Genomic DNA, 144179 nt, shown 5'->3' with positions numbered 1-144179 from the left:
TTAATGATATCTTTGTTAGGATCAAGCGCAAGGTACTATTTTATGATTGATTACAGAAAAAAGGTTTATTATTGTTAATTATTGATTAAAATGGAGTTTAAGATATAATGAATCTTTCTTGAAAGCAAAACCAGGTTATTTGGTTTATTTAGGGGCAGATTTACTAAGGGTCGAATATCGAGGGTTAATTAACCCTCGATATTCGACTAGGAACTAAAATCGTTCGACTTCGAATATCGAAGTCAAACGATTTAGCGCTAATCGTACGATCGAAGGATTATTCGTTCAATCGAACGATTAAATCCTTCGAATCGAACGATTCGAAGGATTTTAATCCAAGGATCGAAGGAATATCCTTCGATCAAAAAAACACAGGCAATCCTATGGGGACCTTCCCCATAGGCTAACATTGAGTTCGGTAGCTTTTAGCTGCCGAACTAGGGGGTCGAAGTTTTTCTTAAAGAGACAGTACTTCGATTATCGAATGGTCGAATAGTCGAACGATTTTTAGTTCGAATCGTTCGATTCGTAGTCGTAGTCGAAGGTCGAAGTAGCCCATTCGATGGTCGAAGTAGCCAAAAAAACACTTCGAAATTCGAAGTTTTTTTAATTCGAATCCTTCACTCGAGCTTTGTAAATGTGCCCCCAAATGTTCACATGACTTTCTAGTAGACTAGAAGATCCAAATTATGGAAAGACACACTTTATACGGAAAACCCCAGGTCCCGAGCATTCTGGATAACAGGTCCCACGGCACCCAGGCATCTGTATTACTAGACTTTCGTGAGTGCCGATATCCCAACTTCTGTCCTATATATATATATATATATATATATATAATATGGATATTATATCCATATTATACTTCCGTCCTGTATACTTCCGTCTTCAAGTTACTCCCCTCTTGGATGCATTTCAAACAGCCCAAAAGGACAATGCTGTTCTAAAGTCTGTACCCCGGCGGTTTCAGAACACTTCACACGTCCATTCATGCAACTCTCACAAGTAACACCTCTTTCTAGGAGTTGCATGACACATTGGATAATCCTATCACAGTAACTACACAGACTCTTTGAAGAGTGATTGGATTAGTGGAAGAGTTTATATGACAAGAACTTCCCACAACAGTCAGTTGAACTGAAGAAGCTGCTCGGATGAGTAGTGAAACGTCTTCATTGATTTCTCAGCAAGTCCAATTGTTTTAGATTTACCTATACTAGATATACCATGACCTGGATGAATGAAAATCTTCATAGTCATTGCTGGCTTCCAGTATGCATGTTCCTGCTCATTGATCAACACTGGGACACCAGGAACCATCCCAAAATAGGAGCCACCAATTCTACTGTGGGATAACTTCAGAAAACAGAGGTTTTACATTTTTAAAATTCCTATCAGATTTTTTTTTTTTTTTTTTTGCATGATTGCGTTTTTTTTTTTAAAAAAAGTCAAATCTTGTCAGGTTTTAGGTGGTGCCACTTTACAAAGGTAAAAAAAAAAAAAAACAACTATCAAGGTCAGAAACCACATGTAAGTATAAGAAATCTCTTGCATTTTCTTACTTTTCTCTCTTGCGAATTTTTACTTTTTCTATGACTAAGGATCTTCAAAAAGTAATACGTATTTCCCCAAATGTGTGTGGGGGCTATTAACTTCTGGTGCATCAGGTTGATATGGGTGGGTAGGGGCAAGGTTAAAAAACTATACAGTAGGAGAGGTTAGTTTCATTAAAACATTTATCAAATATGACTGGTAAGAAAATTATTTCTGAACATGTATAAGTACATTTAAGATTTTGTTCTGTCAGAACATTAAGTATTTGACAATGCATTCTTTTCAGGCTAACAGTGTTACCAGAGTAACATAATTATACAGCAATGGTTTCCATTCCAAGTTTCTGAGTGGCAAAAATGTATTGGTGTTACAATTCTAAGTAGAATAAAGCCAGAGCAACATGCTATTAAAGTAAACTTTAATGTATTTTATGAGTTTGCTGTTTTTTGGCCAATAAAAGGCTTGTGCTCAGGTTTTCTACTTTCATATTTCATAGCTTTGGCTGTAATGCATTACCTAATTCTAAAAATATAAACAAATATTTAAATTTGTTGGAATGGACCCGAAAATGTAAACAAATATACTTTGTTAGTACATACATATTTCCTTCTTTTAGCTCATGTTGCCATGACAAAGCAGCCATTCTTTCCTAATCATATCCACTTTTCTTACTGCTTTGTCCTGCTGATTTTGTTCTGGCATTATTCATTTACAGTTACAGAAAAAATCTGTAGATTTTTCTATTAACAGTTTGCCATTAGCCCTGCATACCATTAATGTTGTTAATTATTAACATTAGATGTATACTAAAGCCTTTCCATGGTTTCTTGAAAACAACTTAAAACCTAAAAATTCTGGGACTCTTGCCACCTTTATTAACTCCTACTTCATTTTCTGGATCACGTGGGGAATACAAGCATTAAAAGATTAAATCCAAAACTTCCCACCAAGATTTACTTCACCAGGAGGAAACAGCTATCAGCTGCTATAGCTCCTCCTTTAACAGTAAAAATTTGATTACTTTAGTTCAGATCTACACAGCTCTACATTACATCATAGAAGCTCAAAATAATAAGCAGAAGAGAGGATGGATTTTGCTTTACTGTGGTTTATTAGATGCTGATTTTCACCACATGTTTTGTCCTGCTCTTCCTTTAATATAATATAGCCAGATCTAAAATAATCTAGGCATTCCAAATGTTTTTAACCCAAGGATTTGTACACTGGGTATAGTGGATGGTTTGCTTAAGACAAACAGAACAAAAATATAAACTTTACCATTAGGGCCTTATTTATCAAAATTCTCATTTTTATGATTATTTTAATAAAAAAAGGTCCGACCAAACTAGAATCCATGATTGCCCATGAGCAGGGCCTGGATTATGGTAAGGATCTTCTGCCATGGCTAACTGAATCACGGAAAGTGAAAGTAAATGGATGTAAGATTTGTGGGTCTGGGGCTTGTTGTGATTGTTTGGGGACAGATGATGAATTTGATTTAGAGAAGCCAGCAGTTGGAGGAGAACGGTCAGAGAGGTTTTACAGTAAATGTGGGAGTTGTTAAGTTGATGAAGAGTAAGCTAGGTGGTTGTTTTTTAGGATAATAAAAGGAGGGTGAAATGCATAAAAGAGAGATGGAGCATACATTTTCTTTTTTGACAAACTATATCGCTATTCCAAAATTCTAAGTGGCGCATCATGATGCACAATAGGTGTATATTTTTCCATTTAATTCTCCCTGCAGAGGGGTCTACATCTCTGCTTATTAAATTAACACAATTATAGTGTTCTAACTGCCATCGTTTTAACAGATGGTAGAGACCTATTGTATCAATTTAGGAATAAGGTTCAGTGGAACGCTAGATGGCAAGGTATTTCACTAAGAGAAGTTCTTTCCACTCGTGTTTGTCTTTGGTAATAAGTCAGTTTAGAAACTTGTAGGGAAATGCTCTCCTCCTTATTCAGAAGCACAATAATTACCCTCATATTTGGTAGAGGGCCACACTTAATAAGAATAGTTCCACTCTGTATTTATTACAGTAGTTTTCAATACTATTAACTTGCATCAAAATGATATGCTATTTTTTTTGTATGGCATATCTATGTTTATATTAAATTAACTAAATAAATTGCATTGTGAACATTTGCTCTAACTTTACATTCTGAATAAATAAAGGAGCAAAATCGAATTAAATCATTTTTAACTATTTTCCCTCAATAGTAGTCTTCATAGAACGCAACAAAATATGTTTGTATGCTGACCTTTCACTAGAGTTGTACATTGAGTGATGGATATCACAATACTTATTGACCTTTAGAAACCAAAACTCTAGAGACTTAAGCGAGAGGAATATTAATTTTAAATATATTGCTGTTTTTTCTGATATTTCCAGGATTTAGTCCCTGACCTAACATATAGTTCATTTTAGAGTGATCTCCTCACAAGAAATTTATATACTTTATTTTTAAAGATTTATTTCACCGACTTTTCTGTAGGAAATAAGCCATAAACCATCTGAAGGGTTACCGCTGTCTGTTAAAGAGAACCCACTCCCCTAGTACTTGACTATTGCTTAAGTGTTAAAGGAAATATTATGACTGAGCCATAAGTTTAATAGAAAATGCATTCCTTGTCTTATTTTTGACTTAATTGTTTCCAAATATTTGTTCAAGTACTAAAGTAAATCATGGAAATTATGGTGATTTGGGCATTTCATTAATTTGTTAATACAATAATATATTGTTATTCTGAATATGTTTTGTAAACTATTCGCCTAATCATTTTGTATAGTTTGTTCATAAAGCATGTACATTTTTGTTCCATCTCAATTATTGTATAACAAACTTTGTATTTGTTGTCATTTTTCCTAATATATACTTTTACTTTACATATTCTGCAAAGGTTATTATATGGTATGGCATATGGCCATATAAAACACGAGTATTATTTTTATCCTTTATTTATAAATGTAGGGTATGTATTATCCAAAACACTTGGGGAGTGAGGTTTTACAGATAGCACTTTTTTTTCTGTAATATGAATCACCATGCTATACATTTATTAAAAAACATTTAAACATTATCTAAACCCAATATGTTTGCTTAAGCTTCCATCAAGTGCAACGTACTATTCAATAATTAGTTGTAAAAAGTAAATGAATTTAAATACTTAGAATTAATTGCTTAAAATAGACTCTAGGGTATGTTCTTATAATTCAGAAGTTTTTGGTCCCATACCTGTATATCACTAATATGACAAACAGCTGTTTACATTGATTGATATCATTTACATCTACCCCTGACTGAATGAAGTAGATCCCTATAAGGTTTACACATGAGGGGTCAGGGAAAGAGCAAGGAAGAGCACTCCTTCCCATGGTGTTGCTTCAGTCTATACCTCACACCGGAGTGCAGACTACAACATTAGTGGGTGCAATCCAGTCTTGTTTTCACCTTCTGCCATAGAGAAATACCTGGTTGTAGGAATACTAATTAACTCTCATTAAAAAAACATTGTGGAAATAGTGATTCTATTCTACTGCCACACCAACACAGTGCATCTACCTTTTGTCACAAGAACATCAATCTGTCACAAGAACAAACAATCAAAGTCATAATCAGTGAAGTTTAAGTAACAGTGCAGCTACTGTATTAGGCCAATACTTTTTTTTGCACATACTTCCCTCTGTTTCCTTAATTCTACTTTGCCATGAATCTTCATTATTTCTGTTTTCAGCACTTCAGTTTTATTGAACCAGATAGATGGATCTGAAAAAGGCACACAGGGTGTTTTAATCACTTCTGCAAGCAGAGACAGTCCAAATGGCAGCCATTGGGTTGTTTCTTATTAACAGTAATTAGAAGTGCTGCATGTTGCTCTGAACCCATGATTATCATCTGAAAACATGTCAATAAGCGCTGTCAGTTGGGGGTTGACCTGGAGTGAGTAGTGGAAGGTTTCATTGCCTCTAAAATAGTGGAAAACAAAAATAAATTTGCACTAAATTGTTCAATGTTATTCTGTTATGGTGAATGTTATTCCTGTGTGCCCTATTTTGCCAGATGCTTCTTTAAGTTAAGTTTATTTCATACTCCTTCTCTTGACATTTTCAATATCTTCAAGACAACTTTCTGTTTATAACTGAAAAGTGTTATATATGTAAAAATTCGCTCAGACAAAAAAATTGTCGCTCGTTAAAATTGTCGCACATCAAAATTATTCGGACACCCATTTACTTTAATGCATTTGGACAAAGAGTCACACTTCTAAAAATTGTCGCTCATGTCAAAATTGTTGCGTGTCAAAATAATTTTGATGCCCATTGACTTTAATACGTTTTGCGAACTGTTCGCTGTTTTTTTTTTCAGTGTTGTGAATTTCTCGGCGAATTAAAGTGGGACAGATTTGCCGATCACTACTGTGGATTAATGGATTGGAAGCACTTCTCTCACACAATATTTACAATAAAAAAATGTAGGACCACTTATTGGAACAGGGCATCAGTCTAGTATGATACTCCTTGTTCCATTTCACTAAACCAATAGCATGTATTCCAACAGGTGAACATAAACTTGCCAATTCTGTCTCCACAATGGTGTCAGTGTTCTTGCTCTGCATGTGAAAGTCACTGCTTAACTCTACCTGAAGTGATAAACTGTGCTAGGTGAGTAATATTTGGTTATAAAATAAACATCTGTTCATGTTTAAGAATCCCATTATCCTGGTTAATTGCACTGTGATAGTTGTAGTTCCACAACACTGCTTCCTTCCTCCAGACTCCTGTAACGGTCGGCACCCAACACTAGAACAAACACCAGGCACCCTGGTCTCGGCTCGTGCTTCACCAGTAGTGTGACCCCCTCTGGGCCTCAGGAGGAGCCCACGGCTTACTTGGATGCCACCTGGACTTAAACAAGAGGTGCAAGATGAGGGTTCTGGATAAGCAGAGGGGCACGACTGTAAAGCAAAGTCTTTGGACAGAAGATCGTAGTACAAGGCGTGAGGCAATAGAGTAGTCAGATCAGGCCGGGTCGAGGCAGGCAGAAAGTCAGCGTAAACAATTCAGGCCGGGTCTGGGCAGGCAGCGTTCAAAGCGAGGTCAGGCAGGTAAGGGTCAAAACTGGGAGATCAATCAGATGGGATGAGGCAGAATCGGAGTCAAATAACAGGCAAGGGTCAGGTTCCAGAGATCAGAGTAGTAAAACAGCTAGGCAGGGTCAAACACAGGAATCAAACAGACTAGAAGCTTAACAGCACAAAGTACAAGGCACCAGGAACAAAACCTGGGGCAACCATAAAGTAACCAATGCCCCTTTAAATATTTTTGAATTTGGCACCATTACGTCTATAAATAGCGAGAGGAAGCCGGCAAGAGGAGCGGCGGGCGTCCCCACCGCACCACTAGACCACCAGGGTAAGAGTTCCTGACAACTCCATTATGAGGGCCCTGCTGAGAAAGAGAGTCATTGTGTAACTGTGCTTTACCCCTTGAGTAGCTTAAGCACTATTTAGGACCAAAAAATTATTATATCTTTTGTTCATGTGAGAATCCAAATCATATGCACTAGCTGGGTTTCATATACTAAAGAATTATTGTTCTTATACAGTATCTTTGCATTGTGCATCTTGTAATTATATTTTCATAGTTCTAGTTTAAGATTGCTCCACAAGAACACACAGCAATTCAAACCCCTCATGCTCAAAGGTGAACATTCCTTTATGTTGAAACTTGTGTGAATAAACCATTTTTGTACAATATGGTTTAAATGGGCACACGTCACACAGGCCAATGATTTAGCAAACACAATACAAACATGGGGCACCTCAGTGTAGTATTTAGCCCTAAAGATAGATACCTCATGCAAAGGTCCCTAATACTACATTTTGGAGCTTTAGAAATAAATGCTTCTCCCTTCCACAATGGAGTGCCAAGAGAAAGATTACATATGTCATAGCATGCATTAGGTAAACCAGCTTTTTAGCAAATTGTTTTAAGAAACCACTGGTGCTCAAGTTATTGTGGTGTGTTTTAGCTTGGACACCCTTACCTCTTACACACTGAGGGCTCAGCTAAGAGAGAGTATCATGTAATGCGTGCTCTGCATAGAAAGCTGTAGGAACTTCCCCAAAAAATTACATATATAACTGTAGTTGTTTTTAAATGATAATTTAAACAAAAACTAAAAATAAGATATTCAACTAGTTCAGTCTGATTACAAATGGATATTTACATTTTGCATTCTGTATAGATTTACCAGATAACGTTAATATGAATGGAACTTAACTTTTTTTTTTGTTTTGTTTACCCTAGATTGAAAATAGCAGATTAGTTCATCCTTACAATTGCAATAAACAATGTTGTTCTATTTTCCTAAATGCTTAATGCTGATATTCTAACATATAACAGCTGATTCTGTATTTTGATAGTGGCAAGCTATCATTAAAGACAGTTCATGGCAAGGCACACAGCAATGCTTATTGAAAGCAGAGTCTGCAAATCGAAAAGCAATTAGCACTCCAGCTTGCAATAATTGCCCACAGCATGAATGACTTCCAATATGATGCTTCTACTGTGCCTAATAATAGTATACTTTAAGTACTGATATACTGTATGCTTGTGGTCTCTGGACACTGCTATATTGTCATTATTTCAGAACATATTATAACCTATTAAAAAGATAAGATGAGATTTATGTTCTAACATTTAATTGCAACGGAAAGTATATTTGCTCAGAATATGAAATTCAAAAAATGATTCTCTCAAAATATCACCAAATTCTAGCTGAATATTTCATGTAGTGGTTGTATTCTTTAGTGATTAAAATAATTTAGTGATGAATCAAAATGTAATTACATTTCTACAATGTTACACAGTCACAATGAAGGGGGCCCAAGGGACAGAGCAAGGAATGGGTTGAGGGAATGGAAGCCTGTACAACATGGCACATGTGGAGTAGGAGTGGTCTGAGTGAAGGTGACAGAGAAAACCACAACTGCCAGTGACAGGAGAGTTTCTAGTGCTGGTTAAGTGAGGACAGTTGCAAAAGTGAAGAAAGCCATAGACAAGAGAGGAAGCTGCAGGGAAGAAGCTGCAACCGGTGGATGGGGCCACAAGGAATACTGGTGTCAGCAGGAGAGGTCAGAGGTGGGGGCATGGGAAGAGAAGTGGCCTGGTGGAACCAGATGGTTTGGGGGGGATACAAAAAGCAGTTACAGGAGAGATCGCCACAAGAATAACAGATAGATTGTGGGTCTAGGTTTGAGGAATAGCAACCCCAGCTCCCCAGTACAGTTAGAACAAGGGAGACAGGAACAATGACAGGACTGGAGTGAGCAATAGAGACTGAGCCACCGACCCATCAACCAGCTACATTCCAGTAGTGGGGGGTTTGATGCTTAGCTGTATGGTAGGTAATGTGTGGAACAATGGCCAGAGGATCTTTTGCAGGGAGATTTAGCAAGAACTATTTGTTAGAACTATTTCCGATTGTGATGGTTCTTTTTCTTGTGGGGTGTAGACCTTGCCAACAGTAGGGTAGTCTTCAGGTCTGATAATATAGCAACAATTTGGGCTATCAACACACAGCCAGCCTTCACTCCAGTCATGATTTTCTGATTAGTAATTGTTTTTAAACAACCTTCTCTATTTATAAGCACTGAGGTAATCCCTGAGGCATTGGTAGACATTTATAATTCTTTTAGCACCATCAAAACCCACAAATATTACTAATTTTATTTTCTTCTCTGTGCTGTTTCCAAGGAGCCTTGGGTTTGTAGTTTTATGGATAAGATAGCTCATTTTGAGTAATATGCAAGGTTATAAAAGAGATCATGGCCCTTACTGTCCTGACATTCTCCTACTTTATGAAATGCCTAGCGTAGAGAAACTATTATTGAGTCAGCAATACTATTGGATATCTCAAGCGATGAGCGAAAAGTTTCAGCAAGTTTTGCTGCAAAAATGCCTATAGACTTATGGGTGAAGAAAATTTGTCTTGCGTCAAAAATTTGTTGCAAAACTTCAAAAAAATTTGATGCCCATAGACATAGACAATGCATTTCGGCAGATTTTAATTTTCAGTCATTTTTGGCAAAAAAATTTAGGTCATATGCTCCCATCACTAGATATCTCCATTCTCTAAGTTTTCATTTTCCATATATGTTCTTCCTAATTAAAAGGTGTGTCATTTTGGTAACAATTTACTGTGGGAATTAGATAGAAAAGATGGATAGATAAGGTGATAATACAAAATTTGGAGCTTTAAACTTATTTATAGTAGCACTGGTTATTTTAATTATCTTATGAATTACTGATTTTGGCATTGCAACAAGTTTAAGCAAATAATTGAAATGAGTTTATTGCACAAGTCACTTTAAGCACTAAAATTTAGATATACTCATTGATTAATGGTTAAACCAGCAATGACAAAATTAAGAGGTAACAATAAGACTACAGTTTTTTTTTTCTTTGAACCAAAGGTTAACATACTGTTAATAAATATGGCTGGGGCCTTTTCAATCTAAACATAAGTAAGAGTCTGAGTTTGGTGAATGGTAAACATTCTACATGCTATATACACTCTATGGGTATTTTTACAATTATAGTAGGCAATGCAAGTTTTTTTGTGGATCAAGGATTAGTAAAACAGTGCAGGGGAATTTGTAGGGAAAACCTTCACTTATTTTTGCAATAATTTAGTCCTCTTCCTCCATATATTCCACCTATAGAAGTTACCAATCCAATACATTTCAATAAGTAAACATTAGCTACTTGCTATTCTACACAAGAAGACAAATGTCACAAACAGCACCCAATATACAGAACCGATGCTAGGCTCCTTGGTCTCGGCTCTTGCTTCTGCCTTTAACAGCCGCCTTTCACCTCGGGAGGAGCCCTCGGCTAATCGGATGCTGCCAGGTCCTAATAAGAGGGGAGCCAAGCAAAGGTTCTGGACAAGCAAAGGGGAACGATTGTTAGCTAGGTTTTGGACCGAAAGCACAGTTCTTGGAATAGACAGAGCATAGTCAAACAGGCCGGGTCAGGGCAGGCAGAGTTCAAGCAAAGTCAGACAGGCAAGGTTCAAAACCGGAAGATCTTTCAGAATGGTCAGGCAGGCACAAGGCAGAACAGTGCGAGCAGCACCACAAGATGGATCGGGCCCGCCGGCCCGCTGGACCATCAGGGTGAGTGCCCCTTACAACAAATGAGAATGTGAATATGCTATTTGCAAAATTTGTAACCTTCTGTGGAAGAAAAAAAGATGGTAAGAGAGCCAAAAGATGTTTTATGCTTGTTTGGAATTGTTCCCACTCTTTCTTGAGTGTGTTTCAAACTGAAACATATTTTAGATCTTATTGCACACCCTGCATATTTGAGATGTCTCCAAATATTTCATAAATTATTTAGGACTAGATTCTGCGTAAGTTATGCCAAAACATTCATCTTTCTTTCCACTTAGTACTTGGTGGTAGATTCTGACTTATGTTTCAGATCATCGATTTGCTGAAGTGGCCAAGGATTTTTTTCAGCACAACTCTGTTTATTAGCTTGTAAGTTTCTACAATGTTAGATTTATTGATATAAGTTTGATCTCACTTTTAATATATCCTAAACAATGCATTGTGTTTGTGACCATAAAGTGCATTTTTTTTACAAACTGAAGCATAGTAGTAGAGAAAAAAACATTACTTTAAAAACTCTTTTTTATAAATTCTATTATAATTCATAAATCACAATTTTTTTTCAAAATGTTTGTTTCGCCTATCTTAGATGATAACAAGTAAGCGGTAACAAAAAGCAAGAGTGTCTATCTGTCTGTCTATCTTTCTATCTATTTATATCTTTGAAGTTTAAGGGCAGAAACATAACTAGCAATGATGTGCATCTGGACTCTCCCCCATCCCGATTTTAAACAAATATTAGATGCGTTCCATCAATATTATTTATTTTATCTTAGTATATATATATATATATAGAGAATGAGTTGCAAGAAGTACAAAAGGATATAGAGTCACAGCAGTTGCGCAAAGAACTTATCATTATCTTGGACAGCTAACATAAAGAGGGTGAGTCACAGAAGAGATCAAATTTGACAGAAATGCAGAGAAATTAGACCTCACGAAGGGGTCTAATGTCACCCCTCATATGCCAATGTACTCCTCCACATTAATTTGGGCAATATGACGTTATTTGTGTCTAAACATTCTTTAGAAAAGGATTGTATTGTACTTCTGACAAATTGACTGGTTCTTTAAGCAGTTATTCCAATCAAGATAGGAAGTGATAGAGGACTAAAATAAAAAAAAGGGGGGGGGGGTCTGGTGGACCCTTTATTGTACTCTAGCAACCAGATAGGAAAACAACTTAAAACTATATATTTGCAAATATAGATTTGGGATTGATTATCCAGGAAGCCTGGGACTTTTTAACCCCAAAAAAGTGATCTTTTTGTAATTCAGAGGTCCATGCTATGAAGTTCCAATGACATTTTTTAAACTCAATGGAATTGTATTCGCATCATCATGTATTTATGTTACCTTAGCTAAAATCAGGTCTAATGTACTGTCTTATTATAAGAGAAAACATTCAATCAGGCTGAGAAAAACGTGGATTTTGTAAACCTGAAGAAAGATTAAAAAAAACTTGCTTTGTAATATCTCTATACTGTATATATAGCATTATATGACACTTTCATTTTGTTATGATGCTTCTTCTTTCTTTTGATTTTTTTTGGAAAAAATATATTTTTTCACCGTCTGCATAATGAAAACATTGTCAAAAATATATTTGTACCAGATATTGCTTTATTTTCAAATTTCTTTCATTAACTTCTTTAGTCACAATGACTTTCTGTGATGATTTTGCCTTAGTATCATATATGTATCTATGAAAATGCTAATTTAATACAATTAATACAATTGCTAGAGTGGAGTTTGCTTTCTGGTGCTCAGCATTAAAATGATATGCGTGGCATAAGTCTGCTGAGCATATTGATGCAACACACAGCGCAAAATTAGTAACTCTTGGGTTCTCTTGAATCAATAGGTACACAGCACTACACAATAGGTACTATACTGCTACCTTTTCTTTTAGGCATCCATCAAAAAATAAAATGCTACTCTGTATGGACATTTGATAGTATGTTAGTCCTGTTTGCAATTTTAAAAACACTAGAGGGGTCTAGAGGGATTGTTGCTCTCTGCATGGAACATCAGATCAAAAATCTGATGCTCTGTGCAGAGTGCAGCATCAAGAGTGCAGTAAGGACAGGGTTCCAATGTGGGCTGCTCCCCCTGCCACTCTGAACATTGGGTGTACCTTTTCAGGAGGGGAATGCCTATGTGACGCCCCCTGTCTCTTGAATTGCATGCTGCCTAATGCAGAGAGCAATCAATTCAAGGTAAAGTTCGTAGATCTCTGCGCTGCAAAATACAGCACACAGATCAGTAGCTGTTTGCACAATGCATCACACAATCGGAAGAATGCAAAAAGAATTACCCCTTAGAATTGCCTTTCAAGATCTTTTTTGTCAGTTGTAGTTTTCTGGTACATCAGTTTTTCTTTCATTGGTTAAAGTGTTTTACATTTAGTTTAGCATTCATCTTATATAAGGCAATCTCCCATAGAGTCCATTTTAAGCAAATCATTGGAGTTTTTTTATTTCCTCCTTCTCTGTAATGATAAAACAGTATTTTGTACTTGATACTAACTAATTTATATAAAGTTCAGGAGACAAAACTGCCCTATGCCAGACGTTAAGAGGAGAGCAGCCTTGCACCCCCACAGGCGATGAACACTATACATCATGCCAGGTTTTGAGTCTGAAGTGAGGACAGGTATGTCCCGAAGCAACTGCTTTCTTAATAAACACAAAACATGGGATCCAGCACTTGCATCTGGGGAAATCATAAATTAAGCCTCTGGTCTCTGCTAGCAACTGAATGAGGTAAATCCTGCCAGTATTATTTAAGTACAAAAAGTACACTGTTAAAATAGATGTCAATTTAAAACTCAATAGAAATTTACTAAATTAAAAACATGTGAATGAATGAAGGTGAAAATAAATTTTATGAATTGAACAGAGAATGGTCAAATGTAATTGCCTTTATAAATAAAAGACCAATCAATAATAGCCTTCAAGAGAAATCAATAAATATGTTTTATTGTACATATCAAGTTCCAGTTGAAATACATTCTCACTGCCTATTTCTTGGGACTGTTTTCAAAGATGTTAAACTGAATATATTTTAATTCAGATTTAGTTGAAATCTGAAAAAACCTAGGAAACAATCATTTTACAAACATAGTATAAATTGGTCACTTTTTTATTCATGTTTTTTAAATGAAGGATAAATCCAATATTTGCTAAAAGTGAAAACACATTTAAACTATTTTGGCACAGGCAAGTAATTATATGCAGTATTACAGGCGAGGGGAAACTCATATGATAGGAATGCATGCAAAAAAGTAAATGCTAAATTTAAAAGGCAATTATTTAGGTAAAACATATATTACTGACAAACTTTTGATTAGTGGAGTTCCCTTTTATTTGCAGTGTCGTCTTAGCTGAATGCAATAATTACATGCAACAAGACAATGTTTATTTTTAGACACATATTCAAAATGTAATAACCGAAATGTATTGGCACAAAATAATGCACTATGGAAATTGTTTTATATTACCTACTATCTTTATTGTTAACTCAATGTAACTTCTAAATGAAAATGCAATACTAGATGATATATCTTATCTGGAAACTCAATACCCACATAGCTTTGAATTACAGGGCCATCTCCAATAGACTCAATTTTAAGTAAGTAATTAACATTGGTTTCAATTATTTCCTTTTTTCTGTAATGATATAAGACTACCTTGTACTTGATCACAGTTAAATTATTATTAATCCATATTACATAGTCATATAGTTAGATTGGGTTGAAAAAAAGACAAAGTCCATCAAGTCCAACCCCTCCAAATGAAAACCCAGCATTCATACACACACCCCTCCCTACTTTCACATAAATTATATATACCCATGCCTATACTAACTATAGAGTTTAGTATCACAATAGCCTTTGATATTATGTCTGTCCAAAAAGTCATCCAAGCCATTCTTAAAGGCATTAACTGAATCAGCCATCACAACATCACCCGGCAGTGCATTCCACAACATCACTGTCCTGACTGTGAAGAACACTCTAAGTTGCTTCAAATGAAAGTTCTTTTCTTCTAGTCTAAAGGGGTGGCCTCTGGTACGGTGATCCACTTTATGGGTAAAAATGTCCCCTGCTATTTGTCTATAATGTCCTCTAATGTACTTGTAAAGTGTAATCATGTCCCCTCGCAAGCACCTTTTTTCAGAAGAAAACAAACCCAACCTTGACAGTCTGCCCTCATAATTTAAGTCTTCCATCCCTCTAACTAATTTCATCCCTTGATTTAATGCCCTTTTTTATGCAAGACAGAACTTTATTTGCTTTAGTAGCCACATAATGACACTTCCCAGAATTAGACAACTTGTTATCTACAAAAACCCCTAGATCCTTCTCATTTAAGGAAACTCCCAACACACTGCTATTAAGTGTATAACTTGCATTTATATTATTGTTGCCAAAGTGCATAACCTTGTATTTATCAACATTGAACCTCATTTTCCAGTGTGCTGCCCAGTTTTCCAATTTAGTTAAATCACTCTGCAAAGTGGCAGCATTCTGCATGTAACCTAAAGTTCTGCACCATTTAGTATCATCTGCAAAAATAGAAATAGTACTTTCAATGCCCACCTCCAGGTCATTAATAAACAAGTTGAAAAGCAAAGCACCAAGTACAGAGCCCTGCGGTACTTCACTAACACTGGTCCAATTAGAAAATGTTCTATTTATCCCCACTCTTTGTAATCTATCCTATAGCCAGTTCTCCATTCAATTACAAATACAATGTTCTAGGCCATTTCTTAATTTAACCAGTAACCTTCTGTGTGGCACTGTATCAAATGCTTTAGCAAAGTCTAAGTAGACAACATCCACTGCCTTCCCAGAATTTTGGTCCCTGCTCAAATTCTCATAAAAGGAAATTAAATTAGTCTGGCAAGCTCTATTATGCATAAAACCATGCTGGCACAAACTCATAGTATTATGATTTGCAATTAAATCCAGTATCTTGAAAAGCTTTCCTACCACTGATGTCAGACTAACTGGCCTATAGTTTTGAGGCTGAGAATAGGACCCATTTTTGAATAGCTGCACCATATTAACAATACGGCAGTCTCTCAGCACCGTGCCAGACCTCATTGAATCCTGAAAAGTTTAGTAAAGCGGTTTGTCAATCACAGAGCTAAGCTCTCTAAGTACCCTGGGATAAATACAATCCAGTCCCGGACAATTGTTTATCTGTGGAGTTTCAACGAAAAAATTCACGAAATTACTGAAAAAATTGCGAAACAGCGAAAAAACGATTTCACGCGAACAGCGATTTTGTCGAGCATCAATTTTCTTTATATGCAAATATAACTTGACTAGCAAACTTGTGTTAAACTTTTTACTGTGACATGCAAAAAAATGTTGGCGCACATTGTAATTTTGTAGTGCAAGTCTGTGGCTGTTTGTGTAACTTTTTTCTTAGCTTCCAAGATTTGCAGACTGTGAATATGTCATGTTTCGCTTTGTGTCAAGATTTGCAAACTGTTTCGCTCAATGAACTGCTACACACATGTCCTACATTATTAAAGAACCTCCTATCTGCTATGCTACAAGTGTTTTTACAAAGGAAAAAAAGGCACCCATTTTGCCAGTTTCATAAAAACATGCCTGTGATTTTTGACACTACCTCTGGTCGACTAGTAATGGTATCCACTACTACACTATGTTGCTGTTTAACCAAAAAGTACCATCCCCTTCTGTACTATCTGAGTAGTAGTTAAATAAAAAATAAACTCCAATGTCTTGCCGCAAACTTCCCTTGGCAGAATTATCATGTGCAGGGATAGAAATAAAACACAAACACTGATCAATATTAGATAAGAATAATAAATGAATGAATACATCACAGATTGAACACAACACAACCTCTAGCCGAGCTTCCCTTGGCAGACTTTTGAGAGGAACATCAGCTGGGGGACCCCGGGCCAAGTATATCGAACTCTCAAAGCCAAATCAATCGGACAAGGTTCTACAGAACACGTCTGCTTGTAGAGGAAGTCCCAAAGCCCCCTTAACTGACTTCTCTTTTTATACTAGTGTAACAACAAAATAATCAATCATAACAGAATTTGGTCTTAATCCTAATTGTGGACATACAGTACACCAAAATAACGGGCATACACCCAGAACTGTGACCGTAAGAATGAAAACAATAGTTGTATGCCTAAAATTATAAATCCAAATCAACCACTCTGGAGAACCAGTATCATCAAACAAGCAATTAATTATTCGGTAGCACTACATGTTTCGGATCTATCTGATCCTTCCTCAGGTGCCAGTGTTCACAACACTGGCACCCGAGGAAGGATCAGATAGATCCGAAACCTGTAGTGCTACCGAATAATTAATCGCTTGTTTGATGATACTGGTTCTCCAGAGTGGTTGATTTGGATTTGTGAAGACATGGAGAAGTGGCAGCTCCTATGCTCTGTTTGAGGAACCTGACATAGTGAGGACAAAAAGAGAGTCTTTTACCTACACCTGATTGGTCTATTTTGAAGATATGCCTAAAATTATAACCATGTGAATTAGATGCAGTAGATATGCTTCCTCCTTGATCAACATGTTTATAAGTTTATGAGTTAATTACCTCAACTCCTGCTGTTCCCTTGACTCCAACTAATGTCAGTACATCCATTTTGTAACTAAGGAGCCATATTGGATACACGTGATCACACTCATAAATGGCCTGCCATGTCACATTTGTATCACACTCCAACTATAAAGGTTTGAACACATTTTTTACTATAAAAATAAAACATAGCACAACAGTGCAGAAACATTTTAAATGTTGCAGGAGGAGGAGGTTTTCCCCTTAAATTTAGGACAAGGTCAGTGCTTGAATTGGGATGGGATGCGGTGGGATGGAATGCAGCCACTTCTTTTTTTCAACAAAATGCATCCCGTCAGGCGGGATGCTAGTGTCTTTGGCTCCAGATAGGCGGCATTCCATCCAGCCGCATAATTGTCCTAATTGTCCCTCAGTGACGACAGAGAGAAGAGTGCGCAAAGTGCACCTACTGTTGGGGAAACAAGTTGGGTTGAGAGGAGGAGCAGGCAGTGGCAGGGAGAGGAGCAGGGGAGTGCTTGGTGCGACAACGGATGTGAGCAGGGGGAGGGGGTGTTGGGATGCAAGTGATGAGTGATTGCTTCTAATCTGGCCCCGCCCCCGTAGTACTACCGCAAGTGTGGCTGCACCAGGCCTGTGCCCCCTGATGGGGCCCACACCACTGCGTCCCAGACTCCCAGGAGAGAAAAGAAAATATTTAGAATGTGGGGCCAAGAGAGCAGGAGAGCGAAGCAGCAACAAGGAGAACAAAGATATGGTTACATTTTGCCCCTCCCCACTTCCTCTTCTAGCTGTAAAGGTGGCCATACATGGGCCGATAAAAGCTGCCGACAGACCGTGTCGGCAGCTTATTGGCCCGTGTATGGGGGCCCCCGACGGGCTTCCCCGATCGAGATCTGGCCGAAAGTCGGCCAGATCTCGATCGGATGGGATTAAAAATCCCGTCGGATCGCGGCCGCATCTGTTCGTTGATGCGGTCCCGCGATCCGACCGCCCGTTTGGTGAACGCTAGGATCCGATCGTTGGGCCCTAGGGCCCACGATCGGATCAGCCCGATATTGCCCACCTCAAGGTGGGCATATCGGAGGGAGATCCGCTCGTTTGGCGACATCGCCAAACGAGCGGATCTATCCGTGTATGGCCACCTTAACTCTTGTGGGAATTCATGCAGAACGGACTGAAGAGCACTATTTGTTTATTTATGTTAAAGATGTGATAAGGCTACAGAGCTCTCTGTTAGTGTCTGTTTTACTGGCTTCTGTGAAATGTGTATGTCTGCCTGTGTGTGTGCCTCAGAGTGTCTGTGTTTGTATATGTGCCTCAGTGTGTGTGTCTGTGCCTCAGTGTGTGTGTGTGTGTTTGCCTCAGTGTGTGTGTGTGTGTGTGTGTGTGTGTGTGTGTGTGTGTGTGTGTGTGCCTCAGTGTGTGTGTTTGTGTGCACCTCAGAGTGTCTGTGTGTGTGTGCACCTCAGTGTGTGTGCCTCAGGGGGAATCCAAAGAAAAGTTGGGTGCCAGCTGAGGAATAAGAAGAGGTTGAGGAATATATAAAAAGTAAAGAAATGGTGGAAGAAAGAAAATACAAACAAGACAAATAGAGGAGCAGGGGCAAGAAAAATATGTAAAAGAAAAGAAAAGCAGAACAAAAATATAAGGTTAGTATTTGTTTCTTTTACATACTACATGTTTATATGCACGTATAATGTAGTTCTTTGCCCTGGGTGACTTCTGTTCATAGCAGTGTGTTTGATGATGATCTATTCGGTGTCAGTGAATGCTATGATAGATGTAAAAAAAAATTTTGTTCCTGGTGTCAGTTTCTCTTTACCGGGGGAACCCAAAAAAAGCATCAATGGGTGTGGCTTATACTAATGGGTGTGGCTTATAATTGTGGGCATGGCTTGCAATTTTTTGCATTGCACTACGCGCGGCAAATATACTATCCCTTCAAGCAATGGACAAGGTCCTTGTGTTGCTGCATCTGTTACCTGTGGCAGCTGGGGAGCCTCTTTGGGAGAAGTAGGTGGAGTGCCAGAGGACCTGTAGATTCTGCTAACTCTTCATTTGCCCCTTCTTCTGCTGCCTCTTCCTCTGCCCCACCATCTGCAGCTGGATCATCTTGGATCCATTCAGCTGGCAATGTAAGAATTTCAGTTTGAGTAATGCAGCACTTGCATTTGTAAAGTACAAATTATACTGGATGAGGTGCGTTATGTAACTACAAGAAAACCTTTATCTATAAGGATGGCAGGTGTGGGGTGGGCAATGCCATTAAAGGAATTGTTCAGTGTAAAAATAAAAACTGGGTAAATAGATAGGCTGTGCAAAATAAAAAATGTTTCTAATATAGTTAGTTAGCCAAAAATGTAAAGTATAAAGGCAGGAGTAATTTGATGTATAACATGTCAGTCAGAACACTACTTTTCAGCTCTCTTGATTTACACTGACTGGTTACCCTGGTTACCAGGCAGTAACCAATCAGAGACTTGAGGGGGGGGCACATGGGTCATATCTGTTGCTTTTGAATCTGAGCTGAATGCTGAGGATCAATTACAAACTCACTGAACAGAGATGTACCATGTGGCCCCCCTTCAAGTCACTGACTAACTCAGCGTTATAGAGCTGAAAAGCAGGAAGTTGAATTCTGGCTTTGTTGAATTCTGGTTTTATTAGACATCTGTTCACTCCAGCCTTTTTACATTGCATTTTTGACTAACTAACTATATTAGAAACATTTTTTATTTTGCACAGCCTCTCTATTTACACAGTTTTTGTTTTCACACTGAACTATTCCTTTAAAAAGAGTATTTTTTTGCAGCACATAATCTCCATTTGACAGCTCATTTGTTCTCTGCAATCATATGACATGCAACTGTTCATCTTCATTTAAATATTAGAAAACAAGTGGCTTTATTGTAATTTAGAAGACAGATCTATTTATTCTGTTTAAATAAATCTACCTTTTACTTCAGCCCACAGCTGTTCAATCAAATCTGGGTGCCGCCTCTTCAGGTCACTCCAGATGCGATAGATCATAAGCAGGCTCAGATGCACATTGAGGTGCTGCCTCAGCCTACGCCACAGCGTCTGCATTATGTTCTTTTTCAGGGTCTGAATGCCCCTCCCGTTGCAGAAACTGGATGAAAAAAGTGAATCTGGTGCTCGCTCAGCCTTGACAAACGTCACACCAGAAGAAATTTGCCAACAATACGACAGCAGTAGCAACAGCAGCAGCAATATTAGAAGCAACATTATTATTAGCCTAGGCAGGACTCAACTAGAAAAAAATTGCCAACTATGTGGCAGTATTAACTATGTGGCAGTATTAGAAGCAACATTATTAGAATTAGAAGATGTAAGCCTTAACTAGAAGAAATTTGCCAACCATGTGGCAGTATTAGAAGTAACATTATTAGAAGCCTTGAGAGACTCCACACCAGAAGAAATTTGCCAATCATGTGGCAGTATTAGAAGCAACATTATTAGAAGCCTTGGAAGGCCTCAACTAGAAGTTTTGCCAACCATGTGGCAGGAATAGAAGTAAAATTATTAGAAGCCTTGACAGACTCCACACCAGAAGAAATTTGCCAACCATGTGACAGTATTAGAAGCAACAAAAAAAATTGCAGACAATGCAGCAAAATTAACAGCAGTTGGAGCCTTGATAGGCCCCCACCAAAAAAACATTTGCCTCCTCCAGTGGTATAATGTCACTAACACAGGCATTATCCCTGCTAAAAAGGGGGCAAGTACTCGGCAGAGCTGTCTCATCAGCTGCCACTGCTTTGCACTGAAGTACCCAAAATCTGCTCCCCGAGTACCCCTGGCACTGTGCTTCAGCAGGTAATTGTTGACCGCCCAGTGCTGCTCTACAAGTTGCTCCACCATGTGCAGAGTCACCATGTGCACGGTCAAATTTTTCCACAAAACCAAGTCAAAAATGCACCGCATGGTAATTTTTATTTTTGACGCACATCAAAAAAAATTGCTGCACATAAAATTTTTTGTGTTTTTGTAAAAAATTTTGTCTGTGGCAAAAATTTGTTGACTATGGTAAATTTTTTGCAACATTAGTTGTTTTACTAGGATTGGGACTATTAAAAATGAAACCTTCATTAACTGGTGGTTCATTAACTGGGGTGTCAGGTTCTATAATATTTTAAAAGATGAGTCACCATGTGCTCTGCTTCTTTTGGACCTTACTTGCTGGATGGGGTGGTTGGTGCTGGAGAGCATAGAATATTTCTAATTTGGGTAATGATAAAATAACTGCAATCGATTTATGTCTCTGATGAAATTTCCTCTTAGAAAAGACAGCAAACATCTGCATAGCTAAATATGGCATTCAAATGAACTTGTTTATAATTTCTCATTATGTTGAAACTCAGTTTTGGAATGATACACGTTCTCAATAGCTCAATTAAGTCTTGGAAATTGCAAAGGAAATAGGAAAGAACCACTTAACACTAACTAAACACAAATAAAATAGGCACTTTTATAATAAAGAACATTTTGCTGTACATAGATACTAAGATGTTCTACCAGAATGTTTAAAAATATGTACATGAAATTAGAGTTTTACTTTAACACTGTTTTTTTTTTTTTTTTTTTGCCAGGTGCAATGAACTATTATTACGTCACTGGTCTTTTTTTTGAAAAATAAAACATTCCTCCGAGCCCAGATGTTTATGTTTAATTGTGGAGACATCTTTCTCTACTCTGTTTTCCCTTCTGAAGAATATTATTTCCATTTTATCCGATAATTAGCTATTAAAAAACAGTGTGAGTTCATGAAACTAGTTTACACTGAAACACTACTGCAATATAACTGCAGCTGCTGTCAGTTTCATTTAAATTCAGCTGTTCTGTTAATAGTTTAGAAATGAATCACAAGTCTTACTGGATTCGAAGTGTTGTTTCTATTTCTTGTATTTGGCTGGTATTCACAGTAGCACTCGCCTAATAAGAGAGACAGGAAATATGATAAAAGTCATATACTTAAAAATTCTATGCCATGTATTGAGATTTTACTTTGCATGTGTTAGTGCTTATTTAATCTAAGAAGGTTTGCTAAGGCATTTCATCTGCATATTTCTGTTTTTTTGCCAATGAAAATTTTTATGAAATAATATTAGATAGAAAATGCTAATTTTCTTTCCTTAAATATTAGGCATTTCATTTTGCTAACGATTTTTCTTTTCTGATATTCTTCTTTTAGCATCAGATTTGCTCTATCAGATATTATCTCACAAGTATGATATCCTGTGTCTGCTCCATACAGGCCAGGCAGAGAGGTCTCCGAGGAGTCCGAATAATTTTGTAAAAGGGGCTACAGGTTTTTTTGGTTTTTTTTGCAGAACATTTTGCAATACAGTTATTGTTTCTCCAATAAGAAACAATAACTGTATTGCAAAATGTTCTGCAAAAAAAAAAAAAATATATTATTTGGACTCCTCAGAGACCTCTCTGCCTGGCCTGTATGGAGCAGACACTTGAAATCCACTTGGTGGGATGAAACATGTGACTGGACTGTGAATTTAAATGGTTACACTCTTTTTAGGAGGGACAGAGGGATTAAAAAGGGTGGAAGAGTGTGTTTGTATGTAAAGCCGGATTTAAAGCCATGCACTAAATAAATAACCATAGCTGGCCCTGGAAAAAGGCGTAGAATCCCTCTGGGTAGAGATTTTGACTCTCACACATGAGGAAATTCAAAAGAGACTAGAACATGTTAAGATAAACAAAGGTTCACTCCTCCCTAAAAGACATTCCCCAAGATATGATTAAACATCCCCTATTCATTGACACATACAAAACCTGGATTTCAGTACGGCACAGATATAAACTAGCTCGTAACCATTCTATTTATCTGACATGGCTTGGTAACCCAAATTTCTCGATAGGGGAAAATAATCAGACAGTTGTGGATTGGCAAAATCAAAATTTTAGATTGGTAAAAGATAGTGAGGCTTTTACTATACCACCAAAAGAAACTCTTATTCGAAAATTCCCCTTTCTCTCCAATGACTGTTTACTTTCAATTCAAATTGTCCACTTCACTAAATCGGTTCTTCAACATCTATCTCAGGCAGATAAAGAAAATCCAATAAATACACTATGGCCTAAAAACAACTCATTCAAAACTACATCCCAGATATACCGAATTATTCGAACCACATTACCAGTAGAATCAACAGATGCTTTTCTATCTAAATGGACCTCAATACGTCCGCAAATAAGATACTGCTCAAATACTTCAATATCATGCAAAAACTATGCAGGTATTATCTTCAAGCAAATACCAAGAAATGTCACTACAGATCTTACATCATTCCTATCTTACACCGCTCAGGAGTTATCATATTGGCACTTTGGACAAGGACAACTGTCTGAGATGCCATCAGCCTCGAGCAGGTCTGGTACACTGCATTTGGCTTTGCCCCGTAATACAGAAATTTTGGGAAAATGTGCAGGGATACTGGAGATCTTTAACTCAACAGACAGCTCCCTTTTCTTTACTATGGGTGCTTTTGGGATCCCCCCTTCACAACTAAAACTATCACGATCTTAGAGTCGCCTAGCGGAAAGACTAATGGCAGCATCTAGAAAAACTATTCTTCATTATTGGCTTTCCCCATCGGTACCCCCACTTTCGCTAGTTAAACAAAAACTTCACTATATCTTTCACATGGACTGGCTAGAAACCACTACAAATAAAGAGGAATACACAGAAGTTTTTTTTTCGACCTGGATGACATACATATCCTCACTCCCCACTCATACTAAACATTTAACGATTTACGCATTTCGACATACCATGTGGTTTGATACAGAACTGTTACTCAGCAACAACGCAGTCGTCAATCACCCCCCAGGAGTCACCAAATCAATAGTCTGCTATCCACAAGTAATCTATAAGCGACAAGGATGGTATTTCGGGTATGGTCCTTCACTCCTTTAAAACTGCCGTTTGATGGACATGGTAAAATAATGTGAATATCTTGTTTAATATCTATATATGTTAAGCTATGTAATTTATGGCATTTCCTGTTGGTCTTCCAACAGATTATTTATATATTTTGTTTAATTTAATTTTGTTTTTCTTTTCTTTTGTGAAAATAAATAAAAACATTAAAAAAAAAAAGATAAACAAAGGTTCAGGCCAGATGGTATTCATCCCAGGGTACTTAGAGAGCTTAGCTCTGTGATTGACAAACCGCTTAACTAAACTTTTCAGGATTCAACAAGGTCTGGCACGTTGCTGAGAGACTGCCGAATTGTTAATATGATGCTGCTATTCAAAAATGGGTCCTATTCTCAGCCTCAAAACTATAGGCCAGTTAGTCTGACATCAGTGGTAGGAAAGCTTTTCAAGGGGGTGTTAAGGGATAAGATACTGGATTTAATTGCAAATCATAATACTATGAGTTTGTGCCAGCATGGTTTTATGCATAATAGATCTTGCCAGACTAATTTAATTTCCTTTTATGAGAATGTGAGCAGGGACCTAAATTCTGGGAAGGCAGTGGATGTTGTCTACTTAGACATTGCTAAAGCATTTGATACAGTGCCACACAGAAGGTTACTGGTTAAATTAAGATATGTTGGCCTGGAACATAGAATGTGTAATTTAATAGAGAACTGGCTAAAAGATAAGACTACAAAGAGTGGTGGTAAATGGAACATTTTCTAATTTGACCAGTGTTGTTAGTGGAGTACCGCAGGGCTCTGTACTGTTTCTATTTTTGCAGATGATACTAAATTGTGCAGAAATATAGGTTCCATGCAGGATGCTGCCACTTTGCAGAGTGATCTGTCCAAGTTGCGAAACTGGGCAGCAAACTGCAAAATGAGGTTTAATGTTGATAAATGCAAGGTTATGCACTTTGGCAAAAGTAATATAAAAGCAAGTTATACACTAAGGGGCAAATTTACTAAAGGGCGAAGTGGCTAACTCTAGTGAAAATTCGACAGCGTGACGTCATTTTGCCACTTCGCTGATTTACTAATGGGTGCTAGCTAAAATTCGCTAGCAAAGGAGACCTACTCTAGCACTACTTCTACAACTACTTCTTATGCCAGATGAAGTTGCGCTATGGTGAAGGGACGTAACTGCGCTAATTCACTAACCTGCGGATTTTACTGAACGTTACCTCTTGCACCAAGTCCCAAAAATGCTGGCATCTTTTACTTTTTTAAGGGTGATAGCCTGAAAAAGAGAATACATTTTAGGGTACCCTCCTTCCACCCTACATTTGATAACATATGGCACTTAACTATACTGTGTAGGGCCTTAGAACACATTTATTAAGGTTCCCTGGCCTTGTGTAGTGTAATGTGTTTGCTGTTGCATATACAGTACGCTCATTTTACTTTGCCATCGCTAGCGTAACTTCGAACCGCCGATCGTATTATCTCTAGCACAACTTTGCAAATGATCGGTAACTTGTGCGCAACTTCGGATCCTCGTTAATTTTGCCAGCCCTGGTGAATCTACTCCTGGCTAAGTGCGCTGAAGCCAACACTGGCGCAACTTCTGAGGTAAGTAAATTTGCCACTTAATGGCAGTGTGTTGGGAGTTTCCTTAAATGAGAAGGATCTAGGGGTTTCTGTAGATAACAAGTTGTCTAATTCTGGGCAGTGTCATTCTGTGGCTACTAAAGCAAATAAAGTTCTGTCTTGCATAAAAAAGGGCATTAACTCAAGGGATGAAAAAATAATTATGCCTCTTTATACTGTAGGTCCCTGGTGAGGCCTTATGTGGAGTATGCAGTGCAGTTTTGGACTCCAGTCCTTAAGAGGGATATAAATGAGCTGGAGAGATTCAATTATGAGGGAAAACTGTCAAGGTTGGGGTTGTTTTCTCTGGAAAAAGGCGCTTCGACGGGACATGATTACACTTTACAAGCACATTAGAGGACGTTATAGAAAAATAGCAGGGGACCTTTTTACCCATAAAGTGGATCACTGTACCAGAGGCCACACGTTTAGACCAGAAGAAAATAAATTTCATTTGAAACAACATAGGTGGTTCTTCACAGTCAGGACAGTGAGGTTGTGGAATGCACTGCCGGGTGATGTTGTGATGGCTGATTCAGTTAATGCCTTTAAGAATGGCTTGGATGATTTTTTGGACGGACATAATATCAAAGGCTATTGTGATACTAAACTCTATAGTTAGTATAGGTATGGGTATATATAATTTATGTGAAAGTATGGAGGGGTGTGTGTATGGATGCTGGGCTTTTATTTGGAGGGGTTGAACTTGATGAACTTTTTTCAACCCGATTTAACTATGTAACTAACTATGTAACACAAGTGACTTATTAAGGGTGGATGGACAAATGCAAGGGGCCAGACTTCCTGTGGAAAGTAAGCTCCATGTCACGACCAGCACCCAATACCAGAACAAGTGCCAAGTACCCTGGTCACGGCTCGGCTTCACCAGTAGTGTGACCACCGTTGGGCTTCGGGAAGAGCCCTCAGCTTACTTGGGTGCCACCTGGACAAGGCGAGATGTTCTGGCCGGCAAAGGGGCACGGCTGTTAGCAAAGTCTTTTGGGCCGAAGGTTAATACAAAAGGATTAGGCAGAAGGATGGTCAGACAGGCTGGGTCGAGTCAGGCAGGCAAGGGTCAAACCGGGTTGTCAATCAAGGGGTTAAGCAGGAAGAGTTGTCGTAGGCAAGCAAGGGTCAGGATACAGAATGCAGAGTAGTCAAGAACAGGCTGGGTCAAACACGGGTAATCAAACAGACAGGATACAGATCAGATGCACAAGGCTCAGGAAACCACTAGAAAACAAGTTCTATCACAGGCATCTGTCTGCAGTCAGAATGGGCCTTTTATAGGAAAAACAATTCGCGCCAAAAACGTGCACATTTGTGCCAAAATGCGCTGGTGCAAACACACCAGCGTGTTTGCGCCTATAAACAACATGCAGGCGCCCTAAGAAAGACAAGATGGTGCAGCCCCACTAGACCACCAGGGCAGGTAGGTTTTATTACACTCCAACATGTGAACTGTACACATGGAATGGATTGTCTGTTCCTTCCAGAACACTATAGCTTCCAGGGCCAGACAACAATATCCTTTAACCAGAGAAACCATTCCCTATTAGCAGGGCCACCATTAGAAATCACGGGGCCTCGTACAACAAAATTTTCGGGGCCCCCTAGACCCCGCCCACCCCAGATCCCACCCACCCCAGATCCCGCCCACTTCACCACCCAGACATCAGCACTAAAAAAGGTAACCCCCCCCACACACAAGTTATAAAAAGCTATTGATGGTCAGGGCCCCTTTTTATAAATTAAAAAAACCAGGGCCCCCCAAAAAAAAAACATTGGGCCCCTTAGAAGTAAAATTTTTTAAAAAAACGTTGGCGCCAGGGCCCCTCCTACAAGTTAAAAAAAATTGGGGCCCCAGAGAAATTTTTTTAAAAAAACATTGGTGGCAGGGGCCTATAGAGTATTACAATAATACATTGGCGGGCAGGGGATTTAAAAAAAAAAAAATTGGTGTTCAGTATTGAACTCGTGGCTTCAGGACTTCAACTACACCTTCTTTCGTGACTTCGGGTCTTTTCACCGCTTCAGGACTTTGGGTCTTTTCGCCGATTTCAGGACTTCAGCTATTCGGCTTTTCAGATGGAAGAGGTGGCGCGGCTTCACCGTGGTCAAGGGGGGCCCTGCTATTTCAAAAAGTGCAGCACATCTGGGCTCCAATGGGCATCCACACATAGGCAGGGTCAGACTGGCCCGGCGGGACACCATGAAAAAAACCTGGTGGGCCCCAACCCACATGGGCCCCCGTCGGGCCAGATCCCCATCTCCCAATCCCAATTTGAAAATAAACATTTCCTGACGTGCGGCAACGGGCGCGCATGCACAGTGATGCGCGGTGTGCTGGGCAGCAATGTCAGCGTGTGTGCGCCCGGTGGCCCTGCAATAGGTGAGGAGAGGTGGGGGGGCGTAGGGGGGCCCTGGACGGCAGTCCTGTTGGGCCCCAGGCCCAGCAGTCCAACCCTGGGCACTGCAATAGGTGAGATGGGGAGGAAGGGAGGCGAGGGGGGGGCCTGGATGGCCGGCGGGGGGCCCTGGATGGCAGTCCCGGTGGTCCCCCCAATCCGGCCCTGTACATAGGGGCAAAAGGGGGGCACTTTCGGGGCACTTCCCCCCCTGGATGTGCCTTGAGTGTGTGAGGCAGAGAGAGGAAGGAGGAGGGATGAGTGGGGGAGACCCTGGGATCATATTTTGGGACATTGGGAGAACAGACGCCCCGGCTGCTGCACTCTCTCTCTCTCTTAAGGAAGAAATGCAGACTCGCCTCTACTCACTGATTTAAGAGGCTGCAGTGACAGCTCCGTCCGTGCTGCAAATACTTGTTGAGTTGCAAACTCCCCCCTCGCTCGATCCTCCCTCCTTAGTCCTCAGCCCCTCCCTCCTCAGCTCAGCCCCTCCTTTCTTAGCCCTCCTCCGTGCTCAAGGCTGACATGAAAACCCTAGCTCACAAGCTGAACACAGCTTTTTCCCCACTAAGTACCATTGGGTTTGCATTTTTGTTCTGTAGGTCTCTCTTGCTTCTGCCTTCTCCATTTTTGTGGTGTTCCCAGGGATTAGTAAAATTTAGCTCCACCATTCTCTTATTTTTATTTTCCAATCTTATCCTATTTATTCAGGTGATTCCAATTAACTGTCTGGCGTAATTTGTGATAATTAATTAAAATTTTTGTCAATTATTAGTTTATTTATTGCATTAGCACTTTTGTGATTGTGGAAAAAATTTAGCACTTTAATCGACACAGATACAATTAGCCAGCAGTGGTATCTCCTAGTAGGGAACCAATTTAACATGGTATTTCATTGAAGCTTTGATTAAAATAACCACTAAGAAAAGGATTACTTTCTTTAAAATTTATATAGAATTGTTTTTACACTTACTGGTTATAGAGTCAACAAATGTGCAATAATTATGTGAGTAATTGTCCAATCCTCTTTTCCCTTAATTGAGTTAAAGTGTATAAAAGTGTACACAAATATGCATATGTGTGTTGTTGTGTTAAGAGACACATATAGGGGAAATGCACTGTAGAGGAGAGGTAATAGAGAGGCTATTTTGTGTTGCTCCTGATTGGGGACCTCTAAACTGAACTAACTCTAAACTAGCTCTACATATACAGATCTATTATTTTTAATCTGTAAAATCCCATAATTTCTATGGGAATTTAAATGGGTAACTGGCAATCGACAACCATATGAAGCCCAAATACAAATTAAAGGATGAGAGTTTACTTGCATTGCTATCAGTACCGCTCACATATCGAAGCATATCGAATATGATCAGTAGTGCTGCTGCTTTAACCATTAAAACCCAGATTAAGCCACCTTGGTTTTTGTGTTTAACACAGAATATCTAAACACATCTAACCCACTTATTCCATTTATCACAGAAAATTGTGTCACAGCATCCCATCTAATTAAAGAGTTCACCATTTGTGAACAATGATGCTTTGGTATGCTAATGAAAAGGTTAAATGCATTAAATGAGTTTAAATGACTTCAGTTTATCTCGAGTCCAAACAAATTTACACAGCGTCAAAATTGCTATCAAAATTTGAGTTTCGTACATTTTTCACAGCTTTGTGAATTTTTGTGGGAAATTCACAAATTTTTTGACACAACAGGAGAAATTCGCCCATCACTAAAATTTAGTAATATTTGCTTCACCAGATGATTCAAGTTCAAATCAATTTGATGGAACTTTCTTTACCTATCATTTGTGTCACACACACTTAATAAATTCCCTGAATTCAAATTACACATCCTTGTGTTCCTGGGCAAATCTCTTGACCTGAATATATAACTTACAATAAAAACACTTTGACCAGAAACTTGTGAGAATGTGAGTATTGATGCCAGTATTTTAGTAGAAAATATAAAATAATTTACTTGTTGTGCATTTTATGAAAATTCTTACATTTCAATGGAATGGGAATATTAATTAGAGGGAAATACACTGTGTTAAAAGTTAGTTTTTACTTGTAAGAAAACAAAAAGTATTAGTGATGCAATTGTCTTTTCATACCTGCCAAAATCATCTCAATGACATGCATAAAGATCTACATTAAGTCATTTCTACATGGCCTACTTTATTTGCTATTTTTGTGCCTTTAACATTCAGCAGTTACATAGTATCTAGGCTGAACAAATAATATTCAGTAGCAGATAATCCCACTTCTGTGGAGCCAGAAACATATATTTAACAAATCTCATAGGACTGAATATTTTACTGATGGATACAAAGGTTGATCAAAATATAACTCAGTTTAAAGTTGAGAAAGTAGCCCAAAGTCTTGACTTGTTTCTCAGTATGGAGAAAAATATGCATAAAATGTATGCAATCATTAGCATAACCATTCAACCACAGACATTTTCATAATAAATCCTTGACTAGGTTTAATGTTTTCATAGTGTGCATAAATACTATATTATGTGGCAGAAAAGAAATTAAAGGTTAAAGAAAAATGCACAAAGAGAAATGAAGAAGCAGATAAACTGATGATGTATGTGTGTTGGCGAAGAGCTTATTAGGAATCAGAACAGGAGCAACTTTCAGCAGTTGCTCTGCTTACAAGTAGAAGTGAAAGAGAGACAGATAATGACAAAATAGGAAAGAAGAGCAATCAGGGTAGATGAGAGATTTGCTACATTACCTGTAATACGAACCATGAAAACAACATGTTTATACAAAGACATATACAGTATCTATCACAGCAGTGTTGCTCCACCCAAATATTACTCAAGCTCTTAGCATTTTATAGTATATTTCCAAGGGTTAACGTATGCTCAGGGCAGTAGTCCAACAAACAAACACATGGATTCTTTAAAAAAAAACACTCCTCTGGTGCTCCAAGTTCTAATGCGTCCTCCAATAAAAATTCAGCTTCTTAAATAATTGATGATGTAGCATTAAACAAGTTTAATATATATCTGAACTCTAAACCATCACTAAATCCACCCTTGTAATGTTTGATTACAGTATAATAATGGTAAAGAAAAATAAGATTAAGCTGCCCATTTTAGAGCTATAAGGGGAGCAAATGATTCAGTTTTTTGCAAGGTACTGTATACACATCCTTTAAAAGGTGAGTACTGCCCTATCTTAGGGCAGTTCTCCCTGTTATCACAAATATTGTTAAAAGCAGCTGCCAGATGTCTGTCTCTCAGTTGTGACTGTGCATCTTTTTGATATCATAACCTTTTTTTATGCATCAGCAATCACCTGAACCTTCTGTACACTTGTGAGCATCTGAAGAAACATTTCAGCAGGTTTTCAGGGCAGCCATCACAGCAGGTAGTTCAAAGCAAAGCGCAGCAGCTTCTTGCAGTGTACTTTTAATAAGAATTTTAATCACGTTATTTTTTACATTCTGCATATGGATATTTAGAAACAATGGGATTCTTTTGACAACACTGTACTATTTCATTAATTAACATCTGCTGTATTTCTCACACTGTATGTACCAATACTGACCCATGCAGCCCAGTTTTGGAAAGGCTATCTGGGTTAAACAAAAACTCCGCAGACAGACGGCACTTCTGGATAGATTTATTGGGAAAAGGCTGCTGTGTTCCGCACACAGCAGCCTTTTCCCAATAAATCTATCCAGAAGTGCCGTCTGTCTGTGGAGTTTTTGTTATACTTACAGTGGGGACACTGTCGACTGAGCACCTGGACGAGGGGAGTATCGGGGAGCTGGAGCGGTCGGATCTTTCGTTTTACTTATCTGGGTTAAACCTGCCTGCCTGGTTGTCCAAATTAGGAAAACTGGACAGGACTCTCTGAGAGTGATGCAGTGATTGGCCAGTCAATGATCACCACATCATAGCCTCGCACCCATGACATCACAAGCCCACCACTCTTTGCCCCTGTGACATCACCACCACCATTTCCTGTCCCCCGTGATGTCACTGCTCACCCCCTGCCTGGAGTAAGGAGCTGAGAAAGGCGACAACCCTAATCAGAAAGCAAATTGCACAGGGCTACTGCTCAGCAGTAAGAGCCAGGTGGTTCCTATTCAGAAAATTAATTGATGTTTAATTCATACACCCAAATAGTTAAGAATAGTGATGGGCAAATTTATTCGCCAGGCGCAAATTCACAGCAAATTTGCTAGTTTCGCTGCCGGCAAATACATTTGCGAATTTACCCTGAAAATGCGCCATCATCAAAACATTTAGACGCCGGTGATTGTCAATCGCCGGCATCAAAATCTGTGTTTCGCAAATTTTTCTCCAGTTTCGCCAATTTTGCGAAATTAGTGGCAAAGCGAAATGGGACAAATTCACCCGTCACTAGTTAAGAGTGAGGCACAGGAGCCTTGACTAGACTAGAAAGACCAGGGAGCCCCTTTGCACCTCTAAAACCTCCAGACAGCCCAGGTGAACTACTCTACATACTTTATTTAAAAGGCAAAGCATACTTGACGCAGAGACTTCCACTGATTAGTGATGGCTGAATTTGTCCCATTTCGGGACATTACATTGCATTGCAAGGTGGAAGTTTTGAGGTAATTTTTTAAAAATGTTATACATTTTTATAACAAATTATACCTTTTAAAATTTGGCCAACAAAGATGTATTTACCCATTTTGGATTCATCCGAATCTGTTTTTTCCAATATTGTAGTTTTCTAGGGTAAACCTACTGTTAGTGGAATGTTTGACCTTAAAATCAGAAGTATGCAGTTTTGTGGAGTTGTGATTTGAAAATTTGGTAGTGTACTGCTTGGAGTTTTTGACCTATACAAATGAGAAATCTCCATAACACTATGGGGCAGATTTACTAAGGTTCGAGTGAATTTTTGAAGTACAAAAAGTTTGAATTTTGAAGTAATTTTTTAGATACTTCAACCATCGAATAGGCTACCACGACTTCGAACTTCGATTCGAATGATTCAAAGTAAAAATCCTTAGACTATTCGACCATTCGATAATCGAAGTACTGTCTCTTTAAAAAAACTTCGACTTCAATACTTCGTCAAATTAAACCTGCCGAATTGCTATGTTAGCCTATGGGGACCTTCTACAAACTTTTTTTTAGTCTTTACACATCGAATAGAAATCCCTAGATCGTACGCTAAAATCGTTCGAATCATTTAATTCGAACGATTTAATCGTTTGATCAAACAATTTTTATTCGATCGTAGGATTGCCAAATTCGGAAGTTTTTCAATTCGATGGTCGAATTTCGAAGTTATTTGTTTCGAAGTAAATCCATCCCTTAGAAGCCTTTATCTAGTTACAGAAGTGGAATTACACCAAAAGTGTAGGTTGTCCGGGAAAAAAACCAATATATTGTTTTCCTGGGTAAACTAAAAGACCCCCCCAGTAATGGCCCTTACAGTGAAAGAATGCATAAATGTTCTGACCAAACATGTTCCTAGGAACTTGCATGTTAGCATCCGTTCAGCATGCTCTGATGAATTGTAGAGCATTGTATGCATGGAAGAAAGGGAGACCTGGCATTACCAACAGCATGAACCTAGTGATAATTCTGAAGTTCCCTAAACAGGTTGCATTTATGGATGCAACTGACTTGTCTGCTTCATACATGAATCTTTATATGATTTTTCCTGACACTATATCAATGTTCTATTTAGTTCACCAATGTAGCTATTGCATGAGTTTTTTTTCTATAAAAAGCAAAGCACATAATGTTATAGATTTCTGGTGTATTTTATCATCCTTTCTTAAATGAATGGCATAATCTTTTAAAGAAAGAAAAACAGAGGGAAATTATAAATATCCTTCTTTTGCTTGCTGACAGAAAATGACATGACTTATTTTATGATGCTTCCTTTTACAATTCCTGTAAAATTTGATTCTTCCATGCAATGCAGGTGGGCTTTAATAAAACAAGCACTGTATCAATCACCTTAATCTTGACATTATGAAATACAGAGAAAAGTATGCATTCATTAGCACTGGATTCCCAAACTGACCAGTTTTGCTTTGCCGCAAATTTGTCAAATAATTTGCCAAATGAATCAAAGTCTATGATTTTTTTTGACGTGCAACAAATTTTTATTGGCATCTTTTTCTGGTGAAAAATTTTGCTCATCACTATTTCCTGTTAATATATTACTGCAAACTGGAACATAAGCATGTCAAAACTCATGTAGTTACCTTTTACAGGTTACATTCAAACCAATTCTTTCTCAGGACAGAGTAAATACGCGGGGCCAGATATATAAATAGTGCACCCCTAGGCCACGCCCCCCAAACCCACTCGCAAACTTCTCCTCCCTTGCAGAGTCCCACTTATTACCTCCATCAAGATTCCTCTGATTGCTGGCACTGGGGACTGGGTGGACTGGTTCAGATGTAGCAGATGCGTTAGGTGGGTTCAGATGAGACAGATGTGATTGGCAGGCAAGTTTAGATGAGGCAGATGTGGCAGGTGGGTGGGTTCAGATGAGGCAGATTAAGTGGTTAGGTTCTGATGTCGCCACTCTTTGCCACCCTAGGCCCACTTCTTTGTGGCCTGCCTACAATAAGTAAACTATTATAGCAGACCAGTAGCAGATTTACTAATTGTAAATCTGCTTTTTGGATCAAATAATCTTAAACATTGCTCCTGCCTAAGATTGCAGGGAAAGAAAGATGGGTTAGAAAAATACTAGGAGAAGACACAAAGAAGCCAAACAAGACAAACCAGACATAACTTTCTCCAGGCAATGGAGACAAAGGGAACTGTTCTTTCAAGCCAAAAAAACAACAAAAGAGCATGATGGTTTGGGAGCTCCACTGTCTACTGTGGGAGGAATACTTTCTTCTTTCAGGGCAGTGTGGACATGGGAAATCAAGGACAACTGGTTTCTTGACATCATATCCAGAGGGGATCGTCTGGAATTGACAAAAGACCCAACAGACACTTTTACCACATCAGAAAAGCCAAGTTCCACAGAGAGAATGAAAGCTCTATGAGCATCATATCAGATCTTCTGGGAAAAAGAATTATCACAATGGTCCCTACAGTGCAAAAATATTCCAGCGTTTACTCCATCTTTTCTTTAACCTCAAAAAATTAGACCAACACCTCATCATTTCTACCTTGAGAATCAAACCATTGTGGTCAATCGCTCTTTAGGTCGAAACTAGACCTAAAAGATGCATACAGTATCTACATATTCCACAAACACAATATTCTGACATTTTGGACCAGCACTTTCAGTACAGAGCCCTGCCATTCGGTTTGTCCACAACCCATCAACCACAGTTATCTGAATCAGATAATACCATTTTTAGAAGAGAACATCTCTGTTCTGGGGGCTTCAAACAAAACATCTCAAAACCCTGTCTGTCTACACCCCAGGAATTGGATAACGATCATCACAGATGCCAGTGGGTAAGGTTGGGGAACCCATCTGGGGTCCTTGACTACCAAGGGATCTGGTCTCCACCAGAAGATAACAATTCCTCCAGTTGAAGAATCACGATTTTTTCTGATTTTTTTCATCCGATTTTCATGAATTTCAAATTTTTTCGGAAACTTCAGGGTATTGCACAAAACTCAGCGCACGTCAAAAAATAATTGGGACTTCTCCCATTGACTAATATGCAACCTTGACAGGTCTGAGATGCCGAATTTTCAGATTCAGACTTTTCCTTTCTCAGGGTTTGATAAATTCTGAAAAATTCATGATTTTTTAAAAGTCTGATTTTATTTGAAAAATTATGAATTCTTTCTTCTTGATTTTTGCATTCACAGTTTAGTAAATAACCCTCCATGTGTCCATGATGTCACTTCCAGTGACTCACAACTTAGCGTAACATCACTTCCAAGTCATGTTGCCGGCTGTTTTTGTGCCGACGTTGACACCACTGCTACACTCTGTAAGAGAAGGGTATTGATTTGTCATCTTTGATTTTGTGTGAGTGACAAACAGCCCTTTGTGCCATTGCCCTTAGACTGAATCAGAGCTGCAACAACAGCAGTGGCAATACCATAGAAACACAGTTCATGCAACTGAATCCTTGAGGGAGAACATAGGAAGGTAAGGCTGAATAGAGAAGGTTCTGTTCATAACAGATGCTGAGGGGATGCCACTGACAGGGCTGAAATAACAGGGTGCCATATAACAATATTATCAGACTCATGTGAAACAATATAGGGCCCCCATTACCACCCCAGTCTAGTGGTTAAAAATAAAAATACACATTGGTGATTCTTGCCTAAAAAAAATGCTGAGTTGCATTAAAGAACTTGTCAAGCAAAATGTCTTAAATTACGCTCTGCATCCACTCTAAAAGTCAGAGCTCTATTAATCAAGGTCATGCTGAATTGTTATTTTTTTCTTATGGGACTGTTTGCTAACATTCAGATTTTCTTTTTTTTTTTTTTTTCACAAATCATATTTTTCCTCGAAATAATCGGTTTTTTTTTTTTTAATTTCTCAGAAACAGTAAAAATTCAATATTCATTAATTGTGAAAACCACAAAAAACAATACAAATACAAGTAAAGTAGTTGAAGTCCCATAGAAGTCAATAGGAGAGGTGGATCAAAATGGTTTTAGTAGTAGGACATATTCACATTTTTTCGGACCAGTCTACACTTTTCATTCATACTTTTTATATTCCGATCTTTCAATAACTTTCATGGTTTTAGAGAAATGGAGTTGAATCATGGTTAAAAAAACGCTAATACCACTAAAATTCAACGTTCAATAAATGGACCTCCATGTCTTTAGGAGTGACAGATTTTTTTTTATGTAACTTTTCTAAAACAGTTTTGTAGAATGCATAATGCAAAACTCCTTTGTTCTATATAAATAAAGCAATATTATGCTTGGCTGAAACTTTGCCTTTTTGAATGGATTTCCATTGGGGTGTTCAGTATTTAATCATACATTTCAGCAGATATTTATGATTGATTGAATAAATATTTACATGTTCTGTAAGGATTACTTTGTTGTTCAGAAATATTTGATCATGATTAGCTTTCTATTGTTTTAACAGCTGGCAAAAATCTAATGAAAATTTCACAAAAATTCCCTCTGCAGATGTCATTGTTATTTAAATGCTCTGCAGACTTGTCTAAATTAATTCAAGTTTTGATATTTGACTTTAAATCTAGGTGACTGCATACTTGTTATTTTCCAGAAGAAGGAAGGAAAGAGTATTTACAATTAAATATAATTAGGAATATTAAATGTGTTGCAATATGGTGCCAAATGGTTCAGTTAAAATCATTTCTAGATATGTAAAATATTGTTTTATTTTTTGTTTGTGTGTTTGTTTTCTGCATAGTACAGTTATCCATGCAGATGTAAATGTTTTGGATAATCTGTTGACTTGAATGAACTAATTCAGCTTTTAATAATAGACTATTTACCATATTTCTTATTGTTTATAAAGGGGGGACAAGAAAATGATATTCAATATGTAAGATGTTATATACCTCCAGGGCTCGTAAAAGAACAAATTAGTTTACCCTGATGTTTTAACCTACAATTTCAGAATAATATTGGTGGTGTCAGAATAAAATATGAGCTACAACACATCTGGATAAAACAGAATTTCTGCACAGCTAAGACAATGGTACATAGCACACAAAGCTAGAAACAATATTGCATTCAGTTTCCTTTAAGATCATTTCTGCCCCTTTTGAAGATGAATTATCCAAAACGCTAGTCTTTCTTCTACTGTCAATGTTCCTATACCAACAAAAAAATTACTATTATTTATTATTTATTTTTTCCATAGTTTTTGAGTTATTTGCCTTCTTCTTCTGACCCTTTCCAGCTTTCTAAAAACAAATGCTCTGTAAGGCTACAAGTTTATTGTTATTGCTACTTTTTTTTTTTTTCAATATTTTTTATTGCAAGTATTTTCAATTCACATCTTATAACATCATTTCTATTTTTACAATTGCAAAGACATATACCATTACATATCTCCAATAAACATAATATTTATTACAATTGTCATACTCATTATTTCTTTTCATTAATCTTATAAGATGCAGGTATTTCTCATTGCAAGTTATACATAACCATAGCTAGGTAAGAAATGCAACTGTGTATAAGCATTGAATTCTCCATAACAATAAAGAAAAAGAAGAAAAGGAAAAATAAGTAAAAAAAATATATATAATATTAGTAATTAACTAGCTATGCTAGTTAATTTTTCCATGATAAATACATTATCTATCCTATGTCTCTAGTTTTTTATTCAGTAAGGCTTCTTCTGGACGTTTAGGTATATTTACTAACAACAGACATAGAAAAAAAGAAGAAAAGAAGAAAAATTGATCAATGCACTTACTAACAATACAGAATATATTAGTTGATAGACTCTATTCCATAGGCGTTGCACCCTATTACATTGCCAAAAAATATGCAACATTGTTCCCAATGCATCACATCCTCTGAAACAATTAGGATTAGCTCCCTGTTTCCATTTAGCTATTTGAGAGGGTACCAAATACCATCTGCTTAAAACTTTATAAGATGTTTCCTGTGCTAATGTATTATCGAGTTATGTATGGTGTTTGAGAAAATAGTTTGCCAATTCTGCTCATCCAGTGTCAATGTTCTGTCATCCAATTTTTGACATATTTCAAGGTTGTAATAGATTGGGTATTAGTGCATTGCCTGCATAGATAACTAAGAGCTCCCTTCATTTGAGGGCAATGTAGGCACATTGTTTCGAAAAAGTGGGGGTAGTAAAAGAAAACTTTTTCTGTAGAGCAGTTAAAATTTTTTTATAACTATAAATCTCTTGATTTGGAATATTATATCCATCTTGTAGTACTATCCAGCTAATGATTTTATCATGTAGTAGATAGTGGCGGATATGTGAAAGTCCTTTGTCTACCCACCAATTAAATTGTTTAGGTTCCATTCCTGGTAAGAAATCAGGATTTTTAAATAAAGGTGTAAAGGGTCGATGCTTTGATAACCAGTTTGGTTTAATAGTTAGGGTATGCCATATATCAAGAGTGTGCTTTATTGTAGGGAGAGCTTTCATTTTATGTGGTATTCATTGGGTCCATAGTATATACTCAAGGTAATTACACTGACAGATATCCTGTTCTATCAATACCCATTTTGGTGGCAGTGAAGGGACAAACCAATATAACAGTTGCAATTAGGGATGTAGCGAACTGTTCGCCGGCGAACTAGTTCGCGCGAACTTCGACTGTTCGCGTCCGCCGCAAGTTCGCGAACGTCGCGCGACGTTCGCCAATAGGCGTTCGCGTCAAAATCGTTCGACCATTCGACCATTCAATCGCTAAAATCGAACGATTTTCGTTCGATTCGAACGAAAATCGTTCGATCGAACGATTAAAATCCTTCGATCGTTCGAATCGAACGATTTTCGGATGTTCGAAGTTCGCAAACAGTTCGCGAACTGTTCGCATTTTTTGCCGGTGTGCGCGAACGGCGTTCGCGAACACATACTCGGCGGTTCGCTACATCCCTAGTTGCAATACCTGGGCTGCTATATAATATTTACAAAGGTTTGGAACACTCAATTCTCCCATTGACCTATCTCTATATATTATGTCTCTTGCTAATCGCGGAGGTTTTTTACCCCATATAAATCTTATACATGCGTTTTGTAATTTAGTTAACAGTTCAGCCGGAGGTGCTATAGGAAGGGTGCGGAACAGGTATAATATACGTGGTAATATACAACATTAATCCTACCAAACCATGCTATTGAAAACTCTTTCCAAGAATCTAGATCTTCTATTAGTTTCTTAATGAGGTTTTTATAGTTGGTTACACTCAATGTGCTATAAGAGTCCGTAAGACGAACCCCTAAATATTTTATAGAGTTCTGTGTCCACTCAAAATCAAAATTTAGTTCTAAAAGCTTTTTCATGACGGTATATTGAGTGGTATTGACTCTGATTTGGACACATTATTTTAAGTCCAGAAATCTGATGGAATTTCTCCAGTATATTAAATAGATTTGGCAAAGAGATTAATGGTTTTGTGATACTGAGTAACAAGTTATCTGCATATAAACATCTTTTGTATTCCTGTTGTGCTATTGTTATACCAGTAACCTCCATATTGTGCTGTATCAGTGTCGCTAAATATTCCATTGTCATGACAAACAGGATTGGTGACAGGGGGCACCCCTGTCTCGTTCCCCATTCTATTGAAATCGAAGTAGATAGTAATCTGCAATATTTTATCTGGGCCATAGGGAAATCATATAAGGCCTTGATATGAGACAGAAAAGTTAAAGGGAAACCGTATCTATCTAATGAATATTTAACAAAATCCCATGATAAAGAGTCAAAGGCTTTTTCTATAACCAGAGAGAGGAGCACCGCAGGTGTACCCCTCTCCTTGGCCCAATGTATTAATTCAATAACCCTACGTATGTAATCTGTTGGTTGACTACATGGTACAAAACCTGCCTGATCTTGATTAAGCAGGGTATGAAGTAATACATCCAATCGTTTAGTTCAAATTTTCCCTATTAGTTTCATATCATGGTTCAATATAGTAATTGGCCTATGGTTTTCCACTAAATTACTATCGTTGTTCGGTTTTGGAATAGCTGTTATAAATGCTCTAAGGTAATCAGGAGTGTATTTTTCCCTTTTTCCTATGGAATTAAAAATATTAACTATGTGTGGTATTAAAACTTTGGAAAAATGTTTATAATATGGGGTTGTAAATCCACCAGGGCCTGGCGCCCTTTTCGATTTTAAGGATTTTATGGCCCATTGGTCTTCTTCTGCAGTAATGGGTAGAGCTAAGTTAAGTTAAGTTAGGAATCTCTATATCTCGGAAGAGTAGATCAGCCTTCTGTTTATCAAATTTAGTTTGAGTCTTATATAGTTGCGAATAATATTCCTTAAATGTTTCAGCAAGCTTTAGGGGATTTTTGAATACTACGTGATTTATTTGCTAACATTGTGTCAATTTTGTTAGCTTTAGTTTAAAAGTTTTGTTTCATCCATTTAAGTTGTTTTTCTACGTCTTCCATGAGATATAGATTTAGTTCTGTTTTAAGTTGTCTAATACACAAGTAATCTATTACTCGGGTTCGCCTTATATGTTTATTCAGTTTGTTCTAATTGTAGTGTTAGCTCATTAACTTTTTTTGTTCTTTCCCGTTTCCGCTTAGAGCTGATTTTAATGATGATGCCTCTAATGTGTGTTTTGACATGCTTCCCAGATTATCGACTCACGAATATCTGGGGTAGTGTTAAGATGAAAGTAAGAAATTAGTTCCTCTTCGATTTGGGAGCAAACCTGGGGATTTGTAAGAATGGCTTCATTTAGCCTCCATATTTTTTAAAGGGGTTGCGCTCCCTCCATGCATCAACAAGTCCCATAACCATTAATTTAGATTCTATCACCTTCAATATGGATTCCACATATTTTTTGTGTGGGTTAACAGGATCATAACGACCTTTGCTTGCATTTAAAGTTTCATTTAAGTAGCCTCCAATTATAACTTGCCCTTTGTTATGTTTAGACAATGATGTAAAGAATCTATTATAAAACTTATGCTGACTATCATTTGGATATTACATACAATAATGACAAAGTGACCTTGTGGGTCGGGCACACATTTCAACAATTTAAAGGGTACATTTTTGTTAATAAAAAACGTGGAAACTGACTATGGAAATAACTAGGATTCTAATTTCTTGAAAAATTAGTTTCCTGTAAGAAAAGTATTTGTATTCCCATGGATTTATAGTAACGAAAGGCCATAGAACGCTTCTGAGGGCTATTCAGGCCCTTAACATTGTGTGTTGCCATCTTTAATCTGTAAAAAAGATTCTTCAAAATATTATACCTTCCATAGATTTGCTGTAGACTCAGGGTTAGCAAGGTACATATTGGATCATCAGTCCATAAGGTTTCCATTCAGGAAAGAAATAAAAAATTTAAAAAACAGAATAATAATGATAAATAAAAAGGAAAAAAGAAAGTCATAAGTACTCAGTAATGTAACATCCAACTGGGGGTTAAACTGTGGTACCCATTCTGGGTATGCATAGTCAAGGTAATCATTTCCAAAATATGGCTGTATATCCGTTAAAGCCATATAATTAACAGATGCCATATTTTTGGGATATTTTCCTGATTGCATCAACACCGATGACATGTTGTATTTAAACAAGGTGGGGAGGGGCGTCCTCCTGTCCGAGGAATTTTCTCGTATTGAACCAAGTTCCATTTAGATTAGTATGACAAGCTCCCAATAACTAAATAGACATATATATATAAAACAATTTCACCATTTGTTGCCATATTCTCATGGGGGTCTCGATGGTGATTTTTACCATAAAGTGGTCATTGGGCTTCTTGGAGATGCATGAGTTGGAGTGGCTGAAGATTGCAGGCTACTAGCTGATCCTTTATCCAAGGTGATCCTCAAAGTGTGAAGTAGTGCTTGTCCCTCTTCCAACAATTTAATCATATGTTGCTAATTGTTGTAGTTAAATAAAAGTTTAAACAGAAAGCCCCACCGATACAAAATTTTGTGTTGTCTTAGCAGCTGCGTGATAGGGCGTAGTGCTCTCCTTCGCTGTATTGTGATGCTTCTTTTGTGGCGTAGTAATAAAATCAGAGTATAACGTCTGGAGCTGTCCCATTATCTCTCCTAGGTCCCAGTGCCCTATGCACTCTGTCTAGCTTTAGTCGGGCTGTGGGTATATCTGGAACCAGGGTAGCCAGCAGTTTAGGTATTTCCGTATGCAAATCCTTAATCTCCTCAGTTAGGCCCCTAATGCGAATATTATTTTTTCTAGACCTGTTTTCGGAATCTTCCAAGCGCTCCATAGTTTCCTCATGTTGTGCTGCGAGGCGTGTAATTGAAGCATCTTGCTCATTTAAACATATGATAGCTTCATCTAATTTGTTTTCAACTTTATCAGTGCGGCGCCCCAAATTGTGAATTTCACGTGTTAGCTGCGATGTGATAGTGACCGTCAGCTCTTTGTGTAGCAAAGATTAAAATTTTTGTAGTAGAGATGTGTCACTAATGTGCGGTGAGTCATGTGTTTCCCTAGACGTACTCCATGTCAGTACGTTACGGGATAGCCCCTCCTCCCTGCTCCAATTAGAAGGAACCTCCCCAAGCCTTTAAAAGGCCAACCACACCCACCTACCGGCGTCTTTTTTTTCCTTCTCTTATGCTCTTGGCTTTGTTCTCTGAATAAAGGCCTCAATCATTAGAAGCAAATTTTTGTTTTTCTCTTTTTATGCCTAGGAAAGCATTAGGCCTGCCTGGAAGGCGTCCTAGGGACAGGGGTTTTGGTCCATGGGACCTTTTTTCCCCCCAGCACACTACCTCAGACCTGGAGTCTTCTGAACTTCAGCTTTTGAATCAGGTAAGGCACTGAGGTGCAATGTTTGCTACTCCTTGTCTGCCTGTATTTCAGTTGCCTTCCTGTATTGCTATCAAGAGCATTGGGTGGCAGGTGCTTGTCCCCCCATTCGTGTGCCCTCCCGACCTGCCCAGAGGGCCTCAGGCGGCACTGGTGTATGTGGCCCCTACACCCCATTTTTACGAATGGGCGAGGGAGGTGGCAGTTAACTTAGGCTAATTAGTTAGGGGCCTGAACCTTACTGCCCCCTGTTACCTTTGTTTTATTTTTGTTTTTATGGGGGCAGTTCATGGCCAACTGCCTCCCTCAACAGACTTTCCTAAGGTGGAGGTAGTTAAAATAATAAAAAATAAAAAATATAAAAAAGTTTCGCTATAGGCTTCATATTATAGCAAACTTGGGCCTGTGCAGGAAGCACCAACACTAATTATCCAATTCGCCTCAGTATAACCTACGCAGTTGCTTTGGGTTCCCTGCCTATGCAGACACCAGCTGAGTATAATCAACCCCCCACTGAGTGCAGACACCAGCTGAGTATAATCAGGTCCAGCTAAAGCAAGTGGAGATGGCCCCGCCCACTCTCTAACTCAGCAAGCTGAGAAGCTGCAGCCTCAGGTAAGTCCTGCTGTTGTCAGTAAACTTGTGAGGCCTGTTTTCCCGTTAACAATAGAGTGTCCTGGAATTTGTGACATTAAAGGGTCTGCTTCCAGCCTTGCATAATGAGCAGCAGGTAAGGAGTGTGTCCATATGCTGTTCTGCAGTGTACTAAAGTCTAACTAACTGCTTGCATGCTATATATTCATATGCTTATCTGCACTGTGCCTGGTTATGATTGTTTCCTGCCTGAAAGCACAAGCCATTTACAAATAGGACACCAGTAGCCCTATTGAATATGGATCACTGGGCTGGGGGGGCTGCTAGGCTCTGATATATACTTGCTATAAACATCAGATAATCCATAATATGTATTGCACTATTTTTGTTCTGCATTCTATGTTTTGGCTATTGCTCACATAGAACAGGTAGCCATAATAGAGGTCGAGCAAAGGTCTGGCTGAATGCTAGGGCCTGATATAAGCTTGCTCTATGCAGCAGCTAATCTAAACTATGGACCTCATGTTTCCGTGATTGTACCTGTGCTCCTATTTTGTTCTACAGCTTAAGCTCTGGATATTGCTCACAGGTAAAATGTGGCCCTACAGGATGTAGAGCACAGGTCTGGCTGGCAGCTAGGCCCTGAGACATGCTTGCTCGAAGCAGCAGCTAATCTAACTATGTATTTCATATTGCTGTGATTGTACCTGTGCTACTATTTTGTTATACAGCTTATGCTCTGGCTATTGCTCACAAAGAACACGTAGCCCTGTGAGATGTAGAGCACAGATCTGTCTTGCTGCTAGGTCCTGATACATGCTTGCTATAAGCAGCAGCTAACCTAACTATGTACTACAGGTTTTCTGCAGTTTACGAGTTGGCTATTTCTCTCATGGAACAAGTAGCCCTAATGGATGTAGAGCACAGGCCTTTGGAGTTGCTAGGCCCTGAGATATGCTTGCCCTAAGCAGCAGCTAATATAAACTATGTATTTCATGTTACTGTGATTGTATCTGTGCTTATATTTTCTTCTGCAGTATATACCCTGGCTATGGCTCACCTGGAATAGGTAGCCCTAAGGTATGTAAAGCACAGGCCTGGGAACGGCTAGGACCAGATTTACGCTTGCCCTAAGCAGTAGCTAATATTTTATGTATTACATGTTGCTGTGATCATATCGGTATGCTCCTATTCTCTGCAGTATGATATGCTCTAATTATTGCTCACCTTGAACCAGTAGCTCTAATAGATGTAGATCACTGGACTGGGTGGCTATGAAGGTCGGATATAGGTTTGCTCTGACTGCAGCTAACCTAAACTATGCATTACATGGGGTTGTAATTGTTTCTGGGGTACATTCAGGTTTAATCCAGATGACTACTGATAGGAATACCTACATATGAATGTCTTTTCATTCCATGGCATTGCTCCTGGGATAAGATATGGCTTAATAAATTAGACACTAGGCAATATTTTTTCCCGATGGCAGGTAAGCTTAACTTTGTCTTGATAAACACTACAGGAGTTCTGAAGCCTGTCTGTCATAAGGATTGCTGGGTTAACAATAACCACAGGTATGTACTACTTTTGGGACCATTGAATGTAAATTTTTCCAGATTCAGCAGCCTTGTATCACCGATCACTGCCTGAACGAATGGAGGACCAGATAATTGCTTTGCCCAGTCAATTGTGCAGTTTATTACTACCCACGCAGCTCGAGTTCTGGGGTCGGGTACTGTGCTCTACCAGGAGCTTAGGACTCTGACCAAGGTACATATTATTATCACATATTTTAATATATGCTTGCACCATGGCCCACATCCTGCAGGGGGATTCTACTGCCTTCAGAACAAATGCTCAATTAATGGATAAACTCCATAATACAACTGGTCTACCAAGCAACATATATGCTTGCATCTATAAGAGGGCCATAGGCAGGTGCATATATTTTAATACTAAGGCATGTATATGAGTGTGTATATATGTTTGCACAGATATCTATATATGATTTGTGTCCTTGGGATGGGTTCTTTTTTGGAACCAGAAACGTTGGCTCAATAAACCTATATTTTTATGCAACATATAGTATTTTTGAAGATTCCTGGAACAATCAGTACTTGAACTCTTCATCCATAAATTTCACTATAGCAGCCAGGACATCTGGCTAGTTTCTAGGGGTGCAACCTGTGGAAATTCCATATTCATAGGTTTAAGGAAGAACAAGGTATACAGTTCTTTATGCTTGGCTGAAGGATCCCCAGATGTATTTCTACCATTTTCTAGGGTGACTCCTTAGTGCCTCCTACAAATTAGAGAGGGGAGCCACTACCCAGTGTTATTCCTATACTATTTCTACTGATATTCTTAATGTCAGGATAGATGGGACATTTTATCTGCCAATACAGGGTGTCTATAGAGACAGGGTACACATACATATCAGGCCACTGGGAATTTGCATAAGGTATATATTTCAAACCAAGGGTTTTCAGGCTATAGGAGTCCTCAAAGTGTCTTGTTAGTCCATAGAGATGACCTCTGTTCAAGTCTGGCCCAGGATAGGGATATTCTGCTTATACTACCTTATACTATCATCAAAACGGCTTTGTGACTTAAGGCTCTGTGTCCAGAAGGCACTTATTTTGGGCCCATTTATTTATTTTTTTCTTCAATTTCTCAATCCCCTAGTTAGTGGTTTTTTAGAATACAGGGCTGGCTGTTCTTCCACACCAGATAGGTAACTGATTGGACAGCAGATGGAGGCGTCCTAGGAGCGTTAATTATTTTCCCTCTCTATGTCTGTGCCCTCTTGGAACACCAGCAGTTTTGGATCTTTCCTCCTTACAGTTACATACTGCAGTTGCTACTTGTCCTACTGCTATTCTGAGCAGGATCATAGTCTTCCCTTAAGTGGGACGGTTGCAGTCATTACAGTAGAGTGTAATCTCTTACCACTTCTAGTCATTAATTTCATTGAGAATGAATTAAGGATATTTTATGTATCTGTCATACAGGTTTGTCTAGCTTCAAATGGGATGCTTGGAAGTATGTTTTTTTTTGTTTTTTTTTTTTTTGTCTGTTTTGACCATGTCTGTCACATTATTCCCTATGCTAGGGGGATTACATTTACACCTGCTGAAAATTGTGTCTGAAACATTCGCACAGAGCTCAATGTCCAGGTAACTTCCAGATACAACACTCCTATTATCCTGGTTTGTTCTCGGATTCACATTCCTGCGCCACTCCTGATACATATGACCCAGCATGACTCTAGTAGATCAGAGGCCCTTCTGACACTTACTGGAACATCCATAGCGTCCCTCCAGTTCCAAGGTCAGCCTCAACGATTAAATATGTAGTATAGTTCCACATATAAGTGGGTCCCTTATGGGTAGAGAGAACACAGGTTTGTGGGTGACTAGAAACATTTATCCAGGGCATATAATCTGCCTCCATAAATCTTGGAATTAGTCCTTTAGTTGCACTGTGGTTATTGGGATCTGTAGCCTTAGGGGTATTCAGTTATACCTCTGAGTACTAGGTTGGGTCAACCAACAGGGGCTCTTTCTTAGGTACTGGAGTTGCTTAACTCTTCAGAGTTAATTGAGTCTGCCTCATCACAGGACTTTACACAGGGTAAGGAATTCTAATCCCAATTATTTTCTCAGGTGCCCTTGTCTCCGATCTTTAGGATCTGCTTTCAGTTAGAACAGTCCTGACTAACATGCATTCTGATATGAAGATATTTATGGTACTGGCCTTGGGTACCTCAGGGTACATTGGATATCATACATTTATGGATATATCCTAAGTAGATCATTTCTATATTGTGTCTGTTTTGGGTTCTTACTCCTACCAAGTGTTTCTTACAGGTACCTTGCAATTTGCACTGAATTTAGGCATACATGTGATGAATGCTTTTTGGTGAGTAGGAGAGTAAGTATTTCAGCTTGCTGAATTCGCCTTTTACAGGACTGTCTTCCTCTCTCTCTCTCTTCTGGAGGGTGAAGTGGTGGTTAGTGAGCTAACTTGTTCCTCACTCTCAGTGGGCTAACATCTCTCTCTCGCGCTCTCTCTCTTTCTCTATAGTATATGCTATACTATAGCTCTATTCTTAGCCTGGTGAACTTATTCTGGGGTTTTCACCTGGACTCTCTATATTAAGGTAAGGAGTTTGCATGATGGTGGACTATCTAGTCAGAGATACTCCTTTCCTTATTACAGTTTCTTCTTAAAGCATATTCCCTCCCATGGGATAACGTTAACTTGCTATGTCCCGTAACGTACTGACATGGAGTACGTCTAGGGAAAAAGGAAGATTATTTCATACTTACCGAGATCTTCCTTTCCTAGACGTACTCCATGTCAGTACACCCGCCCTTTCTTTTCCGGTAATTTAAGAGCTTGTTACAAAGACGCCGGTAGGTGGGTGTGGTTGGCCTTTTAAAGGCTTGGGGAGGTTCCTTCTAATTGGAGCAGGGAGGAGGGGCTATCCCGTAACGTACTGACATGGAGTACGTCTAGGAAAGGAAGATCTCGGTAAGTATGAAATAATCTTCCTTTTTTATCCTATTGCATGCTTACTGGACTGTCTGGTGGCCCACTATCTTGCCATCTTGGATTCCTCTGTTACTGAAATTTGAGAGTCAAAAAAATCAGTTAACGGCTTCTGCAGTGTTTTTTTCTTTGCTTTTCCTATTCTGGTCATGCCGCTCCAGTTCCTATAATAAATTGTGCCCAAAACAGAGATATATTTGGAAGCTTTAGGTGCTTTTTCCTCGGTATGGGAAAGAGCGATGTGCGAACGCATCATGTGACATTCCCGTTATTGCTACTTTTTATTACTCATCTTTTTATTCAGGCCTTCCCTATTCATATTCTAGACTCTTATTCAAATCAGTGCATGGTTGTTAGGGGACTTTGGACCCTAGCATCCAGATTGCTGAAATTGCAAACTGGAGAGCTGCTGAGTAAAAATCTAAATAACTCAAAATCCACAAATAATAAAAAATTAAAACTAATAGCAAATTGTCTCAAAATATCAATGTCTATGTCATACTAAAAGTTCATTCGAAGGTGAACAATCCCTTTAAGCAGTTTATTTATTTTTAATATCCATAAGTCAATTTACAATAACACAAAGAAAAAAATGTTAGTACTACAAATCTGAAAAGAAAATGTTTTGATTTGTAAAAATGTCTAAACATTGTTTCTCAATAGTGGCCCAAAGACACAGAAAATTTGGTATGCCAAAATAGACAAGGGGAGTATAATTTTAAGGCTGGGGTTATTACTTTTTAGGCTGGTACAGTATATCCAGGGCAATACCTGAATGTTTTACTCATTTTTTCAGCTTTACATTATTGCATACCTTGCTTCAAAGCAACAGGAGTATAACAGGTTCATGTCTGTCAAATCTGTTCATATCTGCATATCCGTTTGCATTAAACAATGAATTTGTTCCTTTTTATAAACCTTATACCAATATGAAAAAACAGTGTCTATTGCCCTAAATCAATATAATGGCACATAGTTTATTTGGGTAGGACAAAACACAACCCCTTAGGGGCACATTTATCAAGGGTCGAATTTCAAATTCATGTGAGTTTTTTTTTTTTAAAACTCCCCTAAACTCCCATGAATTCAAAACTCGTCCAATCGAAATGTATTAATAAATTTGAATTTATAAAAGTCAGATGAATAGAATTGACTCGAAAACTAGAATCAAATTTGCATAACTCCCTAATCAAATTTGACAGTTTTGACCCTAAAAAAAACAAAATTCAAATGTCTAATTCAATTTTCAATTCGACCCTTGATAAATTTGCCCCTTAGTGTGATCCACTAGCGTTTGCTTACCAACAGTCAGATTTAGAGCAGACTAGAATGTTATTTTTTGAAGTCTTATGGCTGGTAAAATACTGAACTAGGATGGTTGACACAACAAGATTAGGACCCGGGCTCAGAGTATATGGGCACTTTAAATTTTTAACTACAAAATAAACAGGAATTATAATAAAGTAAAACTTAATCCATACAGGTGCTGTGTGAAAAAAATAATGTACTACAGGTGTAACAAGGCCTCCTGTTTATTTGCAGATAGATAAGCAATTATAACCAACATAGCTTTTGCCTTTAATTTAAAGGAAATAATGGTCTTTGAACACTGCAAAGCAGTATTGAACTGCAATATGGAACACAGAATAGATCAGACAGCAGAATATCAGGGGCAGGCCAGGTCATACAAAGGTGGCCTGATGCATTACTGAATAGATAGATGTGTAGATGTGATAGATGTGTGTAGCTGCAGTTGTAGGGTACTTACTGATTAATAAACTAATGCTTATATTACCCCAATCTGAACTCAAGTCTGTCACCAACACCTCCTGCCTACTGTGAGCAGTTCAACACGGGCTAAAATCAAAACTGGAGGTTTCGAAGCATGACCACTTCATCACAAAGGCTGCACAAAAACAAAACTTCTAAACTGGGTTTAGGTTTAGAATGAACTGTACAGTGACCCACAAACCTACGTATAGAAGTACCTGTAAATAATCATTTATCCACATCATTTAAACTGGCCAGGGGAACACACCAAGGATATCCTCCATTCCCACTTCTATTGAATGTGGCCATTGAGTCCTTGGTGATTTGAGCAAAAAATATCATTGTACATGGATGATACTTATTATTACTTATTATTATAACAATTATTATATGCAAACCCAGGTGCCTCTTTAGGAGAAGCCTTGACAATAATAACAGAATTTGTTAAATTTTCTGGGCTACACATTAACTGGGAAAAGTCATCCATGTTCCCACAGATGAATTTGCCCATGAAATGGTACACCCAGAGCTTCAGCTGACCTCAGTTAACACATTCAAATACCTGGGCATAATAGCCAACAATGATCCATCTAAATTCATAGACCTTAATATTCTTCCTCTAATCAATAAAATGTAAATTTCCTTAGGGATTTGGGCCAACCTGACACTTTTTTTAATTGGTAGAATATCCTCAAAATGATATAATTACCAATTATTATATATCTGGTGTTATGTACCTGTGTACATACCCAAGGCCATTCAAAATGAAATCAATAAAAATGACTACTTTTATCTGAGCGAATAAGAGACCATCTCTATACAAATTGCCAATGCTTGGGACACACTATGATTTTACATTATATTATCTAGAATCATAACTGGCACATGCCAGGGACAGGCTTCAATTTGATACACTACTAGAAGTCTTAGCAGTAGGATCTATAGAAGCCCTGGGTAACATTTTTTGTAGACATAGACGAGACGTCCAACAGCTAGTACCAGTCATGGCAGCTACACTAATACTTGCAGCTCGCACACAAAATTGTAGACCAGGAAAAAAATCTGCTTACCCCCCTCAAAACCATTAGGGCTTACTTCTAGTCTTCTTGAAGTCAAAGTTATACCAGGTGTAAAATATTGGGCACTACGAAGGTCAGGAAACTTCAAGCTCTATTTCAAAAGGTTCACTTCAAAACCAGAGCCCGGCTGCAAGAACACATGGAATAAGATAACCTTCCCCAATTCCAATACTTGCAACTAAGACACATACAGTGTATCAGAGACGGTTCCAGTCGCAGATGTACAGATGTACAGTCACACATTCTTTATTGGAGAATAATCTCTACTATCCCAATGCTAAAAAAAACAGTATTGAGTACCAATAAACTTTTAACAAATTTGTTGACCCACCCCATAGAGTTAGACTGGAAATGCTTAACTCCCCCATCAGACGATTCAGAGTAAGAATAGGTATAAGAAAATATGCAGCAACCCCTAATGAGTAGTTTCAGTTTGTTGTAATAAGTTGTTTATTTCCAAAATCGCACACCAAACCCTTGCCCCGCAAAGATCATCTCTGCAATGTTTATGGGCTGACAATGGTATCTTTATACACGTTATCTGGGAATGCCCCCAAATATATGTATACTGGCAAAAGGTACACTACTTTAATTCCTTGTTGATGAACTATCATTTCCAAATGTGTTGTGCCCAGAGGTCATGTAATCTATGACTTGCTACCCAATACAAATTCTCATACTCGTAGGGGCAGATTTATCAAAGGTCGAAGTTCGAAGTTAAAAAAACTTCGAATTTAAAAAGACCAACCGAATGGAGGTCGAAGTTTTTTGGGGTCGAAGTGGGCCGAATTCGACCTTCTTCGAATCGCACTTCGATCAAAGTTTTTTAACTTTGACCTTCGTTCTCCCAAACTCCCCCAATTGCCTGCATACCGGTTCTAGGAGGTCCACCATAGGATAAAACAGCACTTTGGCAGCTTTTATGTGGCGAATGGTCGAAGTCGAAGTTTTAAAGAGACAGTACTCTTTCGAAGTTTTTTCAAATTCGAATCTAAGTTGGACTATTCGATGGTCGAAGTACCCAAAAATTACTTTGAAATCCTAAGTTTTTACTTTAAAAATTCACTTCGACCTTTGATAAATCTGCCCTGTACTGTTTTTTCTACTATTTTATGCAAAAAAAAACATACTGGCCATGACATGGATGAGCCCTACATTTCCTACTGTATATACATAAAAGCCTTAGTTAGTAAGCAATTAGAGCTTTACAAATATTACAACATATATTACAAGGGGAGTTCCTGAAAAAATTTATAAAATTTGGGGACCATGGATTGACTCTCCAGCCACAATTACTAATTAAATGTATTACAGTTTACTCTGTACTGCTAAAAATATCTCAAGTTTAGTACAGAACGATCAGTCAAAAAAAGCAAGTATCCAAAAGCCAGGAACAAGGGTGAAGAAAATTAAGAACTCAGAATACAAGGTCTCAGAAGCTGAACATATTCAGTCAATCTAAATCCATTTAAACGTGTTAGTTTGAAGAAAAAATTATTTTTTAGTCTCAAGTAAGCCGATTACATTTAATAATAACATTTAGCAAATGTAAACCAATTGAAAATTACATGTTTGTTCCCAGAGGTAGGTGATAGATAATCTATAGAACTAAGGAGTATTTTATCTTTTAATATGCCAGCATATACAGTCAGTGATGTTAAGATAATATACTATATGGACTTTCGAAGCATGTGGCTTCTTCAGCGGAGATATAATCTGATAAAGAAGCCAGTATATGCTACTTTGAACTTTATGAAATGGAATATCAATCTTCCCTTATTTGATGGCCTATTGAAAGACTGTAATATCTACAAAAGTCTGTGATTTCTGGATATCATTAAACATAACATTTTGTTATAATTCTCTCATGACAAGATTATCTTGTGTAACACGGTCACTAGTATTTCTCTAGAATCCTAAAAAAAATATGTTTTATATATACAGTATATATATATACGTACATTAACAGCATTTTAAAGAAAACACATTTCTACACAAGCCACATTTCTAAATTGTGAAAAGGAAAAATAAAGTCAATAAAAAAAACTATAAGCATTACAATAAATTATGAAACATGCCTAAAATGCTCAAAGTAAAATGTAGGAAAAGTATTTGTACAAACATGTAATCTAAAATCCATATCTGATCTGTCATCAGTGTAGATGTGGAAAGGTCTAGTAATAGTAATGTAAAAATGAAAACATTATTAACATAAAAGATTGTGACATATTAAACTGCAACCTGTTACTCAGTTAGTGATTCTCAAATAAAGTAAAGGGCCAACAGCTGTGCCTTTTCTTAAACCTTCTTCAATATAAAGTGGGTTTTCTGAAAGATTGGCTCGCTAATGACACAATTTAGATTACTCCTGGGTTCCATAAAACAAGAAAACAAGTTGTTAAAATATTAATAATATATATTTTCCTGTTAAAAAGGAATTTCAACCCATTTTAAGCATACATAAGACACCTGTGGACTTCTATACTTTAGAATAAAGAAAACATTAAAGATTATAGTGTAATAATTTTTGGAGCCAGGGAGGTTTATTTATTAAAACTTTTTGAAACCAAGATTGGGGTTCATGTATAAACTTTGTGCAGTGCAGAATGATTCGTACAGTGAATATATTTGCTCATGGATATGTTTATGTCAGGATCAGCCCGGGACTTGAACTCTGGTGGTGCTGTTCTGCTCATTGCAGCACTTACCTGATGAGCCACTGGGGGCTCTCAGGGCTGATTCTGAACTTTGGTGTGTATTGTTTTCTGTTATCTGCCATTCACAGTCTGTTTTCCACCCACCTCGTTTACCCTCATGTGTTTCCCATTTCCTAATCACCTTCCCTTTATAAACCCCGCCCTGAGCTTTGCTCAGTGCTGAGTCATTGATTGTATCCTGTTTGTTCCTGACCTGCTATTTTGAATCTGAATCTGAATCTGAATCTGAATCTGAATCTGAATCTGAATCTGAATCTGAATCTGAATCTGAATCTGAACCTGAATCTGAACCTGAACCTTGAAAACCTTGTTTGTCTTGTTCCTGAAAACCTTGTTACCTTGTTTCCTGAGTGAGTACTTTTGTTCCTGTGTTCCCCTTTTTTCCCTCACCATGTGGATTCCTCGATCAGCCATTCTGCTTGTTCCTGCCTTTTGTGTTTCTGTGTTCCGTCTGCAATAAACCTGCTATAACTTCATCACCATCATGTTTTTGCCTACTATTACCTATGGCTACACCCCTGGGCGTCCACCATATCCACTCCCCTTGGAGTGGCTATCCTCGGTCACAACAGTTCCTAGTTGTGAACGTTACAGAATGACTCAGCCCAACTACAGGAAGCCTTTGGGAAAGCCCTCCATGCCTTCTGACTCTGTTGTTAAACTGCAACTCCCTTGGGATGGAGAGGGTAAGGCAGAAGACGCCATCCATTTCACTGATGATGTCTGGCAGGATTTTGTCTCCGATGATGAGTGGGAGGATTCAGCCTTCGATGAGGACTGGGAGGATCTAGACTCGGATGAAGATGAACTACAAACCGCTATCTGGCCTGTGTCAGATCGGCCACTTCCAGTTTTTGGGCCCTTGTCTCCTCCACAACCTTCTGCTCCTGTGGCAGCTGCCAAACCCAGGTCACCCTCTTTTTCTCTCAGACCTGAACCCCAGTTTATTAGTTTTTCTACAGTTTCCCAGCACCCTCTCCAGTCTCCAGCTCGTGTGCCGGCTCTTCAGTCACCTGCTCCTGTGCCGGCTCGCCAGCCTCCAGCTTTGGTGCCGGCTCTCCAGTCTCCAGCTTTGGTGCCGGCTCTCCAGTCTCCAGCTTTGGTGCCGGCTCTCCAGTCTCCAGCTTTGGTGCCGGCTCTCCAGTCTCCAGCTTTGGTGCCGGCTCTCCAGTCTCCAGCTTTGGTGCCGGCTCTCCAGTCTCCAGCTTTGGTGCCGGCTCTCCAGTCTCCAGCTTTGGTGCCGGCTCTCCAGTCTCCAGCTTTGGTGCCGGCTCTCCAGTCTCCAGCTTTGGTGCCGGCTCTCCAGTCAGTCCTCTCTCCTGTGCCGGCTTCCCAGCCAGTCCTCGCTCCTGTGCCGGCTTCCCAGCCAGTCCTTGCTCCTGTGCCGGCTTCCCAGCCAGTCCTTGCTCCTGTGCCGGCTTCCCAGCCAGTCCTTGCTCCTGTGCCGGCTTCCCAGCCAGTCCTTGCTCCTGTGCCGGCTTCCCAGCCAGTCCTTGCTCCTGTGCCGGCTTCCCAGCCAGTCCTTGCTCCTGTGCCGGCTTCCCAGCCAGTCCTTGCTCCTGTGCCGGCTTCCCAGCCAGTCCTTGCTCCTGTGCCGGCTTCCCAGCCAGTCCTTGCTCCTGTGCCGGCTTCCCAGCCAGTCCTTGCTCCTGTGCCGGCTTCCCAGCCAGTCCTTGCTCCTGTGCCGGCTTCCCAGCCAGTCCTTGCTCCTGTGCCGGCTTCCCAGCCAGTCCTTGCTCCTGTGCCGGCTTCCCAGCCAGTCCTTGCTCCTGTGCCGGCTTCCCAGCCAGTCCTTGCTCCTGTGCCGGCTTCCCAGCCAGTCCTTGCTCCTGTGCCGGCTTCCCAGCCAGTCCTTGCTCCTGTGCCGGCTTCCCAGCCAGACCTTGTTCCTGTGCCGGCTTCCCAGCCAGACCTTGTTCCTGTGCCGGCTCCCCGAAAGCTGCCTGTGCCGGCTCCCCGAAAGCTGCCTGTGCCGGCTCCCCGAAAGCTGCCTGTGCCGGCTCCCCGAAAGCTGCCTGTGCCGGCTCCCCGAAAGCTGCCTGTGCCGGCTCCCCGAAAGCTGCCTGTGCCGGCTCCCCGAAAGCTGCCTGTGCCGGCTCCCCGAAAGCTGCCTGTGCCGGCTCCCCGAAAGCTGCCTGCAGCCCAGCCGGTTCCAGCCTCCGTGCCTGCAGCCCAGCCGGTTCCAGCCTCCGTGCCTGCAGCCCAGCCGGTTCCAGCCTCCGTGCCTGCAGCCCAGCCGGTTCCAGCCTCCGTGCCTGCAGCCCAGCCGGTTCCAGCCTCCGTGCCTGCAGCCCAGCCGGTTCCAGCCTCCGTGCCTGCAGCCCAGCCGGTTCCAGCCTCCGTGCCTGCAGCCCAGCCGGTTCCAGCCTCCGTGCCTGCAGCCCAGCCGGTTCCAGCCTCCGTGCCTGCAGCCCAGCCGGTTCCAGCCTCCGTGCCTGCAGCCCAGCCGGTTCCAGCCTCCGTGCCTGCAGCCCAGACGGTTCCAGCCTCCGTGCCTGCAGCCCAGACGGTTCCAGTCTCCGTGCCTGCAGCCCAGACGGTTCCAGTCTCCGTGCCTGCAGCCCAGACGGTTCCAGTCTCCGTGCCTGCAGCCCAGACGGTTCCAGTCTCCGTGCCTGCAGCCCAGACGGTTCCAGTCTCCGTGCCTGCAGCCCAGACGGTTCCAGTCTCCGTGCCTGCAGCCCAGACGGTTCCAGTCTCCGTGCCAGCAGCCCAGCCAGACTCCGTTCCCGTGTCAGCTCGCAGAAGACTGCTTCTTCCCGAGCCAGTTTCTGTACGGTTTGCCCTGGCCTCCGGGCCTGAGGACCTGTTTGCCCTGGCCTCCGGGCCTGAGGACCTGTTTGCCCTGGCCTCCGGGCCTGAGGACCTGTTTGCCCTGGCCTCCGGGCCTGAGGACCTGTTTGCCCTGGCCTCCGGGCCTGAGGACCTGTTTGCCCTGGCCTCCGGGCCTGAGGACCTGTTTGCCCTGGCCTCCGGGCCTGAGGACCTGTTTGCCCTGGCCTCCGGGCCTGAGGACCTGTTTGCCCTGGCCTCCGGGCCTGAGGACCTGTTTGCCCTGGCCTCCGGGCCTGAGGACCTGTTTGCCCTGGCCTCCGGGCCTGAGGACCTGTTTGCCCTGGCCTCCGGGCCTGAGGACCTGTTTGCCCTGGCCTCCGGGCCTGAGGACCTGTTTGCCCTGGCCTCCGGGCCTGAGGACCTGCCTGCCCTGGCCTCCGGGCCTGAGGACCTGCCTGCCCTGGATAGTGCCACTTTCCCTGCTACTGGACCTGGTAGGGCGGTTAATCCTGTCTCTATCAGGTCTATTGCTGTAGGTGTTGGTATTGCTGTCCTGGCTTGCCTCTTCCTATTTCTAACGGGTGCCTGTGCTCCTGGTCCACCACCTGTGATGGGTGCCTGTGCTCCTGGTCCGCCACCTGTGATGGGTGCCTGTGCTCCTGGTCCGCCACCTGTGATGGGTGCCTGTGCTCCTGGTCCGCCACCTGTGATGGGTGCCTGTGCTCCTGGTCCGCCACCTGTGATGTGATGGGTGCCTGTGCTCCTGGTCCGCCACCTGTGATGGGTGCCTGTGCTCTTGGTCCGCCACCCGTGATGGGTGCCCGTGCTCCTGGTCCGCCACCCGTGATGGGTGTCCAAACTCCTGATTCGCCACCCGTGATCGGTGCCTGTATTCTTGGTCTGCCACCTGTGATGGGTGCCCGTGCTCTTGGTCCGCCACCTGTGATGGGTGCCCGTGCTCTTGGTCCGCCACCTGTGATGGGTGCCCGTGCTCCTGGTCCGCCACCCGTGATGGGTGTCCAAACTCCTGATCCGCCACCCGTGATCGGTGCCTGTATTCTTGGTCTGCCACCTGTGATGGGTGCCCGTGCTCTTGGTCCGCCACCTGTGATGGGTGCCCGTGCTCCTGGTCCGCCACCCGTGATGGGTGTCCAAACTCCTGATCCGCCACCCGTGATGGGTGTCCGAACTCCTGATCCGCCACCCGTGATGGGTGCCTGTATTCCTGATCCGCCACCCGTGATGGGTGTCCAAACTCCTGGTCTGCCACCCGTGATGGGTGTCCAAGCTCCTGGTCCGCCACCTGTAATGGGTGCCTGTATTGATTTTGTCTGTCTTCATGTCCTGGTTTCCGACTCTGGCTGTGATATCTTGGCTCCTAATTCTGCCAATGTTCCTGTTCTGGCTCCTGACCCCAGCAATTTCTTTGTTTTGTTTTCCAATCCTCAAGAAGCTCCTGTTCTCGTTTCTGGCGAGGCTTCGGCCCATTTCCCCAGGGTTTGGACTAAAATGGATGGGGGACCATTTGATCCTGGGATCGCCCGGAGGTCGATCCTCAAGGGGGGGGTAATGTCAGGATCAGCCCGGGACTTGAACTCTGGTGGTGCTGTTCTGCTCATTGCAGCACTTACCTGATGAGCCACTGGGGGCTCTCAGGGCTGATTCTGAACTTTGGTGTGTATTGTTTTCTGTTATCTGCCATTCACAGTCTGTTTTCCACCCACCTCGTTTACCCTCATGTGTTTCCCATTTCCTAATCACCTTCCCTTTATAAACCCCGCCCTGAGCTTTGCTCAGTGCTGAGTCATTGATTGTATCCTGTTTGTTCCTGACCTGCTATTTTGAATCTGAATCTGAATCTGAATCTGAACCTGAACCTGAATCTGAACCTGAACCTTGAAAACCTTGTTTGTCTTGTTCCTGAAAACCTTGTTACCTTGTTTCCTGAGTGAGTACTTTTGTTCCTGTGTTCCCCTTTTTTCCCTCACCATGTGGATTCCTCGATCAGCCATTCTGCTTGTTCCTGCCTTTTGTGTTTCTGTGTTCCGTCTGCAATAAACCTGCTATAACTTCATCACCATCATGTTTTTGCCTACTATTACCTATGGCTACACCCCTGGGCGTCCACCATATCCACTCCCCTTGGAGTGGCTATCCTCGGTCACAACAGTTCCTAGTTGTGAACGTTACAGTTTATAAAGCTAAATAAAAGTGGTGTATTCAAAAACAGAATTGCAAAAATTTTTTCACACTGCAAATGTCCATAAGAGCTTTTTAAATATGGCAAAAATTGTTAATATTTATGCACACACGTATGCCAAATTGCGAATTTAAATTGCAGTCAATGCTATTTTCACGAACAACAGACTCACTCTCTTGCAAACACCCATTTTATTTGCGAGTCATTTGTAAAAATGTGTTCACAATATTAGTAAAAGATCCAAATATAAATAGCATTAATAGGAATAAACAAGGAGCCTTGAAAACCATTAAAAATTACTGTTTTTTTGGGACAATTGCTAAAAAAACCCTCTAAAAGCCAGAATTGAATTAAAATGGTACAATAGGATCAGTGCAGCTCCAAGTTTTCCCATAGGACCTCGCCAACATTTACTAAAGTTTGAGTTTTAAAGGAATAGAAAAAACACACATATTCATGAGAAAAATAGAAAATCAAATGTTAGTAAACAGGCCACTTAGAGATTAAAAACTCAGGGGCTGATTTATCACAGTTCAATATATGCTTTGGCTTTGAACAGTCAACAGCTATTTTACTCTATTTAGTTATGGAGCTTAGCACTGATCATGTAGAGAGATCATGTTCTAGCACAGAAAATTAATTGTTAAATCTGAAATTCTTACACCTAAAAAGTCATGAGTACAGATATGGGACCTCTTATCCAGAATCCTTGGGACCTGGGGCTTTCCTGATAACAGATTTTTCTGTAATTTGAATCTTCATACCTTTAGTCTACTAAAAAATAATATAAATATTAAATAACCCCAATATTTTTGTTCTGCTTCCAGTAAAGATTAATTATATCTTAGTTTGGATCATGTAGAATCTATGTGAGTCTCTGTAATTCTGAGCTTTCTGGATAATGGATACCATACATGTATTGCTAAATCAACCCCTGATAAAAATCTGTGCATTGTATACAGTATTAGGCATCTTTCCCAATACACAATCAATTAAATTAGTTTAAGCATTTTGATATGCTTAAATTAGAACTAAGGCTTAACAAAGAAGTAGGGCAAAAATGTTGTACATTATGTTTTTGGCTTTTATATAAGCCATAGACAAGCACAGCCCTTAGCACTAAAGCCTGGTACTTCCAAAGATGCCCCTGTAGCTCCCATATTCTTTCTGTTGATTCACTGCACATGCCCTGTTTATCAGTTGCTGAGCTTAGGGACCAACACACAAGATACTGAATATATATCATATAAAGGTCACAATATAAATCTGATTAGTAAAAAAATTCAGATTCTCATTACATGGCAGCTCAGAAAACAGCACAATTAGCATCAGAATTTAATAATCAGTTCTGCAGCATCTACATATATGACAGGCAAACCTCATTTTGGTTTGATAATTTGTAGAGATGGGCGAATTTATTCAGCAGGCATGGATTCACAGAAAATTTCTGAATGTGAATGTTTTCACGAAACTGCTGCAAAAATTCACTGTGGAAAAATTCACTGTGACAAAAAAAAATATTTGGATGCCCATTGACTTTAATGCATTTGGACAAAAGAGTTCCACGTATAAAAATTGTTGCTTGTGTCACAGTCTAATGTGCTGTGTCACCATTGATTAATACATAGGTAGAATACTCCAAACCAATTTCTATAATTCTTGATAACATTTTATTAACTCTTAAAACTGTCTGGCACTGAGAACATTTACCACAGATAACAACTAGATGTTAAATATAAATGTTTTGTATTACACTCAATACAAAAATAATTTGTCTAAAGGGCACGATATTGTATGTATTTCACTAGCATTAGGCTGGTGAAATGTAAACTCCAGGAAAAAATGTGTTGCTGCAAGTAAAGCTGTTTAAGTCTATTCAAGAGTAAGTGCGCACACGTTGGTGAACTTCTTTGGATAGACATATGAAAGTGACTGTATAAAATATAATCCTTTATTGAAACTCGTTAAAATCACAAAATCCAAAAGTGCAAGGCAGGGGAGTGCAAGGCTCTACGCGTTTCGTGACTGCTAGGTCACTTCATCAGAAGCCAACAGCGCCCCCTGCTGATGACATACTTATGCATATTCATTAATTAAATAAGTAAAAACACCAGATGATGAGTATCAATCTAGTTAAAAGCATGATAGTCACAAATTGCATAAATCTCAGATTATACATATATAGTGAAATTTACCCATATATATAGAAATATATCACATAAATAAATGATCAAATAAGTATTATTATGTATAAATATGTATAATCAAATATCAAAAATAGGGTTATTTATAAATATAGAACAGAACAGTCTAGAGCACTCAAAGAGAATAATATCAATGCAATGTCGATATGAATGAATAAGTGAAGAGAAAAAAAAACGAGAAAAAAACGAGAAAAAAAGGGAAAAAAAAAATGAAAATAAAAATAAAAATAAACAAGGTAAACAAAATAAATAAAAATGAACAAAAAAGAAATAAATAAGAAATAAACAGGAAATAAACAAAAAGGAATAGCAAAAATAGACAGAAAAGGGGGACGAAACAAATGTGAACGAAAAAGAAGCATATAATAAAAAAGAAGAAGAGGGGGAATAAAGGATATGAAATATCTAATCTATAAAACAGTTAAGTTCCCATTCTCTATTGAGACCTCTAGGTGTCACCGTATCAAGAGAAAAAATCCAATAGGCTTCTTTCTTCAGAAGACCTTTCTCTATATCTCCTTTTCTGGTCCCCAGAATGACTCTATCAATAACCTGAAACGATACACATCTCCTACCTCCATGTTGTTCTATCAAATGTTTGGCTATAGCCGAACTCTTGTCACCCTTAGTTACTCCATTCAAATGCTCAGAAATGCGTTTCTGAACTGGTCTAATCGTTTTACCTACGTACTGCAAACCGCAAACACAGGTGGCCAGGTAAACCACATCTTTCGTTCCACAGTTGGCATAAAATCTAATGTCATGTTTATGTGAATTATTCCTAGAAACAAAAGATTTTGACGGATTCATCACATTACAGGCCTGACATCGTGCTCTGCCACACCTATAAGAGCCCTTTACACTCAACCAGTTTGATGTGCCCATTGGTTTGTCTTCTAAAAATAAACTTGGAGATAAGGATGAGCCAATTGTTTTGCCTCTTTTGAAAATAAAGCCAGGTTGGGATGGTATCTGGTCACGAGGATAGGATCTTGCATCAAAACACTCCAATGTTTACGTATGACTCTCCTCAAAAAAGGAGTATCATTGGAGTAGGTAGTCACAATCTTAGGAAAATCTGCCTGTTTGGATATGGACCTACTCATAGGACCATCAGATCTATTACGGCTGGGGTTCATAGAGCCCCGTTTCCTGGACTTGTCTATTGATTTGCTATTTAAGAGATCTTTGCGATTGGTACCCACGGCTCTATCATAAGCTTTTTTTATATCCACAATGGCATACCCTCTTTCAACAAAACGATCCCACAAGTCCATGGCTTGAGAATTGAAAGAGTCCCAAGTCGTGCATATCCTACGAAGCCTTAGAAACTGACCCAAAGGTATGCCTCTCAAAACATGTTTGGGATGGCTGCTATTGGCGTGTAGCAATGTATTACGAGTAATGGGCTTACGATACAAATCTGTATCTATTTTTTCCAAATTAGATGTGAATTTAATGTCTAGAAATGCCATAGAATTCATATGCGTTTCACTAGTGAAGGAAATATTCCAACCCGAATTATTAGAGTAAGACACAAACTCATCCACGGAGCAAGAGTCTCCATCCCATATGAAAATCAAATCATCAATAAAACGATAATAGCTTACAATATTATCACGAAAGGGATTAGAGACATCATAGATGAATAGACGCTCCCATAGACCCATAAAAAGGTTGGCATAAGAGGGTGCAAAACGCGCCCCCATTGCAGCTCCCCTTTTCTGTAAATAAAAAGATCCATTGAACATAAAATAATTGGTACTGAGAAGATAGTGTATAGCCTCCATCAAAAACTCACTCTGTTTGTCTGAATACATTCCAAAATGGGTCAACCAAAATTGAACAGCCGATGTACCCCTTTGATGGTCTATGGACGAGTACAATGCAGAGACATCCATCGTCACCCATCTATATGTAGACTTCCAAACCACTTTCTGTAACTTGTTGATACAGTCAGTGCTGTCTCTCAGATAGCTAGGTAGCCTAAGTACCATTGGAAGTAATAGACGATCGGCGTATTCTGACAAGGGTTCATTCAAAGACCCAATGCCTGATACTATAGGTCTACCCTTAACCTCGGTCAAACTCTTATGGACCTTGGGAAGCCAGTGGAAAATGGGAATACATGGGTTAATTTTATTTAGATAAGAATATTCAAGGTCGTTCACGATTCCCTCAAATTTTGCCCAATCCAGTAACCTGACAAGTATAGTATGAAACATAGTAGTTGGATCCTTATCTAAAACCCGATATGTAGTCGCATCATGCAATTGTCGCAACGCTTCTGACTTATAGTAGTCCACATCAAGGACGACCACAGAACCCCCCTTGTCGGCGTTTTTTATAACAATTGACTTATCCTCTCTAAGTACAATTAGAGCCTTATTTTCCTCATCAGTAAAATTCATCGATTTATTACAAGGGCTTCTCCTCTGATGATGCTTACACAAATCATTAGTAACCAACTTCTGGAAAAGATCAACATGTGTACCCCTACTCTCTATTGGGTAGAAGTGGGATTTCTCCCGTAAACCCGTGTGCACAATAAAATCACCTGCATCATCATGCTGATTGGATTCAAGTAATAAATCCTCCATCACATTAATCGTGCATATATCATCAAAGGAAAAATCCATGGCTTCTAGGGTATTTTGCTGATCTTGTGCATCACATGTTAAACAAGAGGTAGATGAGAAAGATGAAACAGGTGAATAATTCATGTCATTACTAAACTCATCAGAATTATTAAGTATGGTGTCACTTGAGTTCTGAGTCCTATGAAAATGCTTTCTCAAAGTAATGTTGCGTATAAACCTATTAATATCCAAAATGGTATCAAAAGTCTGCATATTCCTTTCAGGGACAAAATTCAAACCTAGACTCAAAACCTTTAACTGAATATCGGACAAAGTCCGATTAGATAGATTAATTACATTACATATAGACGTGGTACAGAGGTTCAGGTCGTTAGGACCTGGTTCTGGCGTTAGAGTCGGCCAGTGTACCCCCTGTCTCCGCTTCCCTTGCGATTCCACATTTGATCCTCTTGATCGACTAGTTGGGGTTGGCTCCTGGTTTTTACTCTTTCTCTCTGCGGTAAGTGTTGTTTGTTGGTTCTTCCTCTGGAGTCTTCCCCCGACTCCTCGAGGGAGGGATCCCCATCCGTATGTAAAAAATCCGATGAGGAAGCTGAGCTATCCGATTGTTGATTATCAGCGTCCCTAAACCTCACTTTCTTGTCATGTTTTTTGAAACCCTTATATGACTTCTTTCCAGCTGGTGGTTTGAAGTATGTAGTAAAGTCCCTCCTTCGAACATTCCAATCATATACTCTATTAAACTCGTAATCCTTTTTATCTCTCAGAAATTTCTCACGTTTGGTATGTTTGACTTCTGTCTCCATTTTATTTACTCGTTGCTTGATGGTGTCCAATTTTTCCGCTATTTCTATACTTGCATCACGTCTCAAGAGGTCTGATTGTAGTTCCTTGATGCCATCCTGTATTGATTTATGTTTTTTAGTATGAAAATCAATGATGAGTTCCATTAACGAACGTGAACATGTTGTTTGCGGTTTGCAGTACGTAGGTAAAACGATTAGACCAGTTCGGAAACGCATTTCTGAGCATTTGAATGGAGTAACTAAGGGTGACAAGAGTTCGGCTATAGCCAAACATTTGATAGAACAACATGGAGGTAGGAGATGTGTATCGTTTCAGGTTATTGATAGAGTCATTCTTTGGGGACCAGAAAAGGAGATATAGAGAAAGGTCTTCTGAAGAAAGAAGCCTATTGGATTTTTTCTCTTGATACGGTGACACCTAGAGGTCTCAATAGAGAATGGGAACTTAACTGTTTTATAGATTAGATATTTCATATCCTTTATTCCCCCTCTTCTTCTTTTTTATTATATGCTTCTTTTTCGTTCACATTAGTTTCGTCCCCCTTTTCTGTCTATTTTTGCTATTCCTTTTTGTTTATTTCCTGTTCATTTCCTGTTTATTTCTTATTTATTTCTTTTTTGTTCATTTTTGTTTATTTTGTTTACCTTGTTTATTTTTATTTTTATTTTTATTTATTTTTTTTCCCTTTTTTTCTCGTTTTTTTCTCGTTTTTTTTTTTTTCTCTTCACTTATTCATTCATATCGACATTGCATTGATATTATTCTCTTTGAGTGCTCTAGACTGTTCTGTTCTATATTTATAAATAACCCTATTTTTGATATTTGATTATACATATTTATACATAATAATACTTATTTGATAATTTATTTATGTGATATATTTCTATATATATGGGTAAATTTCACTATATATGTATAATCTGAGATTTATGCAATTTGTGACTATCATGCTTTTAACTAGATTGATACTCATCATCTGGTGTTTTTACTTATTTAATTAATGAATATGCATAAGTATGTCATCAGCAGGGGGCGCTGTTGGCTTCTGATGAAGTGACCTAGCAGTCACGAAACGCGTAGAGCCTTGCACTCCCCTGCCTTGCACTTTTGGATTTTGTGATTTTAACGAGTTTCAATAAAGGATTATATTTTATACAGTCACTTTCATATGTCTATCCAAAGAAGTTCACCAACGTGTGCGCACTTACTCTTGAATCTGATATATCCACGTGGCCAGAGTGGAGTGTTTGGGAACCTGGATAGCATGCTCACCTGACCTCAATTGGGACTCCGCTCGTGTACTATTCAGAGCTGTTTGTTTAAGTCTATTCCAGTTTAGGAAAAGCTGGATACTGGGTCCCTGGAGTGGATGGAAGAGAGCAGGGTGGGCTTCCATTCCTTGCTCCGTGTAAGGGTTTGCAGCTGCCTAAGCTAGATAGGTAGCTAAGTAATTAGCTAATTAAGATATAGGAGGTGTGGAGCAAAACCTCAGAGCTTCCCCCTAGAGACCTCCTTGAGTGGAGGAAGGTGAGGGGTCATGGGAAAACCTCCTTGAGTGGAGGGAAAGTTTGTGTGCAGCTGGGAAAGTGTGTGATTCCCCTGTGTTGTAGAGAACTCCAAAAGGCGTGAAGAGGACACAAGAAACCCTCCCAGGAGACAAGAGTGTCTCGAGTGTGCCCCAGAGAGGATTCTGGGAGTTGTGTCCACTGGAAGCTAGTGAAGGCTCAAACCGTGAGTTAACGTGTATACCAGTGAGGGTGTGAAAGCGGGACTGTATTTGTTAATGCTTATGTGAAACTAATGTTATCCCCTATGTGTTGTTTGTGCCCAAGTTAAAGCCAGCAAAGCTGAAATTTAAACGTAAATTGCTGTGTCGGTCTCTATTCTGTGCTGAAATCAGTGCCGTGGCCTTGGATATATATACTATATGTATATATATATAAATTAAATGTTATATTTTATATGTGTTTAAAGGAGAATAAGCACTGTCCAGACACAGATTAACATACAAGTGGTACGATTTTGAGACATTATTATATAGTGTGTGGAGTAACAAAGGGATAATGATGAGATAGCAACATTTATAATAACAAACAGTTTTCTTGTAGGACACAATTCTGACAGTTTGCTTTTTTTCCCAGCAATGCATATTATCACTTTTTTTTTTGCTTGGTTTATTATGCCAGTTTGATGCATATAATTACTGCAAGAGAAATAAACCTGGTTGCCATGTAATTAACACAGAATTACTTTCTCATTTAGAAGATAATATTATTTTTACTAGCACATTAAATGTAATGTCATTCATCTGCTGTAACTGTACAAATATAAACTGTATTGTCAGACAACAGTAATACATATGATCTTAAACTCACAATTTAACGAAACACTGTAAAAAATGGTCAATGCAAGCTTTATATACTATTGTTTTAAGTCTTAGCAGACTTTTGTTGCAATGTATATGCCCATTACTATATATAAGTAACAGATACTTTAGATTAGATTAAAAAATGATTTGCATTTGTAGCTCTCTTAAAGTCTTTCCTTTGCCCCTTCTAGAGGCTGGGGGTCAATAATATTACAATATACTGTAATGTAAAACCATGAACATATAATAGAAGACTAGATAATTACTATTGTAAAAGAATAAAAGTGATGCAACACACATTGTCTAAATAAGGGTTTTCTTCAACCATTTATAGCTGGGTAGGAAAGACTAGTCTTAGAAAGTAAACCTCCAAATGTATGAGATGTTCAAATGATACAATCTATTATCTTGCACCAATGTGTAAATGCACGATGCAGTGTTTATTTAGGGGAACAGCTTTTCAAAAATGACAACTACAACCCTTTGAAGTGCAAATTGAAACTCTTTATTGGAAGCAGTACTTTTTGTATAGAATGAATTTACCTGCAGGAAAATTCAGCATGTAGCCTAATCAAATTTGTAGCAGATAACTGAAGGACGTTTTGAGCAGTAAAGCTTAAGTGGGTGAAATGAGCACTGATGGTCCCCCCATTCCAAGAAGACCAAACGAAGGCTAAGTTCACTTTTGCACATTTACAAAACAGGCTCCTGGAGCCCAATGGAAGTCATGCTGTACATTAAGACTAATAATAATTGATCAACATGCATTAACTGGCCTGTTGCCTTTGTTGACCTTTGCTAGTACATACATTTTAAAAGCAGATTTTTTTTGTTTATACGTATCATAATCATAAAGTTGCTAAACTACCAAACCAAATCATGGAAACCTATGTTGGCCTTAAGCATTTACCTCCATTCATTATTGGTTGGCATCTGCCTATTTTGTTGCATTATCTTCTTAGTATTTTCTGACTTAAGCATTGGTCCAACAGGCTATATCAATTTAGTGTGGAGAGATCAGTATGGATTGTACAACCACATGGAAGTTTGCCAGATCTTCTAAAATACAAAAGGTGCCGAGCCCTATTTGCTTTACATATCTACTCTACAAACATATAAGAGTAGTTTCTCGTACATATTTCATATGGGATTCAACCAGATCATATTTAGTATATATAAATGCCAGTAACAAAATTGCAAAAAACAAATATTTTATAATTCAATGTTGGAAATGTGCGATAAAGAAAATATGTGTTATTGCAGTTTTAGTTTTTGCTGAAATGGTTATTTTTTTCCACAAATCACGCTGCAACTTAACACACAAAATTCGACCTCTGTCTACAATTGCATGAATACAACATATATGAAGTTAATTACTTTTTTTAATTCTTTCATGCAGAAAATAACTTCTGATTACCACCTTGCCTATGCTTTCTTTCAACATCTGCTATTGGCTCATCACAAACAATCAAAGGTTATTACTTAAACACCACACCCAAACATAGCAATGCTCTAAAAAGGAATTCCTGTCTTGAAAAATTTATGGGACTGCCTTTGCCCTCCAAGTCTGCTATTCCAGGTACGTTTGGCTATGCAAATCATACACCCATGTGCATTCTAACAACCCACAAGCCATGTTCACTGCACTGTGTACAAAAACAACCTCAATGTCACTCTTTTTTCACACTTATACATTTTTTGAGGTGTGTACTTAACCACACCATCTTTAAAGGACCTTTGCCAGCCTTCCAAACAGATTATCTACAGAATAGTTCATTATCAGCAAGTATTCATCTTCACTTATGTGTTTTTTTCTTAAAGGACAAGGAAAGTGTAAAGATAATTGCTGCTTCAGTTATAAGCATACCGTTTGTGGATTCAGCCATCGCTTCCAATTCTCTGTGTGTACTGTTCTGTGTGACATCTGCTGCTTCAGGATATAACCGCACAGTACATTGAAGGAAACTCAGAGATGAAGGGTTAACAGTCATGTACAAAAAATTGTAGATGATTAAATGGGTTAAATGGTGGATTGGTGGGATCCATTGAAATGGAAATGATTAATAATGATGATCATTTAGGATTGGTGTGGATATGTTTGAGTTAAGTTATGTTTGAGTTTGCTTTATAAGATATTAAAATATTTAAATGACCTGGATAACGTTGATGAAGTTTGTCTTTATAGCTTTAGAATACGACCAATATGGTCATTGAGGTTAAACATGCTGGTGTTTTTGCCAGATGAATACAAATGGGAGTTTATATCAGACCCTTTCCAAATCAACTTGCAATCTGGCATTTCAAACACTGTATGGTTGCTAGGTTTCCAAAACAAATTTAGTACTAGTCAAGTGTTATACACACATTTACGGTATTTAAAAAAAAAAGACATGAATGAAAATGTAAGAAATAGAAATAAGACAATAGTTGATATATTTGGAATCAATGTATTTTTTAAAGGACCTTTGCCAGCCTTCCAAACAGATTATCTACAGAATAGTTCATTATCAGCAAGTATTCATCTTCACTTATGTGTTTTTTTCTTAAAGGACAAGGAAAGTGTAAAGATAATTGCTGCTTCAGTTATAAGCATACCGTTTGTGGATTCAGCCATCGCTTCCAATTCTCTGTGTGTACTGTTCTGTGTGACATCTGCTGCCGCTTCAGGATATAACCGCACAGTACATTGAAGGAAACTCAGAGATGAAGGGTTAACAGTCATGTACAAAAAATTGTAGATGATTAAATGGGTTAAATGGTGGATTGGTGGGATCCATTGAAATGGAAATGATTAATAATGATGATCATTTAGGATTGGTGTGGATATGTTTGAGTTAAGTTATGTTTGAGTTTGCTTTATAAGATATTAAAATATTTAAATGACCTGGATAACGTTGATGAAGTTTGTCTTTATAGCTTTAGAATACGACCAATATGGTCATTGAGGTTAAACATGCTGGTGTTTTTGCCAGATGAATACAAATGGGAGTTTATATCAGACCCTTTCCAAATCAACTTGCAATCTGGCATTTCAAACACTGTATGGTTGCTAGGTTTCCAAAACAAATTTAGTACTAGTCAAGTGTTATACACACATTTACGGTATTTAAAAAAAAAAGACATGAATGAAAATGTAAGAAATAGAAATAAGACAATAGTTGATATATTTGGAATCAATGTATTTTTTTCAAGCAATATAAAATGTGAGAATACTTTTGTTAATGAAATATACATATATACATGGTGTAGCAGTAAGTGGCTTTGAAATACTTGTGTGATAAGACGAATGTGTAAGAATAGATAATGGAAAGAGAGCGAAAAGGCTTCAAAGATAGGAGAAAGAGCTTTTCCACCAGTTGAAAGTGACATAAGGGAAACCAGAACTTATCTCAAAAGTCTCAACGTGATAAACAGCTTTCAATCGAATAGTTGGAAGTAAGTGGTACCGCTACTTGCTGCTAAATTGGCCATTGGGTAGAAAAATATACGAAACATACGAAAGCCATAAATTTTTCGAATTATTGTACAAAACCCTGCGCAGATGATAATATCTTCTTATTGTAAACAGGACCATTGCCATTGACTTCTAGATTTGAGAGCAGATACTTTTTCATTCACAAGAAATTGTTTTTTTTTTGTTTTTGCTTCAAAAAGTTGTTTTCCCCTTTAAAACGCCAGCCAGAAAAAAATTGGACTAATAAAAACCCCCTGATATGTACCATATTGCTCATCTCAGATAAATGAATAGAAAGTCTGAACTTAAAAAAAATATGGTTCATTCTCACTTATGTGTAAAATGTGTACATTTTAACAAATAAAAATGCGTAAAGGTGTAGACATATTGAAAATACTGCCTCCATGTAGTTTTACTGTAAATAAAATTGTAAAATGCTAGAAAGAAAAAAAGAAATAATGGAGAAGAAAAGAAAGAGGATGAGGCAACATAAGAGGCAGTAATAAAATCAGTAAAGTCAGGTGTGTAAATTACCAGAAAGTGAATGAGTAAGAAATTTTGGCCAATAAAACTAGCAACCAAGCAAATTGTAGGTAACATTATAAAATGTATAATAATGCATTAGAATTCTTAATTGATTTGATGAAAGTGAGCATAGGACTGGATAGACTAGGGATTACTAGGCGAGCTTGAATATATTGCAATATCTGGACAAATATAATCCCTGTTTTGTTTTATGGGAGGGTATTATTTAGTAGTTTAAGGCACAAACTGCCTTAATATATTGATAATGTGATGAGCGCAGAGGACATCTTGTTTTTGTCTGTACACTTTTTTAAAAAATACATTTCACAATATGTGGTTAGGTAGGGGAATGGTGTAAAAATAAATTTTACAATTGAACAAGAAATATGTAGTTAGATAGGAGAGTGGAGTGAAAGGAGAGGAAGGTACAAATAGAGGTTTTTGCTGAAATTTTTTTATGGAAAATGCCATATTTGAAAAATCCATTACAGATATATGGCAACATAAGGATGTGCTTCTGTTTACAGTAGTTACCGTTTCTGAAATGACTCACAGCAGGGATTTGTCTCATTGATTCTGAAAATATTGTCTCACGATGAAATACACCTTTCACTTTGTAAAGAAAACATAATTTGTAAAGATTATGACAATAGTTTTAAGTATCCTAGTTGCACAGAGTGAAACTAGCTTTGGCAAGCTCAGAGTAGTCCTGTCCTTGCCACCTCCCATAGAGGGCAAGCGGTAAATACAGGGCCATGGTACATCCTGCAACTGTCACTAATTCATGCATCTCTAAATGATGCTTGTAGGCCTATATGCTTCCCCCCGCCCATCACAAATGAAGTGCTGTATTCATGGAGGAGTGGTCTTGGTACTCTATTTTGAAGTAAGATCAAGATTTCAATGGTGGATTATTCCAAGTTTTTGCAATTTGCAACCAGTTTATCACTAATGAAATAATTTTTTTTAGTATATTATAGTATAGTATAGTGTGCCAAGGCGCTAAAACAGTGCAGTAACTATAAAGAAAGCATCTGCTTCCTCTAAAGTTACATGGAACCCCCCTCCCCCACTGGCCTCAGTCCAGGAGGACTGGAGACTCCAGCCTGGGGTGGGGAAGAGGCGGGGTGTTTGGGTGTGCGGAGTGGACAGGTCGGAGGATGGTTGTGGATTGCAGTGCACCGGACCCCTTTTTAGCAGTTGGGCCTGGCACACTCTAGTTACACTACTGCTAAGAGATAGTAATTCATAAAAGGATAAACTCTTAACTAACGTGATCTCAAATATAAAAAAAGAAAGAAGGCACATTTGCCTTCTGAACTGTAGTGTAATCTTTTAAAACATCAATGTTAAATCGGAAAAATCCCTTTTTTTAGGAATCAAATCGACAAAGCGTCTGATTACATTTGACGTATGATTTTGTGTTAAATTTTTCCTGCACATGCTTTTTTAGTTTGGATTTATTGGTAAATTAAGGGCATATGGGTTTGAGAGCTTGTTTAATTTTTTTTTATAATGTGAGAAAAAGTTGAGTTTTAGTGAATACCCTCTAAATGTTTATATATTCAAATTGCTTACATTTTCAGCACATTAGGAAAGTTGTTTGAGTCTAGAGAAAGACTACAAAGTCTGTAAAGGGACTGGATAATACATGAATTATCCAATTAGAATTGCTTGTACACACCAAATTAGAACCTTAAAAAAGGTTTAACAATTATTTTTTTTTTTAAAAGTATTAAAATTAGGCAAGATCTGCACCAGTAGCCCTTACTTCTTGTTATTTCCATTTAAACAGTGACAGTTATGAAGAACTTTTAAGTGCTGAAATCTTTGCAGACAAACATCCTGTTTGTACTGAGATAATGCTTAAGACTGGAGACATTTAAGTGATGATTAATAATCAGTTTAGCTGCATACGTCATAAAGATGTAGAATAATACATACAGTATGAACTGATTGTTAATAAAATTAAGGCACAAAATAGGGAAAAATAACCTAAAGTGTATTTTGTTTCTTCATTTTTATAATACAAATGTTAATTGCACATTGTTTCTTTCTTAGGTAAGGTGGTTTGGTCTCTATTTAGATACACATTTAGGTAGGAGAGAGGCTTTGAAAGCAACAATATCAAGCATTTGGTAAATAAATAGCTCCTATATTCCTGCTGTCATCTATGAAGTGCAATATTTTAGAAATCTCACCTTGACCTAGAGTCCTGCAATGCTTTAATTGGTAGGGCTGTACCTAACCCAGACCCTCTGAACTGCACATTGCATCTTCAGCGAACAGGCCTGAATAAAGATAATACATTTTCTAACCTGACTTTCAAAGTGACATCACTAAAAACTAAAAGTGTTGCCAGATCTGGGAAAATCTCCAAACACAGAGAAAATTTCAAAACAAAAATTGTAGATTAATATAAAATATACATGCAGCATAACTTGAATGTCTGATGAGAATGACACTGGTACAGTGTCTATTGACTGTCATGATTGATTATTTATATATGAATGTGACCTTGTCTGATTTTCAAACAAGTCCTAAAAGTAGATGAAGTAAATCTACTTAAACAAATGAAACACAAATTATTAAATTTGGTCATGTATTTATTGTAACAAATTAGGTAATAACATATCAATTTGTGGCAAAAAAAAGTGCATCCTTAGGATTATCATATAATTTAAGGTGATATCTGGTGAAAGTCTGGTGTTTCAGTCAGATGTGAGTGAGAGACCCTGTTTAATTAGAATGGGGATCCAGCAAAGCCTGATCACATATACAGATCACATATACAACACATTTGTGGATGTGCATCATGGCTCAGACAAAGGAGTTGTCTGAGGTCCTCAGAAAAATAGTTGTGGATGGAAGAGGTTACAAGACTATCTCTAAAGAGTTTGGGCTCTACCAGACACAGATGTGTACAAATGGATGAAATTCAAGACCGCTATTACCCTACCCAAAAGTGGTCAACGTCAAAGCTAACTCTAACTGGTGGGAGTGTTCTGGTATGGGCTTCTTTTTTTTTTTTTTGCTACATCTTGGCCGTGCCAAGTTCTACAACTGTAGAACTTGTTTCCAAAATTTAATTGTGCACTCTGCTCCTTTCTTGCTCTACAATCTCCTCTTTCCCAAAAGTTGCCATTGTGCCTCCCCCAATGCTCCACTCAGATCTGCAGCATACATTACTAAAGCTCTGACCTGCACAGTCTGGTCTACCACACACTTCTTATATTTTTCGTGCCTGCTTCTTCCTACCTTGTGCCATCCTCCCTGGACAATCCTTTGCCTGCTGTCATGTGTACTTTGCTTTCCACAGAGTAGAAAGAACCGACGCACACCCTTCACCAGATCAGCCCGGTGCACAATCCAAAAGGATCCGGCAGCCTCACTTATGTTAGAGAACAGAGAAGGATCGGCACACAGGCATTGAAATTGCAGTGTTACCTGCTCGTTTATTGTGCGGACTGCAACGTTTCGGGGTCACGCCCCTTTGTCAAGCTTGACCCCGAAACGTTGCAGTCCGCACAATAAACGAGCAGGTAACACTGCAATTTCAATGCCTGTGTGCCGATCCTTCTCTGTTCTCTACTTTGCCTTCCTCCTCAGTGCTCCATGCTGTATCAAATGTAAAGCATACTGCATCCACCCTCCATCTTGCATTGTTAACCACCCATATGCAAAATTGAAATGGATATATGAACATATATTTTTTCAACAAGATTAAGAAGATAGCAGGGATTTCACTCTGGAGTTGACCTGTCTTCACACTTCTTTCCCTATCGCTTGCACTGGCAGAATGTCCCCCCTTTACTTCCTCTCCAATATATATCCTTCCAATTGTATTCCTTCCCTGATGACAGATACACAATACCATTGTCACACCTTTACATGTATCCCCTATTCAGTAACCTGCTTTTATACTATTCAGTGGTGCTGGAAAAAGCATTTTATTTGGGGGAGGTATGTTCTATATGTATTTAAGATTATTAAGTTTGGTTTGAGCATGTTTTTAAAAACCAGAAACGCTGTTAATATAGGGTGTGAATGGTGCAATATGAATGGTGCTGAAGTTCACTATAAGGGCCTGGCCACACAAGCAGATTCGGCGAGATTAGTTGCCCCAGCAACAAATCTCCTCTTCTTTGGGGCAACAATCTCCCTGAACTGTCTTCCCCCTGCCCTCTGCCGGCTAAAATTAAAATCGTCTGAGGCAATGCACACACGGCTTTTCATTTTCCGAAGTTGCCCAAAGTTTCCTCGGTGGGGTGACTAATCTACCCGATTTGCATGTGTGGCCCGACCCTAATTAGAGCACAGGAAAGAAGACTGATGCTGGGAAACAGAAATGAAGACAATAGACAATGGAAAGTTGAATACACTGGAAAATCTGAATAGGGGAATATGGCTGGCTGACAATGGAGGGAGGAGGCAGTAGGTATTACAGCCCGTCAGGCTTAGCCACTGAGGTTGAGTGTCAAAATAAAAACCAGGTAAATAGATTAGCTGTGAACAATAAAAAATGTTTCTAATATAGGTTATAATAATAGCTACTACCTGCTTTATGGAGCTGCAAATTAGGAAGTTGGGTTCTGGCTATTATATTAGACATCCAGTTATTCTAGCCTTTTCAGATTACATTTATGGCTAACTATATTGAAAACATTTTTATTTGCATAGCCTATTTACCCAGTTTTTATTTTTACACTAAACAAGTCCTGTAAGCTGGTAATTAGTGAAGAGTCAAACTGCCTAGAAGGTCCCTTGCCTATGCAGAGGCACATGCACAACAGATCCCTTTGGTTTGCAGGTCCAGGTGTGCCAATTTTGCCTCATGCATTGGAGTCATCGGATGTTTTATCCTGCTTTTTTCCTGGTCAAAAAAATGCATGAAGAAATTAATACTGTGATTAGTTTGTGTTCTCACTTTTTTCCTCCCGTAATAAACAAAACCAATGGTGAAATTCTTGTATCAGGTCAAAAATGTACTGGTGAGGTAGCAACCCCTCTTTTGAACATAGATTTTAGCATAGCCCTACATGGTATATTTAAAATGTCTCTTTAAGAAAAAACTTCGACCCCCTAGTTCGCCACCTAAAAGCTACCAAAGTCAATGTTTGCCTATGGGGAAGGTCCCCATAGGCTTCCTAAGCATTTTTTGGTTGAAGAAAAATCGTTCGATCGATGGATTAAAATCCTTCGAAACAAACAATTCTAAGGATTTAATCTCTCGATCGAACGATTTTTCGTTCGATCGAACAAATAGCGCTAAATCCTTCAACTTCGATATTCGAAGTTGAAGGATTTAACTTCGACAGTCGAATATCGAGGGTTAATTAACCCTCGATATTCGACCTTAAGTAAATTTGCCCCTAAGTGATAATGGTATTACAAAGTAATTGATAAAGAGGAAGCACTGTATCTGTAACCGCTCAAATTTATTTAAATAATGTGAGCACATGTCTATTTTTATTAAGCAGGGATATGTTGCACTGCAATATTAATTCTTGGTCAGTAATTTATCTTAACCCCATTCTTTTTATTATATTAAAAATTTAACCTGAAAGAATCCACAAATTGGAGCATACTAATACAATATGCATACCTCCCATGCTACTGTATAAAGGTAATCCATCTGGCTGAGCCTAGTAACCATCTGGCCTTGTCTATTTCAATTCTTCTGCTAAAAATAGCAAAAGTACAAACTTTACATTTATTTTCATTTTCCAAGTAATTTGACAAACAAATACAGTCTTGACAGTCTTTGTCTACTGCATCATTTTACAAATATATTCTGATCACTACATATTTGTAAACCGTTTTTTTAAAATTCTGTATTTAAATCAATAATTTGATGAAAAATACACATATTTCAATGTTTCTTAACATGCCAGCCAGTGTGTTCATGTCAAAATTCAATTTTTAAACTATTTTTCAGTTTTTGAGATGAACTTGGAATTTAACAGGCTTTTCTGAAAATGAAGGGTAGAAGGTTTTTTTTCACTGTGTTTGATTTGTTTTTAAGAAATTGAGTTATACAGTTTTTGACAAATAAGCACGCATTCAAGATTTTTCCAAATTCTGGATTTAAATTTTGTGGTTGGTGTAGTGGGTGATCTACCCTGAATTTTCACATTACATTTTAGGTTGTGCATTCTCTAAACTAGTATGGCAGATCTCTTAAAGTGGCAGACATTGCTCTTCTATGGTCAGGGAAACCAGTCCTTTATACATAGAAAGAGCAAATGTTTATGAGCACAGCGAACTTAGCACACCATTCAATTTAATAAAAAAAAATGAACACTATGGTGTGTTCTGCAAATACTTCAGTTAAGCCTATTTTATCTCTATATTTCAATTTAGAAAGAGTGCTTTTTCAGAAAAATAATGCTAACCGAAATGTCTGGTCAAAGACTTTATTATTATCCCCTTATTCCCCTTTGGCCTAGTTCATTAAAAGAATAAATCTGAAAATTGCATCAAGGACACCAGTTTCCCAAGATCAAAACTAATTTATAGATATGACAATTTCATCTCATTTAATTTTCCTTAAAAAAAAAGCAAAAAATTTCACAGCTGTTTCCTATAACTGGTCTTTTCAAAATTACAACTAATCACTCTACATTCCTGATTGACAATGGGAAATGTCCTTCCAATTACATAAACTGTTCCCTGAGCTGGTGTAATCAGTTTATATTCATTTATATAGAAATGTAATGAAAAGTGGCACTTCACATATTGATCAAAGTCTATAAATAGATTTCACAAAGAGAAATAAAAGAAATAAAAGCATATGAAATGCAGATTCATTGACATGGGAAACTAGCCAAAACAGAAAAAGAGAAAAAAAATCAACAATTGTAATCATTTATGGCTATTGATAAGCAAATACAGTAGTGCATTGCTGATAATGCTGAGCTGATATATCCAAATACAGACCCCAAATACTACCATTCAAACTAATGCCCATCTGCTAATAAAATGAAAAGGATAACATTTGCTAAAGTCGGGGCGTGGCTTGCCACCGAGTGATGCGGCTGTGTTTGTGAAGAGCTCCGTATGTTCTGCACTGTAAGAGGGCTATAACCGATCGTTGAAGATGGGGAAAACCGGTAAAAGTAAACCAGAAAAGGAGAAAGCACCTTCCAGGCGCCAGACTTTGTCCCAACAAGAACTTGCACCGCTGTTTGTGCGGAAAAAGGCAGATTGCGCACTTTCCAAGATGGCGCCTGCCAATGCAGACAGAGAACAGTTTGCCGAAATGGCGCGCGACTCCTCGGATCCGGAGAGTGAAGGGGAAGGAGATGAAGAGGTAAACATTCACACTTACCTTGCTAACCTCCCCTCTCGAGCGGATATTAAAGAGATGTTGCAGAATATGACTGCGTCACTTACAGGTGAGCTGCAAGATATTAAAAGGGACATGTCACACATGGCAAGACGCACTGATGATTTGGAGTCTAACCAACACAAACTTGTCCAAAATGACCTCTCACTCCACTCCCAAGTTTCCACTCAGGCCCGCACAATTTCAGACCTCCAGCGGCAGCTGGAAGATATGGAAAATAGAGGGAGGAGGAATAATATCAGGGTGAGAGGCCTACCTGAAACGGTCTCTTCGGATGAAATTTTTCCTGCCCTGCTACAAATATTTAACAGCATACTAGGCAAAGACCCAGATGCCACAATGCAAATTGAAAGAGCACATAGGGTGCAGAAGCCAAAAGCGGACCCTCTGAATGCCCCTAGAGATGTGCTTTGCTGTCTTAATATTTTCAGGCTCAAAGAAGAGATTCTGCTTAAGGCAAAGGACTTGCCCACTCTCTCTTTTGCTGAATGCACCATAAAGCTGTTTCAAGATGTCTCACGAACAACTTTAATGAAAAGAAAATCACTTAAACCTATTACTGACATCCTACGGGAAAAAAATATCCCATACAGATGGGGTTTCCCATTTGCTCTTATCGTCAACAAAGATGGAGGACAAGCAATTCTCAGACAACCTGATGACACTATTCCATTTCTACGGAAATTGCAGATTGCACTGATGCCTCTCCCAGGATGGTTGACTGAACCCAACCCACAGCACAACATGGACTTTGAACTGCAAGGTCACTGGTCTACACAGCGTACACCCAAACGCACTCCTTGCTATCTCTGGCTCGGCCTTGATTTTGTTGCCCCTTCCTTTTTTTCTCCACTGCCTCACCCTCCCCACCCACCCTCTCTCCAGGACAAGGGTTTTAACAAGTGATTCAAGCTTGAAAGAGGCTTATATGACTGGGTTTCCTTGGTATATTTTTGCTAACCATACTGTAAAGGTTTTATTATGGAGTGTAAAACTATAAATTACAATGTCAATGGATTAAACAATCCGGTAAAGCGGTCGCAGATTATTACTGAATGTGTCAGGTTGAAGGCAAAGATTGCTTTAATTCAGGAAACTCATTTCCAAGAGGGCAAACTCCCTCACTTAAAATTTAAGCACTTTCCCATTATTGCCACGAGCAATAATCCGAACAAAAAATGCACTGGAGTCATGACATTGATTCATAGAGATTTACCCTTTGTTCTAAAGGACCAATTGAAAGATCAAGATGGGAGATATTTGATTCTGAAAGGTAAAATTGCAGATGCAACCATTACGATAGCAAATGTGTACTCCCCCAATTCTGATCAGATCCAATTTTTATGTAAATTTCTGAATACCTTAATGGGATTTGCTGAGGGTATAATTATTTTAGGAGGTGACCTTAATTTACCCTTAAACCCTCTACTTGACACATCCACTAAGAAGTGCAATATACCCTACAAAGGTTTGAAAAAAGTTAAGAAGGCTTTCAATGAAGTTAGACTGGCAGATGTGTGGAGATGCTTGAACCCTCACACTCTAGATTTTTCCCATTACTCCAAAACCCACTTGTGCTATTCCAGAATAGACTATGTGGTTATATCCCACAGCTGGCTTCCGTATTGTAAAGAAGCTTCTATTTCGCAGGCGACCTTATCAGACCACTCACCGGTCACAGCTACTTTTACTTTTCCTAATTCTTGTAAGCCAGAGTTCAATTGGAGATTAAACAACTCATTATTTCTCAGAGAAGAGAACAAAGAGGCAATTCGTAAAATGATAGAACTATACTTTAAAGAAAACGACTTACCTGGCACTAATCCCGCAATATTGTGGGAATCCCACAAATGTGTTCTCCGGGGCCAATTGATTGCTCTATGCTCTAGAATTAAGAAGGCCAGAGAATTAAAAGTTAAGGACTTGTTGAAAGACATAGCTTCTTTGGAACAAGCTCACAAACGATCAATAGCGGTTAACACTTTTAAATTATTGGAGGAGAAACGAATTCAGTTAAAAACACTTTTAGACCAATACTCTTACAAAGCATACCTGAAATGTAAACAGAAAACATATGATTTGGGAGACAAGAGCACAAAGCATTTCGCCACTAATCTTAAAAGATTACAACCCAACACATTTATTCCGGCCATTAAAGATAAAAATCAATCAATTTGCCATTTAACACCTCAGATCGCTAAGTGTTTCCAACAATTTTACCAGGATCTCTATGGTTTAGACGACCCCAATTTACCCACCAATTCCAGACAGGAGATTGATAATTTTATCAGAGAAGCTAACCTTCCCTCTCTGTCCCAAACACAATACCAACTACATGAGGATCCATTCACCCTAGCAGAACTTTTGGATACTATTCACTCTCTACCCACAAATAAATGCCCTGGCCCAGATGGCTTCAACTCTTTATACTATAAAACTTATTCTACTGAGCTGGCTCCTCACCTGCTAACTTACTTTCAGTCTATTGACGATCATAATCAATTCCCTGACCAAGCTAAGGAGGCTCACATTACGGTTCTTCCCAAACAAGGCAAGGACCCCCTGAATTGTGCAAGCTACCGGCCAATTTCCCTTATTAATGTGGATATTAAAATATATGCTAAAATTATTGCTAATAGATTAAAAAATATTTTGCCCCAACTGATTCATGTTGACCAAGCAGGCTTCACCCAGGGCAGAGAGGGTAAGGACAACACCTACAAAGTTATCTCGTTGATCCACTATGCAAAACAGCATCAAATTCCCTCGATGCTCTTGACGACCGACGCCGAAAAGGCCTTCGATAGAGTATCTTGGAACTTCCTTTACCAGACTCTGAGGTGCTTTGGATTAGGAGAAATTCTAATTAGGAGAATTTCAGCTTTGTACCATGATCCCACCGCCAGAGTCAGAGTTAATAATATTTTATCCCCCCCGATACTAATTCAAAATGGCACTAGACAAGGTTGCCCCTCTCCCCTATACTCTTTGTTTTAGTGATGGAGACCCTCCTGGCCCACATAAGACACAATAGAGACATAGCAGGTCTCACCGTTGGTGGTTCGGAACATAAGATAGCAGCCTTTGCTGATGACCTTCTGTTATTCATAACCAAGCCCATCCTTACTCTCCCAAATGTCATGCCCCTATTGTCAAAATTCGGTAAATTATCCAACTTCAAAGTTAACCTCGGTAAATCGGAAGACTCAGTAATGTCGACAATTTCACGGAACTTTCCCTTTAAATGGGCCCCGACTAAAATAAAGTACTTGGGGGTACAGATCACTGCTAGTTTGTCCGATCTCTATCAGGCGAATTTCCCCCCATTGCTGAGTAAGTTGGCCGCTCAATTGAACTCATGGAAGACCCTGGGCCTATCTTGGTTTGGCAAAGTCCAAGCCATCAAGATGTCCATCATGCCTCAGATTCTCTATTTACTGCAGACAATACCTATTAAGATTCCTAGGTCATTTTTCTCGCACGTTAAATCTCTTTTTAACCAGTTTATTTGGGATAATAAAACACCTAGACTCAAACAGGATTTACTTACTTTACCGAAAGATAGGGGTGGTCTAGCCATGCCTGATGTCTTCCTATATTATATTTCGGTTCACTTGGTGCGCACCTCCTTTTGGTACCTAAAACAAACGGACAAATTATGGCTACAGATAGAACAAGCTTCAACTAACATACCGTTAGGTAATTTACTTTGGTCCCTAAATCAGACCGTTCCCAAAGATATCTGCTCCCATCCTACGGTTCGGCCTACCCTGGAGATATGGCACAAATACAGTAAGATCTATAAGTTGGTACGCCCCTTTCCTTCCTTACAACCCTTGCTAAGCAACCCTGATTTTCCTCCTAGCCTAGAGCCTAGAGCATTTGACAGATGGGGCTTATCCGGAAATAGGGTAACTAGACTCTCCGATTTCTACAAGAATGGGAAAATCGTTCCCTTGGGTGACGTACAGAAGAAATGGGGTTGCCACCCGAGAGACATCTGGTGTTATAATCAGCTACATAACTTCCTCATCAAAGGATATCATAGACTGCACCCATTACAACCTACTGTCTGGGAAAACTTTCTGGAGCTTAAGCTTCCATTTTTGAGGCCTTTATCTCAAACGTACAAATTACTGCAACAAAATAAAGCGTCTCCTAGTCTCACATTCTTCGACCATTGGGAACGGGATTTGAATATTAACCTGCCTGACACTATTAGACATAAAATAATGTTGAATGTACAAAAGTCATCTAGAGCTTCTAGGATAAGGGAAATGAAGTATAAACTCATAACGAGATGGTATTATGTACCGGCCAAGCTACATGGCATTTTTCCCTCTTCTACGGATAAGTGTTGGCGGTGTGGGATAGGCGTAGGGACGTTTAAACATATCTGGTTTTCCTGCCCGAAAATAACTAAATATTGGGAGCAAATCTGTACACTTATCTACAACATTACCGGTTACAAATACGGCCATGATGACCATACTCTGTTATTATTTCACTTAGACAGGAAATCCAATAGTTTAATACCAGATATCCTTTCACAACACTTACTAAGGGCAGCCATATCCCTTATCCCCAAGAAATGGAAGTCACAAGACCCTCCCACTATTAGTGAATGGACCAATTTAGTAGAGGAGACCAGGAAACTGGAAGAGATTACTGGGTTGGTACAAGACTCACTGAACCGCTATAGAATGACCTGGTTACCTTGGTTAGAATTTTATAATTTGATCTGAAAATCTCCTATTTCTTAACCTGCTAAGGATGTTCCCCAACAGTTATACTGTGCTCACTATTCCCAGTCTAGGATTTCATTGTTGTAACAGACCCGATGTACTGGAGAAATGACTTGTTAATAACCCTGTACTTATTATCATGGAAGTGTAAATGTGAATTTTTTACTGTCCTCCCTCCCCCTCCCTTTCTTTCTGTATCCCCTCTCTCCCCCCTCTTTTGAAAACTTCAATAAACAGAGATTTGGAAAAAAACATTTGCTAAAGTCTTATAACATATAGAGACAAAGATCATTACTTTGACAGCTGACCAGTAAAAGCTGTTGATTGACTGCTAGAAGGCACTGCACATCAGGGCTTACCTACTGTCATCTAGGCAGTATATTTAAACATAGTAAATATATAGGTATGGCATGACATGCAGTCATATTTCTTTTAAAAAAAATTGCCTTCTAACTGTGGAGATGCAAGTTTTAGAAATCACAGAAAAGTTAAATATTGAGAACATTAAAAAAGTATTTTTTGTGCCTCCATTTACACAATTCACAGCAAAATATAATGTGAAACTCCTTAACTTTTATTAATTATTGGTTCAGCCTTGAAATTTCAATAGATGCAGTCTTCATTCCCTCGAGTCACAGTTAATTTTTTTCTACTACTGCACCTTTCCAAAAAACACCACAACTAGCATTGCAATTATATTGTTTCCCAGTAGAATCTCAAAATGCACAACGTTGGTGTCTTCATTGTACCTTGAATAATCTCCTAGTTTCCCTCTGTGTTGTGCCCAAACAACCTGCACTAAACTGGCAACTTCTTAGGTTTCCAGGACTCATCCTAAGCCTACATGTTACTCTACAGCGGGCAATGTGTTTGCTAAGGTCACTACCTCTTTACTCTCACAGTTGCCTTTTCTAACTTTTACCCTGAGCTGTAGGGCATTATATATTATATCCTTTTAAAAGTGCAGAACACCCCCTTTATATGATACACTAGTGTGCATGCATACAAACTATGATGCATACAATTTGTGGGACAAGCAATTACACTTACACCCACATACAGAACAAAATTGACAATGGCTTTGCAGACCTCCATTTATGGAGTGTCTGTCTCTTTCATTGTGTTTAGCACATCGAAGTACATGAATATAGATAGTAAAGAAGTGAAAATCATTTGCAAAATAATCTGTCATATTAAGATGCATACATCAAAAGGTGCAACTAGTGAACCTGTTCCCTTTTGCCTTAGCTAATCTTTACTTAGTTTTTACAGAACAGATTTATTTAAAAATTAAATGTGTTACCTGTATAATAATCATATATGAAAGATATTCTGAATAAAACAATATTACCTGCCTACACACTTTTTACTTTATGGAAAAGGTGACCTCCTCCTTAAGAAGGTATATTCTACTAGTGCAGTCATAGTTTACTTTAAACACAGGGGTGTTTCTGCCATGGGGCAAGGTGAGCGCCTTGCCTCAGGGGGCAATTCCCCAGAAGTTACCAGGGGCAGCAAGAAGCACCTCCTGGCAACATTAAGGGGCCAATTTCTGGTTATTAAACTGGAAATACTACTTTTCTAGCAGAGAGTGTAATTTCGCACTCTGTGTTAGTGATGCGGCTTCCCCCGGACCCGCGTCGCCAATCGTAATGTAAGTGCAATGGGCAGGGGGGGTGCGGCATTGAAAACGCCATCTCAGGCGGCGTTACAGCTGGAAACGCACCTGTTTAAACATAGCTAGGTGAATTATATTATGCTTTCATTATTTGTATTTTCCCCTTACTTATTGAATCCATTCCCTTATATATTTTGCTGTCCCCATTACCATTTTTGCTCTCCTTTTTATTTTCTCCTTCCCACCAAGTCCTTTGCTTCCTAATATTTCATGCCATGCCTTTATGTGATCCTTTTGCACCTTATCATGAATGAATTGATTAACTCAAAATAATTGTCATTTCAACTTTCTATTTCTCTTTTTTTTTCCTCTAAAGTTTAGATATACTGAAACTGCAATTTGCCGAAAACAGTGTATTCATTTGGTAGTCTTCAACATTAATACAAAATGTTCTGATTTCTAATGTTACTATATGATTGTTGTTAAATGATAGTCATACTATGCACCTGTAATCTTATCAAGTACACTAATTGGTTGATCTGTATTTAGGCCTATTAATTGTAGACAAGGTAGACTGTTTATATAGCATATGGGTATAAAATCAATCATGTGGAGCACTCACCTCCCTAGTTCACACTTTTGTAGTGCCAGGTGCTGTACTGTGAGACCCACCCCTGTCACTGGGTCAAATTGATATCCAGAAGAAAGCCAGCAGCACACTGAATCTGGTTGCAGTTGTGTTCAAAAGGAAATTTTATTAAGCCCATATGCAAAAGGCAACGTTTCGAGCCTACCAGGCCCTTTATCAAATAAAGGGCCTGGTAGGCTCCAAACGTTGCCTTTTGCATATGGGCTTAATAAAATTTCCTTTTGAACACAACTGCAACCAGATTCAGTGCGCTGCTGGCTTTTTTCTATATAGCATATGGGAGCATGAAGTTGTGATTTTAAGGAGGTGAAACAAAAAAAGAGCCTTAGGAAAGGAGGGAGTGAAGGATGAAACATCATGTGCATGTAAAAGCTTCTGCACATAGAGTATTTGTTATACCTTTCTCTATCACTGTACAACTTACTAAGTGGTTCCTTTCTGCACATGAAAATACAGCAAATAAACCTCATTACTTTTGGACAGTCTGACTGCACTTAGATGGAACAGTAACTCTTTATGCTGAATCCAGAGACATTTTGCCGAGCAAAAAAAGCTATTTACTTAGCATGGCACAGATTATGTTCATTGCCTGAGAATGAAGGTAAGCCCCTGCACACTTTTTATATAGTATTTCCCTTCTGTATTGTTGTCTGCTTATCTAAATGTATTCTTCAGAGTTTAATATCTCTCTGTGATAAAAACATTTTACCTAACTGAAAACAAGCTGTATGCATTTTCATTATGATACCAGAATAGATGCTTGCTTTGTTTGCAATTATCAGAGCATGAACCTTTACAAACACTGACTTTTCCTATTATGATTTCAAGTTCTACAATCGCATCATGTCTACTATGTTATTATTTTTAGACATGCTGCAATAAATGAATAAACACAAGCTCTTTCGCCTAGTTGAGTTATCGTATGCAATACTTTTTTTTAAGTGTGTTTATTTTAAAACTGGATGACAGTAACATCTGGGAAATGCGAGAGTAACACTTTTTTTTTGTTATATTATATATTCACAGATTGCTGCCTAATTGTTGCAGAATAAAAAAAAACAACATTGCATTTCAAAGAACGTATCAAATAAATGTTTGTGAAAGCTTTAGTCTAAAACATAAGTACTGGTGTCACTGGTCTTTGAAGCATCTTTTGCTGCACTGTACATGCTCTGCTCATTATGTAACATCCATTTGTTGAAGGAATATGGTTTCATTACTACAATGGAATATGATAGATCAAAAAGGCAATAATCTGGCTTTAAGCTTTGCAACAGTCAGGGGTTGATCGACTCTGGATTTAAAGACGACAGGAATGATCTGCTCAAAGGCATCATTGCGACCTCAGACTAAAAGAATTCATTTTGAATTTGTTCTTGCTGTGATGATTTACACTGCATTTCATGTCAGTTTGTTTGCTTTTCCAGGCTTTTGATTTGAGTAGAAAGGACTTTTTGTGTCATCCCTTTTGATTTTTACTTCCTCTGTAGTAAAGCTGACATTTCACTTATCCAAGCATTAAACATGTTAATCATAACTTCCCCAAGGCTAATCTGAATTAGGATATGTCCCAGACAGCAGCCAGATCATTTCAACTGCTGTAAGCCAAGATGCATCTCTCTTCCTGATCATAGTTAATAGACAGCATTATACAACATTAGACAATATTAAAATAAATACAGTAAGAAAATGTCAAAGGTGATCCAGTGAGTAATATGTAATTCATTTGACTATTCGAAATGTATTAATAACATCAAATTCATTAAACTCGAACTAATTTAAACAACCCAAAACTCAAATCGAATTTGGTTCGATTGATAAAAACTCTATTAGAATTTAAAAAACGTGATTTCTCCAAAAAAAACTTGAATGTCAGGAAAGCTCCTAACATCACCAAATTGATCCCTGGACCTCTGCCATTGACTTATACAGTAATTTGGCAGGTTTAAGGTGGTGAATAGTCAAAAGTTGAGCTCTTAAGGATGAGAAAGGTCCCAATGGAACCGAAATGTTGGCTATGCATTTGTGAATAAAAAATAACACTATTTTCACAAAAAACCTTGGAGTAGAGGTCCATTTATCATGATATATATATATATATATAGATATAGATATATAGATATATATAGATATATATATATATATATATAGATATATATAGATATATATAGATATATATATATATATATATAGATATATATATTTATATATATAGATATATATATTTATATATATATATATATATATATATATATATATATATATATATATATATATATATACAGATATATATATTTATATAGTACCATTCCCAACAGGAATACTTGTGAAAAAATCAAGGTTTATTGAAAAAATCAGAAGTTTTGAACACCAGCTGTGCTCTTTCTCAAGGATAACAAACCAGTGTCTGAAAGCTTGTGCTGTTTACAACGTTATTTATAAACAACATATCCAATATTCAGGATCAAAATGCTGTTTGTTTCCTACGTGTTCTTCAACCTTAAAAAAAATGCACCACAGTTCACCAGCTTCCCAGAAGCTTATTATTGTTCTACATGGTACCCCTTTTGCATATAGTGGGCTCTGTCATCTGGGTCAGGAGCTGTTCACAGGAAGTATATCAGTGTATACAGGTCATTAGACACAATGAGGGAAAATATATAAATAAAATCGTCTCCTAGTTTGTTCAGCCCCACAATAGTCCTTGCAGAACTATAACTCACAACATGATGCACATAGAGTAGTAGAACACATATAAATGTATATTGTGGAGGGCCCTTGGCAGGCCTGTCTGGCCGTCTTGTTCCCCAATGTGAACCATGGATAGTCCAACGCAATTACCTAGTGCAATTTAGGCGTAAATTCAGCTACTCTGACGGGTCACTCAATGCACGGACCACTCTCCTGGCAAATTGGGTACACAACCTCTGACATAGACATAAGACGCATCAGCCTAAAGAAGGAGGTAGTCTAACTGGGAATGGCTGGTTATCAGTGGTGTCAATGCCACAACCGAACTAGCGGGATCATAACTAGAATTTATTATTTAAACATGATGGGCTCCAGTGTCACGACAATTTCAAATAGAAAGGCAAAGGCAACACTTTACAGTGGCAGGGTTGCAATAAGTCAACTGCCATCATATTAAATTAGGCAAAGCAAAATAAAGGCAAACCAAAATAGCAGAACAGAGGGTCCCCTATGGAAAGCAAACTAGAAAAATGTTATGCATATAAATGTTATCAAGGACCTCAGTCAATCCAAGCGAGTGAAAAGAAAAAAAGATTAAAAAAAAACATCACATGCTGGTTCATGCCCCAATTAGAGAATATTGTTTCACTAGGCCCCGAGACTTGACTATAATAGTCAATATTTCAAATAAAAATAGATAAAGGCAAGTGTTCATTCATGCACCTAGGGGCTAGTGTGTCCAGTCTATAAATCCATCTGGATTCCAATCTCAGGGAGTTTCAAATTTTTGTCACCACCCCTCCTGTTTGGAGGCACATGATTGATTATCATGTGCCGAAATTATGGCAAGGAATGTTTGGCATTTAGAAAGTTTTTTGCAATGGGTTGATCTGCCTTTCCAGTAGCCAGAGCAGTTCTAATGGCACACCTGTGGTTATTCATCCTTTCTCAGTAGGTAGTGAAGGCTTTGTCCACAGCTAAAGGCAATAGAAACACTTGTGTCTAGGGCAGGTGCAGTGCTGGTGGGGGGCAAGGCAGTCCCATCTTAACTCAAGACACAGGGCAGGAGGTAAGGACACAAATCCTTTGTACCATGAGGCTGCTAATTTTCCCTATCTGACATATGTGAAAGACAGCCAAGTTTGAAAATGATAGGGACAGGATGGGTGCCTCCCTCATCAAGTCATTAATAGAGCACTTCTAAACTCAGGCAAGGGAGACAAAATCACAGTTAAGATGATAGAGACCAGCACACTATAGTATTAGGTATACCAGTATTGCTGGGTAAACACTGTGTGTGTGACTTGATTTTGCAAGATTTGCCTTCATCCCTGATTTACCTTTATTGAGAAAAGAATTGATTGAGGTAATGTGGCATTAAGGAGAAAACTCTTTAATGGTCTGGAATACACCTTGAATCCCCAAGGTCCTTTTGAGGATAACAAAACAGTAATATAGTGAATAAAGTACCCTCTCTTGTAAAATATAAGGATATTATAAGTTACAGAGGAGTTTCATGACCATATAAAAACACGAGGCCGAAGGCCGAGTGTTTTTATACAGGTCATGGAACTCCGAGGCAACTTCTAATATCCTCATATTTTACAACTGGGGGTACTTTATTTATTATAATACACAAATTTCAGTAAGTCATGTTACAGAAATGACATCAGAACTCACCGTTTATAACTGATGACATCAGAACTCACCGTTTATAAGGATAATAATTTACAGGATATTCAAAGCTTTTGTGTATTATATATTGATTAAAAATGTATTTGGAGACCAAATTAATCTGAATGTATAAGAATTTTATTTTGCTTGAAAAATTTTCCATTTAAAAGCTGGCCGACCAGGAACCCAACATATAACAATATAAATACATAAAAAGATTTTTCAAAATGATTCAGGTAGGTGGTCACTAGGCTTGGCTGAATTTGACTTGACATTGTGCCGCGAAATGTCTCCCATGCCTATTAAAGTCTATGGGCGTCAATTTTTTTTTTGATGCTCACCATACAAGTCTATGGGCGCCATTTCCGTGGCTAAACAAGGTGAAAAAATCTGCCCATCCCTGGTGATCACTTAAAATCACAATAATAGGAATTTTCCAAATCTCTTAGGTTGTATAAAATGATAAGATTGTATTGAAAAGAATTGAAGAACATATGAGTAATAAGAGGAGAAAGAAAATTTCTATGAACACTGTATATCTGTTCATGGGGGATTCCCACTTTGAAGAGAGGAGGAGATAGAAATAAGGTCTTGAGATGTAAAGAGCAAAAATGGATATTTAATTTAAGTACACTTCACCCAAAGGGAGTGTATACATTCAGATTAATTTGGTCTCCAAATACACCTTTAATCAATTTATTACTTTATTGAGAAAAACTTATAGCCAATTTTTCGTTTCATATTTCCCACCTGCTGCTTTTTATATAGTCTTGTAATGTTAGTCCAAAACAAATCTCACTCTTGAGTTTGTTATTAGAATGATTGTTTTTTCTCTTACTGATTTGATGTATTTTTTAAATGTGATTTTTGCATGAGGACTCACCAGTGTGGTAACCATGAATTGAATTTTGTTGGTAGGGTTGTCACTTTTTATCTTTCCTAATATCGGCCTTCAGGTTGGGTTCAGGCCATCACATCACTTGGGGGTGGACCATGTCATATGGAGGTGCAAAATGGGTGGGGTGCATGAAAATTGTAGATGGGTCAGAAAAATGGGTAGGGAAATGGGCAGACTGGGCAGAGAGATAGATGGGCAGAGGTAAGTGATCTGCAGCAAAGTGGGTAAAGGAAGGGAAGGATTTATAGGGCGTTATCTGTCAATTTTTAAAATTTCAAGGTGGAGCTTTTGTTGCTATAATGTCGATATTCAGCAGGTTTTATGGTAACACACATATATATATATATATATATATATATATATATATATATATATATATATATATATATATATATATATATATATATATATAGACAAATACAAGATTCCCCTGCACTCAACCCATTATCAATATATTTAAGACAGCGACATTTTGTGCATACTGCTACTGAAAAATGCCTTACCCTTTAAACAAAACAGGGATTGTTTGTCCATATATTGCAATATATTTAAGCTGGCCAACTACGTCAAAGTCATCCCATATCTGGCCAGTCCTATGCTCAATTTTCATCTGATTCATTAAGAATTCTATGGTTTAATTATACATTTTATAAAAGGGACGAATACGTTTTACCTGCAACTTGCTAGCTGCTTTCAAAGTAAAACTCCCAAACTTGGCTGCCCTTTTATTAGACACCAGTGGGATCACCTGACTATAGTTGGAGGGGGTGGGAGCTACAACATGGAGCTGGTCACTGCTTCTGTATAACTATAACAAACAAGGGAAAGTTGTGCTCACCACTAGTTTTTAAAATCATTAGGCGGGGGTGCAATGAGGGTGTGACCACAAAAAACATATAGACAAATACAAGATTCCTCTGCACTCAACCCATTATCAATATATTTAAGACAGCGACATTTTGTGCATACTGCTACTGAAAAATGCCTTACCCTTTAAACAATATATATATATTTATTTATTTTTTAATATAATACAGGGGAAAAAACACCCAAAGGTTGGCCATGAATTGCAGCAAATGCAATATTGAATGTTGATAAAGTAGCTATTTAATACAACGGTGTATACGTAATTTTTTGTATCGCTGTACTATGCATTCTGTTTACAGATTATAAATTCATTATATTTTTTTAATTATATTTGCACCACTACAACTATATTTGCAGTATTTAAGTTCTTCTAACAAAAATTTAGCAAAATATGCTACATTTTATTAATAAATATTCATAGTTCTTATATCATGGGGGGGCAGATTCAGTAAACATATTTGCATACTGTACATACAGGGGCACATTTACTTAGCTTGAGTGAAGGATTAGAATGAAAAATACTTAGAATTTCAAAGTATTTTTTTGGCTACTTCGACCTTCGACTTTGACTTAGAAACAAACGATTCAAACTAAAAATCGTTCGACTAATCGAACATTCGATAGTCGAAGTAAAGTCTTTTTAAAACAAAATTTTTTACTAGCTACTTTGCCAGCTAAAACCTACCAAGCACCAATGTTAGCCTATGGGGACCTTCCCCATAGGCTTTCTAAGTAATTTCTGATCGAAGGAAAATCATTCAATCGATGGATTAAAATCCTTCGAATTGTTTGAATGATTTTTCCTTTGATCGTTCGAACAAACAAAATGCTGTAAATCCTTCGACTTCGATATTCAAAGTCGAAGGATTTTACTTCGATGGTCGAATATCGAGGGTTAATCAAACCTCGATATTCGACCCATAGTAAATGTGCCCCACAGTGTCAATCAATCCATAAAGATATTTGTTTTTATCAATGAAAATTATACATTTGAGCTAGAAAATGCATAAATATCAATTTTGATTGATTCATCTGGATCATGCCAGTCTTCATTTGGAAGTCTGAAATAATGAATCCCTGAAAACCATGGATAATTATTTTGACAAAATCAACTGACCTATGGTTTGAATATGTTGATAATCTAATTTTGATTTATTCAATCAAAATACCAATACAATATGTAATCCTTATATTTGTGCATATTATTCTAGTTATACTAATGTGATTTTACTTTGCTTCTTGCATCTTTGCTTATGTTCACCTAATTTTTCCATGCATTTTGTTTTATTTACATTGTTATACTTACTTTTTTTTGTTTAGATTGTCCTATATCTATGCTTTTTTGTGTCTGTTTCATATTGGATCCACCAATTGAACATTACCTACAGTATGACATGTAAATACAGTATTTTTGTATACTGCTTACCTGTTTACACAGTTTTGATTAAACTTTTATTTTTGCCCAAAGGAAAAAAAGTCCTTTAAGTGGATTGTTCCATTTATTTTAGAAACCAACAGAGGGCTTTTTCTTATTTTATTAAATGGTATTTCAGTGGTACAAAAGCACAGATTTTTTTATTTTTTTGCATGTTAAAATTTATGCTTCAGTGACTTTACTCTGACTACAGAACATTTCAATCATCCAGACCAACTGGGGAACCATATTGATTTATTATACATGCTGCTGATGATTAAAAGACGGAACTTGTACTAGCAATTAGCTATGTGCTAATACCATAAGGCTTCTCTTCTCCATTGTATCCCAGACTAATCAATAAAGTAATGTTGGAAAGGTACTGCATACAGAGACAAGTATAATTGCAAAAGAAAATGATTTAAACAAAGCGTGCTTCGGAGCTACCCCAGTAGTGCTTGCTATTATAAATAAAGCAGAAACGAATATTGTCTTAAGACGTAACTAATTTCAGAAAAAAAAAGAATTTATTTACACACAGCTTTGATAAACATATAATGCTAAAAGATAAACAAAAATAAACAATTGATATAAAGTCAGCTAATAGAATGATTTACTGCTTACCTGCCTAGACTGTAATATATGGAGCTGGCTGTCAAGTACCTAAGTGTAGATTCAACATTTCTAGTGTTCTCCAGTTTTCTCTTTAATCTATTTCATGCCATGTGATAAAAAAAACAAAATTCAAAGGGTTAAACAGATTATTTTCAGCTTTCCATGGTGTAAGCATAGGAAAAAAGAAAAATTAATAAATAACCTGTTATTATGCCATTACACCATTTCTGTTTTTTAAAGACACAAACACCACTAATGATATGTATTTTATTGCCTGTTGAAGACAAAATACAAAGAAAAATGCTTACTGGTAGTTATACAGAGGCAAATGTTTCTCTTAAAGGCTTAGATTTAGTGGGTTTGTTATATATTGTATGGCATAGAGACTATAGAGATGTCCAAAAAATCAGGTCTGCACACTCAAAAAAGATCATTTGACTCAGGTGGTATGATAAAAAATGTTTTACTAGTTAGAAGAACAATTTAACAGTAACATAATGTTTACAAAGACAAAACACTCCACATGATAATAGTATACATACCACCCTTTGGTACAGAGAAGGCAGAAAAGAAGCTACAAGAAGCGGATACACCTGCCAAAATGAGAATAGCCCCAACATTTCGGCAAACAGCCTTTGTCAAGGGGATTCATATGTATATGTGTATGTATACTATTATCATGTGGAGTGTTTTGTCTTTGTAAATATTATGTTACTGTTAAATTGTTCTTCTAACTAGTAAAACATTTTTTATCATACCACCTGAGTCAAATTATCTTTTTTTGAGTGTGCAGACCTGATTTTTTGGACATGTTATATTTGGTTGCTCTGTAGGGGCGACTCAAGGTTTTTTTTACACATCTTACTGCATATTTGCTTTTTTGTAGCTTTAAATAGGTGTGCCCTCCATTTATCTGTATTTCCGCATAGAGACTAGAGAGACTCTGGTGGGAAGGTATAGCCTGCACAGATTGTACTATGAGACACAGCATATGAGGACAATAACAAGGGAATGTTAAGTGGAATAGAGCAATTCATTTAATTGTATGGACACACATCGGTGGAAAGACCATCTCCCATAGACTCCATTATATCCAAATAGTCTACATTTTTAAAAAAGGATTTCCTTTTTCTCTGTAATAATACAACATCACGTTGTACATTTCCCCAACTAAGATATAATTCATACTTATTGGAAACAAAACCAGCCTATTGGGTTTATTTAATGTTTACATGATTTTCTAGTAGAATTAAGGTATGAAGATCCAAATTACGGAGGTGAACACATTGAAAGGCACTGTATCTAAAGGCCCCATTTACTAGCAATCAATTTGCATTTTTTTTTCCATGAATCTAAAAAAATGTGGTTTCTAAAAAGCTCTTAAAATTAAAAATGCATTAAATGAAAAAAACACAAAAAACACAAACAACAAAGGGTTTCTTTTTTTATTTTTGTATTCACTAATGTGGGGCCCATGTGACCACTTTGGATTTTTCTTACACTCAATTGCTTTTCATAATGCTCAGGACTCCCTCAATACAAACATCATTTAAAATAATATTTAAGGCTGACTCTCTATTCAATTTGCTTGTATCTGTGACCATGTATAAATATCTGTATGTGCAGCGTTTTTAGAAAATCCACGACTGACCAAAAGTTCACAATCTCCACAATGTGTGCAATCTTCTTTTACTTGTTATACTCAATAAAAAAGATATTACCTTTGGATTATTGTTGTTATTTTGTTTTATTACAAAAGTATTTCAGTCTTTTAAAAGCAACGGAAGAAAGACTGTGGGTCAAATTACGTATGTGGCAGCTGTTACCTGAATGAATCAAGCACTGACAATTCCACTATTGTATCAAATAAACATGTCTACAGTGGCCTCAAGAAAGAAAGATTATTGCAATAGGAATAGAAAAAGAGAAAAAAAATACAGAGATTAATTTCATCTCAGAAGTTGTTATTCTGCTATTGCTGCAATTTATCTTTATCTATAAGTAGCCATGGTTACATTGCTTCCAAATAAATCAGCACTTAAGTACAAACTGGATAGAGGAACATAAGAATAAATCTATCTATCTATCTATCTATCTATCTATCTATCTATCTATCATCTCTGTCTGTCTTTCCATATTTGCTTTAGCAATTGAATGATTTTTTAAGTAATATTATTTAATTAAACCCAGGGCCAATGCCTAGGGTGAAATGTGTGGGGAAAACCCCAACAGCATTGCTGATACTTGCTGGAAACATCCATTAGCCGAGCTGGGGTTGGGGTACCTGAACATCCACATTTGCTGGATGTGTAGCACAGCAAGTCATTCTGTGCATTAGCCAGTCAAGACTGAGAGGGCAGGCTGAGGTCCATTGTCTAGGGAGGCATTTCTGATCCCATTTCTGAACCCTTATATTTGTATGGTCCCTTCTATTTACAGACAAAAATATACTTGTTACTTTTAGGGGCATGCATATTGTGACATTCAGGTAGCTAAGACTGTAGGCCACAGCACAGAGTAAGCACAGAAATGGAGTCTGACACCAACTTTCATAGTTTAAATGCAGCTTGGGTGGCTTTATGAGGAACAAAATCCACTTCTTAGCATACTTAGCATAGGATTAACAGTCCCAGTTCAACACCCATGTTGCTATACATTTTAACACAACTTTCCAGCACTTACACTTCAAACTACAGAAGTCCCAGAATCCTCTCTTGGACTCAGACTTCACACTTAGGGGCAAATTCACTAACCGGCGAAAATTCGCCAGCGCTGGCTTTGTGCAAATTGCAACACTTCGCCAGGTGTAAATTTGCCTGGACAACGCTAATTCACAAAGATCCGAGGTTGCGCACAGGGTACCGAACACTGGCGAAATTATGCCAGCGAAATTATGCTCAGCAGTTCGAAGCTACGCTAACGTTGGCTAATTTGCATATGGCATGCAGTTAAAGTACAATGGCCGTATATGCTGCAGCAAATACATTACACTACACAAGGCCAGGGAACCTTAATAAAATTATATAAAGTTGGTTTACTGCCCTACACATGTGCCCACAGTATAGTTTATGTGCCATATGTTAGCAAATGTATGAGGAAAAAAAAAGGAAAAAAAATGTCAACTTTTTTTTGAGGAACTCCTATCTACTCTATTGCACTTCGCCTGGTCTGAGGTGGCGAAGGAAAGTCTGGGGATAGAGGTAACGGTCAGTAAAATCAAAAACTTAGTGAATTTGCGTAGTAACGATCTTTCGCCAGACCAAAAATTCTCCTGGCGTTAGAGTGCAAAGTTGTGCCAGAGTCTATCTCCTTGGCAAAATGACGCCAGAGGAATGACGCCAGCTACCGTTAGTAAATCAGCGAAGTGCCAAAATTACATCACGCTGGCGAATTTTCGCCAGCGTTAGCGACTTCGCCCTTTAGTAAATTTCCCCCTTAATCTCTTGGGAGGGGTTTCTCTCTTCCTCTCTCCAGTCCTTTGGAGCTCTCTCCAAACACTTCAGGTCAACTGGGAATCACTCTCAATCTCCTTCCCAGCTAAACACACAATCACACCTCTTACCTCCAGTTTGAGGTGTCCACGCCCCCTCACCTCCAGCTCCAGGAAGTCTCCAGGGGTAAGCACTGAGGTTTAGTCTCACCCCTCTTTTTAACCAGGCCCGAATTAGTGGAAAGGCCACCAAGGCCTGGGCCTAGGGTGGCATGATTTTAGGGGTGGCATGCTGCCCAACCACACCCACATAATGGGTATGCGCAGGAGATAAAAAAAAATTTTTACATTTCGGGGCAGATTTACTAAGGGGCAGATTCACTAAGCTCGAGTGAAGGATTCGAATGAAAAATACTTCGAATTTCAAAGTATTTTTTTGGTACTTCGACCATCGAATTGGTTAAATTCGTTCGAATTCGAACGAAATCGAACAAATCGAAGTAAAAATCGTTCGACTATTCGACCATTCGATAGTCGAAGTACTTTCCCTTTAAAAAAAACTTCGACCCCCTACTTCGGCAGGTAAAACCTACCGAAGTCAATGTTAGCCTATGGGGAAGGTCCCCATAGGTTTGCTAACCTTTTTTTGATCGAAGGATTTTCCTTCGATCGTTGGATTAAAATCCTTCGAATCGTTCGATTCGAAGGATTTAATCGTTCGATCGAACGAAAAATCCTTCGATCGATCGATCGCAGGATTAGCGCTAAATCCTTCGACTTCGATATTCGAAGTCGAAGGATTTCAATTCGAGGGTCGAATTTCGAAGTATTTTTAACTTCGAAATTCGACCCTTAATGAATCTGCCCCTAAGGGTCGAATATCGAGGGTTAATTAACCCTCGATATTCGACTAGGAACTAAAATCGTTCGACTTCGAATATCGAAGTCGAACGATTTAGCGCTAATCCTACGATCGAACGATCGAAGGATTATTCGTTCGATCGAACGAACGATTAAAGCCTTCGAATCGAACGATTCGAAGGATTTTAATCCAACGATCAAAGGAATATCCTTCGATCAAAAAAACACAGGCAAGCCTATGGGGACCTTCCCCATAGGCTAACATTGAGTTCGGTAGCTTTTAGCTGCCGAACTAGGGGGTCGAAGTTTTTCTTAAAGAGACAGTACTTCGACTATCGAATGGTCGAATAGTCGAACGATTTTTAGTTCGAATCGTTCGATTCGTAGTCGAAGTCGTAGTCGAAGGTCGAACTAGCCCATTCGATGGTCGAAGTAGCCCAAAAAACACTTCGAAATTCGAAGTTTTTTTTATTCGAATCCTTCACTCGAGCTTTGTAAATGTGCCCCTTCCTGTGCGCCAATCGCCATTGCTCAAGTCCTGAGGATTAAAAATTAGTGTGAATAAAAGGGAGGGGATGGGGCAGCGAACGACAGCTGGCCTAGGGGTGCCCGCTATGCAAATCTGGCCCTGCTTTTAACCACAGATAGCCACTAGCTTGGCAGCTTAAAAATACTTACTGGATCAAGGAATTGAAGGCCACCCTGCTCTCCTCATTACACTCCAGAGACCCATTATCAAGTTTTTCCTGAGCTGGTACACAAATACACCCATGCTTGCTGCAACAACACATATTTTCATATTCAACAGCCTAATAATCGTGAAATACATACAATATCATGGTCTTTTTACACATATATCTTACAATATGGACTGCCATGAACATTATTTGATAGGTACAACTCTTTGCTCTCCATAATATAACAGCAGATACCATATTTGTGTATAACAACAGCTTGTTCAGCTCCATGGGGACTAGACTTCGATGTATTATTTATTTCCAGTTCATCAGTTGTTAAAATAATTGCAATAGTCTTCACCACTGTATCACATCCTTCCCATGCTAATGTCAGTAGTATAATGAAAAAAAATGTAAATGATGTTTATTTAGGGATGTTCTAAATTAATCATTCTGTACCTTAATTGTACTGTATTGTGGGTTACCACCTTGTGATAGAAAAGTGGGCAATGTTATAATCCCCTATTGCTCATGTAAATCATTTATACTTGACTTTCTTGTGCCTAGAAGGCCTAAGGTCCAAAATGATCAATAAAGGAAATTCCAAGGGACCTCAATGCCTCACTTATCTACTGTAAGTGCCAGCAGATATACTATAGTTACATAGTTCGAAGTTCTTTTCCTCTAGTCTGAAGGGGTGGCCATTGGTGTGGTGCTCCTCTTTATGGGTAAAAAGGCCCCCTGCTAATTGACTATAATTTTGTCGAAAACACTTGTAAAGTGTAAACATGTCCCCACCTGACACAGCCTTGACAGTCTACCCTTATTATTTAAGTCTTCCATGCCTCCCAGTTTAGTTGTACATCTCTGCACTCTCTCCAGCTCATTTATATCCCTCTTAAGGACTAGATCCCAAAACTGCATTCTAGACTCCAGGTGAGGCCTTACCAGGGACCTATAAAGAGGCAAAATTGTTTTCATTATTTCATCCCTTGGGTTAATGACCTTTTTATGCAAGATAGTACTTATATGCTTATATGGTGTATGTTTACTCTTTAATAGAAAAGTTGGATTAAGATTACCCTTTTATTCATATCATACTACAACTTCACATTATTTTTATTTAATACAGTTATGCCAACCACAGTTAATCAATTTGTGGGAATTGAAGTTGACACTGTACGAAGGATGTATAGGTTACCTCAACATATTACCAGAAAGTTAATATGTTGAGGAGTCTAATTTCTGCAACAATTGTGGCAAAGAAAGTCAAATTTAAACATACTGTATCCAGGCATTGATTGTCCATTTAAACACCTATACCTATTGACAGTGTTTTTGTAAGGCGATTGGTGTTGATCACATCTGGTGTATCAAACCCCAATTGGCATATTGGAGTCCCAGCTGGGTCAAGGATGATTTGAGAATATGGCAGCAGTTCTTAGCTTACTTTAATGGCTGTACTTATTGGCAAAGTGACAATGACAGTGACAAAGGGACAGCACAGTTTTGCACTTATTTAGAGATGTAGCAGTAGTGGTTGGTTTTAGGGCAATCGTGAACGCTCAGTGGTGAGTGGACAGCTGGCCCAGGAGCTGGGTTGAGCTAGGGTTTACCAAAAATGTAGTCCTGTTGGAATTTTTCCCCTTATTGGTGGTTTTAATAGTTTGGGGGGAATAGCTAGCCAATCACAGAATTATTTGGCATTGCGACAACATCAGTGTTGTGCACATAATCAACAATCTTTCCTTTGATTCTTCACCTGTCCTCAACCTGAGAATGGTTTCAGGGCTCTCAGGTTGAATATTTGGATTAAGATAAACAGATCAAACTTTGTTTCTGATGCTTTATCTCAGTTTCGGTGTCACAGGCTCTTGGAGTTCAAATCAACACTAATCTGGACCTTCAGGGGCCTGCTTGACCAAGCTACTAATGGGACTTGGTGCTGCCAGAGTTTGGCATTGGTTGAAATGTTCCACAGCAGAAAAAAAACGTTTCAGTCTTATAAACACAGTTGGTCTGATTGGATAACTTTCAGGGATTATTTGCATTAGGAAACTGGCTTTAGTGACAAACAAATTATGGTTTTAGCATAGAGGCTAAGCTAGTGTAATGCAGGGTGTATATTAATAGAATAGTCACAATAAGATTCCCCCCTTTATTTATATCATACTAAACAACTTCACATTATAGATTGATTACATTGTCTAGTGGGTTTAAAATCATTGGAAGATGTAATTGCAATTGATAGAAGAGTGTGTTTTGTGTCTTTCTGCACAGTTGGTTATGACTCTTGAAACTTACCAGTACTCCTTCAGCCAAGACTTAAGTTCACACTTGCAAGCTCCTTCATAGGTCTTTTATTCAGCAGCAAAGTGAGAAGAAAAATATAGACAAAAACTGCTTTCCATATCAACTACTTTTACAAATAACTTAATCTACAGTAAAATGTCAATTCATGTATATTGAAGAGTAACTTAGACTATATTTTAAGTCATGATGCACAACAAAAACTTTACAAAAATGATATGATACCCTTTAAAATCAATATAATTTAAACAAGTGTTCCAGTATGAATGTGTTTTTCTCTTTATTTTAAAATATAAAATGTTACATAGCAGGAAGGTAATGAGTGCAATTTTAAATAGAAAATCCACTGAGACAGAGGAGTCTCTAAAATAATCAAAGCAATTAAGTTCAATTTCAATGCTTGCTAAGCTTTTTTTAAAAATATATATTTTTAGATGCACTTTGGGGCACAACAGATGTATTATACATATTAAACAATGTTTTGCTGATTTAGTGTAGTAAGAAGCACAAGTGTGGGCTGTATAAATTAAATGCCTGTATTATATTTAGTAAATACAGTATACTTAGTTATACATGCATTTTATTGTAAAGTAAACATAAGATATTCTTAATTAATATTTACTAAAAAAACAGACTTGTATAACTTGTTAATTATAAATATTTAATTCTAGAGTGTGATAAGCACAGTGAATGTCAAGTGACTCCTGTTGAACTAGAATTTACACTACTGATAGCAGAAGTATACACACAGATATGATAAGAGTTCAAGACTTGAACACACACTGATAAATTGTTTAGGCATTCCAACTTTCTCAAGAAGATAGTGGGGATTATTTATTTGTGGAGTACATATGTAGCCATTCTTGTCTCCTGTTCTCAGAGATTAAACACAATCTTTTGGATGGGGATAACATCAGAGTAATAGCTTCAGAAGCAGTAAAGGAACTACCTTGTGCAGGGCCAGGGTGCAGGATATGCAGCATGACCCCCAGCCATTTCTGGAAGCAGAGATCATGGTTGATTTGCAAGCATGCTAACCGCCGGTGGGCCCCGTGAGGCTTGGTGCAGTCGCACCCCCCGCATCCCTGGTACTTCCACCACTGTTCAGAAGTTATTATATAGCGCCCCAGTTTCCCATTGCATTTTACAATGTAAAGATATGCAAATAAAAGACCAAATGGTTACATATACAGACAAGCATGTCACCAAATTTGATCCACAGTTAAAATTGGATATTGTTAGGAGGCAATAGGGGGAGGGCCCAACTCGTGAGAGTTTACATTTTACAGGAAGGGAGACATATGGTGAGGTTTACCAATGTGATTTTTCATGTTGGCTAAGATAGTAACAGTTAAGTGCAGAGTGAGCGATGACTACTAATAGTTAGGGGCATATTATTATTATTATTATTAGATTATAGGCTTAGAAGAAAAGGTGGGTTTTAAGTGACCATGTAAAAGAGCAGAGGCTCTGGGAGTGGGACTGGGCAGAGCATTCTAGAGGATGGGTGCAGCATGTGAAAAGTCTTGGATGTGGGGCATTGCCCCTGTAGTGGCAGTTGACTAAATGACTTGAGATAAACTGAACCTGACATCCTTAAATAGTGTGTAATCTTGCATGTTCATTTGCAAATAAGACCACTGCCTTGTGTTAGTGCATTTTCTTTGTTATTGTGAGAGTGCAACTGTGTCAAATAATAATGTGAATGAGGGGGATTACAGTTCCCAGAAGGCTGTGCTCTGCAGAGAGAATACATTTCAGTGAGTGTGTGGATGGTGTGAAAAGCCACATACTGTAGATCCCCGTGGAAACCAAATTCAATTTCAGCCAGTGCCATTTTATGTCACTAGCTAAATAGTGAGAGTTTGAAATTAAGATCTATGCCCTCGAAGCAAGTTGCTGACACCAGATTTGTCTTGCCTTAGGTCTCAATAGTAAGCATGTAGCAGTACTGAGACACAGGGAACCAGTATTTTGCACTGCAATTGATTTGTGCAATATAATTCTGTCCACAGACTCTGAAGCAGTAACATTTTGTGGACCAATTGAAAGCCAGCAAGAAATTTAGGAAGCAAATATTACTGCTAGCAGCTGTGGAATCCTTATTATGAGTAAGAATATCCTATAGTTAAGGATTAAAATATTTAAAGTGACAGCACACAGTTAGGGGCAGATTTATCAAGGGTCTAAGTGAAAATTCAAATGAAAAGAAATTAAAATCTCAAGCTATTTTTTGTGTATTTTGTCAAGGGAATAGTCCAAATTCGAAAATAAATAGAAAATTTGAATATTGAACTTTACTGTCTCTTTAAAAATTTGACTCTGACCATTCGGCATCTAAAACCTGCCAAATTGCTGTTTTAGCCTGGGGGGACCTCCTAGAACCTATTTGGAGTCAATTGGTGGACTTATCAAAGTAAAAGTTTTTTTCTAAAAAAAAAAACTTTGATTTTTCAATGTACCTTTTGAATTCAAACAAAAACGCCTATTCACCCAAAAAAAACCTTTGATTCCTTTAATTCATTTCAGTTGGTCTTTTTTATTCGGATTTCAAAGTTATTTTTCATTTGAAATCCGACCCTTGATAGTGTTACAGTACACGTCAAATGACATCCTGAAGATTATATGTAATGTTAAGGCCAGCTTTTCATGTACAACATGTGTGAAGGAGATCACAAACAACAGTATATTGCATTTCTGTTTACTTTGTTGTCAAATGTATATTTTAGTGTTAAAGGAAAACTATACCCCCCAAACAATGTAGGTCTCTATTAAAAGATACTTAGTAAAAACAGCTCATGTGTAAAACCCTGCTTCATGTAAATGAACCATTATCATAATATACTTTTTTAGTAGTATGTGCCATTGGGTAATCATAAATAGAAAATTGCCATTTTAAAAAATAAGGGCCGTCCCCTGAGATCGTAAGATTCACTGTGTACACATACAAACCACATGTAAGATCACATGAGCCAATTAACAGACAGAGTTCTGCCTTTTGCTTCCTCACTTCTTCCTGTTACAGTTAGTGTTGTAGTATTTCTGGTCAGGTGATCTCTGAGGCAGCACAGATAGAGTCACGAAATGGTGGTTCAAGGCAAGAGATGTAAAAGGGCAATATTTATGTAAATATATATTCCAGTTTGGTAAGATTCTTTAATATGTCATTCAATTTGATATAAACTATCTGTTGCTTAAGTATTCATTTTGGGGGTATAGTTTTCCTTTAAGCTTTGGGGTGTCACCACAGTTATATTATGATATACTAAGACACACCCTAGGATGGGCTACAAATGCTATGTTCTGGCATTAATGATACTATATCACATACTCACATGTGTACATCCATTGGCTCTGGGTATGGTGTTTATTTACAGTATCTGTAAAGCCAATACATGTGGCTCCTTGACATTCTTCTTTGACCAACATAGATTTTACATTGTTACAGATCCCGCAAAAGTGATTTTTAAAAAGATTTTTTAGTGCATTACCCTTGCCTGACTCTGGGCTTTAAAGGGGAACTAAAGTCTAAAATAGAATATTTTATTTTATTTTTGTTGCCTTAACATGCCCTTTCAACATTTCCTCCAACCTGTGGACTGTTGATGTGGATTTTAAAAAAGCTGCCTACCTTGAAGTTTAGCCTGTACCATTAAATATACCTGTCACGATTGGCACCCAAAACCCAGAACCGATGCCTAGTCTCGGCTCGTGCTTCTGCCTGTAGCAGCAGCCTTTGGCTTCGGGAGGAGCCCTCAGCTACTCAGATGCCGTCAGGTCTTATAACGAGATGTGCAATGCAAGGGGTTCTGGACAAGCAGAGGGGCACAACCGGATAGCAAAGTCTTTTGGCAGAAGGTCAATACAAGGCGTTAGAGAGAATCTGAGTCAGTTCAGGCTGGGTCCAGGCTGGCAGAAAGCAAACGTAGTGAGGCAGGCAAGGGTCAAAACCGGGATATCAAACAGAGGGGTGAAGCAGAACAGGTAGTTAGATTTCAGACAAGAGTCAGGTTTTAGAAGTCAGGATCTCAGGGCAGGGGTCACAACAAGAATCAACAGGATCAGAATACAGGATTAGCAAAAGCTTGAAAGCACCAGGTATAAACCTAACACGGGCAAGGTCCTGTGGCTTTAATAAGCCTTCTATACTTTCAAATTTGGCGCCATTGCGCCTGTGCCTTTAAATCTTGCAAAGGCGCGTCACGTGTGCCCTAATGAACCAGCGCCGAAGACGGACGGCGCAACCCAACATGGTGACGCAGCGGGCGTCCCCGCCGAGGGGGCGGCAGGCGTCACCCCACTAGACCACCAGTTAGATACCTTGGAATTACCTTGGCATTTTACTTAGTTTAGTTTTATCATTAAGTATAGGGGTGGGAAGGATCTTTAGGAATATCAAATAGGAAAACTGAGTTATCAAAAGGAGATCGATGAACACTAGGATTTATAAAGTTCTAAATCTTCCAAGTGTGCCAAGTTTTTTGCAGTTTTGGATGCTCCCTCTACCTTCAACTATACAGGCATTAGGCCTCTTTAACCATACTGAGAGAAACCACTGAAACCACCAAATAATAAATTATTGCCTCCTGTTCTTTTGGAAAATTCAGGTTTCCATACATAAGCCAATGGGTTTTCTTTAAAAGATAGCAAAATAAAATCTCAATGGTAATATAAAAAGTATCCCCAGCTGAAAAATATGACACATATAGAGAAATTTCCATCAGATGTATTGGCTTCACTTATATTATGCATTATAAATCTTGGGATTGATTAAAAGGCAATTTATAGAGACAAGTCTGAAATACCATCAACCTTAAATGAAAATCAATGTACCCCAGTTCAAAAAACATCTTAGGAACACCATAACAGATCTGTAGTAGAGCACTGACAGAAGAGTAAAACATTTCTAAACTGAGAAACATAAAACTGAATGATATGCAGCCACATAGAGAAGATATAGAAAGTAACCCTTTAGTAACTGGCTTTGGACTGTGGACATAAACTGGAATTTCATTGACTTTATTGATCAGAGCAGTGTCTTCACGCAACACAAACCTCTTAGTGTGCTTTCTGTTTTATTTAACACAATGCTCTTTTGGCAAGTAAACATAAACAACTAATAGAACATAAAACTGAATAGTCTTGAAGGTGAAATGAATGTGGAAAGTTTCCCTGAGGATGATGTATAAAGCAAAGCTTGCTTTTTCTTATCTATAAATTTCTTACTAACTGCTTCAATATTAGAGAAAACCTGCAGTTTGCTTAGTCCCTCTTTGCACATTGGAACTTACCTGCTGCCAGTGTAGTTCAAGGTGCATTCAGGATTTACATAAAAGCATTCAATACATTAAAATATTCCTGGACAGAACAGTGATTGATGTGAGTGAATATATGTTTGAGAAGCAATGGTTATTATACCTCACAGAATTACTTGTACAACAATAGATGAAAGCAAAATAACAGGGGACATAATATGCAACTTTCTTTCAATCGCTAGGCACTTATATGGACTGTAAAATTGCCATGCAAAGGACTCTTAACAGTTGCATTACCAGATAGGACAGATGAATCATAATAAAAATTATGTTTCAGCATGTTTCAGAACACTCACATTAATGCCAAGGTACTTGCACCTCAGAACAGAAGCAAATGTTATACCAGGACTGACACACATTGTATTGTGCATGTAATTACACTATGGGGCACATTTACTAACAAATTATGGTTTTTGTTCCACGAACCTTGAAAAATTTGCTGTTTTCCTATATTTTAAAAAAGCTCTAAAAATGTGAGATTCATTATTATATAAGGTAAATTGTCACAATACTAAAAATCTCAAGTACACTGTTGTGAGATAAATGTGATACATTTTCTGTTGCAGTAAATTGACAATTATTGCATCTATATATATTTTTCTGGTCCTCAGAGTAAAGCCTTGTCCTTGACAGCTGAAACAACTAACGATCCCTAGTCCTAGTCACCATTATAAAACTGGAATGATGGTCCAAAACCTTTTAAACAAACATACATTTGATTTTGATTAAAACTCCCACCAGTATGCAGTGAATAGTTTACTTGTAAGAAATGTATTCTCAGTTCATTAACTGGCATGCACTAACTTCTAGCTATAACGAAAATTTCCTAGAAAGCGTGAAGGTCCTCCATGTGTGGCTTGTATCAAAGCAAAACATTTCAATAGGACTGCAGATTAGCCTTTCAAAAGCATTCCCCCTCATCTAAGTCTCTGTAGGAACTAGAAAACGATTCAAGGAAAATATGTAGGCAATTCAGCATTTCAAACATTTTAAAAAGCAAACACCCCCAAACAAATTCATGTAAAACTGACAATTTTTCAGATTACATTTTCCTGATATTCACAGTTTTACACTTCAAATATCATAAATGTGTTATAGTGGTGCCCCTGTCCATCCATTCCATCAGATACTGATTTGGGAGTTACTAATGTAAGAATCACCTGATGCTTAAAAATAAATACTATACTTTGCAAAAGTCCAAATGTACCATTAAAGGAACAGTAACCCCAAAAAATGAAAGTATTTTAAAGGAATGGCTAAAGTACTGTTACCCTGCACTGGTACAACTGGTGTGCTTCAGAAGGATTACTATAGTTTATATAAACAAACTGCTGTGTAGCCATGGTGGCAGCCATTCAAGCACAGGATACACAGCAGATAACAGATAAGCTTTGTAGTATACAATGGGATTCTTTAGAACTTATCTGTTATCCGCTGTGTATCCTGTGTTTAAATGGCTGACCCATGGCTAAACAGCAGCTTGTTTATATAAAGTATAGTAGAGTTTTGGAAGCAAACACACTAGTTGTACCAGTGCAGGGAAACAGTAATTTATACAGTCTTTCCTTTCTAACACTTTCACTTTTTGATGTTACTGTTCCTTTAATTTCTTAAAATAAATGTAATTTCCCATTAAACACATGTATATGGAAATTGCAACTCAATAATGCTCCTTACAACACGTATCAGGGCAATAAGCCTCTAATTTTTATTTATATGTTTATTTGGTAGACATCTGAACCGCCTTTCTTCTGTACCACAGTAGGCGAGTGTCAGTGTTAAAGGGTTGTGCACCCAAAAATATAAATTTGTTCAAAGAAAGACAATATCATTCTACTCAATCTTACACATTTCTTAAACATTTTCAATGGTTTTAAAGTAGTATTTGTGTGTCCCTTACTATTCTCTGAATTGCTGGGTTTGATTATTAAAATAATAGTAGAAGACATGATAAACAAATCTGTGACAAAGCAAGCAAATTCTTGTAGGATACAGAGTCTTTCTAGAACATGGCTGATTCTGCTATAGTGTTTCAAGAATGAGAAACAGCAATGCAGGATTGTCCACACAAATTACGGCTTTCAATTCAGAGCTCTCACATATACGAGATTTTTCAAATGCGTATACAAATTTATGACGGGTATGAAAAATCATACACTACATTCTGTTAAATGAAAAAATAATGTAGTGCATTTTTGTCAGTTCCAAACACAGCCCTCTATTCTAACGGCTCATGGACATTGTGTAAAGAGTAGTTAAGGGGCTAATTTGCGGCGAGTTTCCACGTTTCACCGCCCCCAAATAAATTTGCAAAATTGCAGCGTATATTCACTGGCAAATTTTCGCTTGCGTTATATATTTTTGACACCGGCGACAATTCTGACGTGAGCGACAATTCAAGACGCCCATTGACTTTAATAGGTGCCGGAATTGCCGCCAGCGGCAGAATTGTCACCAGCGTCAGAATTGTCCGTCTGCTTGATGAGGAGATTGTGAAGATGTACTGTATGAGCCATGCTGCCATCCTCATAGTGGTCAAGGTCTCTGGGACTCAAATCCAAAAGTGTGGGAGGGCACTTCCAGGGCCACAAATCAATCGTTTCAGTTTTTTCAGTAAAATCGCTTTTATTTGTACATCGTTAAAAACTATAAAAATAAATATACCCCTTTATCTCTCATGAGAAGGAAAGATAGCTATTGTGATTTTAATAGTTTGCAATAGTGTGCAGTGTATGTAATAAAACGTCTTAACGAAAAAGTTGTTAAGTGGGCAACACTTAACACCCCCTACTTCAACCGGGTGTTAAAGATTCGCAATGTGCAATTAAGATTCACAATGTAATAAAACCCTAATGAAGAATTTAATATTGCGACTTATGAATTTTTATTCGCAAATTTGTTAATTTTGCAAATGTTATTGCATCTCCCCTTAGAGTTACATTTAGAGAAAGCTACATATATTTACAGTATATATCAGATATATATTTCTGGACCCACCTAGACTTTCAAAATAACAACCTCAGGCTTAAAAGCAAACCATATTTCAGACCTTGCAGTGCCCCTAACAGTGATGATTAGAACGGTACCATGCAACCATCACTACCAATGAATTTACAGGTATGGGATCCCTTATCCGGAAACCCGTTATCCAGAAAGCTCCGAATTACGGAATGGCCATCTCTCATAGACTCCATTTTATCCAAATAATCAAAATGTAAAAAAGTATTTCCTTTTTCTCTGTAAAAATAAAACCGTAGCTTGTACTTGATCCTAACTAAGATATAATTAATCTTTATTGGAAGCAAAAACAGCCTATTGGGTTTATTTAATGTTTACATGACTTTCTAGTAGACTTAAGGTATGAAGATCCAAATTATGGAAAGATCCATTATCCGGAAAACCCCAGGTCCCGAGCATTCTGGATAACAGGTCCAATACCTGTACTAGGATCTGGAATAAATTCTGCTTATTTTTTAACTCCGTAAGAAATATTTGATTTTTCTGTATAATTTTTGAAAGTGCAATACTTCAAATTCTTTGCCTTTATATAGCTCACAGTGACTTTATAGCTCACATATAGAACAAGAAAAATGCTTAGTGTTCTATAAAATAAAAATACAAGTTCAGACTTTTTTACATAAACCCATCACAATGAGTTCCTGACAAAGAAGTCTGTATATTTCCCTTTAATTTTGGAGCATTAATAATATTTCTGCACACTTTGCTATTATTATAGCAAAAGAGAAGAGTTTAAGGAAGAAGATGGCAGTGGAAGTAGGTAGTATCAGTACAGTAACTAGAGGGGGGCAGGCTCTGGTGCATGACGCACAGCTGGGCCCCCATCCCCCTCCGTACGGCCCACATTTCAGTGGCGGTCAGGCTGCCGGGGGGCCCTGAGGGAGTGCGGGCCCTGGCCATGCTCCCCCGGTAGTTCCGCCACTGGGTAGTATGAAAAGGCAACTGTAATGTAAAGTTTGGAAGATATACAGTGTCATGGAATGTGTGGAGACACGGCAGCTGGACTACCTTTCAACACTATATCTGGAGAGAGAGTTTTTACCTTAAAGGGACTTGTCTTATTTGTTCTACTTTTTCTGAACACCTACCCAGACCTCAAAGTTCAAATTTCAGTCTAAAGAAAGAACACCATATTTATGACCAGCAAACCAAGAAGAAGTACTTTTTAATACTCCACCACCTTTGATTTCTCTGCCCATTACTTTTTTTCTAAAAATAATAACTAGACCTGTATACTGCATGACTACATGGAACACTTACACATATTTGCAATGTCCATGCAACTCACATGCAGAATAATGTAAACTGTTTTAGTTAACATTTCTGTAATAGAAATAGGAAAGAGTCATATGAATTTTCACTGTTATGGTATTTTATCTTAATTTCAACAATATTGATAGATGCAGGTAACATAATAAACAAATGTGCATGCAAATGTCTCACTACATTTAACACTAGCTCAATTACCAATAAAATATCTTAAAACTAGAACCCAGATCAGGTGTAAATAATAAAAACACTTTTAGAGAGGATGTCAGAGAAACATTTTTCTTATTTAAACCTCAGATATGTAGGGGCCGATTCATCAAGGGTCGAATATCGAGGGTTAATTAACCCTCGATATTCGACTAGGAACTAAAATCCTTCGACTTCGAATATCGAAGTCGAAGGATTTAGCGCAGAAAATTCGATCGAACGATCGAAGGATTATTCCTTCGATCGAACGATTAAATCCTTCGAATCGAACGATTCGAAGGATTTTAATCAAACGATCGAAGGAATATCCTTCGATCAAAAAAAACTTAGGCAAGCCTATGGGGACCTTCCCCATAGGCTAACATTGACTTCGGTAGCTTTTAGCTGCCGAAGTAGGGGGTCAAAGTTTTTTTTTAAAGAGGCAGTACTTCGACTATCGAATGGTCGAATAGTCAAACGATTTTTAGTTCGAATCCTTCGATTCGAAGTCATAGTCGTAGTCGAAGGTCGAAGTAGCCCATTCGATGGTCGAAGTAGCCCAAAAAACACTTCGAAATTCTAAGTTTTTTTACTTCGAATCCTTCACTCGAGCTTGATGAATCGGCCCCGTAGTGTCCAATAAAATCCACAAAGAATGGCTGAAAAGAAATAGAGGATTCTGAAATGGCCAAGATGCTGTGAGTGGATATAAAATGGGCTGTACACGCAAGAGACCTCACAAACATTGCACAGCTAATAAAAAGTTCTGCATGGTGGTCTGGGAAAACTTTTACTGATGTTAAGTAGATAAGACAGTAAACTTTTTAAAGTTTTCTACGTCAAAGGGGCGATATTGTTTTTTTTCCAAAAAAAGCATGACATCTGTTATTTTTTGGTTTAATCAAATCCTTGTGTTTTTTTTGTTCAATTACATACCTTATTGTTATATAATGTTTAAATCAGGGGTGTCCAACCTTTTGGCTTCCCTGGGCTACATTGTAAAAAGAAAAATTGTCTGGGGCCACACATGAAATACAAAAACACTTTTGATTTGTAAAAGTAAATAAAATACACAGAAAAGAACTACAATACCAGTTGGATAACCAGATGGAGCTATACACTGGAATATGGGGCACCTGGATATTAAATAGACTTATTATTATATTATTATGACGTTTACTCTGGAACTGAGCGTTTCAAGCTGGGCTGCATTCATATCCATCCTGGGCCGCAGGTTGGACACCCCTGGTTCAAATCTAAAATCGACCTGCAACTGTATAAACAGTGTTATAAAATATTCTGCACACTTTTGCATTATCAGAAATCTAACTCAATAACACAAATAAGCCTAAAGAGAAAAGATAAAACTCCATGTACAAATTATTACTTTTCAGCTAAAGTGCAATATTTTCAGGCACAAAGCCTGCAAGATTATTAATGTTACTGAAAATTCTATTACACATGAATTATTTATACTCATGCTAGGACACTAGAAAAATGAAAACAATACAGATACAGTAAAAGGCAGATTGATGAACTTGTAAAAACAAATTTACTTTCATTTTCAGGAATAGCTATATGGAAGAGCACTGGGTCTAGCAACAAAAAAAAAAAGGTTCTGACAAATTATGACTCTTAGGGGAGGATTTATATGTGAATTTAGAACTCACCACAATTAAAATTAATTATGAGTTATTTACTTTTTTTCTAATTTTTTTTTACCAGAAAAAAACTAGACCTAATTCCCATCCACAATTTGGCTTATTTTTGGCTAGTTTTTATGAATATCTTGACTTTTTCGCATTTATAGACTAAAAATCCTCAAATTTATTGAGTGTTTTAATGTCATATCAACTTTTTGAAGTCATAACTATTAGTTTATAAGTCAGTTTGAGTTTTAAAAGTCATAATTCATCAGAATTTTTTTTTAATAGCCCCGGTGCTCTTCCATATAGCTATGATATGAAATCAATGGCAAATTTCTTAGTAGAAATAGGAGTAAGATGCAAAAAAAGTCCCTCAAAAACCTTACACATGAACATATTAAAAAAGTTTAAAAAGTTAAAAACTATTAGTTTATAAGTCAGTTTGAGTTTTAAAAGTCATAATTCATCAGAATTTTTTTAATAGCCCCGGTGCTCTTCCATATAGCTATGATATGAAATCAATGGCAAATTTCTTAGTAGAAATAGGAGTAAGATGCAAAAAAAAGTCCCTCAAAAACTTACACATGAACATATTAAAAAGTTGAATGGTAATAATTATTTTATGTTTACAAAAGGAAATGGTAAATGACACCCTGCATTTTCATAAAGAGCAAACCGTTCATTGGATGCAGGGCCAGAACTAGGTGTAGGCAGAAGAGGCACGTGCCTAGGGCACAAAGGCGCCAGACACGTACCGTATATACTCGAGTATAAGCCGACCCGAGTATAAGCCGTGGTACCTAATTTTACCTACGAAAACTGGGAAAACTTATTGACTCTAGTATAAGCCTAGACACAACTACAGCCCTGTCTCCCAGCAGCGCACATTCTGCCAAAGTGACCCCCCAGCGATCAACCGGACTTCTTTGCAAAGTTGATGGTGACAGAGAATTGCCAAACGGATTACTGTGTGCATTGTCCCACTGTCCCACTACCATGTGCAGAGGGTGCTGTTTGATATTGCCATCACTGTTAATCTTTCGTATAACCAACAGAGGACGCTGTGTGATATTGCAGTCACTGTTATTATTTCATATAACCAACAGAGGGTGCTGTGTGATATTGCAGTCACTGTTATTCTTTCATATAACCAACAGAGGGTGCTGTGTGATATTGCAGTCACTGTTATTCTTTCATATAACCAACAGAGGGTGCTGTGTGATATTGCAGTCACTGTTATTCTTTAATATAACCAACAGAGGGCGCACTGTTATTCTTTCATACAACCAACAGATGGCGCTGTGTGATATTGCAGTCACTGTTAATCTTTCATATAACCAACAGAGGGCGCACTGTTATTCTTTCATACAACCAACAGATGGCGCTGTGTGATATTGCAGTCACTGTTAATCTTTCATATAACCAACAGAGGGCACACTGTTATTTTTTCATACAACCAACATATGGCGCTGTGTGATATTGCAGTCACTGTTATTCTTTCATATAACCAACAGATGGCACTGTGTGATATTGCAGTCACTGTTACTCTTTCATATAACCAACAGAGGGTGCACTGTTATTCTTTCATATAACCAACAGAGGGCATTGTGGGATATTGCAGTCTCTCCCCAAGTGTACTGTTGGTATAGGAATGAATAAAAGTGACTGAAATCTCAGCTACTCGGGTCGGGTACCGCTGACCCGAGTATAAGCCGAGGTAGAGTTTTTCAGCACATTTTGGATGCTGAAAAACTCGGCTTATACTCGGGTATATACGGTACCTCTTTGGACTCCTTCCCCTAGTTCAGACCACTGTTTACAGAAGCTGTGGCAGCAGTTCTTGCTAGTGTGCACTCTTCGGTGCATGTGCACTTGCCCATCCTTGGCGCTCATCTGCACAAGCGTACTCACGCTTCCTCGCTGCAAGCGTGAGCGATGGGGGGGGCGTCGTAGTTGGCTGGGTTGCTTAGGGCACCCGGCCAACTTGGCCCGGCACTGACTGGATGAATGTTTGGTTTGGGCACATTTGCTCAGATGTGTAAAGCCCTATTTCAGAAATGGGTGGCAAGTGTAAACTTTTTATGCATGTGAATCATTTTTGAGCTTATTTGTATAAGGTGGATACATTTGAAAAATACATATTAAGCTGAGAAACTGGGCCCAAGGATTTTCCACATTCTTATATGGGGAGGCCTATTTATCTAAATTCTAATGTGCGAGGTTTTAGAGTTTTCTTCTACTTTTAATAAACTCCCAAAAAAAAAAACCTTGACTACAAATGACTACAAACATGGAAAAAAAAAAAAAGAATATTGCTGCCAGGCTTATACACCTAACCAAACGATTTGCCTCTGACATGCCCCTCTGCCCATCCTTGCATATGATCCTGACATTTAAAGCAGTTCATAATGCTGCTCCACCCAACATCATATACTCATCTTTAGATACTTGTCCAACTGCTTATTACACTTACTCCCCAACTGTCTTCTCTTCTATTACCTTCTCACATGCTCAAATTCATGACTTTGCAAGGGCTGCACCCCTCCTCCATGTTCTCTCCCATGGTCTGTCCAACTTTCTCCCAACCTTTCTGCTTTCAAAAGATCTCTTAAAACACACTTGTATATTATTTTAGTGTGGGTATTGCATATAGTTTTTGGTTAAAGGAAAACTTTACCACAAAGCATATGGTATGCTTTGAGGTAAAGTTTTCCTTTAACCAAAACACTATATGCAATACCCACACTAAAATAATATACAAGCAATTAATATTTAGTGTCTATGTTGTATATTTTTAAAGTTATATTTATCTTTTCTGTGATTCTCTTTGTTTGATCCATGATTCAGAATACTGATAAGAGGCTTCCAGCCATGATGGTTATTTGTATTACTTCTGTGTCATTTAGTATTTTTCAGCTAGTACAGTAATTTGATGGGCTGGAGATATTTAGTTATATCAAATGACTAATGGCCAGTATTCCATAGCTCTTTAACCAGAGTTGGACTGGGTCAGCGGGACACCGGGCAAAAACCCGGTGGGCCCCAGGCACTTGTGGGCCCCCGCCAGCCCAGACCTGCTCCCCTCGACTGCCCATAAAGAAATAAAGCTGGCCCAGACCCGCTCCCCACACTTACCCTTACCTCCTGGGCCCGGCCGCGATGCAAAAAAGTTTCATGTGCGCATGCGTGCAAGCATTTGTGGAGCGGGCCCGCTGGCCCAGACCCGCTCCCTGCTCTTCCTCCTTACCTTCCACCGGCAAAAGGTATGCATGCGCTGGAGGTGGTTTCCCAGCAGATTAGACTTTCGGGCCCGGGGGACGGTATGGGGGACCCCTGAAGCTGCGACACGGCGGGCCCTGGTCCCCCCAGTCCAATGCGGTCTTTAACTGATGTGAAAAGTCTCACTTTAACAGAGAGAATTTTTTTTTGTATAGCATATTGCTATAGAAGAAACTGTTTGCCAAATGATTACCGAACAACATGAAGTAGGTGACAAACAGAATTTAAAATAAAATGGGAAAATATCAACACTAAACATCAGAAAGCTTAGTAACAGAAGTCTAGTTAGAATACTTTATACAGTATTTCTTTATTTTTTTCTTTATCATTTTTGCTGGTAATGCGATATAAAAATGTCATAGCTAAAACAAAATTTTTAGAATCTTTGATGAACAGTGAAATTCATCTGAGATGAAATACACTGTATCTAAATAGCAGAAAAGGGAAAATTCAATCCTGTTAGGATAATGTTAAGAATACTTAGATGCATATGAGAGGCACAGCATGAAACATTTGCCTATATTAAGTGTGTCATTTTTTTGTAAAGAAAAAGGCATAGCTTATTTTTTTACGCTAAAGCTGAATCATCCTATCTTGCAGATAAAATCCTTTTCTGCAGCAATTCGTTCTAAATCCGCTGTGTCCTCTGTAAAAATGAGGCCACCTGGAGCAAAACCTGATGGTTTGTCACCTTATGCAGAGGCTCTACTTGATTCATTTTATAAAAAGCAACAGTAATTCTAAGCTCAGTGGGTGCAATGGAATATTTATCTTCAATTACTTTTAATAACTATTTAAGGATATTATACCACATACAGGATTTTACAGCATAGCCAGACTATGAATCAGAATAATTTATACTTTAATCATTGTCCAACTGGATATGATGGATGGAGAATATCTTTGGTGTAAAGACCTGCACTCCAATTCTTTGTTTCGATAATTGATTTTATTTAGTACATAAATCCATGTACTAAATAAAATCAATTATAGAAACAAAGAATTGGCGTGTACAATAATACACTGGAACTGGAATATTTTACAATAGGGAGTACTTTATTCACTATATATATATATACATATACACACATATACAGATATGTATACCTTATATATATATATATGTATATTTTTTGTAACAACAGTAATAATTATTTGAAATAATGCTAATGCACTTTCAACTTATTACCCATGAGAATTCACTCACCTTTCTGGAGTTAAGTACATTTCTTAAAGTGATGTTTAAAATTTTGTGAACATTGTTCTGCATAAATATTTCCAAACATAATCTGCTCTTTTCATGGAAGACCTGGAACAAGATAAAAGAACCCAATTAAACAAATGAATCAGACGTATATTCGTAGCTTGTTTGTTTATTTATTGATGACAATTGTGTATTTATGGTTTTCTACTTATACCAGCAGTTAAGAAATGTACTACACTTAAATAATGATTGAACTGAATATCAATTTCACCAAACAACATTTCTTGTTTCGGTGTGGAAAGAAACTGGTTAGCTTGGTACTCCTGTGGCCTATTTACTAACATTCAAATTTCTTTTTTTTCCACAAATTTCTAAAAATTCTTGATTTTACTATATTTATATATTATAAAATTCAAAAAATTCAAGATTTATTATTTAAAAATTTCAAGTGGTAAAAGCTGTAGAGCTGTTATAGGATCAGTGCAACTCCCATTGATTCTGTTGGACCTTTTTTAATCAATTTGGAATAGATAACATAAAAAGCCACATGAAGCTTTTTTTGGGATCAATCCCTTATGACAGGACCACCCATACAGCAAACTCAGTAACCAATTCAAGTGTGAATGGAAGAAGCTGTTTGGGATGGAAGAAAATAGGAACAGAAGTGAACCGTTATCAAAAACAATTTGAGCTTGAGATTTCCACAAACATTTTAAATGGATACTGTCATGATTTTTGTGATGTAGTTTTTATTTCTATCACATTGTCTACACTGCAAATAATTTACTTGACCATATCAAATTGTATTCCTGAATCAATGAGTATATTTGTTTTTAGTTGTAAAATTGGTACGTAGGCTGTCATCTCGGATCATTTTGCCTGATCCTGTGCTTTCAAAAAGAGCCAGCACCTCAGGATGGAACTGCTTTCAGGCAAGCTTTTGTTTCTGCAACTCAATGTAACTGAAAGAGCCGCAGTGGGACATGGTTGGCTATTCTCATATGTACCAAGGAGTGGTTATCTTGTGTCAGGGAGCTGTTATCTGGTTACTTCCCATTGTTCTATTGTTAGGCTGCTGAGGAGAAAGGGAGGGGTAATATCACTCCAACTTGCAGTGTAGCAGTAAAGAGTGATTGAGGTTTATCAGAGCACAAGTCACATGACTGGGAGCACCTGGGAAATGGACAATATGTCTAGCCCCCTGCCAGATTTCAAAATTAAATAAAAAAAGAATCTGTTTGCTCTTTTGAAAAACTGATTTCAATGCAGATTGATGCTTGACCAGTATTATAACTGAACATGACAGAAGTACAGGTAAGTTCAGTGATAGGAAGACAAATTTCTAAAAAAATTTTTGGTTGGTATTAGCCAGTTTAAAATGGTTGAAATTCTTGAGTCTATTTGAACGATTGCAGTGATATAAAAAAGAAATGTTCGAAAAATTTTCTAGCATAGCGTTGAGCTGATGGGTATGAAGGTGAAAAAAAAGTTTCATATGATTCCTATGTTCTTCAAGCTATTTTGAGAATATCCAGGTAGATAATGAAAAATAAATACAAGAAACTGTGACTTTTCTCAGACTCAGACTTTTCTGAAATACTAAAATACTAAGAAATGACTGGTGCATTGCAAAGCAAGAGGGCACAACTAAGTATTCTAACAGAGAAATATAATTATATTTGAACGGAAAAAAAATTAGCTGTGATTGGCCCTATCATGATCAAGTTTCATATGATTCCTATGTTCTTCATGCTATTTTGAGAATATCCAGGTAGATAATGAAAAATAAATACAAGAAACTGTGACTTTTCTCAGACTCAGACTTTTCTGAAATACTAAGAAATGACTGGTGCATTGCAAAGCAAGAGGGCACAACTAAGTATTCTAACAGAGAAATATAATTATATTTGAACGGAAAAAAAATTAGATGTGATTGGCCCTATCATGATCCAGGGCTGGATTGGCACCTTTTATGGCTCATCTGGGAGGTCATATGATTAACCCCTCTGCTTTTGTGGTTGGCATAACGTTATCAAACCCTGTTCTGCATTTACGACAGGGGCTGTTCTCTTTCTGCTTACAAAGGTAGCTGGTAAGAATTTCAAGTTGTTAGTCTTTTTTATATACATGGAAGATTGCAGATGATGCCCTGCTGTAAACCATTACAGTTGTACCCACATGTTCCTGTGACCGGCAGTAGCAGTGCCCAATCCTGGCATCATCTGCATGCAGAACGACCGGCTACCATCTAAAATCCGAGAAACCTGTAAATGGATTTACAATAAAGAGCTTCATTCCTTAAAGGAGCTGTGTGTATGCACGTGCAAGTCCTACCCTATGCTCACATGGTATTGTGCAGTTACAATTGGTACCTATATTCAACGGTAATCTTATTTTTTTTTATATTCCATAGTAATCAATACGAGGTCTTAGAGAATGCTGTTTTTTCATAACAAAGAAGATTGACAGGTTAAGTAGATGGTCAGAAAAACCCTTAAGGGAGATTTACCTATAAATAATTCAACTTCATATTAAAAATTTTGTTCAGGGAAAATAAATAAAGATGCAATTATACAGTATGTTTTAAATTAAAAAAAAAAAAACTTTTTGCTTTACTATGATGTAATTTACAAAGCATTCTGACAAATGCATGTTTGTATACATATCCTATGTATACATAGTAGTTTTGCACCATAAAAATGTATGCATATATAGATGATTATGTGAGTGTTTTCAATAATAATGTATTTTTTTCAGTGTCTATGGAGAACACTTTATTTTACCTCAATGAAATATAAAATATTTTATAAATGAGAACGTTATTCATTTAATAATTGATAAAAAAATTTCTACTTTTTATAAGTATGCATCTATTATAACTACATTTTTATGCTAACTCGGTAATGTACTACTATCAGTAAGATGCAGTTTCTTCTTTGGTTTTGGTATTCATCAGTAAGAAGTTATCATACTGGTTCTGGACTGATTAAAATGAAGGGCATGGCCTTCCTGAGAGATGCTTTAGTCTGAAGTTATGCAGTCATAATATTATATTGATATCATTATTTAAAATTAATTGCCAAACCATTTAACCAATTTTATATTTTTCAAAGGCTTCAAAGAACAACATTGCAAACTGTAGTTTGTGCACTTTTATCCTTCAGAAATCTAAAAATGCACTCTGACTAATAGCAGGTGTGTTATTTCGTTATAGCTATGTGTGATTGTGTGATTCTTTTTTTTTTGTTTCCAGTGTGGATTGTAGAATACTGTAGATGTTACAGGCAAATATTTGATTGATTTACATCCTTTGTCTTAAACCCTCAAATCAGAGGATAATTCAGGAATGAGAGGAAGATTGGGTGGTTGCCCTGTCCATTGGGAAAGTACAAGATGGTTGGATGTCATTAAGGATTCTGAATTCTGGCACCTCATCTGTGACTATGCCTGATAATGCAATTGTTGTGGAGGTGTAGTTCTGCCCTAATCTAGAGTTCGAAACTCAGTAAGTCTTGACAGGAGGATGTGCTGAACCCTGCCAAGGAAAGCTGCTACCTAGAAGGCCCCTCTGAACCCAGTCTCTCTCTCACATGGATTTATTAGACTCTCAATGGCAGGCCCTATGCTATGGTACTGTGACATTGGTACTGTATGCACATAGCGTTGAGGACTATGGATTCACTTTAGCTATTGACCACCCAATTAAGATTGGGAATACATCTCTGATCAGAGAGCAATATCAGAATATCCCTCTGGCATTATACCAAGAGATTGATGGGCTACTTACCATCGTCCTGTTCTGGAAGAAAGACATGTCCCTCTGGTTCTGTGTGGACTACCAACATCTGAATGCTTGTACTGGCCAAGATGCTTACCTCCTGCCCCAAATAGAGAAGTCACTAGCTGCAGTATGTGGAAGAGGGCTTTCTACTTCTCCTCTTGGAATTGGCAAGAGGCTACTGGCAGGTAGTGGTCAGATGGTGGTATGGCCAAATATATGCTGGTATCAGCCCACATGATTCATGGGCGCCGCCATCTTGTATGGGACGCCACCGGTGTGATGACTGGCGCGAAAATTGAAAATAAAAGGACTTCCAGGTCACGGGTTTAAAGGAATTGTTCAGTGTAAAAATAAAAACTGGGTAAATAGATAGGCTGTGCAAAATAAAAAATGTTTCTAATATAGTTAGTTAGCCAAAAATGTAAAGTATAAAGGCTGGAGTGATTTGATGTATAACTTGTCAGTCAGACACTACTTCCTGCTTTTCAGCTCTCTTGGTTTACACTGACTGGTTACCCTGGTTACCAGGCAGTAACCAATCAGAGACTTGAGGGGGTGCCACATGGATCATATCTGTTGCTTTTGAATCTGAGCTGAATGCTGAGGATCAATTACAAACTCACTGAACAGAAATGTACCATGTGGCCCCGCTTCAAGTCGCTGACTAACTCAGAGTTATAGAGCTGAAAAGCAGGAAGTTGGATTCTGCCTGTTTTATTAGACATATGTTCACTCCAGCCTTTATATATTACATTTTTGCCTAACTAACTATATTAGAAACATGTTTTATTTTGCACAGCCTATGTATTTATCCAGTTTTTCTTTTCACACTGAACTATTCCTTTAATGTCCGATTATAGGAATTGCTGAATCGTGTTCCTAAATTCCTGACCCTCAGATAGACCCTGATTCTGATTCTTGCTGCCTGCCTTATTGAACTCTTGCCTGAACTTGACTACGCTTAAGACTGACCCCTTTGGTTAAAGCAAACTTGCACTTTAACCCCTAAGCTTCCTCCTTGGTCCGGACTTCTCCGCTAGGAGTTGATAGGCCCGACATTATAATCGGGTTATGGACCCCACTGAGGAAGCTCCGCCTGATGTGGAAAGATCGCTCCGGGATTTGGCAACTCGCATGAAAGCTTATGAAGGCCAACAGAACTGCATAGGGAAAGTACTAGAGGCGCTTCTCTCCCGCATGCCTTCTGTGTACCAGGCTGCTGGAAAAACTCCCACAGCAGTTGCTACTCTGGCAACGGTTTCATCTGCTGGTGAGCCGTACATCCCAACTCCACCTCACTATAATGGGGTTCCTCAAGCCTGCAGAGGTTTTGTGACCTGATGTAGTTCGAGTTTCAACCCTCGCAGTACTTGGCACTAAAGTACTTCTCACTGCTCTTCTCTGAACCTGGATGTAAGAATACTGAATAAATACCAAGGTATGTAATTCAACAAGAAAAACATAGGTTGGGATGTGCCTGTTTGTAAAACTGCTTCCGTTTACCCTTTGACAATGGTGAACCAGTTAAGAAGCCCAAAATAGCGAGCCTGGGACAGATGGAGCGGAAGGGGCACATGACTGAGGGGAGAGTAGAGGAAATAAAGGAGTAGTGGTGACAGGCATTATGGGAACTGTAGTATGGAGTAAAGGGGGCTGGGCTTAACCTTTAAATAGGGGTAAAAGTGCGGGAAATCACCTTACCTGTAGTGGGCACAGGAGAGTCAACGTCATGGCGTCCGGTTCCGAGGTGCTGGAAGGGCTCAGGTTGGCGCTATCGGGCCACGATGGTGAGCGGATTCGACGGGAGCTGTTGTCCCTGCTCGGGCCCTCGCATGGGAGGGCTGCACCGGAGGCGGAGGCTGGAGCGGGTCGGAGGAGGCCGCAATGCAGGGCCAGGCCGCCTGACCGCCTTAGCCCTGACGGTGGGAGTGGGAGACGGCGGCGGAGCTTATCTCCTGCAGCGGGGACATCCAGTCAGCAGGAGGCGCGGAGTGAGGGAAGACGGAGCGCACGTGTGCGCGCTGGCAGGCAAGTGGCGTGTGGGGAGAGACAGGGCCTCAGGCGGTGGAGCAGCAGGGGGAGGCGCACGTCCGTGCGCTCCGACGGCCAGGTGGGGACTGCGGCCCCGGGCCCCGGTGCTTCAGGTAAGGCACCGGCAGGCTCCGGGGGCGGGGCCGGGACGAGGGACAGGACCCAGGGGCCTCAGGCAGCCATGGCTCAACGGGGCATGGTGCGCAGGCAGGCGCAGCTGGACGCTGGCGGCACCTCCTTGGGGGGGTTGGAGCTGGTGAGGCAGAAGGGGTCGGCAGGGCTGCTGCAGGTTCTGGTGTGGCTAGGGCTGGGGTGGCAGCCACAGGTTCGGTGACCATGGAGGGGATGACGGATGCCACAGGGGGCACTTTGGGGGCTGAGGTGCCTGTCCGGTTGGAACCAGCGGAGCAGGGGGACCTTGGTGGGTGCCCCTCACCTGGGGGGGTACGGGACAGGAGCAGGTCCTCTTCGGTCCGGGTGGCAGGGAGGGATACTTCCCATGGCCGAGATGATTCGGGTGATCGGTGGAGGGAGTCGAGGAGCATGAGGAGGGGGCGCACCAGGTCCAGGAATCAGGCACGCAGTGGCTCCAGGGATTGGGGGAGGATGGCTGCCGGCAGGCGGAGGCGGGGTCACAGGCCGGAGTACGAGAGGGGTGGGCGCTCACCCATACATATGCGTGCCACTTCTTCTTGTCGCTTCTCTCCTCCTAGGTCATCAAGTCGGCAGGAGGGGCGGCGTTCCTCTCGCGAACCTCGGTCCAGGAGTCGGGATCACGGACCGGTGCGGAGGCCAGCGCCGGGAGATGTCGGATCTGGTGGAGCGACAGCCCCGCGTGGTGATGCAGTGAGTGGGTCAGGCGGTGAGTGCTCCAGTGGTGCCAGGGGTTCGAGGGACGCACAGGGGTTGTTGCTTGGATTGAAGGAGCTTTTGAGTAGTTGGGAGGCGGGGGGTTCCCAGGCAGGGATATCTCGGGCGTGGGTGCACGGAGCAACGGGGAGGCTGCCGAACTCACAGATAGGGTCTGCCCCCGCAACAGGTGGCCCGTCAGCGGGGGCACCGGTCGAGGCGGCGGTTGTAGTGGCGACTCCGGAGGGCATCGGGTTGCGGCAAGATAAGGTGGGGGGTGATCAGCCGGTACCCGGGTCGGTTCCTGAGGCAGCCCGACAGGGGGCTTATGTTTAGTTTACGGGTCCATTGGGGGCGCATGTTAAAAAAGAAGTGAAGGAGAAGATCTGGAAGGGGGAGTTTGTGGAGATTTTCTCCCTTCTCCCCCTAGAGGAGTCGGTTGAGTTGAAGGAGGATGACAAAAAAAGATGGGAAAAAGGAGGAGGAGGAGGAGGAGAGGAGCAAGAGGTATAGGAAGCTTCCGAAGACTTTCGGAAATTGGCTTCGGGCTTTCTGCATCTTAGCCAGCGTGATCGGGGAAAAGCATCCTGAGCATTGCTCGTCCCTGTTTAGTTATGTAGACGGGATTTGGGAGGCCTTCAGGGTATATGGGGGTTTGGCGTGGTGGCGCTATGATGAACAGTTTCGCCAGCAGTTAGCGGCCAACCCGGGGATGCGATGGGATCAGCTTGACATGCCACTCTGGTTGCGGTTGATGACGGCACAAAAGACGACCCCCTTTCAGAGAGGCGCCGGGGGGACACTGCAGGGGTCCTCACCGGCGGGGTACAAACCTGGTTACTGTTGGCAGTTTAATGAGGGACAGTGCAAGTGGGGTGGCTCTTGTAGATTCAAGCATGAGTGTTCCGGTTGTGGGGGTGCACACGCCTATGCCAGATGTTTCAAGAAAGGGAAGGCCGGATTTAAGCCAGGCGAGGCTAGCAAAGGGGAGGACGCCGGTGAACCTCGCCGCGATGCGGCCGTGGTTAGATCGGTACGGTAGGAAAGGGGATGCGGAGCTACTGCGGAAGGGGTTCAGTGAGGGGTTTCGGATTCCATTCCAATCTAGGGCGCGGGGGGAAGTCCATGGGAATCTCCGGTCGGTGGCGGGCAATTTAGAGATAGTGTGTCAGAAATTACATAAGGAGGTGGAGCTTGGCCGGATGGCCGGCCCATTTGCAGCCTCCCCTTTGGCGGACCTGAGAGTGTCGCCATTGGGGGTGGTTCCTAAAAAGGAGCCAGGGAAGTTCCGCTTGATTCATCATTTATCTTACCCCAAATGCATGTCGGTGAATGATGATATTGACCCGGAACTTTGCTCGGTTTCGTACACGTCCTCTGATCAGGCTGTGGCGGTGGTCACAAAAGCAGGGTCGGGGGCGTGGTTGGCCAAGGCAGACATAGAATCGGCGTTCCGATTAGGGATGTAGCGAACGTCGGAAAAAAAGTTCGCGAACATATTCGCGAACTTGCGCAAAAACGCGAGCGGTTCGCGAACGGTTCGCGAACCCCATAGACTTCAATGGGAAGGCGAACTTTAACATCTAGAAAAGACATTTCTGGCCAGAAAAATGATTTTAAAGTTGTTTAAAGGGTGCAACGACCTGGACAGTGGCATGCCAGAGGGGGATCAAGGGCAAAAATGTATCTGAAAAATCTGCCTGTGTGTGCTTGGAAGAGATAGTGTAGGGGGAGAGCTGTTAGTGATTTCAGGGACAGATGATAGTAAGTTTGCTGGCTAGTAATCTGCTTGATACTGCTCTGTATTGGAGGGACAGAAGTCTGCAGGGATTTGAGGGACATTTTAGCTTAGGTAGCTTTGCTGGCTAGTAATCTACTGTTCTCTTTAAACAACTGCCATACGTTGACCTTGTAGGCATTGTTTGCCCAGTTTTTTTGGACGCAGCCACTGAAGCACAGTTGCCAGAAAAAATATGCCATATAAATGCTGAAAATAGTCATTTTTCGCCATACGTTGACCTTGTAGACATTGTTTGCCCAGTTTTTTTGGACGCAGCCACTGAAGCACAGTTGCCAGAAAAATTATGCCATATAAATGCTGAAAATATAAATTTTTTTGGTTGCAGCCACTGAAGCACAGAGGCCAGAAAAATTATGCCATATAAATGCAGAAAATATGCATTTTTTTGGTCGCAGCCACTGAAGCACAGTTGACAGAAAAATTATGCCATATAAATGCTGAAAATATAAACTTTTTTGGTTGCAGCCACTGAAGCACAGAGGCCAGAAAAATTATGCCATATAAATGCAGAAAACATGCATTTTTTTGGTCGCAGCCACTGAAGCACAGTTGACAGAAAAATTATGCCATATAAATGCTGAAAATATAAATTTTTTTGGTTGCAGCCACTGAAGCACAGAGGCCAGAAAAATTATGCCATATAAATGCAGAAAATATGCATTTTTTTGGTCGCAGCCACTGAAGCACAGTTGCCAGAAAAAATATGCCATATAAATGCTGAAAATAGTCATTTTTTGCCATATACGTTGAGTCAACGTATGGCAAAAAATGACTATTTTCAGCATTTATATGGCATATTTTTTCTGGCCTCTGTGCTTCAGTGGCTGCGGCCAAAAAAACTGGGCAAACAATGCCTACAAGGTCAACGTCGTTGACCTTGTAGGCATTGTTTGCCCAGTTTTTTTGGCCGCAGCCACTGAAGCACAGAGGCCAGAAAAAATATGCCATATAAATGCTGAAAATAGTCATTTTTTTGGTCGCAGCCACTGAAGCACAGTTGCCAGAAAAATTATGCCATATAAATGCTGAAAATATAAATTTTTTTGGTTGCAGCCACTGAAGCACAGAGGCCAGAAAAATTATGCCATATAAATGCAGAAAATATGCATTTTTTTGGTTGCAGCCACTGAAGCACAGAGGCCAGAAAAATTATGCCATATAAATGCTGAAAATAGTCATTTTTTGCCATACGTTGACCTTGTAGACATTGTTTGCCCAGTTTTTTTGGTTGCAGCCACTGAAGCACAGAGGCCAGAAAAAATTAAACCAGTAGGGTTTGCACCCTAGTTTGTAACGGTGGCGGAGGGAGGAGGAGGACGCTAAAGGACAGCTGTGTGTGGAGTCATGAGGCTTGAAGAGAAGGACAGCTGCATAGAAGTCAGAACAAGTCTTCCGGCGTGCAGTAACCCTCCGAGATCCACCCCTCATTCATTTTAATAAAGGTCAGGTAATCGACACTTTTGTGACCTAGGCGAGTTCTCTTCTCAGTTACAATCCCTCCTGCTGCACTGAAGGTCCTTTCTGAGAGCACACTTGAGGCTGGGCAAGACAAGAGGTTCATGGCAAATTGTGACAGCTCTGGCCACAGATCAAGCCTGCGCACCCAGTAGTCCAGGGGTTCATCGCTCCTCAGAGTGTCGATATCTGCAGTTAATGCCAGGTAGTCCGCTACCTGCCGGTCGAGGCGTTCTTTGAGGGTGGATCCAGAAGGGTTGTGGCGCTGCCTTGGACAGAAAAACATTTGCATGTCTGACGTTACAGACTGGCCAAAGGGCTTTGTCCTTGCAGGTGTGCTCGTGGCAGGATTACTGGCACCTCTGCCCCTGGAATGTTGATGAGTTCCTGAAGTGACATCACCCTTAAAAGCATTGTACAACATGTTTTGCAGGCTGGTTTGTAAATGCCGCATCTTTTCGGACTTGTGGTATGTTGGTAACATTTCTGACACTTTATGCTTGTACCGAGGGTCTAGTAGCGTTGCGACCCAGTACAGGTCCTTCTCCTTAAGCCTCTTGATACGGGGGTCCTTCAACAGGCATGACAGCATGAAAGACCCCATTCTCACAAGGTTGGATGCAGAGCTATCCATCTCCGCTTCCTCATTATCAAGGACTGCATCATCCACGGTCTCCTCCCCCCAGCCACGTACAAGACCAGGGGTCCCCAAAAGGTCACCACTAGCCCCCTGGGAAGCCTGCTCCTGTTGGTCCTCCTCCTCCTCCTCCACAAAGCCACCTTCCTCCTCTGACTCCACTTCTGGCACCTCTCCCTGCGTTGCAGCAGGTGCCTGGGTTCGTTCTGGTGATTCCGACCAGAAATCGTGCGCTTCCAGCTCCTCGTCACGCTGGTCTACAGCCTCATCTGTCACTCGTCGCACGGCACGCTCCAGGAAGAAAGCGAAGGGTATTAGGTCGCTGATGGTGCCTTCGGTGCGACTGACCATATTTGTCACCTCTTCAAAAGGTCGCATGAGCCTGCAGGCATCGCGCATAAGCACCCAGTAACGGGGGAAAAAATCCCCAGCTGTGCAGATCCAGTCCTACCACCCAGTTCAAAAAGGTACTCGTTGACGGCCCTTTGTTGTTGCAGCAGACGTTCCAACATAAGGAGCGTTGAATTCCAGCGAGTCTGGCTGTCAGAAATCAAACGCCTGACTGGCATGTTGTAGCGCTGCTGAATGTCAGCAAGGCGTGCCATGGCTGTGTAGGAACGTCTGAAATGGGCCGACACCTTTCTGGACTGGGTGAGAACGTCCTGGAATCCTGGGTACTTGGAGACAAAACGTTGGACTATTAAATTTAACACATGTGCCATGCAGGGCACATGTGTTAAATTGCCTAGTCTCAACGCTGCCAACAGATTGCTTCCATTGTCACACACCACTTTTCCGATCTGCAGTTGGTGTGGGGTCAGCCACCGATCGGCCTGTGACTGCAGAGATGACAGGAGTACAGATCCGGTATGGTTTTTGCTTTCCAGGCACGTCATCCCCAAGACAGCGTGACAACGGCGTACCTGGCACGTCGAATAGCCTAGGGGGAGCTGGGGTGCACAGGTGTGGAGGAGGAGAAGGAGGACCCAGCAGCAGAGTAAGAAGAAGAAGAAGACGAGGTAGAGAGCGATGGAGGAGTAGAGGTGGTGGCAGAACCGCGTGCAATCCGTGGCGGTGACACCAACTCCACTGTTGTTGTTGAGCTACCCATTCCCTGCTTCCCAGCCATTACCAAGTTCACCCAGTGGGCAGTGTAGGTGACATACCTGCCCTGACCATGCTTGGAGGACCATGCGTCAGTAGTCATATGGACCTTTGGCCCAACACTAAGTGACAGAGATGCGGTAACTTGGCTCTGCACATGTTGGTACAGGTGTGGTATTCCCTTTTTAGAAAAAAAATTGCGGCTGGGTACCTTCCACTGCGGTGTCCCAATTGCTACAAATTTGCGGAAGGCCTCAGAGTCCACCAGCTGGTATGGTAAAAGCTGGCGGGCTAAGAGTGCAGACAAGCCAGCTGTCAGACGCCGGGCAAGGGGTGACAGTCAGACATTGGCTTCTTACGCTCAAACATGGCCTTCACAGAAACTTGGCTGGTGGCAGATGACTGGGAATGGGAACAGGTGGTCAAGGTGGAAGGCGGAGTGGAGGGTGGTTCAGACGGGTCAAGGAGAGCAGAGGTAGAGCAGTAAGATGCTGGACCAGAAGGAGTGTGGCTTTTAGTTTGCCTGTTGCCTTTGAGGTGTTGCTCCCAAAGTGCTTTGTGCTTGCCGCTCATGTGCCTTCGCATAGAAGTTGTACCTATGTGGCTGTTGGGCTTACCAAGGCTCAGTTTCTGACTGCACTCATTGCAAATTACAATGCTTTTGTCAGAGGCACACACATTAAAAAAATCCCACACTGCTGACTTTTTGGAAGTGTGCGATCTGGCGGTAACAGTAGAAGTTGGCGGAGTTGGCGGTATTGGCGGCAATGGCGGGTGCGTTGGCCGGCTGAACACAGGTGCCGATACATGTTGTTGCCCTGCTGATCCCTGCGGGCTGTCCTCCCTGCTTCTTCTAAGTCTTATTCTCCTACTGCCTCTCTGACTCTCCGTCTCTCCATCTGAACTACCCTCCTCTTGCTCTCTTCTACTAGGCACCCACAAAACATCAATCTCCTCATCATCATTCTCCTCAGATGCATCAATTTCTTCTGACACATCACAGAAGGAAGCAGCAGCGGGGACCTCCTCCTCATCACTCATTATGTCCATCTCTATCGTGTTCTCTGCCAGAATTAAATCTGGTGTAAGGTCCTCATCTCCTTCATCTTCTTCTGGCAATAATGGTTGCGCATTACTCAGTTCAAGAAACTCATTGGAAAATAACTCCTCTGACCCCAGTGAAGAAGGGGCACCGGTGGTGGAGGAAGTGTTACGTGGGGTGGCCATAGCAGTGGAGGATGAGGAGGATGTTGTGGTAAAGTTAGAAACGGTAGAGGATGGGGTGTGCTGTGTAAGCCAGTCAACTACCTCTTCAGCATTTTGGGAGTTCAGGGTCATTGGCTTTTTAAAACTGGGCAATTTGCTAGGGCCACAGGATTGCATAGCAGCACGGCCCCTAGCACGGCCTCTGCGTGGCGGCCTGCCTTTGCCTGGCATTATTTTTAAAAAAACAACAACAACAACAAAAACTCAGTTGGTTTTTCTGGAAACGATAATACACACAGCTAGATGGCGGGTTGAAGAAAACACTGTGCAAATAATGCCTACAAAGTCAACGTATACACTACTACAGCGGTGGATACGGATTACGTAAAATATATGAATGCTGCTTGAAAAAAAGTAACTCAAGTGGTTTTTCTAGAGACGATAATATTATCAATATTTAGACAAAATGTGAACAAGGTCACACAGCTCGATGGCGGGTTGAAGAAAACAGTGTGCAAATAATGCCTACAAGGTCAACGTATACACTACTACAGCGGTGGATACGGATTACATAAAATATATGAATGCTGCTTGAAAAAAAGTAACTCAAGTGGTTTTTCTAGAGACGATAATATTATCAATATTTAGACAAAATGTGAACAAGCTCACACAGCTCGATGGCGGGTTGAAGAAAACACTGTGCAAATAATGCCTACAAGGCCAACGTATACACTACTACAGCGGTGGATACGGATTACGTAAAATATATGAATGCTGCTTGAAAAAAGTGACTCCGGTGTTTTTTCTGGAGACGGTAATATTATGGATATTTAGACAGAATGGGAACAAGGTCACACAGCTCGATGGCGGGTTGAAGAAAACAGTGTGCAAATAATGCCTACAAGGTCAACGTATACACTACTACAGCGGTGGATACGGATTACGTAAAATATATGAATGCTGCTTGAAAAAAGTGACTCCGGTGTTTTTTCTGGAGACGGTAATATTATGGATATTTAGACAGAATGGGAACAAGGTCACACAGCTCGATGGCGGGTTGAAGAAAACAGTGTGCAAATAATGCCTACAAGGCCAACGTATACACTACTACAGCGGTGGATACGGATTACGTAAAATATATGAATGCTGCTTGAAAAAAGTGACTCCGGTGTTTTTTCTGGAGACGGTAATATTATGGATATTTAGACAGAATGGGAACAAGGTCACACAGCTCGATGGCGGGTTGAAGAAAACAGTGTGCAAATAATGCCTACAAGGCCAACGTATACACTACTACAGCGGTGGATACGGATTACGTAAAATATATGAATGCTGCTTGAAAAAAGTGACTCCGGTGTTTTTTCTGGAGACGGTAATATTATGGATATTTAGACAGAATGGGAACAAGGTCACACAGCTCGATGGCGGGTTGAAGAAAACAGTGTGCAAATAATGCCTACAAGGCCAACGTATACACTACTACAGCGGTGGATACGGATTACGTAAAATATATGAATGCTGCTTGAAAAAAGTGACTCCGGTGTTTTTTCTGGAGACGGTAATATTATGGATATTTAGACAGAATGGGAACAAGGTCACACAGCTCGATGGCGGGTTGAAGAAAACAGTGTGCAAATAATGCCTACAAGGCCAACGTATACACTACTACAGCGGTGGATACGGATTACGTAAAATATATGAATGCTGCTTGAAAAAAGTGACTCCGGTGTTTTTTCTGGAGACGGTAATATTATGGATATTTAGACAGAATGGAACAAGGTCACACAGCTCGATGGCGGGTTGAAGAAAACAGTGTGCAAATAATGCCTACAAGGCCAACGTATACACTACTACAGCGGTGGATACGGATTACGTAAAATATATGAATGCTGCTTGAAAAAAGTGACTCCGGTGTTTTTTCTGGAGACGGTAATATTATGGATATTTAGACAGAATGGGAACAAGGTCACACAGCTCGATGGCGGGTTGAAGAAAACAGTGTGCAAATAATGCCTACAAGGCCAACGTATACACTACTACAGCGGTGGATACGGATTACGTAAAATATATTATGGCTGCTTGAAAAAAGTGACTCCGGTGTTTTTCTGGAGACGGTAATATTATGGATATTTAGACAGAATGTGAACAAGGTCACACAGCTCGATGGCGGGTTGAAGAAAACAGTGTGCAAATAATGCCTACAGGGCAAATAATGCCTAAAAGGTCAACTTATACACTACTACAGCGGTAGTAAAATAAAAAAAAGTAAAATAAAAAAAAAATGAATATTAAAAAAAAAAAAATTAAAGTTGGTGCTGCTGAACTACTAGGAGCAGCAGATTAGCACACCAGTCCCACTCCCCAACACTGCTAGACTAATAGCACTGGGCTCTTATAGTAGTAGTAGTAGTAGTAGTAGTAAAACAACAAAAAAATAAATAAAAGCAGTCCTTACAAGGACTACTGTTATTGCAGCAGTCAGCAGATGAGATCAGAAGCAGGACAGCTGCCCACTGCAGCTACATACAGAGCACTGCAGTAGAAGGTAGATTACTAGCCAGCAAAGCTACCTAAGCTTAAATGTCCCTCAAACCCCTGCAGACTTCTGTCCCTCCAATAACAGAGCAGTATCAAAACGATTACTAGCCAGCAAACTTTCAACTGTCCCTGAAATCACTAACAGGCAGCAGCTCTCTCCCTACACTATCTCTTCAGCACACACAGGCAGAGTGAAAAAACGCTGCAGGGCTTCGGTTTTTATAGGGAAGGGGAGTGGTCCAGGGGAGAGCTTCCTGATTGGCTGCCATGTACCTGCTGGTCTGGGGTGAGAGGGCAAAAAAAAGCGCCAACAATGGCGAACCCAAAATGGCGAACGTCGCGCGACGTTCGCGAACTTCCGGCGAGCGCGAACACCCGATGTTCGCGCGAACAAGTTCGCCGGCGAACAGTTCGCGACATCTCTAGTTCCGATTGTTGCCCATTCACCCGGATTGCCATCACTTACTGGGATGTGCGTTTGAGGGTTTTTATTATGTTGATCTGTGTCTGTGTCACGTTTGGTATCCCACAACCCAGAGTTAACCCCTATGTCCCGGGCTCGGCTCACGCTTCAGCCTCAAACCGCCGCCTTTCACTTCGGGATGAGCCCTCCGCTACTCGGATGCCGCCAGGTCTTAAAGTGAGGGGACTAAGAGGACTACAACTCTGAGCGAGCAAGGGAACTTTACGTAAACGTATATCAAAGTCCAGAAACAGGCCAAGTCAAAACCAATCAGAACAAGGTACAGAATCGGTAAGAAGCAGAGTAGTCGAGGTCACAGGCCGGGTCAGTAACAATCTTGGTCGAAGTACAAAATCGGGATCCAGAAAGCGTAGTCAGAGGATAAGCCAAAGGGTCAGGGCAGGCAGAGATCAATTATAGGAGTCAAGACTAGCCGGAAGGACAGGAATAATCAAGCAGAATTGCACCCAGGAACAGAAAAACTAGAACCTACGTTGGGCAATGCACACACTGTGCATTGCCTTTTTATTTTAAATTTTGGCGCCATTGCGTCCGTCGCAATGACGCCAGCGCGTCTGCGCCGTGACGTCAGCGCGCCTGCGCGAACGCGCCTGCGCCTTTAAGACCGGCGCATGCGCGCCGCGCGCTCCCTAAGGAGCCGGCGCCTGAGGCCTAGAAGCGGCGGCTGCCGCTCGGCGCGGCGGGCGTCCCCTACGAACAAGAGGTAAGTTTGTTACATTACCCCCCCCCAGAGGGGGCCACTGGACCCCTAGGTTTGTTGGGAAACCTAGAGTGGAACTGCCTCACCAAGCGATCAGCCCTAACATCCGAGGCAGGAACCCAAGACCTTTCCTCGGGACCATAACCCTTCCAGTGAACCAGATATTGTAGTTTACCTTTAGAGATACGAGAATCAACCAACTTGTGAACTAAATATTCAGATTGCCCCTCAACAGAAAACAGGAGGAGGAGGAGAAGTCTGACGTACCACTCTAGCAGGTTTTAAAAGGGAGACATGAAAGGAATTAAAAATCTTGAGTTCGGGAGGAAGATTTAACCTGAAAGTACAAGGGTTAATAATCTTAGATACAGAAAATGGACCAATAAATTTGGGACCCAGTTTGGCCGAAGGGACTTTCAAAGAAATATTCTTAGAGGACAGCCAAACTTGATCACCAACCTGATATTCGGGAGACTCTCTTCGCTGTTTATCAGAAGCCCTCTTCTGAGCAGCTACTGCAGAAGATAAAGACTTCAGAACCTCCTGCCAAACCTTAGAAAAGTCCTCAGTAATAGAATTGACGGCAGGAAGGTCACAAGAATCAGAAAACGAAAAAACCCTGGGATGGAGACCAAAAACAGTGAAAAAAGGAGACCTGCCAGTGGAGGAGTGAATGGCATTATTATAGGCAAATTCGGCCCACGGAAGAAAATTAACCCAAAGTGACTGATTGCAGGAGACATAACATCTCAGATACTGTTCCAGGGTCTGATTTGTCCTCTCAGTCTGACCGTTAGTCTGTGGATGGTATGCGGAAGAGAAAGACAAATCAGTACCCATTAAAGAACAAAAGGCCCGCCAGAATTTGGACACAAATTGAACCCCCCTATCAGACACAATATTAAGAGGAGCCCCGTGAAACTTGAAAATATGGACAATGAAAAGTTCAGCAAGGGTCTTGGCAGATGGAAGGGTGGGGAGAGGGATAAAATGGGACATTTTACTAAAACGATCCACTACTACCCAGATGACCGTATGACCCTTAGAAGGAGGTAATTCCACAATGAAATCCATAGATATATGAGTCCAAGGTTTCTCGGGAATAGGAAGTGACTGCAGCAAACCCTGAGGTAAAGATCTAGAAGGCTTAGAACGTTGGCAAATTGGACATGAATCAATATATTTGGCAACGTCTTGTCTTAGGGTCGGCCACCAGAGAGTACGAGACAATAATTCACAAGTCTTCGCACAACCCAGATGACCAGCCACTTTGGAATCATGGGACTCGTGAAAGACAGCTTCACGTAAATTACTCGGAACAAATAACTTGCCCACAGGAATATTAGGAGGAGAATCTACCTGAGCATTAGACAAAGAAGTAAAGAGATCCGGACTCAGGGCTGCCACAATCACCTCCTTCGGAACAATAGGGACTGGCCCCAAATTCTCCCTAGGTTTGGAGACAAAACTTCTAGAAAGGGCATCTGCTTTTACATTCTTATCTGCTGGCCTGTAGGAGATGAGAAAATTAAACCGTGAGAAAAATAATGACCACCTGGCTTGCCGAGGATTTAACCGTCTAGCAGATTCAATGTATAATAGGTTTTTATGGTCAGTGAACACAGAAACAGTATGTTTGGCACCCTCAAGGAGATGTCTCCATTCCTCGAATGCTAATTTAATGGCCAATAATTCCCTGTTGCCAATATCATAATTGACCTCTGCTGAAGAGAATTTCTTTGAAAAAAAAGCACAAGGATGCATCTTACCGGAGACAGGATGTCGCTGAGACAACACAGCACCAGCACCGATCTCGGATGCATCTACCTCAACAATAAAAGGTAAGGAAGAGTCAGGGTGCCGGAGAACTGGGGCAGAAATAAAGGCTTCTTTCAAAAGATGAAAAGCCTCAACCGCTTCAGGAGGCCAAATACTTGGGTCAACCCCTTTCTTAGTTAAGGCAGTAATCGGAGCCACCAACTTAGAAAAATTTAAAATAAATTGTCTGTAGTAATTAGCGAATCCTAAAAACCTCTGGACTGCTTTCAATGAAAGAGGTTGTGCCCACTGCTGAATTGCTTGGACCTTAGCGGGCTCCATCTCAAGACCTGTTTGAGAAATAATGTATCCAAGGAAAGGTACAGCAGAAACCTCAAATAAACATTTTTCAAGTTTTGCATACAAATGATTTTGCCTTAACCTAGATAAAACCTCACGAACATGGGCCCGATGAGAAAATAAATTTGAAGAAAAAATGAGAATGTCGTCTAGATATACCACGACAAAACGGCCCAAAAGATCACGGAAGATATCATTGACTAGTTCTTGAAAGACAGCGGGGGCATTGCATAAGCCAAAGGGCATAACCAGGTATTCATAATGCCCATCCCGGGTATTAAAAGCTGTCTTCCACTCATCCCCCTCCCTTATCCTGATTAGATTATAGGCGCCCCTTAAATCTAACTTGGAAAAAATAACAGCTCCCTTTACTCGATCAAACAGTTCGGAGATTAAAGGGAGAGGATAACGATTCTTGACCGTGATCTTGTTTAACCCTCTATAATCGATACAGGGTCTAAGGCTCCCATCCTTCTTTTTGACAAAGAAAAAACCCGCCCCCGCAGGAGAGGAAGAAGGTCTAATGAACCCCCGCTCCAAATTCTCTTTAATATATTCCTCCATGGCCAAGGACTCGGGAAGAGAAAGTGGATATGTCCTACCCTTGGGGGGAGAAGACCCAGACAATAATTCAATGGCACAGTCGTAAGGTCTATGGGGGGGTAGAGACTCAGCTGCTTTTTTACAAAAAACATCAGAAAAGGCAGCATAACAGGGAGGGAGACCTTTTAAAGAAGTTGCAGCCAGAGTTTGACCAACCTTAATACAAGAATGTTCACAAGCAGGGCTCCAATTCAAAATTTTACCAGAGGGCCAATCAACCTGGGGATTGTGACTTTGTAACCAGGGAAGGCCTAAAATGATTGGAGTCTGAGGGCACTCGGTAATGAAAAAAGAAAGGGATTCGAAATGATCAGACATGGACATACGGATGACCTTAGATTTGGTAGAAACTAACCCAGAACCCAAAGATCTACCATCAATGGCAGACAACCTGAATGATGGAACCTGTGGTTCGCAAGGGACACCATGTTCTTTAATAAACCCAAGATCCAAAAAATTACCCGCAGCCCCCGAATCCAAAAAAGCAGAGCTCTGCACACAACCACTGTCCCAATTCAAACGGACCGGAATTAAAATTTGAGAAGATTGGGGAGTAGAAACGACATCACCCAAGCAAGACTCCCAGACCTGCTTAGGCTCTGTCGTTTCCCGGCCTTTTGGGACAGGTGTTGCGAAAATGCCCTTTATCCCCACAATACAGACATAACCCATTACTCCTCCTACGGACCCTCTCAGCAGAAGAAAGACGAGTAGAACCAATCTGCATAGGTTCTTCAAAGGGTTGAGGAAAAACTTGCGGGATATTGGAAACATTTACAGAAAGAGGTGAGATATTGGCAACCTGTTCCTCCTGAAGTCTCTCTCTATGCCTACGATCAATCTGAACAGCCAAATGCATAAGAGAATCCAGGGAGGACTGTGTAGGAAAATTGACAAGACTATCTTTGATAGCTGCGGCCAGACCAACCCTAAATTGGCTCATGAGAGCAGTATCATTCCAGCCCGTCTCTACAGCCCACCGCCGAAACTCAGTACAATAATCCTCTGCCCGCCTCTTGCCTTGTTTAAGAGCACGTATGGCTGCGTCGGCAGAGGCGGCACGATCAGGATCATCGTAAATTACGGCCATGGCTTTAAAGAAAGCTTCAAGAGAGAGACGGGCTGGATCCCTCTGGGACAGACTAAATGCCCAAAGCTGAGCATCGCCCTGTAACAAGGTAACTACAAAATTTACCCTAGATTCCTCGGTGGGGAAAGAATAAGGTAAAAAACTGAAATGTAGCTTACAGGCTTCTTGAAACGTAAAAAACTTACTACGATCCCCGGTAAACTTCTCAGGAAAAGGAACCTTGGGCTCATGGAAGGAACTACCTGTAGGTGAAGGTAGAGAAGAGCTTGCCTGAGGAGTTGCAGTACTCGGACCAGGAACAGGCTGTTGCTGCATCATATCAAGCCTGGAAGAAAGACCGTGAAGACATTGGACAATATAATCTTGCTTGTCTTCTTGTTCTCCAAGCCTCTGCAGAAGATTTGCCAGGATTGCGTCCGAAGGAGTGGTGGATAGAGATGTCGCGAACTGTTCGCCGGCGAACTTGTTCGCGCGAACATCGGGTGTTCGCGCTCGCCGGAAGTTCGCGAACGTCGCGCGACGTTCGCCATTTTGGGTTCGCCATTGTTGGCGCTTTTTTTTGCCCTCTCACCCCAGACCAGCAGGTACATGGCAGCCAATCAGGAAGCTCTCCCCTGGACCACTCCCCTTCCCTATAAAAACCGAAGCCCTGCAGCGTTTTTTCACTCTGCCTGTGTGTGCTGAAGAGATAGTGTAGGGAGAGAGCTGCTGCCTGTTAGTGATTTCAGGGACAGTTGAAAGTTTGCTGGCTAGTAATCGTTTTGATACTGCTCTGTTATTGGAGGGACAGAAGTCTGCAGGGGTTTGAGGGACATTTAAGCTTAGGTAGCTTTGCTGGCTAGTAATCTACCTTCTACTGCAGTGCTCTGTATGTAGCTGCAGTGGGCAGCTGTCCTGCTTCTGATCTCATCTGCTGACTGCTGCAATAACAGTAGTCCTTGTAAGGACTGCTTTTATTTATTTTTTTTGTTGTTTTACTACTACTACTACTACTACTACTATAAGAGCCCAGTGCTATTAGTCTAGCAGTGTTGGGGAGTGGGACTGGTGTGCTAATCTGCTGCTCCTAGTAGTTCAGCAGCACCAACTTTAATTTTTTTTTTTTAATATTCATTTTTTTTTATTTTACTTTTTTTTATTTTACTACCGCTGTAGTAGTGTATAAGTTGACCTTTTAGGCATTATTTGCCCTGTAGGCATTATTTGCACACTGTTTTCTTCAACCCGCCATCGAGCTGTGTGACCTTGTTCACATTCTGTCTAAATATCCATAATATTACCGTCTCCAGAAAAAACACCGGAGTCACTTTTTTCAAGCAGCCATAATATATTTTACGTAATCCGTATCCACCGCTGTAGTAGTGTATACGTTGGCCTTGTAGGCATTATTTGCACACTGTTTTCTTCAACCCGCCATCGAGCTGTGTGACCTTGTTCCCATTCTGTCTAAATATCCATAATATTACCGTCTCCAGAAAAAACACCGGAGTCACTTTTTTCAAGCAGCATTCATATATTTTACGTAATCCGTATCCACCGCTGTAGTAGTGTATACGTTGGCCTTGTAGGCATTATTTGCACACTGTTTTCTTCAACCCGCCATCGAGCTGTGTGACCTTGTTCCCATTCTGTCTAAATATCCATAATATTACCGTCTCCAGAAAAAACACCGGAGTCACTTTTTTCAAGCAGCATTCATATATTTTACGTAATCCGTATCCACCGCTGTAGTAGTGTATACGTTGGCCTTGTAGGCATTATTTGCACACTGTTTTCTTCAACCCGCCATCGAGCTGTGTGACCTTGTTCACATTTTGTCTAAATATTGATAATATTATCGTCTCTAGAAAAACCACTTGAGTTACTTTTTTTCAAGCAGCATTCATATATTTTACGTAATCCGTATCCACCGCTGTAGTAGTGTATACGTTGACTTTGTAGGCATTATTTGCACAGTGTTTTCTTCAACCCGCCATCTAGCTGTGTGTATTATCGTTTCCAGAAAAACCAACTGAGTTTTTGTTGTTGTTTTTGTTTTTTTAAAAATAATGCCAGGCAAAGGCAGGCCGCCACGCAGAGGCCGTGCTAGGGGCCGTGCTGCTATGCAATCCTGTGGCCCTAGCAAATTGCCCAGTTTTAAAAAGCCAATGACCCTGAACTCCCAAAATGCTGAAGAGGTAGTTGACTGGCTTACACAGCACACCCCATCCTCTACCGTTTCTAACTTTACCACAACATCCTCCTCATCCTCCACTGCTATGGCCACCCCACGTAACACTTCCTCCACCACCGGTGCCCCTTCTTCACTGGGGTCAGAGGAGTTATTTTCCAATGAGTTTCTTGAACTGAGTAATGCGCAACCATTATTGCCAGAAGAAGATGAAGGAGATGAGGACCTTACACCAGATTTAATTCTGGCAGAGAACACGATAGAGATGGACATAATGAGTGATGAGGAGGAGGTCCCCGCTGCTGCTTCCTTCTGTGATGTGTCAGAAGAAATTGATGCATCTGAGGAGAATGATGATGAGGAGATTGATGTTTTGTGGGTGCCTAGTAGAAGAGAGCAAGAGGAGGGTAGTTCAGATGGAGAGACGGAGAGTCAGAGAGGCAGTAGGAGAATAAGACTTAGAAGAAGCAGGGAGGACAGCCCGCAGGGATCAGCAGGGCAACAACATGTATCGGCAGCTGTGTTCAGCCGGCCAACGCACCCGCCATTGCCGCCAATACCGCCAACTCCGCCAACTTCTACTGTTACCGCCAGATCGCACACTTCCAAAAAGTCAGCAGTGTGGGATTTTTTTAATGTGTGTGCCTCTGACAAAAGCATTGTAATTTGCAATGAGTGCAGTCAGAAACTGAGCCTTGGTAAGCCCAACAGCCACATAGGTACAACTTCTATGCGAAGGCACATGAGCGGCAAGCACAAAGCACTTTGGGAGCAACACCTCAAAGGCAACAGGCAAACTAAAAGCCACACTCCTTCTGGTCCAGCATCTTACTGCTCTACCTCTGCTCTCCTTGACCCGTCTGAACCACCCTCCACTCCGCCTTCCACCTTGACCACCTGTTCCCATTCCCAGTCATCTGCCACCAGCCAAGTTTCTGTGAAGGCCATGTTTGAGCGTAAGAAGCCAATGTCTGACTGTCACCCCCTTGCCCGGCGTCTGACAGCTGGCTTGTCTGCACTCTTAGCCCGCCAGCTTTTACCATACCAGCTGGTGGACTCTGAGGCCTTCCGCAAATTTGTAGCAATTGGGACACCGCAGTGGAAGGTACCCAGCCGCAATTTTTTTTCTAAAAAGGGAATACCACACCTGTACCAACATGTGCAGAGCCAAGTTACCGCATCTCTGTCACTTAGTGTTGGGCCAAAGGTCCATATGACTACTGACGCATGGTCCTCCAAGCATGGTCAGGGCAGGTATGTCACCTACACTGCCCACTGGGTGAACTTGGTAATGGCTGGGAAGCAGGGAATGGGTAGCTCAACAACAACAGTGGAGTTGGTGTCACCGCCACGGATTGCACGCGGTTCTGCCACCACCTCTACTCCTCCATCGATCTCTACCTCGTCTTCTTCTTCTTCTTACTCTGCTGCTGGGTCCTCCTTCTCCTCCTCCACACCTGTGCACCCCAGCTCCCCTAGGCTATTCGACGTGCAGGTACGCCGTTGTCACGCTGTCTTGGGGATGACGTGCCTGGAAAGCAAAAACCATACCGGATCTGTACTCCTGTCATCTCTGCAGTCACAGGCCGATCGGTGGCTGACCCACACCAACTGCAGATCGGAAAAGTGGTGTGTGACAATGGAAGCAATCTGTTGGCAGCGTTGAGACTAGGCAATTTAACACATGTGCCCTGCATGGCCACATGTGTTAAATTTAATAGTCCAACGTTTTGTCTCCAAGTACCCAGGATTCCAGGACGTTCTCACCCAGTCCAGAAAGGTGTCGGCCCATTTCAGACGTTCCTACCACAGCCATGGCACGCCTTGCTGACATTCAGGAGCGCTACAACATGCCAGTCAGGCATTTGATTTCTGACAGCCAGACTCGCTGGAATTCAACGCTCCTTATGTTGGAACGTCTGCTGCAACAACAAAGGGCCGTCAACGAGTACCTTTTTGAACTGGGTGGTAGGACTGGATCTGCACAGCTGGGGATTTTTTTTCCCCGTTACTGGGTGCTTATGCGCGATGCCTGCAGGCTCATGCGACCTTTTGAAGAGGTGACAAATATGGTCAGTCGCACCGAAGGCACCATCAGCGACCTAATACCCTTCGCTTTCTTCCTGGAGCGTGCCGTGCGACGAGTGACAGATGAGGCTGTAGACCAGCGTGACGAGGAGCTGGAAGCGCACGATTTCTGGTCGGAATCACCAGAACGAACCCAGGCACCTGCTGCAACGCAGGGAGAGGTGCCAGAAGTGGAGTCAGAGGAGGAAGGTGGCTTTGTGGAGGAGGAGGAGGAGGACCAACAGGAGCAGGCTTCCCAGGGGGCTAGTGGTGACCTTTTGGGGACCCCTGGTCTTGTACGTGGCTGGGGGGAGGAGACCGTGGATGATGCAGTCCTTGATAATGAGGAAGCGGAGATGGATAGCTCTGCATCCAACCTTGTGAGAATGGGGTCTTTCATGCTGTCATGCCTGTTGAAGGACCCCCGTATCAAGAGGCTTAAGGAGAAGGACCTGTACTGGGTCGCAACGCTACTAGACCCTCGGTACAAGCATAAAGTGGCAGAAATGTTACCAACATACCACAAGTCCGAAAAGATGCGGCATTTACAAACCAGCCTGCAAAACATGTTGTACAATGCTTTTAAGGGTGATGTCACTTCAGGAACTCATCAACATTCCAGGGGCAGAGGTGCCAGTAATCCTGCCACGAGCACACCTGCAAGGACAAAGCCCTTTGGCCAGTCTGTAACGTCAGACATGCAAATGTTTTTCTGTCCAAGGCAGCGCCACAACCCTTCTGGATCCACCCTCAAAGAACGCCTCGACCGGCAGGTAGCGGACTACCTGGCATTAACTGCAGATATCGACACTCTGAGGAGCGATGAACCCCTGGACTACTGGGTGCGCAGGCTTGATCTGTGGCCAGAGCTGTCACAATTTGCCATGAACCTCTTGTCTTGCCCAGCCTCAAGTGTGCTCTCAGAAAGGACCTTCAGTGCAGCAGGAGGGATTGTAACTGAGAAGAGAACTCGCCTAGGTCACAAAAGTGTCGATTACCTGACCTTTATTAAAATGAATGAGGGGTGGATCTCGGAGGGTTACTGCACGCCGGAAGACTTGTTCTGACTTCTATGCAGCTGTCCTTCTCTTCAAGCCTCATGACTCCACACACAGCTGTCCTTTAGCGTCCTCCTCCTCCCTCCGCCACCGTTACAAACTAGGGTGCAAACCTACTGGTTTAATTTTTTCTGGCCTCTGTGCTTCAGTGGCTGCAACCAAAAAAACTGGGCAAACAATGTCTACAAGGTCAACGTATGGCAAAAAATGACTATTTTCAGCATTTATATGGCATATTTTTTCTGGCAACTGTGCTTCAGTGGCTGCATCCAAAAAAATGCATATTTTCTGCATTTATATGGCATAATTTTTCTGGCCTCTGTGCTTCAGTTGCTGCAACCAAAAAAATGCATATTTTCTGCATTTATATGGCATAATTTTTCTGGCCTCTGTGCTTCAGTGGCTGCAACCAAAAAAATTTATATTTTCAGCATTTATATGGCATAATTTTTCTGTCAACTGTGCTTCAGTGGCTGCGACCAAAAAATGCATGTTTTCTGCATTTATATGGCATAATTTTTCTGGCCTCTGTGCTTCAGTGGCTGCAACCAAAAAAGTTTATATTTTCAGCATTTATATGGCATAATTTTTCTGTCAACTGTGCTTCAGTGGCTGCGACCAAAAAAATGCATATTTTCTGCATTTAATATGGCATAATTTTTCTGGCCTCTGTGCTTCAGTGGCTGCAACCAAAAAAATTTATATTTTCAGCATTTATATGGCATAATTTTTCTGGCAACTGTGCTTCAGTGGCTGCGTCCAAAAAAACTGGGCAAACAATGTCTACAAGGTCAACGTATGGCGAAAAATGACTATTTCAGCATTTATATGGCATATTTTTTCTGGCAACTGTGCTTCAGTGGCTGCGTCCAAAAAAACTGGGCAAACAATGCCTACAAGGTCAACGTATGGCAGTTGTTTAAAGAGAACAGTAGATTACTAGCCAGCAAAGCTACCTAAGCTAAAATGTCCCTCAAATCCCTGCAGACTTCTGTCCCTCCAATACAGAGCAGTATCAAGCAGATTACTAGCCAGCAAACTTACTATCATCTGTCCCTGAAATCACTAACAGCTCTCCCCCTACACTATCTCTTCCAAGCACACACAGGCAGATTTTTCAGATACATTTTTGCCCTTGATCCCCCTCTGGCATGCCACTGTCCAGGTCGTTGCACCCTTTAAACAACTTTAAAATCATTTTTCTGGCCAGAAATGTCTTTTCTAGATGTTAAAGTTCGCCTTCCCATTGAAGTCTATGGGGTTCGCGAACCGTTCGCGAACCGCTCGCGTTTTTGCGCAAGTTCGCGAATATGTTCGCGAACTTTTTTTCCGACGTTCGCTACATCCCTAGTGGTGGAAGCAGTAACGTCAGCTGGCTCCATCTTCTTAGTCTTTTTAGGGCCCAACGTAATGTCACGTTTGGTATCCCACA

This window comes from Xenopus laevis, chromosome 6S, assembly GCF_017654675.1.
Source record: "Xenopus laevis strain J_2021 chromosome 6S, Xenopus_laevis_v10.1, whole genome shotgun sequence".
Taxonomy (NCBI): Eukaryota; Metazoa; Chordata; class Amphibia; order Anura; family Pipidae; genus Xenopus; species Xenopus laevis.
This window is presented reverse-complemented; position numbering follows the sequence as displayed.